The 140,440-nt window shown below is 41.1% G+C and overlaps 7 protein-coding genes across 10 annotated transcripts; 4 read left to right on the forward strand and 3 right to left on the reverse strand.

Annotated features, from left to right (window-relative positions):
• Positions 1-6,005: 6,005 nt before the first annotated feature.
• pof1b (POF1B actin binding protein) lies at positions 6,006-40,497 on the reverse strand. The gene is made up of 13 exons (XM_085364099.1): positions 39,945-40,497; positions 35,243-35,323; positions 21,703-21,971; positions 17,966-17,999; positions 17,118-17,198; positions 16,437-16,529; positions 15,409-15,522; positions 12,529-12,681; positions 12,289-12,408; positions 11,312-11,443; positions 9,349-9,419; positions 8,599-8,713; positions 6,006-7,621 (listed from the first exon to the last, which is right to left on the reverse strand). Exons 1-13 carry the CDS (start codon positions 40,326-40,328, stop codon positions 7,601-7,603), a joined length of 1,668 nt encoding a protein of 555 aa, XP_085220225.1. The 5' UTR covers positions 40,329-40,497; the 3' UTR covers positions 6,006-7,600.
• A 1,227-nt stretch (positions 40,498-41,724) lies between these two features.
• On the forward strand, positions 41,725-43,572 carry LOC146624733 (general transcription factor II-I repeat domain-containing protein 2B-like). Its single transcript, XM_085363470.1, has one exon. The coding sequence runs from the start codon at positions 41,725-41,727 to the stop codon at positions 43,570-43,572; it is 1,848 nt and encodes a 615-aa protein (XP_085219596.1).
• Positions 43,573-45,612: 2,040 nt separating this feature from the next.
• LOC146624734 (putative monooxygenase p33MONOX) lies at positions 45,613-56,321 on the forward strand. 2 transcript variants are annotated; one of them, XM_085364100.1, is made up of 9 exons: positions 45,613-45,720; positions 46,909-47,032; positions 47,147-47,213; positions 50,073-50,248; positions 50,322-50,433; positions 50,733-50,860; positions 52,429-52,532; positions 52,648-52,835; positions 53,862-56,321. In XM_085364100.1, exons 3-9 carry the CDS (start codon positions 47,189-47,191, stop codon positions 54,071-54,073), a joined length of 945 nt encoding a protein of 314 aa, XP_085220226.1. In that variant the 5' UTR covers positions 45,613-45,720; positions 46,909-47,032; positions 47,147-47,188; the 3' UTR covers positions 54,074-56,321. The 2 variants fall into 2 exon arrangements, with proteins under 2 accessions (XP_085220226.1, XP_085220227.1); XM_085364101.1 differs by having other exon boundaries at positions 53,865-56,321.
• A 1,656-nt stretch (positions 56,322-57,977) lies between these two features.
• Positions 57,978-64,395, reverse strand: LOC146624735 (rho GTPase-activating protein 24-like). Its single transcript, XM_085364102.1, has 9 exons — positions 64,368-64,395; positions 64,171-64,284; positions 63,616-63,823; positions 63,408-63,540; positions 63,200-63,273; positions 62,963-63,084; positions 60,783-61,017; positions 58,475-59,419; positions 57,978-58,218 (listed from the first exon to the last, which is right to left on the reverse strand). The coding sequence occupies exons 1-9, from the start codon at positions 64,393-64,395 to the stop codon at positions 57,978-57,980; spliced, it is 2,100 nt and encodes a 699-aa protein (XP_085220228.1).
• A 33,400-nt stretch (positions 64,396-97,795) lies between these two features.
• Positions 97,796-102,254, forward strand: LOC146624736 (dual specificity protein kinase CLK4-like). The gene is made up of 12 exons (XM_085364103.1): positions 97,796-97,832; positions 97,959-98,053; positions 98,639-98,762; positions 99,252-99,318; positions 99,466-99,579; positions 99,769-99,935; positions 100,287-100,381; positions 100,501-100,630; positions 100,709-100,791; positions 100,886-100,965; positions 101,955-102,030; positions 102,117-102,254. The coding sequence occupies exons 1-12, from the start codon at positions 97,796-97,798 to the stop codon at positions 102,252-102,254; spliced, it is 1,206 nt and encodes a 401-aa protein (XP_085220229.1).
• Positions 102,255-106,345: 4,091 nt separating this feature from the next.
• Positions 106,346-109,444, reverse strand: gpr119 (G protein-coupled receptor 119). The gene is made up of 2 exons (XM_085364104.1): positions 108,940-109,444; positions 106,346-107,031 (listed from the first exon to the last, which is right to left on the reverse strand). Exons 1-2 carry the CDS (start codon positions 109,442-109,444, stop codon positions 106,346-106,348), a joined length of 1,191 nt encoding a protein of 396 aa, XP_085220230.1.
• A 13,011-nt stretch (positions 109,445-122,455) lies between these two features.
• slc25a14 (solute carrier family 25 member 14) lies at positions 122,456-139,730 on the forward strand. Of its 3 annotated transcripts, none has more exons than XM_085364720.1 (9): positions 122,456-122,589; positions 123,190-123,294; positions 124,633-124,771; positions 127,750-127,844; positions 133,800-133,885; positions 134,115-134,210; positions 134,471-134,595; positions 134,681-134,894; positions 136,976-139,729. In XM_085364720.1, exons 2-9 carry the CDS (start codon positions 123,231-123,233, stop codon positions 137,015-137,017), a joined length of 861 nt encoding a protein of 286 aa, XP_085220846.1. In that variant the 5' UTR covers positions 122,456-122,589; positions 123,190-123,230; the 3' UTR covers positions 137,018-139,729. The 3 variants fall into 3 exon arrangements, with proteins under 3 accessions (XP_085220846.1, XP_085220847.1, XP_085220845.1); XM_085364721.1 differs by having other exon boundaries at positions 122,469-122,483; XM_085364719.1 differs by lacking the exon at positions 122,456-122,589 and having other exon boundaries at positions 123,029-123,294; positions 136,976-139,730.
• The last annotated feature ends 710 nt before the right edge of the window (positions 139,731-140,440 follow it).

Genomic DNA, 140,440 nt, shown 5'->3' on the forward strand with positions numbered 1-140,440 from the left:
TATATTGGCAACTTGCTGATTAATTCACCATTATTTGCCAATATTCATAAGGTACATCCATTCATGCCAATAAAGCATATTGATCTGATTAGAGAGAGATAGAGAGAGGGAGAGAGAGTGAACGAGAAAGGATGACTGGAGTGCGTAATGGGAAAACATTGATTATGGCTGATAACTGGCTCTTTGATGTGGATAATGCAGTCACTCTCTTCCTGTCTCTCCACTGCCTTTACACTCTGAAACCCCCGGGCCTCAGAGGATATTGGGTTTACAGAGAGAGAGAGAGAGAGAGAGAGTGTGTTTGTACATGATGCATAAGCTTGAATTTGATAGAGATGTGGCATGAGATTATATTTTCATAGAAAAAAAAATAATTGTGCAAATGCAAGGGGGTGAACAGTGTTTATGTTACGACAAAAGCCAACATTGAGAAAAGAGAAGCAGAAATTGCCTTTTTAGGACTAGTGGAGGTCAGGGAGGATGGATGGGTCAGTACAACATTGAAACAGGAGTTTTGATTAAATTTTCTGTTAGTCTTAATTTTTACTATCTAATGTTTACATAACTTTAAATCTACTACAAGAAATTCCCTATATACTCATATTACAACCCACATGAGTCATCGACAACATTAAAAGCTACAGTCGGTGACTAACATTTATGATCTTGTAACAAACTGATGTTCTGCTTGGTCCAGGCATCCTGACGCCACTACTCCCACCCTCCCACACCACATGGCTACAGCATTCCCCACCAGTAAGGACCTCCCCCAGTAGGACAATGTGCCCTGACATTGTGAAAAATGCTCAGGAATGACTAAGGTAACCCGATGAAGTGTCCAAGACATTGACCCAGCCTCCGAACTCCCCACATCTCTGGATGTACTAAAACAAGCCTCAAGGCCCACCCTCCAATCCACATTAGGCCAAAGGATCCATTCAGTTCCAAACACCACTGGGGTTTGCAGCACAAGGGAGATTTACATGATATTAGACATGTGGTTTTGATGTTGTGGCAGATCAACATCTATTTAAAATACAACAAAGAACACTTCAGTTTACAACAAACTGACACTGTTGTGATTCATTCTTACCAACCGTCTTTCCTCCAGAATTAATAAACACCTGTTTTCAGCAACATTGTTCCAATGAGGTTTGCAAATCGCTGGTGGAAACTGGAAAATTTACTAGCTCTGAATCAGCTGGATGTTTAAATGGCTAGCTGTTTAAGTTTGCATTGATAAATGAGAATTTACTAAATTCATTTAAATGTATTATAATAAATAATCAACGAGCAGGTGAATGTTTTGCCAAGTCATACTATGAACCAAGTATGAAAACAAGCGTGTGTAAGTGTTAACAACAACTCAGTTTTGTAAGAGCTACAGTCTTTGTTTAGCATTAACTTTTATTGTCCTGCTGACATCAGAGAAAGGAAAGGTAAATACAGTTTCATGCACTTTATGGCCATAAAGTTTAAATTGTATTTAAGCTTATGATTTGCATGAATTCACATTTAAATCCCCTGGTTTATTAACATTATTAATACTAATTATTAATGAATATTTAATACAAAAAACGCTAATTTGTAGCTGATTATTCATTTGTTAGTTGTGTTAGTGCATATAATCAAACCTCTAAACCGGTGACGTTTGTTTTAGCAAAATTAAAGTTTCTGTTCCTCGGTCTTTTCTTCTGTGGTGCAGCACATTGAAAAATTATTTTAAAGAAAATGGAACTTGTTGTGACTGAACCCAGGTTTGGATAACATCTTTGTTTCTCTTTTTCCATATATTTCCTCATATTTAATTCATAATGCCCACACGGAAAGAGCTGCATAATCGAGTCAAGAAATGTGTCAGTGAGCAAAGAGGAAACACGGAGAGCCACATCATGAAACTAGCATGGTTATCAGTCAGAACAAATAATATTCAGCCCATGCTGCAGCGAATAGAATTCCATGCTTGGAGATTAGCTAAGAAAAAGAAAGATAAATAGACAGGATAAAGTGCTTTACAAACAGTAATATTAAAACGGGAAACCAAAGTCTTAAAAAAGTTTCTTTAATCTGCGCAAACAAAATCCTAAATAAATGTCCTGCCCATTAAGTAACATGTTTTCAGAGTCTAAAATCAGATGATAATAATAAACAATTTAGAAAATCCGATTATTTGTAGTCTGATCGCTTTAATCCTGTTTGCATGTAATCATTAAAACTTCCCAGTAATGACTGTTCTCTGAGATGGTTTCTGCTTTCTGCGACCATGTGGGCTTTGAGAACACTGACTGAAGTCAAAATGGTTGACTAGCAGCCAAGTGAGCCAAGCCCTACAGAGCTGCCATGACCTCATTCTCTGTCTCTCTGCTCCATCAGCTCCACTCATTGACCCCAAGTGGAGAGAGAGCTGCTCAGGGGAGCTGGCTCCCCCTGCTGACCATTCTTGGACCAGCAGCCTCATGAGACTTGAAGATGAGAGTACTAATACAGTTGTTTTGACATTCTTATACCCTTTAAGGAGGGAAAGGAGCACAAATGTGCTTTTCTATTGTGAAGACAGTAAAAAAAGAAACAACTTTAAGGGCTTAAAGTAAAAAGAGCTGCTTTTATCCTTGTCATTGTAGACTTTAAACCAGTTTAAGTGACTTGTATTCTGTTTCTTAACCCAGTATGTGGAGCTTCAGGTTTGGATAATTTGTTACAGGGAGTCTGAATAGATTTTTAAAAAGTCCAGATACATACAAGTGAAAGCCAGCAGTGTGGACAGAGGGAAGTCAGACACCTGTGCTTTCATTTGGGTGAACTGACCCTTTAGTAAGACCATAATCTGATAAATGCTTCGTTCAGGCTGTATCTTAATTTAAGTACAAACACAAGTGCACTTCTTCAAAGATATATTACTCATTTTAATTGCAATCCACCTCAGCTGAAACAGGACTGAGGCAAATTCTCTCGGAATGAAAAAATAAAGAAAACAGTTTGCATATGAAAATATATTTAGACATTTAGATCTTTTTGCATATTAGCTACAACCAATTAATTTAGCTCAACACACAGATGATCCTTTGCTGGAAAAGAAAGGCAGGGTTTAATCAGGATAGCAAGCAAATGAAGGCACCTCGTTTGGCGATCAGAGAGCCGTTACCACAAAGTTTAAAATGATCCGTGTAGCTAACATGGTAAACACATTAAGGCACTTCAGGTTCCACAAAGTCAAAAATCGTTTTACAGGCTTCCTGCAGAAATGCAGCTGAGTGTCCACTGGGCGACTCTTCTGTCTTTAGAGTCAATCAGATGTTTAGTGCAAGGAGTGTTTTTGCAGTGTGGTTGACACTGTGTGAGGCTTTGCGTTTTTTTCAGTAGGCTATAAATCAGAGCTGCAGCCTGTAAAACCAGTTATAGTACCCGAATGTGTTGCACACACTAAAATAGTTAGGAATTCAGTTCAGTGTGAAACTCATTGAGACCACATCACAGCAAAAAAAAAAAATCTGTACATGTTTTTGACACGATAAACTGCAGAAATATACAATCAAGGAGACAGAAAGAGAGGAATATGTAATATGTAATAGTCAGAGACTGTAGTACAGTTTATACGCTGCAAGTCCTGTACACACTAGAGCAGAGGTGGGGAACTCCAGGCCTCAAGAGTTCGAGGCACCTCTGCACTAGAGGGACAGCAAAACAGGTGATCAGTAAAATTACTTAGCAGTTAGTACTACTTCAGAACTACTTCAGAACTTCTTTAAAGTTTGGACTCAGAAATGGAGATGTTTTCAATTTATAGATAAATTGGTCTGATATATCAATATAATCATTATTAATTTGTGACATTTAATAGAATATACAGGTATGCAGGAGCTCATTTATTCACTGTGGTGTTCCAGTGGGACATAACACTCCCTGTTTTAAGTTCACTTTGTTAAAAGCCTTACTGATCAGTACAAAACCTGCTTTGCATTGCATTTTACCACAACGAAAACTGGTGCGCTCGATACATAAGCACCAAATACAGCTAGGAGCATTTGGGGGTTGATGATTCCCTCAAAATATTGAAAATACACAAACTAAACCTCATCAGTTATTCCTTGCAGTAAAATACTCCAATATGTGTGTGCTGGACTTTCATAGAAGAGCACAAACCAGCTCCAACCAGAACAGAACAGATATGAGAACCTCAGTACCCAAATGAGCAAGAAGTCAAGTATCAGAATTAAGGAAACGTGTGTCTCACAGCTCCTCAGCTTGCCTTCATCATATTCAAGAAATGTTTTATTGAATGGCACCCGTAAAACATGCGTCTCGACTTGTCAAAGCGGTGACTTCAGTTTTCAGCACAGTAGATTGTAAAGTAGAAGTCATATTTGAGACTGGCCAAAGAACAAAGATCAAAGAGAAGAAAATGCTTTTATTTCTACAGCTCTGCATAAAGCCACTTTTCACTGCTGATGGTCAAGACTGCTGTTTTGCTTGTACCACTGAAAGGAAATCAGGGGTGTCCAACTCTAGTCCTGGAGAGCTACTGTCCTGCAGCTTTTAGATGCATCCTTGTTCCGACACACCTGAATCAAATGAATGGCTTGTTACCAGGCCTTTGCCAAACTTGATGGCATGCTGAAGAGATAATCCAATCATTTGATTCAGCTGTGTTGGGGTAAAAAAAAGGAAAAGTAGCTCTCGAGCACTGGAGTTGATTTAAATGCATTTAAATAAAGCTGCCAGTCGAGGCGTCACCATCACTTTTACCTCTCACGTCTTTCTATTCGGGTTGTAGCCAGTTTGTGCTGTTCTTTAAAGGAAGAACTACACATTGTTTTACAAAGATCTTGTAATATTACTTCACTGTTGTCTATATCACTTACAAACAATCATTAACTGTATTTTATACCCCATCATCAGCATCAGTATACTACAATACAAATCAACGACAACATAAGCAGGTTTAGTAGACAATCACGGATTGGTGGTTGTTTTTTAAAAAGAGGATGAAAACAATAACTGGACCTTCTCTATGCTTTCATCATTTTGGGTCAGATTATGTTGAAAATTAATTTTGTATGGAAGTTGTTTTTTTTCATTAGAACTGTCTTACAATAAATTCAAAACAGAAAAACAAATCTAATCCAAAAACTGTTTAATTACTTTAAAATCATACATTTAAAATTCTGAATTTTCTTTTGAGTTCTGCAAATACATTTGCCCTTAATATAATTTATTACCATCCAACCCTGACATTCGGTTATTAGCAGATTTTTTTTTAAGCTTGTGGCGCAGTAACAAATACACAGCCTCAGTTTAAAGTCAGCAGTTTCAGTGTTCTATTTCATGTAAACCACAAGCTGCTGATGAGCCAGTAAAGCAGGCTACAGTGCCTTCAATACCTCTTTAACACCATCTGATACTGGTGCCAGTAATAGTGTTGAGCCAGTTCTGTCTTCAGCACCACAATGCAACAGGTTTTAGGACCGACTATGTAGTGTCAGGGAGTTGAGGTAAGTTCTATTTTAAGAAAATCATGGCAGCCAGAAACTGTGGGCTGTACCTACCAATCATTCTTCACTTTCTTGTGGTAGCCCCTCCCACACCACTGATGTCAGTGATCCCAACTCTCGGCCGGGAAATTTTGTGGTGCCGTTCTGATGCCAGGTTTTTTGGCATGGGCACTGGTCTTTCCTTGGTAGAAACACACGGAACTGGCTATCAACTGGGCACCTGCATCGGTGGAAAAGGGGTATGAGTGCTACCCAGTAGACACAAAGCCTTCTGCTTGTATGTAAGAAGAGTAGAAAAAAGAAGCTGAAACAGAAACAGACTCGGGCATAAAGTTTATATGATATTGTGCTTTAAATCTTCTTGCACCATCTTAACACCCCCCCTTCCCAAAATCATGCTTCAGTTCCAGCTATATTCCCCTCCCACCCTCCCGCCCAATGTGATGCTTCGCACCCGGAGGCATCCAATCAAGCCTGAATTTTCTCACACGAATGTGAGGCATCACACACCCCGAACCCGAGATCGCACATGAAAGCTACATGTGAACCCATTCACCTCTGAGTCATAGAAAACTTACAAATAAAGTAAAATGCACTGAACAAAAAAAACAGTCACTTAGCACTAAACAGAAGTAAACTACCCGTTAAGAACGTTTGTTAAATGATCATGAGAACCGCAGTGCAGAGGGGGATTATTCCACACGCGCACTGGAGAGATCATACACTAAGCACGCCCAGCTTACAAATATACACAAATATTTACATGCAGAGTAGCAGTCATAGAAATGCATCCACTTCCTCGTCCCCTGGGCAAGAATGGCTGTGGTGGCTTTGAGGAGGATTGCATGCTACATGCTACATGCTACATGGTACCAGTCTTGGCAAAACACACATCGGTGACAACTGGAGGCTGACACTTTGGTACTTAGCATTTGGTTCCACAGCGGTGCATTGTTTTCCTTCGGTTAGCTGCAGACTTCTTGTCTCGTTGATCCAATCTTTTGACATTTAGTGATTTCAAAGGTAATTAAGCAGATTTGACAGTTTCTTTTACAACTTCTCGTGTTTAGACAGAAGCATAGATTTGCAAACCTCTGTCAGGAGAGCTTTTCTAGAAAAGCTTATTCATAGTGTTCACAGTTAAGAATACTGAAGTCACTTTATTAGGTATATCTGTCTAGTGCAGCCAGTTCAAAGAATGAACAAAAACGGACACGTTGTACTATGATGCATGAGGATGCACAGGTAGGCTTAATAAACTGAACAGAGAGCATATAAAGTATATATATTTCAAACAATCTCCTTCCTCTAGAAAGAAAATGGGAAATAAATAAGAATATTACTTCCTTAGAAACAAAACTTAAACTATTTCCATCCAAGAATTTTACAGCATGGGAAGACAAACATCCACGTGGAACCAAATCCAAACTTATCTTGCCCCAGCTGGGTAGAGATGGGACAGATAATCATCAACAGAGCAATATATCACAATACAATCTCCTGTGAATATTCTTGTATATCAGACTAAGCCTGAAAGATTTTAAATTTCAGGTCATAGTGTACAATCTTTCCCATTTCTTCTTTAAATACCAACTTTGTGAGGTATCACAGATGACTATATTGCAGTATATTGCAGAATCACTTGTTTAGTGATTCCATTGAGTGCTTTGTATTAATGTGCTAAAGTGCAGAGTCAAACCAAATAAGACTGAATGTTAAATTTAGTGAAACCAGCAGAATGAGGTTATAAAGGTCGGACAGTTCAACTCTAATCTCAGCGTGTTCCCAGTTGTCGTGACTCTTTTTACCCGTGCCTCAATCCATAACTGGCTGTAGCATCATCTGATCAGATTTGGCCTGTGATTAGTAGATTATTAATTCCCTTTTTATTAGTTACAAGGGAAAAAAATGAAAATTTTGATAAAATTGTCACCCCAAACAATTTGGTCAAAGCAAAGATTCCAAATTTAGGGGCAAAGAAGGGGATTTCAACCACCACCATCCCTGGGAGCCCTGAGGGGAGGGGGAGGAGCATGCAGGGGAATAGGGGGTGACATCTGGATCTTCTGGTTGGTCATAGTTCATTCCTGTCGGAGAGAAGCAGTGTGTCTTTAAGGGGTTGTAATGATTTCCTGTTTCAAAATAAAAAAAACAGGTAGAGCTGTTATAATTCAGTTTAAATATGCAAACGCTTCACTTGTTTAATGGAGAAGATGCAAAGAAAACACAGTTTCCACAATTTGAACAGCCTCGGTCTTACGGATTCTCAGAGTCCCGACTATCACATTCCTTCACAGTAGATTACTCCTTTACTGCTTCATTGCAAAATACTTTAATGTTACAATTCATGATCAGAAAAATAAAAACAATCTCAGATATGAGCAGGAGGACTTGACAAGTCGATGTAGTCACGGGAAAACTGGCACATGCAGACACAGACAGTATAATCAGGGCTTTGCTGTTTAGCTGAAAACTTCAAACAGTGTAGGTCAATAATAAAATAAGATATCTTGCTTTCACAGCACGCAAAAAGTGCAGTTTTTATATTTATTATTTCTGAATAATGAACACTGATTTACTTGAACTCTTTTAAGATTTGACATTATGCATGAAATAAACTCCAAGTTTGAAGTTTGAATTTCCCCTTTTTAACATTCTATTTGTCACTTAAGAGCCGATAATGATGATAGACTTTGTTGCACATGTAATGAAGCTGCTTGACAATCAATTGATATAAAATCTAGCCGTGTGCCCACATGTGGATTGTTTTATTCGTTTATTTTCACCTTTGTCAGTTTTTTTTGTTTGCATCAGGTTGTAAATCTGCAAAATTAACTTAAAGTCCCACAAAAGTCTTTACATTTTGTGCAGTTTGTCAGTTTTTCTGTCAGAATCTCCGTTCAAATCACGTCGAATTATAAACACATACATGTAAATTCAAGAACATATGAACTTTTGGTAATTTCTTTTTCAACAAACCTAATATTTTTTAATGCAGCTGTATGTACAGGTGCACTGCTGTCGCTCATTAAATCAGTGTGGAATGTAGAGCAGCTCAGTGAAAGTGACCTGCTCACTCTCACCCTTCACTCTCGCCTCCTGTTTTTACCTGTTTGATCATCTGTCCACTTCTCTCGATGACGATGGTCTTGTCTTCTTTGACAGGTGAGGTGACCTGGTAATCATCACTGAGCAGACCAAGGATCGGGTACTGGTTCCTGTACCTGCAAACGCACATTTAGTTGTTATTCTCAGATTGTGAGTCACGTGGATGGTTAGAATTTGTCTGTATATACTGCATTCAAGTGATTCAACTGTCACTTATCTTTTTGAAAGTGTAATAGGTGGCAGTTTAAAAAAACAGATCTCCCCAAAACACAATAGATTAAATAATTTTGTTCTATTGTGTTTTTCTCCTTTTTCTCTCTTCGGCCAAACAACACGTTCCATAATCGCATTAATTAAGAAGAGCCACACCGGCAAGCTGTACAAGTACTCCTGTGAAATTTGTGATTAAAAATCAAGAATAAAGGCTATTAAAGGTTTGGTTTTCATGTCATTCCACTTAAGATAAATCCCACTCTTTTACTGTGTGTCCAAATGGGTGTCTTTCAGTGCCACATTTAATGACCTGCCTTATGTAAAAGATGCCCACCGTTCAAAGACCTGAGAAGATAACGTCAGGCTTTGACTGTGGTTGCTGGGTTAGTCCTACACGTCACGTTGCTTCAAAGCATTTTCAGCATGAGCTAGCAAGAACTCAGTCAGTAGAATCAGCAGAGTTAAGGGTCACTTAACATAAGTTAACTTGATATAAAGTTATCTTGTCTGGCAGCAATCTGTCATAGTTATTTCGTACCTTTTGGTGATGATGGTCTTAGTGACATTCTTGGAGCTGCTGTTCCTGTCCTGCATCAGCCTTCTGATCTCCTGAGGACCACAAGAAGCCGTCAGTTAAACGGCACATTGTGCTCCACACAGATAGCTCACACTCATTCCAGTCACTTTGCATTCATTTAGGCAATTTTTTAAATGTGTCAGAGTAAAATGGAACTCGAGTACCAACACATGGTATGGAATTTATAGTCTTTTTTACTGTTAACTTCACAGCAAATGAATGTCGAGCAAAACTATTTCCTGCAGTTTGTGCAGTTTTAATTGCGCTGGTATGTGATGTGAGCCACCTGAGGTAATCAAACACGCCTGAGGTTAAACAACAGATTTTGAATGAAAACAATGGAATTAGAATGAAAACAACAGAATTAAAATGAAAAGAACAGAATTAGAATGAGAAGAATCATATTTGAATGAAAACAACGGAATGTGAATGAAAAGAACAGATTTTGAATGAAAACAAAAGAATTAGAATGAAAGCACGGGAATTAAAATGAAAAGAAAATAATTTGAATGAAAAGAACAGTATTTGAATTAAAGCAACGCAATTTGAATGAAAACAAAAGCATTAGAATGAAAACAACGGGAATTTGAATAAAAAGAGTAGAATTAGAATGAGAAGAACAGCATTTGAATAAAAACAACAGCATTTGAATAAAAACAACAGAATTTGAATGAAAAGAACAGATTTTGAATGAAAACAAAAGCATTAGAATGAAAGCACGGGAATTTGAATGAAAACAACGGAATTAAAATGAAAAGAAAAGAATTAGAATGAGAAGAATCGAATTTGAATAAAAACAACAGAATTTGAATGAAAACAAAAAAATAGAATGAAAGCACGGGAATTTGAATGAAAAGAATTAGAATGAAAAGAACAGAATTTGAATGAAAGCAACAGATTTTGAAATTAAATTAACTATCATCTTTCAGTCAGAGGAATGTAGTTGGACCTGAAAGGTGCTGGCTTTGTTTTCTTCATTTACAAACTTCATTTTTAGCATTCAGTTTGTTTCTGCATGACTAAAGACAAATCTGTTGATCATCCAAAATGTAGTAAGTCTGATGGTGATAAAGGAAAATTGTGGTTTACTAAAATTGCTTTTGCAGTTTGCACATAATTGAATCCAGACTGGTTTTAACTGGAAACACAGCAGGATCAGTGAACAGAATGAGTCGGACGATCTCACAGGAGCTTCACAAGTTACCCTTTTTTTCGGATGTGAAAAATGGCAGACGGTAAAATCATTACCTTCACTATCAGTTTATATTCTACATATAAAAAGCCTATTTCTACCTAGAAACATCTAATCAGACTGCTTCCGCATATGCAGATCTCAGTATTAAACTTTGTGACTATATTGATATTGAAGCTGATATTGTGTGGAAAAATAACCCCACTTTAGTTAAATTCAAACTGAATGGCTTTGCAGTACCTCAAATGGCCACGTGAGGCTGCTAACTGACTCCATCTCCATTCCCAAATGGCTTTTAGTGTCAAAATACCAAACTTTTACAGCAGCAACAGGCAGGGTCAGAGCCTGTAGAAAAAAGTTATTTCTATAGGTTTTCCCTCTTCTTAACAACTGTGAGAGGGTGGAAATTAGAGGTGGGGCTATTTGAACTCAAAGTTGAACACAGGCAGCTGTACCCACTCATCTTTGTTTTAGTCCATCATTACAAACCTGTTGGTCTGCTTTTCATCACAGCCAGGTCTCCAGATATAATTAATACTTGATCTGTATTTAAGGTTTAACAGATTCTTTATAAAACGAACTGAAAAACAGCTATTTTATATAATATCCAGCTGATTCTATTTAGTCTCTTGATTCTGAGAGCGCCGGTTTGTCTCGACTGATCCTTTTGATAGTCTTCCATCTTTGACTGGCACAAAATTAAACAGTGTTGATGTGTTGTGTGTTGCAGACCTCCTCTTGTTTGGAGATGGTGGTCTTCTGCTGCTCCAACATGGTGAGAAGCTCTGTGATCTTTAGTTGAAGACTCTTCTCTGAGGACGACCTGTCAGTGGTGACCTCTGTCTGAATCCTTGTTATCTGGGTCTGGAGAGATTAGAGCAAGAGACGGAGAGCAAACCAGGAAAAAAAATGAGTTTAGGTAAGACTACGACTGGGAGCATGTTAGAAGATATATTTTTATGTTTCTGGCCTATAACATGCAACTGAAACTGCCAACAACGTGCAAGCGAAAAACAATGCCTTCCTTAAATACAAGCACCGGGATGCACCGTCATCTAACATTAATCATTATTTCATGGTTTCTGGTACCAGCACTCACTATGGGAAGCAGGCAAACAGGAAGCATTGTGACACTGTGGGCAATGTTGTGCTGTTAAACCTTGGGTCCTGCTATCCATGTGGATGTTATTTTGACACATACTACATACGTAAGCACTGTTGCAGACCACGTACATCCTTTCATGGAAACAATGTTCCCTGATGGCTGTGACCTCTTGCAGCAGGATAATGTGGCCTCCCACAGAGTGAAAATGGTTCAGGAACGGTTTGAGGAGCACAACGACAAGCCTCCAAATTCCCCAGATCTCAATCCAATCGAGCATCTGTGCGATGTGCTGGAAAAACACATCTGATCCGTAGAGGCCCCACCTCGCAACTTACAGGACTTACAAGGCTCTGTTGCTAACATCTTTGTGCCAGATACCACAGCACACCTTCAAGGGTCTAGTGGAGTCCATGCCTCGATGAGTCAGGGCTGTTTTGGCAGCCGAACAGGGACCAATGCAATATTAGGCAGGCAGATCTTTGGCGACAAATCAACTTTTGTGCAGCTTCTGTAGCTCGCCACTTACCTATCTGAAAACCAAACTTCTGTGGTCTATTTTTTTTTTTTTTTCATTTTGATGAGAATCTAGTTCTTCCTGTCTTACCCTCAGCCTCTCGATCTCCCGATCTTTCTCTCGAGTCAAGGTGCTGAGCTGCTCATTGTACTGACGGGATAATTCGTCTGTTTTGATCTGAAAGGTGGAGCTGCTACCTTGTCCAGCCAGCTGATAGGAGGGACAGACAAGACAAAAAGACAAAAGATTTCAAAAACACATTTTGCTAAATAACTGCATAACTTTCTTTATTTAAAGAGATGTAGGGGAAAAAAGCATATCCAGCTTTACCTTCTGTCGGAGCATCTTGTTCTCATTCTCCATTGCTTTCATTCTTGCTTCCATCTCTTTCAGCTTGAAGTCACGATTCGAGTCGCTACTTTGTTTGCTCATGATCTGGCTCTCCAGTGAACGCTGGGCGGCCTGGGATTCCTTCACAGACAGCTGCAGAAAGACAACACACATAGACGCTATGTAGACGCCCGAATCCAACACAGTCAGAAACTGCAGTACCTGACTGTGTCGAAGAGTATTATTTGTTAAACTGAAGGTCAAATTCTTGCCTCAACGTCGACCTGCTATTTGTGCATATGCAGTAATCCATACTCTGAGGAATCACTACAAACATCTTGCGTGTCCTCATTCCAAATAAAGAATTGCCTTTTTAGATGAACTGACAAGCAAAAGTAGCAAAGCTACTTACATTTCTCCTTCTCTGATACATGAACCCATGCAGATAGATTCACAGAAGCAGCACACATTTTCAAAGATTAAAAAAAATAGCTGGGTTGTTCAGGTTTTCCTCATTTTGATCCTTAAGTGAAACATCTCCACTATTTGCACAGTAACGCTGGCCAGTGACTGCAATGAAACACTTTCTATGAAGAGTGCAACTGAGTCCTGCCCATGCTTGAAGGCAAAACAGGTCATAGCTCTCTGTTGTCTTTGCAAACATGCCTCCAGAAAACTCTGGATTTCTGGAATTCTGTTTTCATAGTCGGCACGCGTGAAAGAATGGAATCGCCTTTTTTTCTGGCAATTTTCATAGTGTTGTGATAATACGTAAAGTTCGTTTTTTGATTTTTTTACACACAGCCTTCAACTGTAGTAAAATACTTCTCTGTGACTATTAGTGGAAATGACAGCAGTCACTCTTAACAACCGCAATGTATCCTTTAACATTTCTCTCCTTAACACCATAGCTACCCAGGACCTCCTCTGCTCCCTGCTCCCTTCACCTACATGTCCATTGAAGTCCGCTCCAATCACCACTCTCTCCTCAATGAAGACTCTCTTCTAACACTTAGTCCAGAAATCCTCTCTTTCAACTGACTTCCAACCTGTGGGGCACACACTTTAAAACTCAGGAGAGTTTTCTCCAAGCATGACATCCCGGTGCATTTCAGACCCAGCAACACGCTCAGACAAAAACTGGTTCACCCGAAAGACAAAACGCCAAAACACAGACTTAACAATGTGGTGTATGCTGTACAGTGCAGCGAGGAATGCCCAGACCTCTACATTGGAGAGACCAAACAGCCACTTCACAAGCGCATGGCACAACACAGAAGAGCCACCTCCACAGGACAAGACTCAGCAGTCCATCTGCATCTTAAGGACAAAGGACACTCTTTCGAGGATGCCAATGTTCACATTTTGGACAGAGAGGACAGATGGTTTGAAAGAGGAGTGAAAGAAGCCATCTATGTCCACTGTGAGCGACCATCTTTGAACAGAGGCGGGGGTTTACGACACCAACTCTCTGCCATCTATAATCCAGTTTTGAGTTCCCTTCCCAGACGCCTTAACGCCCACTCACATCCTGGGCCAGCTGACCTCAGGAATTCTTATGATAAGGTGGGGCCAGGTTTCACAATGAACTCACCCGAAACTCTGGCTGATTGGGACCCACGCCCAGTTTCCCACCTTGGCTCAGGGAATTAGAGGATCATCAGGGGGTCCTTTTCTCCCTCTGTGGGGGGAAACTCCCACTAGGTTTATATCTGGGACTCTCCACCATTTGACCTTAGAACTGAAGAAGCTTCTCGGATGAGAGGTGAAACGTCTTCAAGCAACTTAAAGAAGTCCAGACGCTTTTCTTTGCAAGCTCCTTGACACACTTTAAACATTCATCATATTTTCTTATTATTTCCAGCATGAAACTCTAGACCCTGTCTGGCGCTCTCTCTACCTCAACACTATTCACATAGTCTTGGTTCAAGATCGCAACTACTCCATTTTTCTTCCTATCTACACCATCGTAGAACAGTTTGAATCCACCTCCCTTCCACCCTTGTCTCCTGAATACACAACATATCTATGTTTCATCTCGCCATCATATCAACCAGCTCTCTCCCTTTACTACTCACAGGCCCTACATTTAGTGTCCCTAATCTCACATTTACACACCTGCCTTTCCTCCTCTGTCTTCACCCAACAGTAGCACATTTTCTCCCATTTCCAGTATCTCATTCTTGATGATCAGCACATTTGATTTAACGCAAACGTTTAACCCTCTCCATTTATGCAGGGAACAGGCACTAGGAGCACACTGGCTTGTGATCCCCCATCACTGGATGCCAACACTATGGTGGTGAATTTTTAATTTTACATCTGTATATTGGACTCATGGGCACTTTGACTGACAGCTGGCTTTGCAAGCACTTTGGTAAACTACAGTAGCTTGTTCTGGTGTAGAGACCTAAAGATAAAGGCAACAAAAAATTTAATATTTTTTAGCCTTGGGTAACCAAGTTCTACCTGCTAAGCAGAGAGAGGCCACTAAAAGAAACCTCTGACACTGAAAATCTTAATAATTTTGGCTGTTTAAAGTAATTTTGTAGCCTCTCATTGGTCCATTTCATACTGTAGTACCAGCCTCTCCCTCAGCCTGGTTTTGCCTGCAGGTCTCCTCTTCCAAAACCCTGCCATGCTTGCTCATGATTGTCTGATAGTTCGGGTTCTGTCTCTGTATGTAGACACTGACATTAAAAGAAACTGTACTGGAATTAAACCGGCTCTTTTCCCCTCCAGTGTTTTTGTGGTATTATGAAACAAACCAAATACAAGTTACTCATCAAAACGGTGGTTTCTCCAAGCACAATTTGGAGAAACAAATTTTGTTCATGAATATTTGGCACACACACTAACAGACAGACACACGTGGAGTACCTGGAGCTGTCTGTTGTTTTCTCGGACGGTCGCCAGGAGGGAGTCATACTGCCGAGCCTGGTCTGTTTTGAAACTCAGATCTCTCTCCAAAGAGTCCTTCTCACTCTCCAGACGCTGTAATATCAGACAGACATATCACATCTTTAACAGTAATAATCATATACTTCATGATCGCTGACATGCCTTCTTCTTTGCTTCTGGATTCAGATTAGTCATTACGCTGGGCTTGTTGTTGGAATCAGAGAAAACACACATTTGCATTTTTGATTCCTTGTCAGAAATGTAAGCACAATGAATGTGACTCACCACACCTCATTAATAGTTTGATACTATCTTTCTGGTGTCCTGTACGTGCCTGTCTAATTGAAACTATTTAAGTAACTCGCACCCCTGTGAAAAAGCTCATATACGATGCGTGAAGCCTTTGGGCGCATACTGTTCTACCCTGACAGACGCTGCTGTACAGATCTGAATGTTACTTATGTAACCACACCCTCTGTCATGTTCTTCCCTCAGTGCTGATGTTACACTGAAGTCGTTATCAACCAAATAGGTTCAAGTGGACATGGCAGAACCATGAGGTGTTGATGTTACGGTCACATTTACACTCCTGACTTAAACCCATTAATACCAAAATTTGAATGTTTAATATAGAAGCATATTGAATGTACCACTATATTTATTCCCCTACAATATTATAAAGTGTTAGCATTTTTTCTTTGACTTTCTTTCTTAGGAGATGTTTGCTTGTTTGTTGTCATGTACTGGAGTTTTCTCAGTTGCTTAAAGATGATCTGACAGCTTTGATTTATACTCCTGTTTGTGTTTGTTACCACAGTTTTTTATTTTCTTTTGCTGTCGCCGCAGAGTCAAACTAGCGGTTCCAGTTTCTCCCCAAGATTCCAAGAAGACACAAAGCCGATCCACCCTACTTTTTATCCAGATACCAAGCACTGTGCTGCAGAGGACAGTGTCTGAGTTATGGTGACTGAGCTGGGACTTGTCTGAAGTGTTTTTCTCCTTCTTACCCGCAGGTCCTCCGACATGTGCATGAGCTCCTCTCTCAAACTGTTGAAGGTGGACAGCAGCAGACGCATGCTCTTATCTGCAGTGAGACGAGTCTGACACACAAACACAGAGAAGGTAACACCAGAGAGGGGACAGAAAAAACAAAGGTGTGAAGCTCAATGCTTTGCAGTCGTAAATATTATTTAAAAAGCACATATTCTGCTGTTTTAGGCGGCCCAACACAGATGCTACTGGTACAGACAGAATTTCAAACGGTAACTAGTTTGACCTTATTAATGACCTTGTCTGGATATGATTATGAGGTCCAATACACAGTATTGAGCGCTTTACTAAGGTCTAACAGGATAAACACAGAGCTGAATCCACTGTCAGAGGCCATAAGAAGATCAAGCTAACCTTCACTAGTCCTGTTTCTTTCAAGAACCTTTTAAATAAGAGGAAGGCTGGAATTCAGCCTATAATTAACTAAGACATGTGGTTAGCTAAGACAGCTGGAGGAATCCCAGCTCCCATCTATCCAAGTACTAACCGGGCCTGACGCTGCTTAGCTTCTCAGATAAGACGAGACCAGGCATCGTCAGGTGACAGGCTTGAATTTGTGGGATTATATTCTCATTGATAGCAAAATGTGTTATTAATTAAACTTGTGTATTATTGGAATCTTTCTGTCTGTCACTTACCTGTAGCAGGTAGCGCATTTGTTGCTTGGTCAGTTCAGTAGCTCCTTTTGGAATCAAAGCCTCCACCTCCTCTTTATCCACCTGAAGTTAAAGAATGACAAAAACACTTTTACTTATTCATCACCTGGCACGTTTTTGCACATGTTTTGGGACTGTCCTGTTGTATCCAATTTTTGGGTCTTTGTGAACTCTGTGTTATCTGAGGTACTGGAAGTTTTTTATGTTCCCAATCCTGGTCTTTGTCTCCTTAATGATACCTCTGAAATCTCCTTAAAACAAATACAATGCAAAATGTTGTTCGCTGGATTCACATCCGCAAAGAAGACTATTACGAGGCAATGGTTCAGTCCTGACATTTGTATGGAATCATTCTGGAGACGATGTCTTATCCGTGTTATTGGTTTTGAACATACCACAGCAAAATTAAATAAAGCTTGACCCACGACTGTCGAAGCTTGGAAAATCTTCTCATCCAGAGTTATCTCCTGGAAGAGGCAATAATTGGTTTTAACTTTGTGTTTTTGTGTTTTTTCTTTGCTGTCCCTATGCCTTGTGACTAATGTTTGCTTTGCTACTGCAGTTTACAGTTGTGCTGTATATGTCTGTACCCCCCCCCCAAACCCCGTTTTAAATCAATAAAATGTTGATCACAAAAAAAAACACTTTTACTTTAGTTTTTGTTTCCGAGGACTTTAGTCAAAATCTCTCATATTCTGCAGAAAATGTCTGAAATCTGATTAGTTTCAAGGTTGTGACTCATTTTGACCGCAGCTAATGTTGTTGTGTCTCTCTGAGATCTCCTCAGATTCACTTATCAGTTGCTTGTGTGATGGAAGATTGTTTCTCACCATGGAATCTTTTCCCAAATCCATCTGGTGTTTCCTGGAACACAAAGCAAGGAAAACAATGAGTAAAACAGCGTGACTGGAAAGAGCTCCAGTAGGCGTGTTTTGTTCTATCTGAACAAAAACCTGTTCATCTCTGATGATGCATCAACGATTTGGGCTCCTTTTGGTGCACAAACTTATTTTATGGTTGAAAATTTTAATTTAGGACCATACTGAGATTAGGCACCATACTTAAGGTCACATGAAATCTTAGGATCATTTCCTGGTGCTGTGCTTTTCTATGTGTGGATAAGTTCGTGTGTTTTCCTGTGTGCCCAGAGGAGCGCCTGTTGGTGCCACTCTGACTAGCTCCTCTGTCCCATCCATATTCATCAAGGTGTGCGATCTGGCTAATGACAGCTGCAGCATTTTAAAGAGGTTTTCAGCTTTTCATGGAAACATTTCTTGATTATATGAAAACACCCTGAATCTCATCAGACTTGTCAGCGTGATATTTATTTCAGCCTAATTGCTTAGTCTGGACTGTGAGTCAGCGCACGTACAATAGTGTGGAACAAGTAAGTACATCTGTGCTCGGTGATTTAGAGACATGTAGGTGGTTGGCAGGAAGGTGAAAAGTTATGGCTACCCTCTCACTCACCCACACCTCATGAATCAACTGGGTGTTAACTTATTGGAGCTCCATTTCACTCCCTTTGGCCTTTTTAGCAAACCTGACCTACAGTTCATCCTTTTTTCTTACCTTGGTTTCCTGTACTAACATGCAGAGTGATGTGAAAATTAAGCAGAAACTGATGACGGTGAACATGTGCAAAATCAGCATGGATGATTTAAAATACACGTGCTGTACCAGGTTACGTTTTCAGGTGTACATACTGTGCAGGCACTCCTTATGATTCACAGACAACATGTGTACAGCTATATACACAATTAAAAAAATACAAATCAAAAACTGCAGAATCCACTGTCAGCAATCCCAAAAGCACAAGAAAATTCCAAAACACGTGATCCAGAATGCTATTATCACTCTTGCACAGCTCAAACACAGCACGAAGAATCTTTTGATCAAGTTTTCAATCTGATTTGAAAATGCTTTCCTGTTTCTTTAATGTAAACCATCTCCAACAAAACTCCAACTTGTCACACTCGTGTCCAAAGCACCGAATCTCTCCCAAATGACAGAGCAATCACACAGTTTGCAGGTGACACTGATCACCACAGTTCTGTTGTCTCCCACAGCAGCTGCAAACAGTGCTCACACACTGTATAGATCCAGTGCTGTGGTTCATCTCCATCTTTAGTATATTGATTATAAAATGGGGAGCGACATGCTGGGTGTGTGGATATCTGAATGGGCTTCACCAGAGGTACTGCATGACCTCACCTGGGAATTTGAAGGGGAACTGCGAGGTACTGTAAGGAGATCAGAGACGAGAAACTGCGGGAGTTACGAGCGAGAGAAGCCAACCCGAAACTCGCCTTCAACCTGTTTGAGCATGTTGCACATGAAACTAATCCAAGCTGCCAAACCCAGTGTCTGTCTCCATGACAATCTCACACAGCTTATCTAAATGGTGTACAGCAGTCCAATTCAAAACGATGTATGCGTATAACATCTCACCTTTCCGTGGACAAACAGAAAGGTGTGATGTTAAAGAAACATCCAACATAAAATTACACATCATCATTCGTTGTTCTGATCTCTCAAAGTTCACTTGAGGAATGAAAACAATTCTTCCGTTAGATGATTGGTGCTTGACGATGGGGTTGCAGATCGTGCAGGTGTCAGTAAAAGATCTCCCACAGGTTTTTTAGTTTTTCATGTCTGTGTGGACTGGAGTCATCATGGAGGCCCCTCCCCTCATGATAGAAAGGTTTCATCATAACGTGGAGGTGAACAACTCCGTAATGGTTTGAAAGACAACTCCCTCTAATGCAGTGGAGCATGACGCATTGGGTAATTTAACCAAAGCATGACACAGATGTTTCTCAGTTGTGCTAAACTCCAAAATCTGGTAGAAATGGAAGATTTCTTTGCGAAAGGCTATTTGTCTGGTAATAAGGACCGGGGTTTCCTTTTGTCCCCTGGTACTTTACTTATTCCAGAGTAAGATATTTGAAATTTCCTCTTCAAAATAAATCCATACTTCTCAGTTAAAACTTTTCTTTTTTTAAAAGCATATCACACAAAATAAAAGCTTTGTGTTTTGACTAGGTCATGGCCAGCTTTGCATTCTGCACTAAAAGTGTTGCAGAGCATGTCTGAGAACCAGACAATAGATGTCTTCATTTCACATCACTGCTTAAATAGCAGTGCAAGAAGTTGAAACAGGGAGCAAGAACGCTGTGTGAGTTTTTTTCATAAACTCATTCTTTTCAAGTAGTTCTTGCATCTGCTTTATATAAGAATAGAGGTTAAAATGCTAAAATTAAATAAAAATCAAATGTAAGCTTGGATTTAACCTCAAATTATGAAGACTCTTCCCTTAGGCTATTTTATTACAAAACACTGCATATAGTTTAACTGCTATGCAAATGATACCCAGTTATATTCACGCCAAAAATATTCCTAAAATGAGAAACATCCTGTCACATCCTGTGATACTAAGAAACTAGTCCACACATCTGGAACAATTGGAATTCCTTATTATCAGGCTTTTTTTTTTTTTTAAAACACAGTCTAGAAGGAGACACTATAGTAGGCTCCAGAACTGAATTTAAAATCCTTCATCTCACCTACAAAGTCTTGAATAATCAGGCTCCATTATATCTTAAAGGATTAGTACCATATCTTACTATCATACCTGAAATCTGTCTGTGTTTGTTCCTTTTTCCAATGCAGGAACTCCTGCAACACTTAAGGGAAGAGGAAAAATTTTATTGACTGACCAACGCGTCATTTTTGCTGTGATTTGTTCCTTCACCAACTCTTCCTACACAATCAGAAGTTGAGCAATCCAAATTTGCAACAAAGAACAAGATATGTCAACAGGCTAAAACTACCAAACTTTACTTTGCTATAAAAGGATTGCATCGTTTTCATTTCACAACCACCAGCACGAACAGGCCATTTGCTACTTGTTTATTCAGTGGTTCTTAAAGTTTTAGAATGGGAGGCGGAGCCTCTCCTCTGAAAACAGCTTCAAGTTTGAATTCAGACGACAAACATCTTATCTACTTTTATGATTATACAGTAAAAAAAAAATATTAAAAAGTATATTGTTTTGTTTTGTTTTTTAAATGAACTGAATGAAGCATATCATTAATGCTGGATCAGATGACCCAGAAACATCCATTAGTTATGGCTCAGGCTGCTGGCGGTCTTCCCATGATGCATTGAAGGTTTCTTCTGTGCTCACGTCATTCACTCCCCATGTGTTTTATTACTGTCTTCTCTCTTATAGTGGCTTTTGTCCCCTCTCCCTATGCTCTCTTTTCTCTTCCTTCACTCCCATCGACTAGTTGAGGCGCAAAGCTGCCGTTCTCTAAGCCGAGTTCTGCCAGAGGTTACTTCCTGTTAAGAGGAAGTACTTCCTCCCTATTGTTGCCAAGTGCTTGTTCATAGGGGATGTATTGATTGTTGAGATTTTCCCTCTAATTTTGTGGGGTGTGTAACTTACAATATAAAGTATCTTGAGGTAGCTGTTTTTGTAAATTAGCACCAAATAGATAAAGTAATTTCAATCTTGTGTGTACACTGATGTAGATGTGAACTTAAATGCCTAAAGTTTACTTACTGTCCACGGATCTTGGACACATGCTCAGAGATGTAGGAGTGGATGTCGCAGTTCTTCCTGTAGACATCAGCCAGCAGCTCGCCGAAGTAACGTGTGTCCAGCTTTGTTGGCTCTGGTATCTCCTTCAACTCAGTCCTCACCTCCCTCCTTGAGATCTTCTCTATCACTGGAGGTGGTTTCGACTGTATGACATTAACAATCTCCACCTCCTCCACTTCTACAGCATCCCCCTCCTCCTCTTCCTCCTCCTCTTCTACCTCCAATTCAACCTAGAAGTACCAGGACAGAAACAGATCCATAAGCACTGTGTTTTATCCGAATGACATGATTAAGTCCTTTTTCAGTCTTTTTTCATGGTTAGTTAGCCAAAGGCTCTCGGAAACAGACACTGAATCGTATTCAAGAGAAAGCAGACATTTCTGCAAATCTGGACAGCACACATCAAATCAATCAATGAGTAAATAACGTTCAGATCACAAGTAAAGTAAATAAGTCTGTTAGGTAACCTGTTGGTTCTTGCTCCAGAAAGGTATTTTAAACATTTTCAAAGAAAATCACCAGAAGTGATTTAACACAAATGTAAAGACAGCAGGAAATAAGCCACACAAAGCAATTCAGGACGAGTCAGTATGATGACATGAATCTGTCATCTTTTGTCTGTTTCTCAGCCGATAACTGTAAGGAATGCAATTTTGTGCTTTAAGTAAATTTTCTTCTCAGCTACATGCTGAACACCTGCCAACAGGGATCACGCTTGAAAAGAAAAGAAATCCTTAGCAGACCGAATCACAGCTGCACTAAACGACATCTTAAACCTTTTTAAAGGTTAAATAAACACATTAAAAATTGCAGCTTATTAAACTGCTGCTTCAAAGGCCCCACTATTCTTGAGAGGACTTTCTAGGAAGGGTTAAAAGCCAACTACCAGGAGGCTGCACTCTTTTATTTACATAAGGATTACTTAAATATGTGGGGAGACAAGGCTTGGCTGGCAGTTTGCATTCCAGTTCATGTCTGAAGCTGATGGGGTTAAGGTCAAGACTGTGCAGGACACTTAAATACTTCTGCAGAATTGTCTTTATGGCTTTATGCGAAGAAGAACCATTGTGTTGAAATGCTGAAGGGGCTTCCCTGACCTGCTGGCCTTCACCATGCTGCACTTCCAAACTACACTCAATCAAAGCCAAACACATCTGTCAGCTGCAGCTATGTGCATGTAACAGCAGAGAATTGCAAAATGCTGGCTGTTAAAAAGCACTTATTCACAACTCAACCCTCCAGACCTTCAGTGACATCTTACAACAAGACAATCTCATCTCTGAATCTTTTGAGCTGAGGGAAAGTCCCAAGTAGTGGCTATAATTATTTACAGAGGAACAGAGAGACAGAGTGACTGAGAGGAAAAAAACACTAAATGGTTTTTCAGGCATGTTTGTGTTTTGCCCATAATTCGAGACATTAATATTTCATTCAAGTTTACACACGAGGAGAAAAAAACTAAGATGAACCAAATGAGTCGATACTGTCATATTAAATCTTTAAACATGTTATTGCTCAAGAGCTATTATGTACATGGACAACCAGTCATTAACATAATAACTGCACTTTGATTTTATATCTAATTTCACTTTCTGTCCACTACAGGAGAGATATGTTTCACTAATACAATATTTGGCAGGCATTTTCACAGGGATACAGATTTTACAGGAATAGTCAAGCTGTAGTTTTTTAACTTTTTCACAATTTTAAAATTCCATCCATCCATCCATCTTCATCCGCTTTATCCGAGGCCGGGTCGCGGGGGCAGCAGCCCAAGCAGAGAAGCCCAGACCTCCCTCTCCCCAGCCACCTCCTCCAGCTTATCCGGGGGAACACCAAGGCGTTCCCAGGCCAGCCGAGAGATATAATCTCTCCAGCGTGTCCTGGGTCTGCCCCGGGGCCTCCTCCCGGTGGGACATGCCTGGAACACCTCACCCAGGAGGTGCCCAGGAGGCATCCTTGTCAGATACCCGAACCACCTCAGCTGGCTCCTTTCGATGTGGAGGAGCAGCGGCTCTACTCTGAGCCCCTCCCGGATGGCCGAACTTCTCACCCTATCTCTAAGGGAGAGGCCAGCCACCCTTCGGAGGAAGCTCATTTCTGCCTCTTGTATCCGCGATCTCGTTCTTTCGGTCACTACCAACAGCTCGTGGCCATAGGTGAGGGTAGGGACGTAGATTGACCGGTAAATTGAGAGCTTCGCTTTTACACTCAGCTCCCTCTTCGCCACAACGGAAGAGGGTGAATTTTAAAATTGCTTAGTAAAAAGTAACGTACAGCTGGGGCTCTTTGTTTACAGTTTCAAAGAGCAAACAGGGAGGTGATGTTCCCGTTATTTAAGTTTTGACTTAAAAAATACGAAAACTTAAAACTGTGACGAGTTTTACGTTTTAAAGTTTTAACTTTTTTTCATGCATTAAAATGTAAAACTAAAACTAGACTGAACTGTCTGACATGTTTTTAATGTTATAAATCACTAGTTGCACCCTTTCCACCACTGCTTAAAGGCTCAGTATTAACAATTAAATTAATAACACCTTATAAATAACAGTAATAAAACTAATAAAGACTCATCAACAGGCACATACTGTTCAGTTTTTTTCTTTTTTTTTTACAGTTCACAGGTATAATTCATCCTGACTTTTATGTGAAAAAAGAACCCTACACAGGTTTTTACTGTCAGTGTGATCATGTTATTGCCTGACTCTGAGCACAGTATGTACTAGCAGGTTTTTTTAAGGCCTACCTGTGACTTGGGTGCACAGAAGTTGCAATGAGTGTGATGTCATGGTTTTGCAATGTACATCTGTGAGAATGCCAGCATCAACATAAAGAGTCTGGCACCACAGCTAAAACAATTCCTATTCCTGCTTATGCATTCTGTTAGTACAGAACGAGTACTTTTTACTTTTGGTACTTTAAAGTACATTCCACTACTAACGCTCCAGTTCTTACTTAAAAAGTATTTTTACGTGTTGAATTCTACTTATGGCACTTTTAAACTCAGGTATTTAAACACAGCAATTTGGCCTATTTGATGACCAACACTGGCGCTAACACTGAAAATCATGGCATTAAAGCTGCAAAAACAGCTACTTTATTATGTTCTAGGACTTTTTTAAAGATTTCTCTGCATTTATTTATTTAAAAACACCTGCGTGAATGATCTTTCCGGAATGGTAAACTCAGAAATTTCTTTTTAAAACTAAATACGTTGGACTAAACAAAGATAAGGATAAGATAAGATATTTCTTCCTACACATCCAAACCGTGGCTGAGCAAAGTGGTTCAGCCAGATTCCACACAAGCTCGAGGGAAGATCACAAGCTGGAATTTCCCACCAAGTGAAGTTCAAAGCATTGTGCCATTGGAGAGTCAGCAGGTCCTGCACAGAGCACTACAGGTGCAGCTTCTTTCACCACTGTCAGAGAGGTGTTTATTCACTAATACTGTGTTGCACAGTGCTAAAGAGAAAGGTGTTTTAAAATGTTTTGCTCATAAAAGAGACATACACAAGACTACAAACAAAAGAACTCTGCAGGATTTTTCTATAATTCATGCAAAAAATAGTTTTTTCCCTCCACACGATTAAACACTGCACACATACACAAAGACATTACTGCAAGGTTGTGTCAACAGATTACATCATAATTTACAGCTTTTACTGATGAACTAGTATTTCAGCATATACGGTACATAAACACTACCAGTGGGAACCTTGGTTGTAATGCGGCAGGTTTCCTTTATGCATGGCTCATATAATAAACTGCTGTGTAAGTCCTATCAGGAAACAGTGGCACAGGAGGTGGGTGTTACTATTGTTAAAATAAGGGTCAAGGAAATTCCAGAGAAGGGAAGAAAAACACATGTAGTGAAACTGTTTAAATGCCTGAAAGACAGCAACAAGCTCAGGTAACTTCTCACAAGCTCTGGGAAGCCAGAAATGCAAGACAATCGCTTACCTGTGTGAGACAAGCCTGACTAAACCAAAAAAACTGCTGAAGTTTCAAAACTTTAATCCCTCAACAGAAAGAAAGGCTTATCTCAATGTTATCTTTAATTTTTGCAAAGTGAAAATATAAACATCCCTCTAATCCTGAAAAAACCCACAGTAAGTTTCATGCGCATGATCTGTGTTACGTACTAAGTTAAGTCTCCCACCTGTTAGTATATTTTATTTGTACCTATTTTATTTTATTATTTTATTTACTTGTATTTATTTGGTTTCTGTGAAGCACTTTGGCCTACATCTGGTTTTTAAATGTGCTATATAAATAAAATTGTATTGTATTATGAGATGTGAGGCACAACAGACAATGAAAGCAGCACAAAAGCATGATAAACAGTAAGTAAAATGCACGTTTTTATATAATAAATCACACAAAGAGCGATTTTGTTTATTAAAACAGGTCCAGCTCTCACGGAGGAAGAAAAAACAAGCGACTCAGATGACGCACAACTCTGGTATTCGACAGGCTGTAAATCCTATCTAGACACTGTGAAACCTCGAGGTTGGTTAATGATCCCACACAGAGCTCAAAGGTCACAGCAGTGCCAAAGACTGGCACTACTTTCTCCTGTTTCTAATTCTTAAACAGTAAGAGAAAAATGGGAAACAAAAGGAATGAGGCGGCTACACAAAAACTATAACAGCGTGGAGGTGGGAGTGTCTGCAGAGAAAAGGAGTGTAGAAATGACTGACGGGCAGATCACTCTGGACACAAACACGACTCTAAAACAAGCCGCTTGCTATCAGCAGACATGCTGGTAATGGCGTGTAATCTATATAATATTATTAGTTTTCACAGGTTAGTGTCAAAAGTGTAAATATCCTCCTTTTTTTAATAAACTATATTCCACAGCTACACTCACCAGTCCCATTTAAAGTGACTTAAATGAGTTGATCTGTGATCTCTTTTATCTGTAAACATGCACATACAGCTTGGTAGCAATGTGGGTAGTTCCAATGAATAAAATCTCTCACAATGCACGACAGACAACTGGTATGAATGTCACGGTGGATCCACACACTAATCCAACAGTCTTTTAAAGCCACTTCCCACACGTCTTAGATTAAAAAAACCAAAAAAACAAACGGATATCAAAAAGATATAAAACTGCAACAAAATCTTCAAATTGCATACATTTATATATCAGGTCAATAAGTTTAAGGCTCTTTGAGCAAAAATCCAGTTTTTTGCTCAAAGAGCCTGAAATTAAACTTGACCCCTGAGCTCAATGCTCAGTGTTTGTTACAATGTTCACTTTTTTTGTGCTATTTTAAAGCCTAAAAATGTGTTAGCTACTCAAAAATAATACCAGTCAGTATGTCACTACAGGTTAATGCAAATAATCATTAGTTACAGCCTTTCAGCAGTATGAGGGTAATTGCGTTTCATGTTTACCATCTCAAATGGTTGAGGTGCTCCAGGTTGATTTTCTTCTTCTTAACTGGAGATAAGATTGTTTTTACCTGTGATAAGAAATCAGGTATTTTAAGTAAACGTGGTTAAAAAAAAGTTGAAAAGGCAGCAGCTTCCTGTTTTGAATGCAAACAAAACTTTTTCAGCCTTCAGTAGCTGACTGTCACGGGCTATGAATGGAGCTTCCACAAAGAGCAGTAACTCAATACATCATCACCTCACTTCTTCACCATGGCAGGCCTTCTGGTCAATGTGTGTGTGCGTCCGTGTGTGTGTGTGTGTGCAGGTCAGTGCATGAGCCACACAGGCTCTCAGAAGCCTGAGTGACTGAGAAACACTAGATTGTTACTGGAGAGAGAAGAGTCACGTTACCACACAAGCCTCTTTGTGTGAGTCTCTGTGAGTGCCTTTGTGTGTGCATACTGAAGAAAAAATCCTTATCATGCATGATTATTTAATTAAAAAATAATTTTAATTATTTTAAATTATTATGAATTATTGAGCCAGGAAGTCAGAAGCCGCATTAAAATGTGGAACTGAGGTGAAGGTGGGTTGCAAAGCTGCTTGCACATAGCCATCTACTGTTGGCAGACTGAAACAGCCTAAACTGAACTTCCTATTGAGACTCATATATAAGTTTCTGCTGAGCAATCGGCCATCATGTGAACGGCAGAGACACCTGCTGATCTGTCGACATCTTGGCAAGCCTGAACAAACATTAAATTAAATTTTTAAAGACATCAGACGTGTAAAATCCTTCATTCACAAAAGTGAGACAAGAGACATTTTAATCTTATTAAAAATAAACATTAAAATGGGATATTATTACAATAGAGTTTAATGCTGTTTTAAGCCAGACCTTTAGTTCACAGTTTTGTCCACAGTTTTCCCTCAGTAGGAAATAAATAACTCCTACACTGGAAGCCACCGAGTAAAACTAAAACAGGAACTCAACAGGATGCATTGAACAGGTGGGATATTTGTTAGCTGGCAACACTGCATGTGTTGGGTTTCCAATTATAGTGCAGGGGCTTCTGTGATTATGACTATTAAGTTTGACCTTTAACAGGTACAGACTGTGTTACCTTAATGATTAGATGCTTGGATGAACCACAGTTTTGTAGCTCAGCAACAGCACTGACATGTAGTGCATGCTCGTGCAGATGGATTCAGTCACTGAAAACAAAAAAGGCCAGCCAAACCACAGTTTGTCTTGAAGGCAAGACGGATTCACATGTGATAGTGATATCCTACAAGAATCCAGCTACACCAGAAAGTATTATTTACACAACGTGTACATCAAATAATGACTATAATTACAAAAACATCTCTGGGCTTTTGGATATGAAGAGGGCAAAAGCTGGGGCTCACTCTGAACAGATCACCAGTCTGTATTTCTCTCATTTATGTGCCTTCAATAAATTGTGAGAAAAAAAGACAACAAGCATGAATGAGATCAACATAGCTGTGCCGGCTTTTTGAACTACAATTGATAAATGACTTTTAATCTGCTAATTTAATGGCAGTTCAACTTTCACAACCCCAAACCAAAACAAAATGTATAATCCATTAGCTTCAAAGAAAAAATAAAACATGACACTGACAACGAAAAAATTTGAAAACTTGAACTTGACTATGAAGTCAACTCAACTGAAAACCTCACTGAAGCCAAAGTGATTGCAGCATAAGGTTATAACTCTGTGTCTGTGGGTGTTTATCAGCAGAGAAGACTGAGGAGCAGATGGTATACTCATGATAAAAAACATGATGCATTTCAGCTCTTTGAAACTTGCTGATGTTTGAAAGGAGTTGACACTGCAGAAAATATGACAGGAAACTCACGTCAGACAGGCTGGATCTGTGTGGATCACCTGTTTGATCAGCTGTTGATCTTTTTAACAAGATAAAAAAGTGGACAGTGATAATTCCTAAGAGATTCCTTAAATTTAAACATTTAAAACATGATATCATCATTCTTGCTTCACCTCAATGTGACTCCCTTCTTCACCATCCTATAATTAGGCTTGAAAACCTCACATACCACACAGCTGTGAGAAAAACCCTCTAAGGAAGCATCGGCGCATAAACCTTCAGAAACCTTCAGCTCAAACACAGCTAATCACATTCACAGAAGATAGTCGCAAAGACTGCATCCTCCACACCAAACATGTCTGTCAACAACCATCCTGCTTAATTACCCATGAACCTGTAGTTTTTCATTTGGCAGAGAATTTTTGTCAGAGCACGAAATACTTCAGGGAATCCTTGAAATCTGATTCTTTACACGGCATCAGAGATGTAGAAGTTTCCATCCATTGTAAAAGACAGAAAAAATGCTGAATGTTGCTTCCACATCAGATATCTTCCTAAGAGAAACTATAAAGCCACACATTAATGCGTTGACCTTTACTATGTGAGAATTTACTATGTGCTTGCTGAATCATAAGTCATTAAATCAGACAGATCTCCTCTTCGGGGTCGTCTCTGTGCACCTCTGCACCCGTTCTAGCCCTGCTGCTATTTTTAAATCACTCCATGCAAGCACATGAAAAATTCACAGGAAGGCAAATCCACAGCCAAATGTTGTCCCTGAGGACTCCACAGTACCGTTCCTTATTAACGGTCTGGTCCTGTGGGACACATGTAAAAACCCTCCTCGTCCTTCTACTGACACATAAAGGTTGAGACAGTTTGACAAATATGTTAAATTTGAGGTTCAAAGTTAAAACAATTACGACATTCCTTCCCAACATTCATCCAAGTCAGAACAGGAGTTCCTTGGAGCTAATCTGCCCTAAGATGACCTTTGAGATGGAGTCTCCAAACCTTAAGATCCCTCCCCTGTTATTCTAAGCTCATATCTGTTTATTTTGGACAACTGTTTTTCTTCTTCATTTTTTCTTTATTTTGTTAAAAAACTGATTGCAACATCTTCTGTCATAAGCATTAATTCATGAAGAAAAAATCAGAGTAATTATGAAAACATTCTTTAGCTGCACCTCTGTTCTCGTTCGTCAGAGAACCGTGTTATGCTCTAAAACTTGCTCCGTGCAGGGAATCCAAGTGCTTTCGCACAAAAGTGGGAAAACATGAACCTGGCAGGGTGAATGAACAGGCCAAAACTACTGCCACACAGACAAAAGCCCTTCTGTTTAATAAAAATGAATCCTATCCTCAAGCAACAAGATTTCGCTTCACATAAAGCAAGAAACACATGTGCAGACATGCTTTTTACTATACCTTGCAAAAGCTGGGGCCTTCATGTAACACATGAATCTGCTACCATGTGAAATTTGCGTTTCATTGCACCAGATGTCACAGTCAAACCCGCTCCCAGGTCATAAATATGCTAATATATAGAATTTTAACTTCAGCCTGTACAGACCTGCAACTGTAAACTTTCATTTGCATGCAAAGCAGTGGAGCGGTGTAGAGTGTCCTACGGTCACTGCACGCTGATTGGCTCTGTGACAGCAGCATTTTAGGTAGTGATGCATTTTAGAGAAGCGTCCCTTGCGTGCCTGTGGAAGTCTGTTTATGTTGCGTGTGTGTGTGTGAGAGAGAATAGGTTAAATGTTTTTTTTCACTGTGGGTAACATTTTCAAAACTGGTCCGGCAACTTTTTTCTCCTTTGATCTTCCCGTGTTTATCGCTAGAATTTAAGCCGAGACTTGGCTGGTGACAAACATGATGTAGGTCACAGCGGTAATGGTTACCTGGTCAGTGCAAAGGAAGCGCTATATTCATTTTCTTCTCTGTAGGCGCCTGATACAAGTCAGATCTACAAAACAGAGTTTGATCTTGAGAAGATTCAGTTATGCCACACCTTCCATTCAGGGTTAACTGATACTCTTTGTTAATCAGTCGCGTCGTGTTGCTTTTGGAAACATTTTATCTGCTGCTGTCACACACTGTACAGCCTATGAAACATGACTTCATTCAAACCAAAACAAAAATGTGAACAGCCTCCAAAAAGAGTAGCTGGGACTCTCTATCAGTTCATTTAGAACTGAAGAAGCCTTTTGGATGAGAGGTGAAACACACAAGTCCAGTTCTCTTCATTTCAAGCGCTCAACGATTACCTGGATGATGTAGAACCTACACAGATGTGAGGCAGTTACCTCACATCTGTTAGAATCTAACAGATGTGAGGTAACCGCCTGTGCATCTAACAGTCAGATCATAGTATTTAAATGTATATATGTTACCTTACCCTAAAGTAAAAGCCCTTTACAGCTCTTTGTATCGTGCTTTAAGTGTGCATATTTCTATTGTATAGATGGGCATTTTAACAAGATTGATGTGCCTTTGGAGTCAGCCTGCAGAACTGCAGTTTCTAGCAGGTATGCATTGGCTTCACTTTTCAGGCCTGGAGGTTGCAGCTCATGGGTGAATTTCCCTTTACGCTTCAGATTCTACCTCTTATCCACACTGTGCAGCCTCATTGCGCTATGGCTGATGATGAATATGGAAAAAGGTGAGAGGTAAATGACCAGTCTGCCAATTAGCATCTGCATTTGCATCTAATAACCAATCCCCACCGCTCTCAAGTGCTCAGGGAATGTCTTTCAGTCCTCAGATAACAAAGGTCAAAAGGCCTCCGTGACATTCAACAGCACTCCAGCCGTCTCTGCACACTACAAGAATCCATCATGTTTTGGGTTTTGTTTTCTGAACTTGTTCCCCTCCCACGGAGATGGACAATTTTAGCCCTCCAATCTTTCCGGCCTCACCGGTGGGTCCGTGTTCATTACAAACACGCTGTGTGTTGAGAAATGTTTTAGTCAAATTTCCAAGAATGTGTCACACAGTAAGAGTGGCGTTTGTGCTCAAAGTGGCTTCAAATGACTTCAAAAAATGTTAAAAATGAAAACCATCATTAAAGTCAGGAGCAGACTGACAGACATTTCTTTTTCTGAGAAAAAAAAAAGTCAGGTCAACCACAATTTGCTTCATGTCACTTTATCCTCACTAAAAATGAAATCATCAAGAAAGAATTCTTCAAGCAGGTCAAGAAAAGCTGATTAGTAATAAGTTGTCACTGACGAGCTGACGGGAAAGAACGCTGCGAGCAAGTTGGAGCGAAAGCAGATTAGAGGCAGGGGTAACTCCAGGACACTCTGCAGATGGTTGATGTATGAGCAAAGACTGTGATTACGAAGTTTTACCTTTTCATATCAAACCATTTTATTCTAAGATTAAGTGAAAAGAAATGAAGAAAAAGACAAAAATACCAAAGAAGACATAGAAAAAGATGAAAAAGTCATAAAAGCAAAGAAAGAACACAGGAAGTGAATGAGTTTGACCAGACGGGCTTCACCGATGCTGATAAAAAGTGGCTTGTGATATTTTCATCAGACTATCAAAACATGCAAATGACAATGCTGTAAGCTTATAAGGCAATGTAGCTACCTATAATCAGGCTGGTACAATATTTGTTGAATTGCAAAGTTTTACAGCATTGGAATAGTTAACTAGGGTTTCATTTACACAAGCCATTTCTTTTTTATCAAGTGGTCAAAAGCAGCTTTACCTTCACAATAAACAAGTCAAAGGTCATAAAAGTGGAAATATGTCAGTGATAAAGTATTACATAACTGTGGACTGGCTGATTAATTTGTTAGTGGACTTAACAGACTTAACAGTGTGTTTAGATACACAGGATTTTCTTCGGCTGTGCCAAGAAAAAATGCCACACCAGCTCGATAAATCAAAGATCCTCCCTCCTGTAACAACAGCCATATACATGACACTGCAGGTTCAAATCAAAAGAATGCATCCACCTACAGCAAAGGCCTCTGGGAAGTGGCCAGACACACCTCAATTTTCACACCCACCCAGCATGGTTTGTCAATGTTGTGACCGTTTCTGGTCCTGTGATTACGAACAAAGTGCTGTGATAACAGTGTGACTGTAAAGCAGGGCGTTGCTGCCTGCACAGAAAGCATGCATGTGCAATGAGTTGCCCCTGGCTGAATTCATTTTAAAACAAAACCAGATAAAAAAACAGAAAACACTTGCTATGCTACTGTACTTTGATGAACTAGTGTTCCCATGTTGAGACTGATGGGTGTGTCCCTGCCTAACTGACAGACGAACTCCACACCCCTTCTGCATTTTTCCGTCTTTTTCAATTTTCATGTTGAAGAAACAGCTTTGACTTCAAAGTGTCTGTAACTACAGACAGAAACCAACAATTGTTGTATCAAAAATATTGGACTATGATCAGATTTTTCTGTGTTCAGATTATCAAATTCATAATTTGATTCATAACAAGTTGAAGTCTTGTCTTTTGGGTTTAAATTTTGATTATTTTTTTGTTGCATCAGTGCTGATGCTCAGGTACAAGCAAACAGTCTTTCGGTGATTAGACATCAATGTGCAGCATGTTTCTAACCACACAACTAATGTACATGTTTAAATATTCGCTGAAATGCGGCAGAAACAAAAGATAGATTTAAACGTTTTAACTGTCCAGTCACTCTCTGCCTCACAACTTCACATTTATGTTGAATTACTGTTGATTTAATTTGTATATAACTGTAATGCAGTCCATCCTTTGCGTTTACATGTCAAACACAGTTTGGGGGTTTCCTTGCTCTTGAATGCTTGCAGCATGAACCTGTTGAACTAGACTGTGGTGTGGTGCAAAACCTCTTCTCTCTAAGTTTTTCTTTTTAATCTTGAAATGACACTGTCAGACAATGGACCCACCTCTGACTTGTTATAACAAGCTACAGTCTCATTTGCCTAATGATGTGTTCATCACTGACATGAAATGTCTGTTGGTGGAGTTTCGACCTGTATTCCTATTGCTGCTGACTTTTTTCAAATATTATTCTTATCATTATTTGCACTTTTCGTTCATCTTAACACCATGAAACAAACTAAATATACTTTAAATAGATTTGAAGCTTGTGCTCTTGTAGCTTTAAAATCAGTGATGAGTAGGGATGGGTATCGAAAACTGGTTCTTGTTGAGAACCGGTTCCCACTGTTCCAATTCCTTGGAATTGTTTGCCATTTTTGCAAACGATTCCCTTATTGATTCCAGTCGCCCCGAATGACGTCACCACGTTGCGGAGCGTCATTTACCTGGCAGGAAACATGTCGCTAAGCGGCTCAAAGGCTCAAAAGTTTGGTTATACTTTACGAGAACGGATGACAACAGGGCAACTTGCAATACTTGCAAAGTAGATATTTCATTTAAGGGAGGAAACACTACGAATATGCAAAAGCATTTGCTCACAAAACACACGATGACCTTAAATGAATGTCATGTTTTTAATTCGCTCCAGACTCGTGAAATCCAACCCAGCAGCAGCGGTAACGTTCGCACGTCCTCTCCCATTAATGCGGCAGGTAAATAATCAACTAACAGTGCATATTATGTTAGCGCGATCTGCCTTATTACAAAACCTGCCATTACTGTGCATTTAGGCGACCACGATGAGACAGACAGAGTCTGGCTGGCTCAGATGCTGGCAGTTCTCGCTGCAGTCTACCGGTAGCGTCTCCTTTCAGGCCAGGATAGACGAATGTCACCGAGCAGTGTCTAAGTTTGTGGTCAAAGGTTGCCACAGCAGATGCCCTCGATTTTCGGTAAGTGAATGTGTTTAATTGTAGGCAGGGACATTACTGGATATTCTTGTGTAATTGCTACAGAATAATTTATGTTATACTTTGTTATTGCTACAGAAGAATATTTATTTTATTATTTTACATTTACAATTTTTTTCCTGGGGACCCTGTGACACCCATTGAAGAGCCGTAGGCTGTGGATCTCTTAAGATCTCACTGCTGGGTTTGTAAGGCCATGTTACCTCTAAATTTCTATCTTGTTCAAAGAGAAGATATAAAACAAAGTTCTAAGCTAATCGACCTTAGTGTTCTCCTTTTTAAAAAAAGAATCGATAAAGAATCGAATCGTTAAACAGAATCGAAAATGGAATCGGAATCGTGAAAAACCCATCCCTGGTGATGAGCTAATGCTTAGGCAGTACAGAGACTTCTGCTTTATAGAGCATTTTGTACCCAGTAAGGAGGCTTTTGTGACTGGGTGAATGTGAGGTCCTTACCTCCTCCTCAACACTTGTCGCAGGGCTCTTGATAGGACTGGTTGAATGGCTGAACACAGATGAAGACTTCCTGCTGGTGCTCTGAAACAGTTGGCAAAAGAGGGAGAGAAGAAAGAAGAGACTGTCAGACATAAAGAGAACTACAAGAGACCTCAGTCCTTGGGACACCCATAAAACCCATTGAACCCCATCAAAATAATCATCATTTATCTTATACTGGGCTTTGAGAAGCCCTGTTTGAAACAAGCTGCACCACTCTGTGATGCAATATGAATCCACTAGTAGAAAAAACTGAATCTGAAACTGAGCCATCAGAGCAGTCAGAAGCTGAGGCCCGTTAGTAACATGAATCTTGCTCTGCTAGACCCAAACATGGCCTCACTGTCCTACAACACTCAACCCCATTTTACTTATTCGTTTCCCAGGTTCTTCCTTGTACTCTTCAAATAAATAATTACATGGTATACAAACTCTATGTCCAACATACAGTGTGTTTAAATAAATCTGAATTTGTGATTTTGTATCATGACCTTCAGGATATCCAGTTCAGAGCACTAATAAATAACAGTGCAAAATAAATGGAGCTCATTGGGAAGTTAAGTGCAACTTGGAAAAATTAGAAAGCTTATTATTTCCCATTTGAGGGCGTCTACCCAGCAACAACATGCCAGAAATTTGAATACAGCTGCTTTAGCCTTGTATGCTTTAGAAATTTTAAAAAAGGGCTTCCTGACATTGTGAGAATTGTTGACACTTGTTTTTTTTTCACTCTGAAGGCATTAACAAAACCAAAAATTGAATCCGAGCCAGTAAAAATCAAAATACATTCCAATGAGGCAAACAAGCTGTGAATTAGACAAAAAGCGGTCCATGGGTCATGAGGTTTGCAGCTAAGACACAGTAGAAATCTGAAATGCTCAGCTATTTTTCCCCATGAATCTATTGATAATAAAAGTATACACGGATGCACACACCAATTAAAAGTTTTGCAATGCTTTAAAAATCAGAAAACAAATCGGTACACCAATACACCAGCGCCAGATGTTGTATTTTAAATGAAACATGCTTTACCCATGAGAATCCCTACTTTGTGGCTCTTATTTTTTCCTTTCTTGCCCACTGAGGCATTGAATTGTGATATGTTGTGTGCAATTCTCCAGGATGCTCTTGTAAGTTACTCGAATTCCCATTCCTAATCAGTCAGTCCTATTAAAGTGAGACGTCTGGACAACGAACTGTTTCAAAAATGATGTTTAACCCTTTATCTACCATGGGCCTGCTAGCAAGCCCATTTTACAAGTCCTCTTTAAATGACTGCAACTTCATTACCGTTTCCAACAGAGATAAAATTAAACAGTTTAAGAAAGAAGGCTGTATGGGAATAATCAGTGTATAATGACAGCGCAAGACATTCAGAAGGTATTGTTCTCTGAACACAGACAGAACGAATCCCCTCTGCCTAGATTTACTATGTCTGCTTCTATTCCCTTACTTTCCTGAATGATGAGATTTTAATCTTTTTACAATTTTATAGCCAAGATAAAAAATAGGTATTTGAGGCCTTTATGAATCTTGGTCAATAAAGGGTTAACAAACACCTTTGATGATTACTTGAACTATAAACAATGCAAACGAGTGCCAAGAGTAACATAAAAATGATAAACGGTCAAATACAGCATGTAGTACTACTACATTACTATACTACATGCACAGCCTCCAGTCATTAAGAGCTAACTATAGAGCATGGCAGCTTTTTCTAAAGTGAAAGTCCTGTAAGTTACTGGCACAACAAATCAGCTTCAGCTCCTTCAATAATTAAAAAAACGAAAGACGAAGTTAAACACTCGATCACCAGAGTCTACTTGAGCAGATGTAGATCCCATCAGGTGGAACAATAAATGAGTCTTCAAAAGTCAGGGCGTGCCGCCTCAGCAGTCAGACGGGGTGTGGCAGCACTTCTTTATCACACACGGTGTGAGCACTTAGCTTTCAATGCAGTGGCTTAAGCAGCAGAATGAGCCTGAAATTGTAAGTAGCCAAAGTAAAAAAAGACGCAGAGGAAGTTTTTCAATTCTGCTGCACTTGACGCTAGATATATGAAATAAAATCATCATTAAAGAGGCAGATAAAAATGTAGAAAGCTGATATAATTCAAATGTTTTCAGCCTGCAGCAGAAACCTTGTGTAAACCATTGCAGGCACAGAGGCCAACATATTCAGGAAGCAATTACTGGAGCAGGGAAATGTTCGCTGGCAAGACTTTGGGAATTAGAGGACCACACCGGTGTCTCGTAAATCAACAAATGATCAAGGAAGATTAAGATTCAGAGAAATCGGAGCTCAGGCTGAGTGTACTCAGGTGGCAAAACTCAAGAGACCTAGAGCACACTTGGTAGTGATCATGAGGACGTACTGCTAATGATGCCATATCGTATTTTGCCAGCGACCGAGCTCTAGGCTGTTTGTTTTACTGGCAATGGGCCGAGCTGGCAAAAGTTCCTTAATCCTTGAATAAATGTGGGGAGATAATGCAAGACATTTAAAGCACTTTATTCTTACCTCTACTATAGTAGCTTTGTATACTTCACCATTAAAGTTATTCATCAGTTAGCCCGTGGCTTCTTCTAATTGGCTTCACCTTACAAACTGATGATTTTAACTACAAGTGGATGGTGCTGCTGTTCTCACAGCCAGAGTCATGTGCCTGAGATGACTATTTTCCTTTCTAACTGACCTCATAAAGAGCTAAGAGCAGAAAAAAGTGCCTTTACCTGAGCATTAATAGGAGCCTGAAGCCTGAACATCTGGGTCATACATTATCTGCCTTTTCAGCACAGCAATAATTTACTGGGTAATCAGTTAAGGAAACTAAATACTGTAATCAGAGTATCTAAATCTAAAGAAAAGACCCCCACCTCAACTACTAACAGTTATTCAACAAGTCTACTAGCCCCCTTCTAGAAGATGTTTTGCAGACACGGTACGACGACCTCCATGTGTAGCTTCAATGTGAGCGATTGGTTGTGCTCTCTGTGTTTGTATATAATTAACAGAAGTTCTTGCTGTAATACAAGTAAGTATTTATGTACTCATGCATTTCTTTAAAGACATAAAATAATGTTAAAGAATTTTCAACTAAATGATTTCTGGCTTTATTCTGGATATTTACTTTACTCTGCATATTGTTTTTAATCTAATGAAGCGATACACATGACATATTTTCACTCTGCTAAACCCCACTTAAAAAAAATAGCATATGCAGTAGTGATGTGTCGGTCGCGAACGAAACGGCCCTTAGAGCCGGCTCTTTTTAGTGAGCCAAGCCGAAAGAGCCAGAATTCCCATCACTAATATGCAGTATAATGGATTGCATTTATATAGCGCTTTTCAGGGCCTTCGAGGCGCTTTACAATTCCACTATTCATTCACTCTCACACTGGTGGAGGCAAGCTACAGTTGTAGCCACAGCTGCCCTGGGGCAGACTGACAGAGGCTGCCATATCGCCCCATCGACCCCTCTGGCCATCACCAGTAGGTGATAGGTGACCGAGACTGTCCGAGCCGGGGCTCGAACCCGCAACCTTCCGGTTACAAGACAAACTGCCAACTCTTTGAGCCACGATCGTCCGTATTAAATGGGAAAGGCTCAATTTTATATTTACATAGTAAAAATATAAATTCCTCCTTCATGCCAGCAAATCAGAAAAAGTGTCTTCAACTGCACAAACATCACCTCAGCCTTGAGAAAATTTACAGCACAGTGAGAGAAATGAGAAGCTGATGCCATATTAGGAACATGCTTACATGGCTAATGCTTTCCTGATGGCTGACCCATACTATCTGCACACAGCAGCCTCCCTGCTCTGATAGCTGACTGCAACTTAAACCAATCACCCATCTAAAGATGCTTAACAGCCATGTGTGAGCAGAAACTGATTTATACCAACACAAGATCTAGTAGATTGCATCAAAACCACCAAATCTGTACTGATACTCATATTTAGCATTTTATGCTTGTGTTTTTATCTCTAATGGGTAAAACGCTTAGTTTTAGTGAGTGAAATCAGTCAGTACGTAGCCCACTGTACTGTGTTAAATAAATTATTTTGGGGGAAATGCAAACATATAACAGTATAACAGTATGAAAAATGTCTAGTTTATTTATATCTAATGTAAATAACAGAAGATAACCGAATGTGCTTTAGAGACACATTTACATTCCAGGCGTCCAAAGAAAATACATTTCAAAATACATGAAAAGTTGAAAGGTGTGTTTTGTTGTGTTAACCAATAATGAGTTATTTAGTGGTCATTAAAATGTCAGATGATTAATTTCAAACACACATGGAAAACAAACACAAGTAATATAAAAGCAGTGGTGGAAAAAAGTAATTTTTATATTAAAAAGAAATCCCTGAAAGTGCTGCCTGAAGATATCTGATTTCTAATGAAGCTTCTGCAAGGATCTCATGTTTTGGAAACTCTCTGTGGTGTTTTGCATCACACCAACAAAGAAGAGTTTAATGTGGGTGATTATTGTGGGTATTGCAAATAACATATCTTAAGAAATCTTCATTCTTAGTTGCTGTCAGTAAACCATATTCCTTTTTTGGTTTGACTCCCAGTATTTCTTAGACTTTTGAACTGACTAAATAATAAGAGTTGTGGGGGGAATACTGGTTGAATGCGCGCATGACCTCACCTCTGTCATGCTGAGATCCTGGTACATGTAGTCGTTTTGGTTGCTGATGCTCAGCTGTTGCATATTCTGCAGGTACATCGGGGACACCACCTGCTGCATCACAGGCTGCTGCATCATAGGCTGCTGCATCAGGACGAAGGACTGCTGCTGCTGCTGCTGCTGCACAGGGACCAGGTACCGCAACGTCCCATAGCTTGCGCCGTTTACCGCGTACGGCACCGCGGACACCTGAGACACCTGAGACATCGGTGTCACCGACGACACGGAGCTCCCGGAGAACACAGGGCTGGGGGAGACAAGCCTTGTAACCATCGGCTCCGGAGAGGCCTGTAGATTCCTGAAGCTGGTCGTCGTCGTGATCGTTTTCTTGTTCATCTGAGACATCTTGATGGATCGGCCCAGAACGTCACAAAACCGACGGAGCGACAGCTGAAGTGGGGAAAACGCACAGCGGGATAAAACAGAGCAGGTCTGTCAGCGCTGGCTGGGCGGAGGAGTCGATCCACCCGAGTTTAACTTCCACCTCTGCCGAGCAAAGTCTGGTCAGAAACGTACTGCTTGGAAAGGAAAACCAAACTCTTGAGGGAGGCGGGCGCTCTACTCCTCTGTATGCAAATCCTGGTGTGCGCGCCACAAAGTGGGAGGGCGCAGGGCGAAAACGCTGCTCACGACCTACAAAGTTCAAACTGACTGCGCTTCGTCTCAATGGCCACATAGTTTGTAACCTGTAATAAACGAGTTACCACCACGCCCTGATCTTGGCTGTGCGGGGAATGTGTGCTGCATGCTCCTCCAACACCGCCAAACACTTTACCTGTACACCTGTGCTAAATGCTGAAGAGGTGTTCTCCCTTCATTAATGTGTTGTATGTCAGGTTGGACTTTATATAGGCTGTACCTGAAGAAAATGCAGGTAGCCAGTGAAGTTAGACATTAAAAATGATGCAAGTCAGCCGCTAGGCGGAGACAAACACTCACTTATGTTACAGACAAACACTGAACAACTAAAACAATTACATGTTGTGTTTACATACACTGCTAAGATGGTGAAGGGTTGCTTACAAGGGGGACTGAATATGAACATATACTCAGTTACCAGTAGGGGGCTCTGTGACTAAGGATGATGGAAGGAGAGAAGAAGTGAAGTGTATGGTGAGATGAAAAATGGCGAACTACTGCTGAATATATACGTTCCATTACAAACCAAGCCGTCTCCGTTCTTCTGTCGAAACACCACATTACACATAATGTAAGTTCAAATGTAAGCACAGGTTTTAGTAAATCAGTGAGTATATATAAACTCATGACAATAAGATGTTGCTTAGTTTTTGTTTATGTGAAATTGGTTGCATAAAATGTTCAGCACGGCTGTAAAATTATATTTGACCAAAGGCAGAGTGTAGAAGTGTTTGCAGTATTATTAGTTTTGTAACAATTTTTTACTCATTAGCTGTGTTTTTATTAACATTTACATCAGGGGTCACCAACACGGTGCCCGCGGGCACCAGGTCGCCCGCAAGGACCACATGAGTCGCCCGCGGGCCTGTTCTAAAAATAGCTCACCATAACAACTTACCAGTAAGCTGCATCTATTTTTATTTTTTCTTGCTATTTTTTTTATCACAATTGCATTGGCGTTAATTTGTTGGAGATAATATATATAAAAAAAAAGTTTATTATTAAATATTAGATCATGATCTAATATTTAGTGCTAGCTGGTCTCCACGGAAACAGTTGCCGTGAAGACCAGCAAAGGCAAAGGTGAGGAGATGAGGAAAACATGGCGGAAAAAAGGAAGAAAACATATAATTTTCACAGTGAATGGGAGGAAGAGTTCTTTTTTACCTCTGTGAAAGATTCATGCGTGTGTCTCATTTGCGGGGCAACTGTGGCAACGGCAAAGCGGCACAACGTGGAGAGACATTTCCGAACGTGTCACACAAGCTACCATGCTAACTACCCAAAGGGCAGCACACTGCGAGCGGAAAAGGCCCGCGAATTAAAGGCAGGTTTGAGCAAACAGCAGTCTTTTTTCACGAGACCGGTGAAAAACTCTCAAAAAGCAACCGAAGCCTCATTTAGAGCTACACATTTCATGATTAAGAAAAAGAAGGCATTTTTAGACGGGGAGTATTTCAAAGAAGCAATGATGATAATTGCAAAAACTGTGCTTAAAGACGAGAAATATGGAAACGATGTAATCTCCACTCTCTCTGATGTCCAGCTGGGGGCAACTACAATTGTTAGAAGAGTGTCGGCTATGTCCGGGAACTTGGCCGATCAGTTGGATCAGGATCTGGCAAAGTGCAGTTGGTTTAGCATCCAGTGTGACGAGTCCGTCGACAGCAGCAGTACAGCACAGCTGATGGTCTTTATCCGGATGGTATTTGATGGTTTCTCCACAAAAGAAGAACTTCTGACACTACTGCCGCTAAAGACAACAACGAAGGGAGTTGACATCTATAACGCGGTGAAGGAGTTTTTCGCGAAGAAAAAGGTACCGTTGGAAAAGCTGGTATCAGTGACTACCGACGGGGCTCCTGCTATGATCGGCCGACATACGGGATTCATCGCTCACTGTAAAGGTGACACAGAGTTCCCAAACTTCATGCATTACCACTGCATCATTCACCAGCAGGCGTTATGCGCAAAGGTGATCGGCTTCGAGCACGTCATGACTCCCGTCGTGAAGATCATAAACAGCATCCGCTCCAGAGCTAAACAGCACAGAACATTCAAGGTGCTATTGGAGGAGCTGTCAGCTGAATATGGTGACCTGCTACTACATACGGAAATCCGATGGCTCAGCAGGGGACGGATTTTGCTTCGTTTTTTGTCACTTTTGGGTGAAATCAAGGAGTTCATGCAATCCAAAGGGGAAGACACATCTCTGCTGGAGGACACTGAGTGGACACTTGACCTTGTGTTTTTAACAGACATTACTGGGAAACTGAACCATTTGAACTGTGAGCTGCAAGGCAAAGGTAAGACTGTTGCTGACATGATAAGTGCTTTAAATGGATTTAAAGCCCAGATGAACATTTTCTCTGTGCATTTACAGAGAAAAAAGGTGCTGCACTTTCCCTCTGTGCAGATGGTGCTGAAAGACAATGCTTCTGCATCTGAGACTTTTGACAAAGTTGCAGAAAAGTACACTCAAGTCATAAACCGACTTGGTCAAGAGTTTGAGAACAGGTTTTGTGACCTTGATCAGCTTGAGCCATGTGTCTCATTTGTTTCCAATCCTTTCATGAATGTGGACACAACATGCATTGCTGAGCAACTAAGTTCAATGTTCAGCTTGGATGCTGGACAGGTGGAAATCGAAATTGTAACATTGCAAAATGACGTCCACCTCAAAGCCTATCTGGGTGCACCAAACTTTTGGTGCCTTGTTGACACAGAAAAGTACAGTGGTGTGTGCACAGCAGCTATGAAGGTTGCCAGCCTGTTTGGTTCAACCTATCTTTGTGAATCAGCCTTTTCTGACATGAACGTCATCAAGAACAAACACAGAACACGCCTCTCCGATGCACATCTGCAAGACTCACTCAGAGTTGCAGTGTCAAGTTATACCCCAGATTACAACACACTGGTGAACAGCATGCAATGCCAGGTTTCCCACTAACAGACAAAGAAAGCCATATTAGATGTTCTCAGTGGCAACATTACAGTGTCATGTCAAAGTTGAATTTAATTATTGAAAAACAAATGTGTTTGTTAAGTGTAACATGTGACAATTTGCTTTAAAATGCTGCCAATTTGGTGAAAAGTTCTGTAAAATTTGAAAGTTGATTTTTTGTATGTTACATACATACAAAAATAATGTATGTAACAGTGCACGATTTGTTAAAATTTGTTAGTGGTAAGTGAAAATGTTGTAGAAGTGATCACTTCAAAATGTAAATACTTGCAGAGATATATAGAAATAAAGCGTTGCATATTGATATTTATGTTTCCTACCTTGTTTCCTAATTGCATTCTTTATAATTATGGTGAAAAATAATTAACATAATTAGTGTCCGTACATAGATGAATATCATTAATTATTAATGATAACACATAATTAAGTTAAACTGAGGAAATTTGTTATTTGAGAAGTGTGTGTCAAACTGGTAGCCCTTCACATTAATCGGTACCCAAGAAGTAGCTCTCACTTTCAAAAAGGTTGGTGACCCCTGATTTACATAATCACATATTTGAAAAGTGTAACTTTACTTTCTTTTTAAATTTATACAAAAGGAGACTTGATAAAATAAAAATAATAATAACTCTGCAAATTAATCTTTGTAGCATTATTTCTCTTGCCTTTACTCAAAATAACAGATATTTCTTTGCTTCTAGCATTTAAATGCTGGTTAAACAATTTAATAATATAACTCTTTAATAAGATGCATTATCTTGAACCATGCTGTTGCACTCTTTCCTGTAATACTGGGTTGCCACAGCTGATCATCAGGTTATCCCGCCCTATCCCTAGCATCCTCCTGTGCCACACCAACCTTCTGCGTGTCCTCCTTCAGCATCCTACATCCAGTGTTTCCTCTGTTCCACCTCTGCACATGTCCAAACCAGCTCAGGCTTGCCTCTCTATCTTTTGTCACCAAACTGCTCTACCTGGGCTGTCCCTCTGATGTATCCACCTTCCCCCTTCAGGTTACTTCCAATGAAAATTCTAACATCTTTACCGCTGCAACCTCCAGCTCGACTTCCTGTCTTCTTCAAAGTGTAAAAACCATTTCCAAACCATCCATCATAGCAATTCTCACTACCATGTTGTAAACCTTTCTTTTCACTGTTGCTGCTGTCTGTCACAAATCATCACTCTCCACACACTCTCTTCTTCACTTCCTCTCCTCTTGTCTCCTTTCTGTTTAACAATACTATTTATTTCATAATGTTTGCCCTTATTTTATTTTTGTTTTTGCTGGCTTACTGAATTAAGACAGTAGCCAATCATCTCCACTTTGGTCTGGTCACACAAGTCTTGTGGTTTGCTCACATGTAACTTTGGAAACCTAAGTTGTGCTGCCATGTTGTTGTTGTTGTTTTTGTTGTAGTTTGAGAGAAAGAAGAGGATTTCTCCTTGAAACCTTCCCAAACAAACCATACTTGTTTAGTATTTTTCTAATTCCCCTCTCATTAACATTTAGCATGCTAACTGAAACCTGTAGAGTCTGAGATGTAGCTTTTGGACTTTTTTTTTTGGTGTAATATATCCTGTAAGTTATATTTACTGTGCAACTTCAAGATATTTATTTGAATAAATGTTGTTATTATTATTATTATTATTATTATTATTATTATTATTATTGTTGTTGTTGTTGTTGTTGTTGTATGTATAAATTCCCTTTATGGGAGAGGTGGGCAGGCAACACTTTTCTGAGATAATTATTATTATTAGGATTTTTATTGCATATTTAATCTCCAAAATATAAGAGGTTATTTTAATAAAACATAACAAAGAAAAAAAAGATTTTTGAAGTAGAAATTGTTTTTATTTGTAGTTACCGGTACTGTTACAGGTACTGCGTTACACCCAATGACTGTGACAGTGTCCTCTCAAGTACGGAAAGGCACACGTGTGATGGCCAATTCTCGCGATGAGATGAGAATGCGCGAGAACAAGCAAAGGGAACCGTCAAGGAAGCGGCTGTTATTTATCGAACCCAATAATGGCTGCTACCCAACAAGTCTGTTGTTCTCTTCGCGCGCTGGTCGACATTGGAGGGTCATCCATATTTCAATCGTCACTTTGAAGCCGTCATTACCTCCGGTAAGAAAAGGCAAACAAAGCAATGCTAACTTTGCTGATAAAACCGTTTTAAAATACCGTCAGTCGTCAGCTGTTTTGTGTCTTTTTGTCCAGCTCAGACTGGTTCCGCTATCTCGTTCCGCCAGACTCCACTCAGAAAATAAATAACTGAACTATGCGGCAGGTTTTGGTTTGTTTTGTAAACGTGAAAAACTCAGTGCTAGGCTTTTTGTGAATATGTAACAACCACTCTCAAATTCGGGAAGGTTTAAAACGTGCCAAACTGCACCAGTTTTAGTGAAGCTGTGCTAAATTGTTATAGACCTATCTATTCTCTTTGACCTGCACATTATCGGCGTGCAGGAATCTCATGGCATGCTATTGGCTCATTAGCTTCTGAATTTAAAATCATGATAATATGTTATCCCAAAAGCAATTGTACAGGCATGGGGCGGTTACCTTTATAACATTAGACTATAAAATACGAATTTCCTCAGTGGAGTTCTGCGTGTGCAGGGGCAGTGGCCTTTATTACGGCTAACCCTGTGACGATTTCTCCATATATCTGCTTTAAGCTTCTTTTAATTCACCCTGTGATTGAAATTCTTAGACAGATAAATTTCTGCATGATAGTTTGAGAAATTGTCCCGGAAGAGGTCGCAGTTTGTTTATTTCCAAGATCACCAGTCAGTCACCTCTGCATCCTCCCAGCCGTCGTGTTTACAGTGTTGGAGGGTATGGCGTGCATGTTTTTGTTCCATGTGGTAGGAAATATGTGTTTAAGGAAACCTTCAGCGTGTGCCTGATTGAAATCTAAGCTTTTATTTTGAAGTGGTCATTACCGGTGTTGCATGCACCTTGCTGCTGCAGCAGGGATTATGTAATGCAGCCTGTCTGCAATCATCCTCTGGAATAATCCTGCAGGCAAGCGGTGGCTATGTCAGTGTTACAGAACAGGATAATGGTCTGTGCTCATTCATTTCACTATCTTTCTCGGTAGCACTAGATGTTTCTCTTTCACTTTGAGATTATAGTTGGTTTTGCGCTCTTTCATGCCTTAAAATACATTTTTTACAACATTAGTTTCATAAAGTATTGTTGTCGTATTCGACGAAGGATGTTCAACCTCTCTTAATTTAGTGTAACAAGGGTTTGCCTTCAAACTGAAATTTCTCACAGCTGACCTTTTGAACTCTGGTGTCTCTGTAGTTGCTCTGCTGGCCTTGCTGCTCTCCCACAATGCATTGCCAGAGGCGTTTCTGTGTGTCTCACCAACCATCATAACAAAACCCACCAAACCACCTAGTTTACACCAGTGCAGCAAAACGGGAAGGTAGGAGCCTGTCAACCACTGTTCTACTCTTTGTTTATGAGTTGCTGTTTTAATCAGAGGGGGGTAAATATTTATGGAAAAAACACATGTTGAATCTCCTTTCTTCTTTTTTAGGTCCTATTCTGGTCTAACTTGTTCCTCATCTTTACTCCAACCATGTCTGGTTCTGGAGATTTACCAGGTGAGTAATTCCTATGACAGGAGTATTCAAATTTCAGTCAGGACTAGTTTTCCATTGTTAGATTTGGGCCATTCTGTTCATGTATGCAGAAAGAATAGTGCGCTTGCAGCTATGTAGAAGCATCTGAATAAGGCTTTTATTTCGTTGTATTGTTGCCTGTTTGGGAAGAGTGTAAGCCTTGTTTTAATACTTCTAGCTACAAGTATATTTCCTCTAGATGTGTAACATGCAGGCAATCATGAAGTTGCTGTTTTGATAAGAGGACACCTGCAGTTGTTGGCTACATGAATCATTTTTTTCCTGCTTGAAAGGTGGTTGAACAAGCTTTGTCCAAGCAACATGAATGAAGCCATTTGTCAGTTAGACAAAGTTAAAAGTTAGACTCTTTTTTTTTTTTTTTTTTTTTTGGACTTACCCTTAGCCTTACATTTAGGTTTACGGTTTAGTTCTCATGGTGCCAGTATGACATACTGGATTTCCCCATGTTTGTGTTGTTCCTGCAACTGGATGATTAATATTGTTCCAGGATCAGCGCTACATATCATACCAGCCACATAGTTGAGATGTCATAACCTTAAAAACGTTAAAACTAGTGTCGCAAGTGGTAATTGTGGGTGTGTAATGCAATATTTTGTGTCCACAGATGACACAACCCTTTTATTTATTTATTTTTTTTAACATGTTACAGATGATTATCTTCGAGGCTTTTTACCAAAAGGAAAACTTGAAAAAGCTTTCTAACACATGGTTGATGTTTGTGGGGTGGGGGGCGTTCTTCTGAAGTTTTGCCTTCAGAAGTCAGGTGAGCTGATATAAAGAGAAGCAGTGTAAGGAGCAGGCTGCGGTGGATGAATGGACCCTTTTTAACACGGGAGACTGTCATTTGGGTCCGGGTCAAAACAAAAAGTCAGTGCTGGCTTAATATTTTTAGACTTTATATATTTTAAATTATGCTTTTAAATTTAATTTTCAGTTGTTGCTTAAGTGCAAAAGTGTCAGGTGGATTTAATTCAACAAGGTCAGGTTTAAGAGAGGACATGGATTTGAGTTTATACCTTTTTTACCTTTTCTTTGCAAACATTAACTATGTTTACGAAAGTGTTTTGTTTTTGTTTGTTTTTTTCGTTTTTTTTAAGGTGTGAAAATTGCTGCGGGTAATGACGGGCTTTCTGACGTCATTGCTCCTGAAAGTTACATTTTAACAACCCGTTCGTAACTTTCTCCTCTTTATACAGTTTTTGAGCTTTGTTTCATTATTTTATTTTTTGCATATGTTCAAGTTTTCCTCCCAATGCAAATTGTTGGCATGTGACTGTTGCCAGTCATGGTTTCTTAGTTGTGGTTAAGAGATCAGGAGTTGTTTTTGTTTTTCTACAGAGTTTAGTTTAAAGCATGATATTTTTTATAAATGAGTCATGCAGAATAAATGAAACTTGGGGAGAAATGTGGCATATTTTAAGCTTCGATTTGTAGCAGCAAACCATACTTCACAGATGCTTAATTGAATAAAATGAAGTTGAATATCTAATCAGCACGCTTGTCTTTGCAGCATATTGCTGAGAAAAATTGCATAATTTTGGCATCTCTCATCCTTACAGGGAGAGAATTAAAAAATGATCAAATAATTTGCCTTTGTTTCACTTCCATGTTTTCCACTTCATTGTCCATATGAAGGCACTCACAGTGGCTTCACGCCCACCCTACAGTTTGGGAGTCAATGCCCTGCACACAGAGTGGTGCATTGAGCAGTTGCTCTCCAGATATCTCTGGTAACAGAACAGCTTACAGCAGCTCATCCAAACAACCATGCTCAGCCCCCCTCAGCAACCACATTCTCTATCTGAAGCTGATAAGCTAAATGATTGTCGAAGTAGGCAAAGAACAGACACATATACAAATATACTGAGATACTGATTTATTAGTAAATTGATGTAATAGACTGTAACTTCTGTAGGTCCAAAATAGTTTCCCCACTCATTTCACATCACTGGGATGAAGTGAATAGGGTAACTGCCAGGATGCCGTATGATTAATTCTCAGTTGCATGTTAATGTGCAAAAAGTTCAGCATTTTCCTGTTCACTAATAAAAGGATTGCACACATTGTTTTGTCTTCCCCACCAAACGCAGCTGAGCAGATTTCAAGTTAACACATTTATAGTGAGTCCCACGCTGAATCACACACGTTCATCAACTATTAATATCTGTATGTACTATGGTTTATTATTGTTCCTGACACGAACATTAACAAAACAGATGCTTATCACAACATTTGCCTGAAACTGGAACTTCCAGCAGTAGCAGATATTTCTCAACAGTCAATCAATATGATGTAAACATTAGAAAACCTATAAATGCGCACTGTTCTAAGGTTTATATACCAAACATGTTTTTTGGGTTTGTTTTTTGTTTGGTTTTTTTGGGGGGGGGTTGGGAGAATTGGGTCAGGGTGTATCCACAGGTGTCTTTTCTCACACAGCAGGATTTTCTGCCTTAGCAATATTTATAGTATTTTAAATAATCCATGTGTTTTAGGCATGGTGGAGAGGGCAGAAGGCAGGGTACATGATAGATAATTAGCTGTGGCGTTTCCACAACTGCACAGTCTAACACGACGTGTTCTGAGCAGGTAAAAGGTCAGCTTATGTCTGAACTGACCATGTAGGGGACATGCATTGTCATGAACCTGTAGGTAAGCTTCAGGGCTACAGTCTGACACAATATGAAGATTGAACCACAATCTCAAGCAGTGAATGTGGGAAATCCTGCTAAAACGCATCTCAGAATGATTTTGGAGACTGCACTAGACGAGGGAGAGCTGGTGTTTAGTCCCCATTGGGATTATTTTTTGTGTTTGCAGCCATCGAGGGATCTGGGATGGGTGGGATGAAGCTTCCTGTCGGAATGACCCGGCGTGCCATCAGCTATGACGATAATCTGGAGGCCCCCATGTCCACACCGCCTCATGACATCAGTATCAACAACCTGTGGAAACGACCAATCATACCCGAAAGGAAGTTCACACACCTGGCTGAGGTGACACACGCTGCTTTACTATTAAACTGCCCGTATTTTCAGTGCGTGGGTGCTGATGATGTTTTCTCACCAGGAGGATGAGAGTGATGCGAGTCAGTCTGCAGCGCAGGACACTGGAGCCTCTAGACCACAAGCTGTGGTGAAAACCAAGGCTTCTTCCATCATCATGAATTCTCTCATCAACAGTATGTTACTCCTGTTAATGATGATATTCTGTATTAAGGGTGCATTTATCTGAGTGAGTGTTCTTGACAAGTTTGATCAAATACTATAGCAGAAATAATTTTACATCATGGACTGGATGAAGTGGTACAGACAATGTAATTTAATTAAATACTTTAGGATTAATTTGGAAGAAGAAAATGTGCAAACTTACAGAAAAAGTTCTGGTACAAAGTAGCTTGTTTACTCATTGTTTGAATTTATAATAATTGTGCATGAAAATGCATTCACATTAGAATCAAACTGCTTTTCTCTGTTTCAGAGCAAACTCAGGATAGCGTATATAAGTTTGAGCAGACGGCAGGGCTCTCTGACACCGGCTACACACCCCACAAAGGCCTCACTGCTGAGGAAACGAGACATCACCATCGCGTGCCCGAAACAATCCAGGTCAGACACACGTGTATTCCGTGTGCACCCAAAATGCAGCTGATTATTTCTCATGGTTGCTAAATCAGCCTTGAATTGAATTTTTACTTTATGCCACCAACCTGGTTGATGGCTAACGAGATTGCTCGCATAACTGTTTCCACCAATTAAATGTGCAATGTGGAACAGAATCCATAAATTCCCACTGAGAAAAGACCAGTGCCAGTCATCAGCAAATATGCATTAAACCAAAAAAAAATCATTTATGGCCGTATCCAATGCTCCATTCGTGATCATCAGAAGTAAGCTGCTGCACCTGTTGTTACTGGTTTTAGGCTGTATCATTTAATTCTTGTTTGGCTCACCAGTTCTACTGTTTTAGTGGGAGTTTATTATCAAAGGGCTCCAGCTGTTTTTAGAATGATATTACAATAGACTGCACATAGATGATACCCAGCAGGGAACCGAAAACTAACAAAGGAAGCCAATGCGCATGCACACGTGCAGGAGACCATAATATTTGGAAGAAAATAACAATAAAACTTCTATTTAATTTTTTTTATATAATGCCACATTAAAACAACAGTCACCTCAAGGTGCTTTATATTGTTACAATAACAGAGAGGACAACCTCAACAATCAGACAACCCACTATGAGCAAGCAGTTGGCAACAGTGGGAAGGAAAAACTCCCTTTTAACAGGAAAAAAACTCCTGCAGAACCAAGCTCGGAGAGTGGCAGCAATCTGCCACGACCAGTTGGGAATGATGGGAGGAAGACGGGACAAAAGTGACACTGTAGGAGTGAGGTGGAAATTAATAATCACTAATCATTAAATGCAGAGAGGTGTATAAACACTTAGTGAGTGAAAGAGGCGAGTGAAGTGCATCATGGGAAACCTCTTTCAGCCTAGACCTATTGCAGCGTCACTAAGACAGGATTCAGGGTCACTGGATCCAGCCCCAACTATATGCTTTAACAAAAGCCTTATCTTAAAAGTAGAGAAGGTGTTTGTTTCCCAAATTAAACTGGGAGCCATTTCCTCAGAATAGAAGGCCTAATAGCTGAAGGCTCTGCCTCCCATTCTACTTTTAAACACTGTAGAGAAGTGCTCTGTTGGAGTGATGCTGTACTACAAGGTCTTTAAGATAAGATGGGGAAGGATTATTCAAGTACTTATATGTGAGGAGGAGGATTTTAAATATTGATTCTGGATTTAGCAAGGATCCAATGATGACCTGACGTTGCCTTTGGAGGAACTGCTGTTTCAAACACTTCCTCTTTCTCTTCAATTTCCCGTGCTTCAGGGTGTTCTGCCTTAGTTGCTTGTTATTACAAATCCTTAAAAAGCCTAACCAGGGTCATAGTCTGCAAATTAGCTGTGGCTAGAAGTCCTACATATACTGTGTCGGTTGCATTTTTGTTTAAATGCAGTGTTTTTTTGTGTTGTCCCTGGTATAAAAATAAATACAATACAAATAAAAGCATTTGCCCTGCAAGCAGCATGTTTGTTTCAAAGTGAGTAAAGTAACTGTTACATTTTCACAGAGGTCAAAGGTTTACAGTGTGTTTTGTTATTTCTATTGTAGAAACTCCAGATCCAGAGCATGGAGGCCAAGGAAGAGCGCCAGAGCTCCTCCGCCCACTCCACTCCATCCAACACACCACACAGCTCCCCTAAATCACAGCGCAGGTACAACCACACACTTACACTCAGTGTCCTCAGGTTATCAGCCTGCCCATCTAAACCCAACAATGTGATAAATGCTAAAAACCTAACCGTGTTTACACTTTGTGTGTTTGTGAAGAGGCTGGTTCGGCAGTTCGAGTTCAGAGCTCAGTATTGCCTCCTCCTCCAACAGCAGTTTGGACATGGCTGGAGTAGACGTCGGGGGAGGAGGAGGAGGAGGTGTAGTGGAACGATGGGGTGTCTTCGGACCGCGACCACCTGTCCATAAGTCGACCTCTGACCTGGGATCAGACTCCACAACTGCAGGTAACAGCACAGCCTCAGTTTGAAGCCTGTGGAAATGACTTGACTGTTTGCTTGTCTTGTGTAAACAAAACTCGAAAAAGGTTCTCCTCAGAATTCCCATGAGACGTGTTCAATTCAATAAACAAAATAAAGAGTACAAACATGAAGCGCTGCGGTAAGAAACTAAAATAACCCCTCACTATGGAAGAACAAAGGCCCATATGACCAGTTCAGTCCAGGAGTGGGGTTAATGGGTGATTGAATGAACTTCAGACTGACAGTAAACACTGAACAACATTCAGGGCTGACAACCCTGAGAGACTGATCAGTCATTGACTTTTAGCAATGGCGAGCTGAGATTTCTTCATTGCATTGATATAAAACTACAGCTCACCGATGACTTTTGAGAAACTGCGTTTAGGTCTTTACATGTGGGATGTTCAGTTTGAATCAGAGACTTTTAAAATCTTCTTCCCAGGATGACTTTCGGTAGGTAACCCGAGAAAAGTAATGTTTGCAGGGACCTGAGTGAATGAGATTTTTTACAGCTTAAAGAATTTTTTTCTTTCAAAAGACGTTTCTTTCAGAATTTCACAACTTTTATAGAGTTTGTTAAAAAAAACAAAAAAACAGACAGCTGCTTTATATTTATAGTGTGGTGGGAGAATCAGATTCTTTATTATTATTACTACTACTATTGTTATTTTTTGTTTTTTTTGGGGGGGGGGGGGTAAGAGATTAAATTAGGCTGAGGGGGTTTTCTTGAAGATGGAGAAGTAGTTTTGGGTGTGTTTGTTTTATTTTGGGGGTTTTGGTGGTGTGGGTTGTGTGTCTGTGTTATAATGGGAATTATTTATTTTTATTAATTGGCTCTGACAATGAATTCAAAGAGATAATAATTTAAAAAGAAACCGTTATTTATGGACACATGTTGTAAAATGTTTAAAATGTATTGATTTTTATTTTTTAATTTTTTAAAATATTGTCACTTTATATCAACCACCTTCTGAGCCTCTTGCAAGTTGTATTATCATCTTTTTTTCCCAGCAGGCTTTGCTCTGCAGGCGTACCGTGGCGCTCAGAAGCCGACCCCGATGGAGGTGATGAAGACGCAGGCTCGACTGGCCGACAGCGCTTCCATTCAGAAGGTGTCTCCACCAACAATGGAGATTCCCACGGTGGAGGGTCGGCGGCATGGAACCCGAACACACAAGCTCAAACCGAGAGATATGAACATCCTGACGCCCTCCGGCTTCTGAGAACGCAAGCTGCCTGACGCACAGACACCACAGGTCCCATGAAATGATGACGTCCTCGTGCTTAGTTCAGTGTATTCCAGTTCTCCTTGTTTTCTTTTTTTAAGTCCAAATCTTTTCAAATGTTACCGTATTTATGTTATTAACGAGGTCCGGTTACTCTTCCAAATATAAATCCAACAGATTTTGCACTGCCTAAACAGTCCTGTATAAATTTCTGTCGTTAAGCCATAATTTAACCCACCAAGTACCTGCCTTGGATCTGCAAGTGCAACACTATTTGCCACACAGGAGTTTGATGGAGAACGTTGTAAACAAACCTCCACTTAGTCTAATTTAGGTGGCAGGGTGGCTGAGCTGTAAGCTAAGCACCCAAACTGACGGTCAAACATCACAATTTACAGACAGACCTCCTAATCACGTTTGACCTTTAATTACTGTAATAATCTGGTTTTTGGTCAGTTAATCCAAGCTTGTGGTTTTGCCTCAAAATAAAAGTGAACCAGTAAATCTGACTAACTGACTGATTATCATCTGACCTGCCAGAGAAGAACTCTTGCAATCATGTTTCAATTTAGATCTTTCCCCCCCCCCGTTATCCAAAGGCTTAAACGTCTCTGACCTGAAATTATGCTGGTAATGACTTTTCCCATTCCTCCATAGATTTGGGGGTGAGCAGCTTTATGTAAATATTTTTGAAATATCAACTGTGGAACTTAAACTATTTCATGGGACCTTTTAACAGCAGCTCTAACCACTTAAGATAACCACTGTGCTGTCCACCATCTTTCCCATTTAAAAACAAACATGGTATATACATTTGAAAAACAAAAAAGAAAACCGTGATGCATATTCAGTGTTTCTTGGATGTAAAATCAAACGCATTGACCAACCAGGTCAGCATGAATCACCCCACAATGAAGTGAGGAGCTTATGTTGGTGAAGCTGAAGCTGAAACTGAAGATGGTTGCGATCCAAGTTTATAAGTATCATATACTAACGCACTTTATCCTCATCATAACTTCTAACTCAACCCCAGACCCTCTGCTGTCACGCAGCCCTCCAGGGTAACGATGCTAAAGCTTCCTCTGATATGTTCTGCCTGTCACTAAAATATTTTTCTTCCATTTTGGGATGAATAAATAATAAATTTCTCGGGTGCAGTTCAGTATCAGACAAAATAAACAGACAACGATTCTCTAATTATATTGTAACAAGTTTTGTCTCAGGAAAATTGTCAGGCTCCTCAAACGTTCCAGTTATTTCTTTTGCAGAAAATGGTTTTTGTTTTGTTTTGTGGGATATTTAATGTATAGATTGAAGTTTGCTTGTTTTTTTTCCACTTCCTCTTTTGCAAAAGATTTTATTCCCTTTTTGGGTATGAGAAAAAACTTAGTAAATTTAGGAAGAAAAGCTAAACGATGGGAAGAATTCCTGTTTGTAGTTAGTGCTTATTAGCTGATGTGTGCCCAGTGAGCATCCTGCAGAAACCTTCACCGATGCTCTTTCTGCTTTTGGCAGTTTTTTTTGTTGGGGGGGTGTTCTCCCCAGTTGCAACAGTGTGCAAACAAATGTTCTTCATCTCTAAAAGGCCTTAATATACAAGGAAGTAAATGTAATGCAAGGTTTTATTTTACTTCTCTTAGTGGTCCTACAATGCTAGCTTACTGGTAATTATCGATGTTATATGCAAAGTCTCTGCAGGATGATGCATGCTATGCTTCTTAGAAAATACTGGGCGCTGTAGTTCCACCGCTAAATGAAAAGGTAGATCCTGGTTGGAGTTACTGATGATGCACTCTTGTTATGAAGTGGAAACGGTCCCTTTGTTGGGAATAGATTTGGCGTGTTTTGTAACACAGCAGTGGATGATTTCATGAAGTGGAAAGTTCAAAGTCCATGTCATCTGCCACCTGTAACTCTGCTGTGGTGTTTAGTCACATGTTGTTTCCTTTTGGTCCTGTGTGAACAACCCTGGACACAAAAGCAAACGCCACACTGTTGTTAGATGTGTAGCTATTTTTTTGTTTTTTTGCTGTTATTTTTATGTTCACAAGTGCTTTGTGTTTAAAGTGTGACCCTTTGAATCTTCCTCCAGACCGAAGCATCAGAACCGAACCTCCTCTGTATGTACGTGTGACTCTGTAGTAGTGACTGAAGTAATGTTTGTTTGGTTTTTTGTTTTGTTTTTTACCAATTAATGGTTCAAAGAAGTTTTCCTGGATTTCCTGAATAAATGTTAAACTCTCATCAGCCACACAGGAGTCAAGTGTTCATTGTGTGTGTTTAAAATCTGTTTCGTCAAACATTTTAAACGGACCCTCCTGCCAGAACAGTTACATTTATCTGTTCATTTTATATCTAAAATAAAAACAGTTATATACGCACAGTGACATCACTTAATAGTTGTTTATCTCCCACATTCTGCTTTATCGTGCTTTTAAGCTCTAAATGTTACCATAATTTCTAAAATGAACATTTTGCAGACTTTAAACTCCTGATTGAGACGATACACTCAACAGCAGTGTTTATTGCAATTATAGATCCATTTACAGTTATAGTGGTCTCCTGTTTTATAACTATGAATTTAATTTAGCTTAATTTTTATAGATCCAGAAACAACTACGGTCTTTTATATACAGCTGTTGTTGGTGCTTTTTGTTAGCTGGTGGATGTTAGGATGCCAACTTGTAACCCATCTAAGGTTTGGGTTTAGGTTCAGTTAACATCCACTCTGTTTCAGTTGACATCTTTAAAGTTCTGAAGAAGTGCTACATCTTCCTTTTATAGAAAGTCTGTGGCTGACTGACGGGCAACAAAGAAAAAAAAATCAAGTTTTTATTTTAACAAGTTTTTTTTTTATTGTTATTTGGAAATGCATCATCATGCAGTCTTCAAGTTATTTGGCACACTACACTGTAGAAAGAAAAACATTTCCCCTCTGCTTCTGTTGCAGTGCATCTCGAGCCTCAGAGATTTCCTGCAGCGTGTGTCAGTCTAGTTCCCTAAAAAACAGAAGTCATGTTTAACCACATCCAGTCCGTACATGACGTAAAACAGTCTGTCAGCCAGTGTTGGTCCACCTGACTCAGAGATCTTTACAAAGTAACCCAGACTGCTCTGATGATTTGACCTGTGAAACAAATGTTATTTCAAACCAGTCTTTCCATTTAGGACAACAAAGTTGATACCGGCTTTGATGAAAGACATTTTGGTGAAAGGTTTTTTAATTTTGTAGGATGAAAAATATGAAAGTGCATGTGAGCTTGTTCAAAAAGATCTATGTGGTTTATGGATGCATGCCAACAACAACCTAGAGATGATCACTGAAAAACCACTTTAGCTTCTCTTTATGGTTACTGTTTACTCAGCAGGAAACGCTGGGAAAGTCAAATCAATATCAAAATTTTAGATTATGCGTCCCACATTGTTCCACACAAACAGTCTTTGTCCTACATTTGTTTGTTGGGATCTGGTCACCTGAGTTCTGTCTTTCTGAATATCCTGACATATTCCTCATATGTCAGGTCATAATCCACGTCAGGAAGCTCGTGTTAGAATATCTCTGAGGTGTATCTGTGACTCTGCAGCAGCCTGAAAATCCAAGAAGAAAGTCGAGTAACTGGGCAGCGATAGATCGAGCAGTCCACCTAAGCATAGTTTTAGAGAAGACCAGCATTAGTGTTCCCTCTACTACATGGACACAAAAAGTGAACAAAGCTGGAATTCTCTGACATGTGGTCATAACACATCGTAATCCAAGCATCTCAGATGTGTGGGTCATCTGTGACGTTTTCAACTTGGAGAAGGTCGACGTCCATGCTGAGAGCGTCTTTCTCCCCCTCCTCCTTTCACACTGTTTAGTGCCCTCCATTGCAGGCTTATCCAGATCTGTCAATACACATCTTCAGATACTCCCTCCTACTCTCCCTTTTTTGTCTTCTTCACTTCTCCTGATATCTCCATACATCTGGAAAAACAGCTCCATGTCTCTCTGCAGTTTGGTGTTTCGGCGGTCGGCGTCTGCTTTGGCTCGCTCCATCTTGCGAATCTTGATTTCAGCAACACTTTGGCTGCGCTTCTGCTGCTCCAGGCTGGCCCGCAGGACTGCAACCTGCCTCTCAAGGACGTCATTGCAGCGCTCCAACCTGCAGAGACACCATAAAACGTGGTGAAGGCTTTAAGCAAACACTGGTGGCACGCCACACATTATATAGGATCATTTATGCTGATTCTGTTACAAGGGAGTTTTTCCTTGCCACTGTCGACGAGTGCTTTCTCATAGGTGGTTGTCTGATTGTTGTGATTTCCATTATTGTTGGCTCTTCATCTTAAAGTGCTTTCAGGCAACATGATTTGGCACTATATAGATAAACTGAATTGAATACACTGAAGGTGTCTCACCTCTGTATCCTGGTCTGGTACTCAGACTTCTGCTGGGCCATCCTTTGCCGCAGCTCATCCAGGAGTGAGTGGGTGTCCCTGGGTTGTAGATGATCTTCAGCCCCCTGGAGATCAGGAGAACCTGAGGGAAGGAAGACATCTGAGCTGCCTGTACTAAGAGGGCTGCCACTGCGTACTGAACCCGAGGCTGGAGAGTTTGGGTGGTGGGTGTGGTCGTCATGGTCGTTATCACTGTTTTCATCATCATCCTCGTTGCTATCTTCATGATCGTCTTTGTCACTGTTTTCCTTCTCTGCTTCCTGATTTGAAGGCAACCCTCCATTTCTGACTGGACTAACTACACCGACATCATCACTGCTTTCATCCAATGGTAAAACCTCGCAGGAAGGCCATGAAGAGGAATCCCTCGTGCGCTCCACTTCTTCAAGCTCTGCCTCATCTTCACCAGTTCCAATGTGGCCTCCGGAAGAGTTCATTTTCAAATGTCCATCAGTGACATCCATCATTGGTGGGTGTAGAGACACTTTGCTCAGATTGTCATAGGCGGAAGGGGTGCTCTCCTCCTGACCCTCACTGCTGCCCCCACTGGCTGTTTCTGGCACTGCACCCTCTTCCTCAGCACCAGCAGAGCTCCAGAAAGCAGAGCTGGCCTCTCCTGGGCCTGGCCAAACTTTGGTCCAGCCCATGAGCTCTGGTCTGGGCTTAGAATTTTCTGGCACCTGGAAGCTGGTTTCAGAGGCTTGAACATTTCCACTGGGTGCTATTTGGTGAGTGTTATGTTGGTGACAGTCGACGTTATGTCTGTCAGAGTGGTGCTGAGTGGGCTGACTGGAGGAGGGTGTGGGGTAGAAACAGTTCCCCGGGTGGGAGGAGGTGTAGCGATGTCCGAGATTCCTTTTCGGACCGGAAGACAAGTCTGATTTGGCAGCAGCTGAGAAGGCACAGCTAGACAACAACAACAAAAAGTTAGAATTTGAAGTTGAGGCACATTCTTGCAGCTGAAATCATTTTTCTTGCAAACTTTAAAAGTTTTAATGACATCAAGTGACAATGAAAGAATGCAAGTAAAGATGTGAAGGAAGAACAGGTTGTTGGGATAGACACAAAGACTGGGGATGATTATCTGGGATCCATCTCTTGCACAGGAAGCACATGAGCAAGGCTTAGATAGAAGAGTCTGGAGGAAAACAGAAGAGGACAGGTACCTATGGCAAGCAGGTGAGGTGTGGGTGAAGCCACATATTCTCATTCCCAAGACATCACAAGTTGATGCTTGGTTAGAAACCCGGTCTCGTCATATTTTAATTGTATTTAATTTTATTTATTTAGCACCAAATCACAACAACAGCCACCTCAAGATGCTTTATATTGTAAGCTAGAGACCCTACAATAATAATCAAGGTATACCCAAATATCATCATTTTCTGAGGCACTGATTTTAATAAGGAACAACAAAACTACAGAATTCCACAAAAAAGAACCAGAAGCCAAATTGTTGAGCCCTCTTTACACCTATTTATTGCACTTTAAGTTGCTCCTACTTTGGTTTGGCTAGGTTTAGGCTGAAATACCCAGCGCGTCACAATCTGAGGCCAGTGGCTACTGACAAAGTTGACATGTTGACAGTGAGCATGAGTTGGCCATGATCTCTATTGTTTACAGCTGTGCACAAACCTGTCTCTTGTTTGTTTGTTGTTGTCTCATTCCAGACCTTTTAGATTTGGATCTGGAGATTCGTGTCCTCTCTTAGCTGCCATTTGTTGTCTGACAGTCACAGCCCTGCCTTTCTCTATTTTACCTCTTTGGGTCTGTGTGAGCTCCGCCCTTCTCTCCATCCTCCTGTATCTTCTGTATCTGAAATGTGTCCTCATATTTTTCTTTGCTAAGTGAATTGTGTCTTGCTCCTTTCTCCCTCTGAGCTTTGTCCTATCTCTTCCTCCTCCCTGTAAATTGTGTTTTCTCCTCTCACTCGGCCAGTGGTGTCATCTGTTTTCCATTCGTGGGAAGTGTCAGTCCTTCGCCCTCTGTGTAAATGTTGTCCTTGAGTAATGCCTTGTGTGTGTATGAGTGTGTGTGTGTGTCTTTCCTCTTCCCTGGCCTTTGTTTTTGTGGTGTAGCTTCTCCCTAGATGTCTTCTGTCATTAAAATTTGTGTCTATCGACATATTACTAATCCTTACATTAGGACCTATTTGTGAGTACTGACTTGGTACCCAGAGCACCCAGAGACAGTGTAAGTTTTGAGTTGTGAGGTTTCCACATTGCGATTGTTAGCTGATGGTAAAGTTGTTAGAGCAGGTCAGTTTTACCTGGAGCTCTCTGCGTCTGCAGCAGGCTGTCCCGTCTCCCTGAAACGCTCCGCTATGAGAGGCAAAGACAGCTGGCGAGGGCAGGGAAACGGGTGGAGATGAGGCTGCTTCAGAGCGCTTGGAGATCCATGTGAACTTCTAGTTGGGCGGGCATAGATGGGTGGAGAAATTTTTGCAAACAGAGACTCGTGTTCTGTGATCAGCTCTAACATTAACACCTGGACCAGCGCTGCACCTAGAGCACAGACAGATATTCTCATTAGACCTCGCTGCTTGTGTTCACAACCTTAGAAAATTCACTGCAGTCAGACCAATCAGATGACCACTATTATATCAGGCTAGTCGGGTGTGTATGCTGCTCACTGTGTTCTAATATTAACTTAAGAAAGAAAGAAGCACTGGCTGCAGCACATGGAGCATAATAGCATCACAGCTAAGCAAACAGGGAGTCATGCAGCTGACTAATTTGTGAATTACACTTCTAAACGATGACATCATCATTTAAACCTTGGCATACCGTACATATTAAGATTAATGTTAAGATTCTTTATTTGTGATTGTAGAAAGATTCAACAACATTTATTTTGGTGACTATCAACCAACGGCAACTGAATCAGAATCAGAATCAGAATACTTTATTGATCCCTGGGGGAAATTATTTTTTGTTACAGTGCAGATAAAAGTGGCTTAAAAACTCACATACACACAAAAATACTAGTAATTAAAAGAGCTATCAAAAGTATCGATCAAAATAGCTATGTATCAATGAGAGGAATACATAAAAATACACACAATACAATATATATAGATATTTATAAAGATATTTATTAAAGCTACTCCACAGTGTATATTCTGGCTTTTTGGTGTTTTGAAAGTGACTTGTCAGCAGTGTTGGTCAAGTTACTTGAAAAAAGTAATCAGTAACTAATTACTGATTACTTCCCCAAAAAAGTAATCCCATTACTTTACTGATTACTTATTTTCAAAAGTAATTAATTACTTAGTTACTTTTTAAAAACACGATTTACAACCTGAAGAGGTGATAAAGCGATAGATCTTTCGGCTCAATTCTACTTTTTCTACATAATCCATCATACAAAATGTAATCAAATGGAAAAGTCTCCTTTTTTAAAACTTGTTTTATTAGTTTTAATCTTTTAACTTTATGCATCAAGCAAAAATTTAATTATATGCAACATTCTCTGACTGGAAGAAATTTGTTTAATATGTAAATCTATTTTCTGCCCAATCCAGCACATAAAATAAAATATTTTTTTGTGTTTACACTCACTCTTTCAAATAGATGCAAGTAAAACACAGCAGAAAATAAATAAAATCAAAGACTCAGTGGTCCTGTTGCTCTATTTTCACCTGTAAACAAGGAGTGGGGTAGGCGGAGGTTTACCCTGGTGCAGGTGTGCCGCAGCGGTCAGTGGACGAATCCGCGAGTTTCTCTGTGCATTTCCCATTACGTCGTTGCGCACTCGGTGCTTGCTTGGAAGTTTAGGGGGTTTTTCGCTGTAAAAAGAAGTTTTCTTCCCACGCACAACGGACACTAATGTTTTTGTCACTTTTTATGGAATCAAACTTAAAGTAAGGTCAGTACTTCCACGCTTTAAACGCTGCACTCGATATATTATCCATTGTTGATCTGCACACAGCTGTTGTCACGAACGTCGCACTTGCTTACGTCACTGTCATGAGACATTCTTGCAAAAAAAAAAATCACGGTTTTAGTAACGCAGTAATGCAGCGTTCCTATGGGAAAGTAGCGGTAATCTAATTACCGTTTTTGCAATAGTAATCCCTTACTTTACTCATTACTTGAAAAAAGTAACGCGTTACTGCCCATCTCTGCTTGTCAGTCACAAAGAAGACACACCCTAAAGCTTACCCTGCTTTATCATCCATTTAACTCTAAATATGGGACCATAACTTTTAAAAATGAGCTTCATGCTGTACTAAAGAATATCTGAAATAAGTGACTAGTGAGAAACTCATCTTCAGGTCAATCATCAAGGTCATACCCATGACACGAGTAGTAGAGTCACCCCCTTGTGGCCAATAAAAATCATGACGGTTTATGGCATTTCTGCATTTACTCTCTTTTCAGACTTGGAGGCTGTGTCTGCCTTTAAAATAAAATCTACAGATGGCACAAGTGTTCATGTCCTGTTTACCTCCCACGATGCTTTGTGGGTCTTCAGCTTTGGCTCGGAGGATGTTTGGTCCAAACACGGTGGCCAAATTCTGGACACTCATCTTGTTGGTGCAGGAGTAACTGTGGACCTCAGTCAGAAACCTGCACAAACACACACACATTTCCAGTACCCATGACAAGACTAATCAAAAAAACACTCATTCGGTTTGACTATTATTCTTACTTTACTATTATTATTATTAAGGGGTGGTCTTACTGGCAGATAAAGTTGAGCAGGTTGAAGTTTGCAACTGGTAACTCATGAAGAAGAATTCTTAACTCCCTCAAACCCTAAAAGAAAAAGGAGAGCAATGCATCAAGGTGACATGTTAAACCACTGAAGGCTAAAATAAGAGTGCAGATTTCCAGAGGGGCGGAGCTGCTTTTAATCAAACAAACTGCTTGATGGTGCAGTGTGCAGTTACCAGTGTGCGGTCACTTGACAGCTTTTGGCCACAGAGCAGGAAGTCCTGGTAGTGGCTGTAAGGAACCAGCGGTTCAGGCAGCTGTCTGAGGTAGAGCTTCAACAGTGATGCCACCGTGTGGACGTCTGTGTTACTGCAGATAAAACGTTTTATCTTAAGAGAGCAGATCAGAAGAAAAGCAAAGGGAACATTCAGAGAGGAACTTTACCTATCGAAGGATGGCCTCTCTCCTGAATCGAAAGCCTCCTGCAGCTCTTTGACTAAACTGGCCCGTCCAGGCTGGCGAAACAAGCCCACTTCATGCAGACCTCGCTCTCGAATGAAGGTCACGCATTGCTCCACCACCAGAGGAACCAAACGCACCCCATAACGCCGCTCATACAGCACCGTTTCCTCCAGGCGCTGACCAAAGACCCCTGCAAGAGGGAAAGATTTACTGAGTGCTCTCTCTGAAGAGTCTTCAAATCATAAACAATAATAAGACTTTACAGTGTTAGGTAAGACTTGTAGGTGACCTTGCACATCACATAGCTCTAGTCGCATAGAGTCAATTTGACAACATGAGCAAGAGGAGGCAGGGATGCATGCATGAACTGTATCTGGGATGCTTACAGCGCCAAAGTGTTGTGTTTGTATAACAACACATCTCAATCCTTAATCTCAGATACCCTTCATATATATCGAGCAAAACCAAATGAAAGCAGGATATTTTTAAGCTGTGTACCAGTGAAGAATGAGAAATAAAGCCAATGAATATATGTACCCGTGAAAGGGATCCAGACACCCTTGTTAAGGCTCTTCAGCCACTCGTCACCCTGACCGGCGCTGTTGGATAAAAAGAAATAGGAGCCTGGGCTGGCCAACACATCTCTGTTACCTACAAACACACAAATGGGGAGATGTTAAGGAGCTTACTCAGGTCAAGTCTGGACTTGTTATAATAAATCCAGATATTATTACCTATCCTCATAGTACTTTTATAAAACATCAGATCATAATTTAAAAAAACAACTTTATTGCACTTCTCTTATGCTGTTTAATGATTATCACTTGTAAAAGCAGAATAATGGTGTGATATTGGGTTGATGTCATTTTATTTGAAAGTGTTCTGTTTTATTCTGTTATCGTTCGCCCCTCCTCATTAGTTTCAGCTGGGTTTAGGCTGTCACACCTGCGCCCAGTTAGTCATTGGTCTCCTCAGTGTATTTACCCACGGATGTCTTTTCCTCGGATGGCAGATCATCTTGTATTCACTGTAGTAAAGTAATTCAGGTCTTCCTGGATTCCCCACTTTTTTTATTTCCTTGTGTGTGACTGCTGGACGGTTCTATTGATGCTCCTTGATTGTTTGCCACATAGATTGATCTCCTGTTTATGCCTCATGTTGCCTCAAATGACAGACTTTGTCATACTAACATTAGACCTCTCCACACTTGATGAGTAAAACCTTTAAAGTCTGATTTGGCTTGGACACAAAAAACCTAGTTGCTTCTATGTGCTCTTTACTAAACCTTCATTGCTTTAGTCACAGTTGACAATAATCCTCATATATTTTATACAGGGCCTTGGAGCAGCCTCACTGTGCATCGACTTCCTGAATCAAACTGTTTTATCTCTTTTCCTTCTCTTCCCTTTAAGCTTTCTTATGATTGGCTGCCCATCATGAACACACACTGGAGCAGCAGGAGGGCGGAGCTTCTGTGGTAGAGTGTGGGGTTGCAGCAGCCTGTCTTACTGGATTACGATTATTCTTTGTGGCACAGATTCAATAAGGTGCTGGAAACATTCCTCTGAGGTTTTGGTCCATGTTGATGTGATAAAATTCATGCAGCTGATGCCATGATGAGCTCAAATGTGCTCTACTGGATTGAGATTTGGTGACTGTGGAGGACATTTGAGTACAGTGAGCTTTGTGACACGGTGTGTTATCCTGCTAGAAGCATCAGCCATTAGAAGATGGGTACACTGTGGTCATAAAGGAATGGGCTTAAGCAGCAACAATACTCAGCTAGGCTGTGGCAGTTAAGTGATGCTCAGTTGGTCCTAAGGGACCCAAAGTGTGCAAAGAAAATATCAGGATGGATCCATGCTTTCATGTGACTTACATCACAGTCTGATGCTACAATTCCAAAGGTCACAGCAGAAATCAAAGCTGCTGAATTTGGTCAGTCCCTGCAAACTGTAGCTCCAGGTGTCTGTTCTTAGCTGAGCTTAACTTCAAAGTTTGGTTGTAATGAATTGTTATTTGACTTACTGTCGTCTTCTTATCACCTTGAAACAGTCATTTCCCTCTGATTTCTGCATCAACAAGGCATTTTCACCCAAAGAACTGCTCACTGGATAGTTTGTCTTTTTTTAGGCAGTTCCCTTTAAACCCTACAGACAGGCTTGTGCAGAAAAATCCCAGAAGATCAGCAGTTTCTGAAATACTCAGACCAGCCTGTCTGGCATTGACATCCATGCCAAGTTCCAAGTTGCTTCCACATTTTGAACTTCAGCAGGCTATCTCAACCACGTCTACAGACAAAAGCAGACTAGATCTTCTTTTAGTAATTTAATTTATAGTTATAATGATGAACACAATTTTGTTTTGAGGAAATTCTATATTTTCTATTGTGGCATTGTTGTATTTTTAGAATAGTAATCCTGTGTAAGCTGGACTTCAGCAAAGCAGCACTGTTGTATCTATATATATACTGCAGTGTCACATCCATTCAAATATGCATTAACCTTCTGATATAACCAGCATCAGGACACAGAGACATCTCCCCACTTTAATCACTGACTCTTGACGCTTTCCTCTCTCCTCTCATCCTTTCATCCTTTCATGCTCCACTGTCTGTACTCCTCAAAGTCACATGAAACACACAGACACATATGTCTGAAGCACACTAAAACACACACACACACACACACACAGTCACCTGAATCTGAAGACCCTGACTCAGCATTTAACAAGTGTCACTCAAGGGCAACACACACTAACTCACACAGCTGGAGTTTGGGAGAGATTAGCGATGGTGTGTGTGTTGGTGTGTCTTACCTTTGTGGCCCGTACTGTCATGCTTCCAGGACTTGAAGCAGCTGAGTCCCATGCTGCAGCACTCCTGCGAAGCGCAAACTTCACACGGCAATGAGGAATTTTTTTTGAAGACTAGTAACTGAATGTGAGCATTTCGGAGAGTACAGTTGCATAAAAATGAAAAAACAAACATACAAAACAAGATTCTTCTAATTTTGCTGTCGTTGCACTTACGCTTCCTCCTCCTATCAGCACCCAGTTTCATCTAGCAGGATTTCAGTCTGGTTTTGAACATCTTGGTAGCTCAAAAGGAGTTGGAAAAACCTTTATGGGGGGTATTTCTGGATGGACGTGGACCATGACATACACAATCTTGGAAATGTCCTTGGGTGAAGGTAAACTTTAGATTCTTGGTGGATAATACTGCTTAAAGAGAAGTTCTGGTAGAAATATTTTTAATATGAAATTCCAGATCCCAGCAGGAAGCTTTCTTGGGAAGTTTCAGAGAATTTTTTTCTTTCTTGTGTCTTCTTGTTTTCCTCTTCTATTACTACCCAGTTTTAGTTAGTAGAGTAGTTTTGAACTTCTTGGCACACCATAAAGAGCTCATACTTGTTCAAAAAAAAACTTCAGAAATAGACATTGTTGGTGGACAAAGACCACAAAACACATGTTGTTGTATAGACTTTGGTCTTTTTTTAGTGAAAACTCTTGCAGAGATGCATTTGATGAAGAATTGACCTCAATTTCTTGATGAATACTGTATCAAATGTACATAAAAAAGTGATCCTGATAGTGACAGAAGCTTAATACTATATGTCATTTGAATTGTTTTTTACAAAGAGCTTCCTTCTTAAATGTAAAGACAATCACACATTTCTTGAAAAGAAGTCCAAGTGGATATCAAACCTTAAATACAGGATCCAAATGATTCAGTTCCTCTTGAAGATGATTTCTTGGTGGATATTGTAACGTCAAATGCCTTAAAAGGAAGTTTAAACCAAAGCACGAGATCCAGAGGGATATTAAACTCCTGGAAACCTCAACTTGGCCTTGATTGACAAAAATTTCGACAAAGAATCTTGTAAAGCTGCTGTTCCTATCTGTAAACAGACGTGTCTGAAGGAGAGGTTTCTCGTAGATGAGGGGTGTGAGATTTTAACTTCAAATGGAATGATATCTCATGGTTACAGAGCCTCTTTCGGTACAAGATTTCAGCTTTGGGATTTGCTGGACAAACACATTATGGGAGGTTCCTGGAGGGAGTCTGTTTTTCTTTAAAGTTGTCATGTTAAATTAGATTTCTAGTGGATACTACTGGACATTAAGCAAAGGGAAGTTCCAGTATACTGCACTCTTTCCCACCTCTGCAAGCAGACAGCTCATCTCTCATGCTCTTCTTAAAATAGTTTTCCCTTCTTCCTTTGAAAATCTTCATTGGGCTTGAGCACCTTGTGTTGATTTTAGGTTGTGGCTACCTAAACAAAAAACAATCACAATTTTTGGCAACATTTTTTCAGCCATCTCTGCTCTGTGAACACAAATGAAAAGATGCATAGCAAGCACAACCTTCCAAATGTTCCAAGTTGCTTGTTAATGAAGCTTCTTCAAATAGCTGTTTTCTCCCTGCAGAACTTCTGGGGTAATGTCAGCCATTACCCCAGCAGATTTCTCTATATCCAGAGCCCAAGACGTCCAGTCTTCATTTTTCCTTTTCCTCAGACACCCATGAACTCATCACTACCTCCAGGAGTGAAACGTCTCACTTTACTTCCTGTATCTCACGATGACTATCAACGGATCAGTATGATTTCCACCCGTCTCTCCCTTTGCATTTCTTTTTAATTGTATATTTCAGAAGTTAAAAAGTAAAACCATCTATCCCCCTCCCCATTTTCAGTCCCTCCTACCAGAGAATCAAACTACTCCATCTTCTATTTGGAAACACAATCTTAATACTTATTCCTGCATCCTTCCTCGTCTCCCTCTTCACGTCCTTTGCTTTATCTGCTCGTTATCTTGCAGTCTCGCTCCAGTTACAGTCTACACATCTTAATGTCCACGTCATTGCCAGCCCTTTCCTTCTTCTTCCTCCTCTCCATCCCTTTCTATCTGTATCTCTCGTTGTCCCTCCCTTTGTCCCCATCCAGCTTGTCCTTCTGTCTCATTCCCACTATCCCTCTCTCTCTCTCTCTCTCTCTCTCTCTGTCTCTTAATTTCCCAGCAGTCTGTATGCCCCCACTTGGCCCCCTCCCCATTTACCTCATCAATAACCATAGTCTCTGCGTGTGCGTGAAGGCTGTGCATTAGGAAAATTGGTTCACTGCGACGCAGTGCTGTTTTACCAAAGTAATCACAGCTGATGGTGAGAGAGAGAGAGACAGAGAAATGGAGAGAGAGAGATGATCTGGCTCAAATTCTGCTGCTGCTGAAGTATGGCCTGCTGCAGAGAGCGCGCACACACACACACACACACACACACACACACACACACACACACTGGTACCATGATTCAAGCAGACATTAAAGTAAGAGAGGCTGTCCGGTCCAGTCAACTTTTGAACTCCATTAAAGTATGAGGAGCCTCTCTTGCAATACAGTCCAATTCAATAAGCTTCATTGGCCTGATGTAGGATATAATGTACAGTGTACTCCTGGAGCCTTTTTCAATACAAGGAATCAAATAAACAGTTGTCTGCCTAAAGGTTAATACATCAAAAGAATGTGGACATGTGAACTTTACAGTCAAGCTTGACCCCTCGAGAACAAAAACAAAAAAGGAGTGGTCAATTTTGAAGGGGGCTGAACAGCCACAGGTATAAAGGGGCCCTCTTGTGGTCATATGAATGACCGAATGTAAACCATCCAACATTTGGACAGATCTAATGTTACACAGAATCTGTATGAGAGTGTCTCAGCTGTAGGGCCAGGGGCTCCTGTTGAAATGATGCTGTAGTGATGTGTAGGTGGACCAGTTTATTTTATTTTATTATTTTATTCATAATTTTCAGGCAAACTTTGACCTGTTTTAACATTTGACAGCACTAAAAATACCTTAAGTGTCATTCTTTTATCCTGAAATTTGATGATTTTTCCTAAAAGTATCCAAAATGTGAATAAAATCTTTACTTTCCCCTGGGGCTGTTCCAGGCCTAAGTTCAGATGGATTTTAGATCCACTAATGTGCTGCCATTTCAGTGAGTGTGGGAAACAGATGTGCAAGTCCCACACATGCAAGGTTTCCGAACACCGCATTAAATGTACAGACTAGTTTGCAAAAAGCAAACTAATATTGATAATTCTAGATTGTACTTACGAGGACTGTCTTTATAATACAGCAGTGAAGACAGTGTCTAATGATTGTGGTGGTTATATAATAAAACAGAACAGTTCCAGAAAGTTCTTCCCTTTTCGCTTTTAAAAAACTACTTTAAAGTCATTATGGCAGTTAGTTTTTCATGTTTTAGGTAAAATGATGTGTGAAAATACACATTTATCACTGAAAATAAGAGTTGTAAATCCTAAAAAACACGCTCTCGATGCTCTTGGAAACATTAATTAGACTTTAACAATTGTTTACTGATGTCAGACGAGCTATTTTTACATTCTAAATCAATCTATGATTCAAAATGACTTATTATGATTGGCCTGGGTCACAACTCACCTGAACTAGATTCATGAACAAATATGAACAGTATACAAAGGTTAATGGCATTATAAAATTGATCTGTAAATGGTTCTAGATGCAGTCTAGTAAGATTTATGTCCCCAACCTAAAAGCAACCATAATGTTAACATGTTCAGATGCTGCCAGATAACGCAGTCGAGCACTACCTGTTTGAAAGCCAAACAATCTCCAACAGCCATCACGCCTAAAGCTTTTTAGCCCTGTTGAATCACTTCCTCACTTTTTCTGAGACAACAAGCAGCCTTAAGTAAGAAAAATAAAAAAACACAATAACAAACACAAAATTCCCAGTTTGCGACACACAGTTGTATCCGTGTCTGTCTGCTCGTGCCGTACTGTAACTCTGCTGGTTTGTGTGACTGATTGACTATATTCTAATCACAGCTGAGAGCTTTCACATCTGTCTGTCAATACATCTGGCAGTGAAAAGGACACTCTTCATTAGAAAGTGGTGTGTGTGTGTGTGTGTGTGTGTGTGTGTGTGTGTGTGTGTGTGTGTGTGTGTGTGTGAGTGAGTGAGAGAGAGAGAGAGAGTGTGTCTGTGCTCTGCACTAAATTAAATGTGTCACGTCCTCACTATGACTGCATGTCTGTAATGAATCACATGCGTGGAAATATTGCTAACCAGGAGCTCGTTGTCTTCTTTTTCTGAAAAAAAAGAAAAAAAGAATTGATCTCCTTAGTCCAGCAACCTCTAATCACACACACATATCAATCACATAAACTGTCCAGTGGGTTGATACTATAAAGAACAATACAATATAGCACACAGACTATTTATATACTGGTTCTGTTGTTAAATTGTAAATGAAAACTGTAAATGTTAAATTATCTACTGAGGACTTTATGTTTTAAAGAATTGAATTGACATTTCAGAACTTGTTGTTCTGTAAAGGATATTCCTAAAAAAAACTTCAATAAAGTTTAAAGCCTGATTATTGGCTAAAAAGAGAAGAATATACAATGAAAAAGTCCAAATTTTAAGATAAAATAGGATTTTGGAACTCAAACTAAGTTCTAAATATAAAAGAAATGTCAGATTCAGGTGACTAAAATATCAGGTTAAAAATGTCTGCACACCTGAATGAATGACAAGTCTTTAGGATGAAGGAAAAAACAGAAACTGATAAATTATACACTGTAATAAAGAGTTCAGTAGAAAAATTTTTATTTTGTTTTTTTGTGGCAGTTGACAGACTTTTCCATAAATGATAAAACGGAAAATTCTGTAGATTTACAGTATACTCTCTGTACTATTTATGGACATTTCCTTCAGCTAAAAAAAACAGAAAACTAAATTTTCTGTATCACTAACTGATATTTTCCTTTAATAGAAAAATTGAAAGTTCTGTTTATATACCATTCTCAGGCACTTCTTTTCACTGTAACTCATTAAATGTACTTCTTTATATCCTATATTTCTATACAATTACAACCTAATACACCACTTGCGCAAAATTTTGTAAATTAAAACCTTTTACATTAATCTGTGCTTAGTACACAATAACATTGGTACAATTAATGTTAACTATTCTTCACTCTCCTCAACTCAAAAACTATACTAAAATATAATGACAGCACCCAACTTGTCATTAAATGACTCACAAACTTTCAAATTTGAGCATTTTTATTTCCTTGAAATCAGTTTGCCCAAATGTAAACGTGTTTATATACATTCATTCAAGTGGCTCCAAAGTGTTTTATTCAAACAGAACACCTGACAAACAAAAAATGTAATATTTAACGATATGTTTACATTTAATAATATCCAGAGTACCTTTAAGTTAGAATCACTGCCTTGTGGTTATTTTGCCTCAGCCAAACAGTTATGGTGTGGTTTTCATCCATGTCTGTCCACTCATGATACAGTATACACATGTAGTCAGTTATAGCCACTCACTTTTGATTACTGAATTGCATTTACTTCATCAACAAAGTGAATTTTTGTGAACATTTGTCCTGGATCAACTCTGTGGGGTCTTTACCTTACAATATAACAAACTTTGAGTCAAGATTTGTTGACTGTTGACGCCACACCAGAGTCTATTTAAAGAAGTTTAAAGTTTACAGTGGAACACCTATATCAATGATCGGATTTTCAAACACTATCTTTAACAAAGAGAGAGTAAATGATCAGGAAACAAATACAGATTAAAACACAATGGGAAATAAAACATCTAAGAGTAATCCTGAAAATGTCAGGAGTGAAGTCACAGCAAATGATATGAGGCTATTCCTAGACGAATTGCAGTGTTACACAGGAGCAGTGGCAGCAGTTTCTATCAGGTCACGCAGATTAAGCCACCACAGAAACGATTTGTAATTTTGTTGAGAACATCATCAATGTGCTCGCAGTCGGCAGGTGTAGAACTGACGTTTTGCCAGGACATCCCCTTCACTAAGAGAAAAAAAAAGTGGTCCCAAAAGAGACAGAGACAGCCCCAGAACTTGACTCTAGGTGCAAGAAAAAATGCAAAAAACTATATGCATGCTTGTGCATGTTCTGCATGCAGACTCCGAACACAGATGAAAGACAGTGAGGGGCAAAGTACAATAATAAGCGCTTGTCCGGATGAAGACAAACTGTAAACAGCGGCTAAGTGAAAAAAGATCATCTGTGTCCACAAATCCTCAGCAGTGACAACACTTAAACAGCATAGTTCAAAATCCTCAATGCACACCTTTTTTTGTTTTTTGTTTGTTTTCAAATTGTCTTAGCTGTTTAACTTTAAGTAGAGGGAAAAGTACATATTTGCACAACCACTAAATGTTAGAGAAGCCTCTGAAAACGAGGTCACAGTTACTTCCCAAGCAAAAACCTCTGCTTATGTGCACAGACCCTAAACTGCAACAAATAAGACCATAATAAGACAAGTGATTACAAAGTGACACCAGAGGGTAGAGGAAGAGCAAGCACAAAGTGACACGTTGTGTGTGCACACTTTCTCTTGGTACGACTTCATATGCCAGTGTGAGAAAGTCCTGAATGCAGCCTGCATCTTAGTCCATCAAGTTCCATCTGAGCTTTAAATAAAATACACAAATAAGCTTTTTCTTAGATTTTCTGAGTTGTTCAGTTCATACAGGAACTTATTCAGAGGAAAAAAAGAGAAACAAAAAGACATTTTAAAAAGTTGTTTTTTGTTGCTGTTGTTTATGTTTAAGCTAAAAAATGAATAAAAATACAAAGGATTATAATACACGTAGAGTTGCATACAAATAACATGCTGTTGCAACATAAGCAGTTTATAAATAAATTAAGATACATACCTTGAAAAACTAAACAACCACAACATTAAACTCACCTTGTATTTGTAGAGAAGGTGATCAGGCTTTTTCTTCATTTCCTGAGACCAGCTCGATCATCACCAGATTTTCTTGGCCATTTCTCTGACCTGGAAAACCAAAGTGTGTGTTCACAGACTAAATAAGGAACATTTTTCCACTGCAGGTTTTAGAGTGGTTCAATTAGTGATAGGTGTTGATCCACTTCTCAAATAATCTCTAAGGACTTGAATTTTTAAGAAAGACACATATATCTCTGCATATATTAGCCTAAAAGCTTGATACAGACATTACAGTTTATAATATGACAGCATCCCCCACAAGGCATATAACACCCCTGCACACCAGCACTGTGCTTATATTATACTTCAATCAAGATATAGTTATTATTTATTTATTTAGTTATAATTATTATTATTTAATCATATTAGCACAATCACATTAGCACAAGTACAAAAATATTCAACATACTTGAAATGCTGCTCAGCGTTACATAAATTACATTTTCAACAAATCTTGGAGTAAAGATACAGTCACAAGGAAAATGTGTCTATTTGCAAATATTAATTAAACATTTCTATGTGCTACAGAATGGACATAATGATAAATGTGCTGAGGTGAAAATAAACTTTCAATAATATTACCACTCTAGTCTGTTAATCGCCAAATTAATCTATGCTGGTCAGCTAGCTAAAAGCCTTTACTTTAGCAGCCCAAATAAGAGGCTAACATTAGCTTTTGTTAGCGTCAACCAGGAAGGTCTGAGGCTTAAACTAGGGTTAGTATAAGTTTTCCTGAAACCATTTAAAGTTTAAAGTAGAGGCAACCATAAAGCATATGTATTATTATAGTATTTGTTAGAGTCCTAAAATAATTTCTTCCTCTCTATACATTAGTAGAACCATGAAGTTTTCACTTTTCCTAGTTATCTACATAGACCCCGAGATACTTGAACTCCTCCACTTGGGGCAGGAACTCATCCCCGACCCGGAGTGGGCACTCCACCCTTTTCCGGCTGAGAACCATGGCCTCAGATTTGGAGGTGCTAATCCTCATTCCCGCTGCTTCACACTCAGCTGCAAACCGTTCCAGTGCGAGCTGGAGGCCTTCACCCGATGAAGCCAACAGAACCACATCATCCGTGAAAAGCAGAGACGAGATTCTGAGGCCACCGAAGTGAAAGCCCTCCGCCACTTGGCTGCGCCTAGAAATCCTGTCCATAAAAATTATGAACAGAATCGGTGACAAAGGGCAGCCCTGGCGGAGCCCATCACCCACCGGGAACGAGTCAGACTTATTGCCGGTGTCGTGGCAAACTAGGTATCCCCGACAGAATTTGTTTCCCCTTGCGTCGTGAGCATACGCTGGACTGTCCAAATCACGGACAAACAGTATCCCACATTGTTGATTTTTAGTTTACAAACACTTCTTATAATGACTGACTACTCCTGACATTTTTGAGATGTTAGCTCTTTATACAACAAAGTTATAGTGGGATACAAATAATATCAGGCTGATCCTGCCACAATTTGTTCCCCCTGTGTAAATCACGGACAAACAGTATCCCACATTGCAGATTTTTCGTTCACAAACACTTCTTATTATGACGCATTACTCCTGAAACTTTGGAGGATTTAGCTCTTTATATAGTAAAGTTACAGGAGAATAAAAATAGTTATTAGCCAAAATGTTTATGGTTTATTAAAATAATCCCATCTGATACCCCCTGGGGAATAAATATATAATTTTCTGTTGTAACCCTCTAACTGAATGGTAATGTAATGATACTAATTTTTCACTTTTTCACAAAATGAAAACATCAGTACTTCCTGCGTGCTCCCAGCACAGGGGAAACAAATTCTGTCGGGGATACCTACTTTGGCACGACAAAAGTCTCCGTTTCCCCTTCTGTCTGTCTGTGGGCGTGGCTCCTTCAGCTCGTTTTAGGCTCTGAACTGCACACCTGTCCCCATTCGAGTACTCATCAGCTGCAGTGTATATATACAGCAATCCTGTCATTCACTGATTACTCTGTCACACAATGCAGTTAAAAGTCAAGGCCAATAGTTTTAGCGTTTGTTCTCAAGTTCAGTTTACTCGAGCTACTAACGCAGCTTTCCAGTGCCTCAGATTTTCCATGTGTGCCAAGTAAAACCTCTTATTCCATGTCAAGAAGCCTTCCTTTCCTCTCTCCATCTGTTCCTCGAATGACTTCTGACGCTCACTTTTTCCATGAGATCGTTTTCAATAAGCTCTTTAGGTGAGCCTCCGGTCATGTTCTTGTCTCAGAATTTGAAGAATGCCAGTTGTTAAAGGTGCGGATATCTTTACTTTGAATGTTTTTGAAAAGAAATCTAAGTAGTGGTGGGCGTGAAACAGTATCAAAGTGATGCAACAGTGCGCTTTCATGTCCTCTTACCCAATTAAATACGTTTTTTTATCAGGTTTCATTAAATCTTATCTTATCTTAAACTGTGAATCAAATAAGACTGATTTAAATATATTTTGGACTACAATATTTATGTATACATTGTGTTAAATGTAAATAAAGCTGCTTTTAAGTGAAACTGGATGTGTACAAGTAGCAGCTGCAGCTTTTGATGTTTTTAAAGGAATTTCAACATTTCTATCACAGGAGGTAATAAAATGGAGCTCATCTGGACAAATCCAGCATTGACATCATTGCACAAACCCTGAACATTTGCAGCTAATTGAAAAGACCGCATTTAGACCATATTTAGAGGAGTATTTGTGTCGTTCTAAAATTTAGTTGTAAAACTTAAGATATTTTAACAGCCAAACATAAATTTTAACTACTAATGTTTAAGCATCAGTTGGGTTTTCCTTCATTTGATTATGTACGCTGTTAATTTCTTTTTGACCCAGGATGATCAACACTACAGGATTTATTTAAATTAGCGCATTTATGAACAGTCATCTGTGAAGCAGTGAAAAAAGGTGATCCTTCTATGATCCCTCTGAATCAACTATGGGCCTAGAAATGAACTCTGAGCAACACCATATGCAAGAACTGTGACGGGGTTTGGGTTTTTAAAAGGTTGAGAGGTTTAAATCAGACCAGAGATTCTAAGATTCAGAGATGACTGAATATCACACTCACACTTTAGTGCAGAGCTATGTAGGCTGTAAACTAAATTCAATCTGATACAGCAGAACAAACCTGTTAGCAACTAATTTAGCAGTGAGATTGACAATATAATAACATTAGTTCTAGACTTTCTGGGAACTCTAAGTAGGTCTTTGTATTAAACCAGTGGTATTATTCCACATTTTGATTTTGGATGCATGTCATCCCCTTTAGTCCTTCATCTATGATAATTTGTCAAATGAACCAAAAACAAACTCTTTACTCATAAAGCATCCCAAGAAGAATGAATAACCAGTTTTCATGTTTCTGGGTTTGTCAGCACATACCAACAAAAGTTAAGTGTTCAAGAGAACTTTAACCTCACGAAGTAGTAGTTATCAAACATAACTGGTTCTGTCACGGCGAGTGAGGTGAGCCGTGTGGAGGCAATGAAGGAGGATCCAAACGCAGGCAGTCGTGAAGGTGGTTTATTGAGCATGAAAGTAAATACAAACGGCAAAGGGAGCTATGACTAACTAGACTGGGAACAAACTAACTACAGAACACGAACCTGAACATGAGCAGAAACACTTGGCGGTTGACAGCAGGGAAACACACAGATGACGCAGGGTGGAATACACAGACGGACCAGCAACTACAATGACGGCAGACATGACTTAAATACACAGAGAATCACAGGGGAATTACACACAGGTGGTGGACACAGCTGGGAATAATCAACAAGACGAGACAAAGGTAAAACTGAACACACTCACATGAGACGCAGACCATCACAATAAAACAGGAACAAGCAACCATCACACTAAGACACAAACTCGACATAGAGAGACAGACAGAAAATGGCACATGGAGCTAGACAAATACTAAGCAGACACAACTGAAGAACAAATCCTAAACACCACAGAAACATGAAACTCAAATAATAAACATCATCATAATCAACACTACAAGAGAACAAGAAAACAATCCCTGATGCAAACTAAAACCAAAACATAATAAAACTCAAACTACTGGGTCCGACGGACCCAGAACCGTGACAGTACCCCCCCTCTAAGGGCTGGCTCCCGACAGCCCCAAACAAAAAAGCACAAAGCACCAAGCCAGGGCAGGCGGAGGGGGTCCAGGAAGGAGGGTCCGAAACAAAAAAACAAGGAGCACAAGAGACCAGAATAAACCAAAAACAGGCCAACACAAAACAAGACCATTCACGAGTCCACAGTAAAGTCCGGGGGCCGACAACACAAGAGCCGAAACAGTTCAGGAGGCCGACCGTGCACACGGCAACGGCGGCGACGGGCAAACAGTTCAGGAGGCCGACCGTGCACACGGCAACGGCGGCGACGGGCAAACAGTTCAGGAGGCCGACCGTGCACACGGCAACGGCGGCGACGGGCAAACAGGTCCGGGGGCCGACCGTGCGGACGGCAACGGCGGCGAGGAAGCAGGTCTGGGGGCCGACCGTGCGGACGGCAACGGCGGGCAAACAGTTCCGGAGGCCGACCACGTGGAAGGCAGTGGCGGCCACCGAGCAGGTCCGGAGAACGGCCGCGATGCCAGCGGCGGCGACGAACACCTTCCGGAGGCAGTCCCCGAAGGCCATGACGCCATCTTAGAGGCCCTGAAAACGGCCGGCAGAGGCGAGGCGGAACGGGTCGAGCTGGCACCGACGGCGGCGTGGCAACCACAGGACCAGGCGAGGCAGGACCAGGCGAGGCAGGACCAGGCGAGGACGAAGCAGTGGCTGGACCAGGCGAAGACGATGAAGACACGGAGGCTGGACCAGGCGAAGACGATGAAGACACGGAGGCTGGACCAGGCGAAGACGATGAAGACACGGAGGCTGGACCAGGCGAAGACGATGAAGACGGCAGCGGGACGGCTGCGGAACCTGACGGCAGCGGGACGGCTGCGGAACCTGACGGCAGCGGGACGGCTGCGGAACCTGACGGCAGCGGTGATGCTGCAGAAGGTGATGTGGAGATGTGCTGGCTGGGTCCTCCAGGACCACCAGCAGATGTGAGGATGTGCTGGGTGGGCTCCACGGGCCCTCCAGCAGACGAGGCTTGAGGCTGGCTGGGTTCTCCTAAACCCCCAGCAGACGAGGCTTGAGGCTGGCTGGGTTCTCCTAAACCCCCAGCAGACGACGCTTGAGGCTGGCTGGGTTCTCCTAAACCCCCAGCAGACGACGCTTGAGGCTGGCTGGGTTCTCCTAAACCCCCAGCAGACGACGCTTGAGGCTGGCCGGGCTCCTCAGGCCCTCCAGCCGACGAGGCAGGACGCTGGCTGGGTTCACCTGAACCCCCAGCTAACATGACTTGAGACTGGACGGGCTCCTCAGGCCCTCCAGGGAAAGCAGTCTCTGAAGCAGCAGGTACGGAGACCTCTGCCAGTGTGGACACTGGCTGGGACTGAGCAGCACCGTGGCTAGACTCAGGCAGCAACAGTGGGATACAGTCCTCAGAGGGCTGGAAGTGTTCCCCAATACACTCAGCAGAGGACTGAGGCGGACGGGTGAACTCACTTGAGCTCTCAGGGGGTGCTGAGAGCCGAGACTGTTCAGGTGAGTTCTCCGGTGAGGCTGCTGGTGCTGGTGTCTTGACCTCTAGGGGTCCAGAGTTGGCTGGTGACTGACACCCAGCCTCTGGGGAGGCCCTAGAGGGAGCAACTGTCTCTGAGATGGCCAGCTTAAATGAACCAGCAAAAGTTTGTGTGGAGTGTGTTCCCTGCTTGTAATGAGGCTGTGAGGATAAAGGCTGGGTAAATGAGTGGACAGGCTGCTGAACTGGTGGCAACTGAGCTACAGGTAGCAAAGTAGTAACAGGTGGTGGAGTGGCTGGCTGAACTGATAAGGCTGATGACTCTCTTGCCAACTGAGCTATTGACTGGGCTATGGACTGTAACATGGTGTCTACTGGGTCTGACTGTGACTGTGATGGAGGTGATGAGTGAGTGGCTGACTGAGTTAGCGACTGCTGGGAAGCTAACCGAGCTACCGGCTGAGCAGCTGACTCAACGAACACAGCCCCGGTATAAACAGTCATATGAACTGGTGAAACAGACAGAGCGTCTTTTCCACTCACCACAGCCGGCAGTTCTGAAGTCCTATTCTCCAGCTGTGGGGCGACGCGCCGACGGCGCGATCGTCGCTTCCTCCCGGGCAAAACCTCCGGCGGGCCGGGCAAAGCCTCCGGCGGGCCGGGCAAAACCTCCGGCGGGCCGGGCAAAACCTCCGGCGTCCGGCTGGGTTGGGAAGCGATAGCGGCTGGTGGGTGTAGGTGAAGTTCGTGAAGGATGAAGTCTTGCGCGAGTGGGTGTAGTGAGTCCACTAGCCAGGGATAATCCGTGAGCAGCTGTTGCAGTCTGGCTTCCAGAACGTGGAGGAATGCTTCTCCCTCATGCTCTAGCCACAGGTTGATTATTTGTGAAGCGGAGTTCGTGATGAGGTCCCGAAGCTCCGTGGGTGGGGTGAATGCCGCTGGATCCATATCTGGCTGGTCCGTACTGTCACGGCGAGTGAGGTGAGCCGTGTGGAGGCAATGAAGGAGGATCCAAACGCAGGCAGTCGTGAAGGTGGTTTATTGAGCATGAAAGTAAATACAAACGGCAAAGGGAGCTATGACTAACTAGACTGGGAACAAACTAACTACAGGGCCCTGTTTCAGGAAGCCGGTTTAGTGGAAAAACTGAGTAAGTATACCCTGAGTTAACGAAAACTCTGGGTTTTCGGTTTCACAAAGCGAGTTCAGCTGAAGCCTGAGTGAGTCACTATGACGACACACTCCGTGAAGCTAACCTGCCCCCTAGCAGGTTTACTACAACTAACCCTGACTGTCTCCGCCCCTTTGTCGGAAACCTGACAGTAGGAAGTGTCGGACATGGCGTGCCACTTCCTTGAAGAGCCAGTAGATCGTGAAGCCCAAATTCTCCGCAGAGCTCTCCGCCGGGAGAGAGTGATCAGAGCGCGTTTGGACATTTTATCATTTCCTGATGATTTTCTGTGCGAACGTTACCGTTTCTCAGCACAATCTATAAGTTATTTGAATAACATCCTCAGGCCATATATTACGCATGTGACACATCGCGGACATGCTCTCAGTTCATTGCATATTATTTGTATTGCACTTCGGTTTTTTGCAAACGGGAGCTTTCTGTATAATATTGGTGACGCTGAGCACGTTTCCAAGGCTACCGTCTGTCGGGCAGTCAGGAATGTTACAGTTGCACTGAAACGTCTCCTGTACTCGTCTGTGGTGTTCCCCGGTCACAGACCCACAAGATTTATCAAAGAGGGATTCCACAAAATTGCAGGTATCAGGATGAACAAAACTTAATGTATGATGTGGTGATACTTGGACTACTACTTAAATTTTACATTTATTCTCACGGTTCCCAGGCGTGATTGGCTGTATAGATGGCACTCACATTCCAATCATTGCTCCTTCAGTAAATGAAGGAGACTATGTGAACAGGAAGTCTTTCCACAGCATTAATGTGCAGGTACATAGTTCCCTGTAGCATTTCAAACTAACAGATTATTTCATTATAGTAATGGATGCTAATTTGTGTTCTCTGCACTGTGAAGATCATATGTGATGCTGCCAACATTATCACAAATGTGGAAGCCAAGCGGCCAGGCTCTGTCCATGACTCACAAATATTCCGTGAATGTACACTGAGCACAAAATTTGGACATGGTGAGTTGAGAATACTTTAAAATATATAAAGACCAATTGCTTCAGGGACATTTGAACTGAAGTGTATCCTTCTGTCTTAGGAGAGTTCACTGGCTACTTGCTTGGTGATAGGGGGTATCCATGTTTACCCTATTTGCTTACCCCTTACCCTGACCCTGAACTGGGCCCACAGCAGCGATATAATCTGGCTAATTGCAGGACAAGAGCCAGAATTGAAATGACTATCGGAATGCTTAAGGCCCGGTTCCAGTGCCTGCAAAGACTCAGGGTCACCCCAGAAAGGGCATGTGACATTATTGTGGCATGTGTGATTCTTCACAACATTGCCACAATTAGAGGAGAACACTGTCCTTCTGAACCAAACATCAGCAGTGATCCAAACCATGAACATCCTGACCCTCCCACGGACATACAAGATGGAAGCGCAGTCAGAGACACCATATGTCACAATCATTTCTTTTGACCCATCACCTCAACATGTTGAAAGAAGAATAAACAGATGTTTTGTTCAACTGGCTTTATTGGTCGCCTGTATTTCCTGTACACAAAGTATTAAAAGATGTAAACCTCATGAAGTGTCTCTGTTGCTTCCTCCTCTGTAACAGCTGTCAATGTTTCTTCATTATTTTCCTGTAGTAAAGAAATAAACAACATTGCTGTTCTACTGTAAACTCATATAATCTGTGGAGTATTACTCACAACTGCATGTTGGTCTGGCTCAACAGGAGGCTGCACCAGATGCAGTACACCATCACCATCAACTGATAGAATATGAGGTTCATACAGGTCACTTATAACTTACAAGGGACCAAATGGCAATTAACAAACATACCAAGCACCTTACACTTCATTGTCATTATGCTCTCAAAGACAACCAAGACTGAGGGAAGGCAAAATCAGTCAGAAAATAACTTCACTACAAAATAATCCATTATGGTAAAGAGTTTATCAAATGAATGAGTAGCACTGCAAAGGTGACTGTGAAGAAAGGATGTATGCACATCATGTATTATTTTGAATTCACCCCCTATGTAGGCACTTGTGTCTTGCGGGGTTATTGACTCAGAGGATGTCCCCGCAGAGATGCCTTCAGCCACAGGGCGCCCACTGTTTTGGCTGAGGGCCAACTGCTCAGCCTCTGTGAGTGGTGGTGGTGGAGGACCCCCACCTGTTTTTCGGGCCTCCGCTTTTTTTCTGTTGGCTATAACGGGTCACATTTGAGCATACAGAGTAAGCAAATATGTACTTGTAATGTGCTCAGATAATTTCAATAAGTGCTTACAGAAAGAAAATTAATGTAGCCTCTAACTGCAATTGATTTACATGGGACAAACAGACCAAGCACTATGGCTCATAATACAATTACACCTTACCTGTTTGGACTATATTTTTATATTTCATTTTTACTTGCTGCCAGGCACGTTTGGGGCCTGTTGGGTTGCACCTGCGCTCACATCACATCACAAAATCAAATGTATAAAATAACAAATAAAATAACATATGATAAAATAACGTGTTAAATGGGTGGAAATCCCTAGATCAATGTTTATATTAACACTCACGCATTGACTCTGTCGGCTATGTTTTGCCATGCATGCTCTCTTTCTTTTGCAGCTGTGGCTGTGTTACTTTTTTCCGCGGAATTTGCGTGTTATCGGCATATGCTGCCATCAGAATTTCGGCCTCAAGCGCTGTAAAATACATTGACCGCGCCTTCTTTCCCTCCGTCTCCATGGTGACTCGCTTAATCTGTGCTCCGCTTATCAGGGCTTTATGTATCCTCGTCCGCGCGCTTCACTTGGGGTTAAAGCAACTCCGCGTTGACTGAACTAATTGTTATCAGCCTTTCTGAAACCGAATATTCCGAGTTGGACAGTTCGGGGTTACTCAACCCTGCGTATCGTTTTTCACTCTGAGTTTTCTAAACCGGCTTCCTGAAACAGGGCCCAGAACACGAACCTGAACATGAGCAGAAACACTTGGCGGTTGACAGCAGGGAAACACACAGATGACGCAGGGTGGAATACACAGACGGACCAGCAACTACAATGACGGCAGACATGACTTAAATACACAGAGAATCACAGGGGAATTACACACAGGTGGTGGACACAGCTGGGAATAATCAACAAGACGAGACAAAGGTAAAACTGAACACACTCACATGAGACGCAGACCATCACAATAAAACAGGAACAAGCAACCATCACACTAAGACACAAACTCGACATAGAGAGACAGACAGAAAATGGCACATGGAGCTAGACAAATACTAAGCAGACACAACTGAAGAACAAATCCTAAACACCACAGAAACATGAAACTCAAATAATAAACATCATCATAATCAACACTACAAGAGAACAAGAAAACAATCCCTGATGCAAACTAAAACCAAAACATAATAAAACTCAAACTACTGGGTCCGACGGACCCAGAACCGTGACAGGTTCTATGCTTACATTTCAACATGTTTTGTTGTTATTTGCTGTATTTAGACTTTATTATTATTATTATTATTTGTTATGTTATATTAGCTTTGCAACATTTAATTTAAAGATCGGAAAATAAAAGATACTGCTCTAAAACAGTATCAGTGAGTAATAGCTTACGTTTTGTGGATCCAAGCCTTAATGTGGCACTGTGCTTACATGGAACCACAGTTATGTATGATTTGCTGGTGGATCGTGTGCCCCATGTCATTCATAGAGTACATCACCTAATGTCCTGCATCATCCTGTGTTGTGAAATCTGTTTATGTTGTCCTAGTAAGGCTACCATGAGGGCAGCCACTAGAGGTCGCTAGAAGACCGGTGTATATGTGTTTTTTCCAGAAATTGATGTAGCCACAGACACTGCTGCTACAACTCAATAAAAAGTGGTTCGTGCTTGAGAACCCTGCGTCTTATTGCCTCCGAACATGACATGGTGTCAGAATTGAGGACTTCACGCCGAGTTACACGAAGAAATGGCTAAATTTGGACCTCCGGAGCCGTTCGACTTTACACAGCCGGCAGAGTGGCCGATATGGCGGCAGAGATTCTCCCGTTTTCGAGTGGCGTCCAAGCTAGGGATGGAGAGCGGCGAAGTGCAGGTGAACTCGCTTCTTTACTCCATGGGGAGAGATGCCGAACCAATATATGGCTCATTTGTGTTTCCTGCTGCTACGGAGGCCAGGCCAAGTCCGCAGTTTGAGTATGATCTGGTTATACAAAAGTTCGATGAGCACTTTGTCCCAAAGAGAAACGTTATCCATGACCGCGCCTGTTTTCACAAACGGAGCCAGAGGGCCGGGGAGACGGTCGAGGCTTTCGTGCGGGGCCTGTACGAGCTCACGCAGCACTGCGAGTTCGGCGGCAGTAAAGACGAGCAGATCCGGGATCGTATCGTCATTGGATTAATTGACAAAGATGTTTCACAAAAACTCCAGCTCGAGGCGGACTTAACTTTGGATAAAGCCATTCAACTAGCACGCCAGAGTGAACAAGTCAAACAGCAAAGTGCAGACCGAGTGGAAAGCACGGTGAATGAGGTGAAACAGAGGCATTATAACAGCATGAGAAGGAGTTACTACCAACCTCATCAGGTACGTGAGCAACAACATGGTGAGAGTAAACCAAAATGCCAAAGATGCAACAGGGTGCATGACAAAAGAGAAAACTGCCCAGCCCGCAATAAAAGATGCAGAAAGTGCAATAAGTTGGGACACTTTGAAGTTGTATGCAAAACCAAAATGCTAAAAGAGGTCAGGGCTGAGGCTGTAGAGGACTCAGATGAGGATTCATTCTTCATAGGGGAGCTTTTCCTAGGAGCAGTAATTGAGCCAAAAACAACAGTCATTGAGGAGTCAGGCTCAGATGCCGACTGGGACATTGAGCTATTGGTAAATGGCAGTCCAGTTGATTTCAAAATTGATACAGGCGCAGACACCACTGTTATGACAGAAACGACCCTTAATAAGCTACAGCAGAGACCCAAACTTATCCAGTGTAAGCCAACTGTGTACAGCCCTGGTGGAAAAGTCAAGTGCATGGGTAAATTCCTTGCTACTACAGAGTACAAAGGCCAAAAGTACCAGTACTGGATTACAGTTATAAAAGGGCAATATGCAAGTAACCTACTGGGGAATACAGTAGCAAAGCGCATGGGATTAGTCACTAGAGTTAACAAAATCAGTAGTGACTTAAAAGAGGATGTGTTCGGAGAAATTGGCCTGCTGAACTGTGAACCTGTAAAAATCGAGCTGACCGAAGATGCAGTGCCGTACAGTGTAACCACCCCACGCCGGGTGCCTTTTCCTCTCCTCCCAAAAGTGGAAAAGGAAATAAAGCGCATGCTCAAACTTGGCATCATTGAGGAAGTCACCGAGCCAACAGACTGGTGTGCACCAATGGTGCCTGCTCCAAAGCGCAACAAGGATGAGGTCAGGGTGTGTGTGGACTTAAAACGTCTGAATAAGGGAGTAAAGCGTGAACGGTACATCTTGCCCACATTGGATGACATAACTCCTAAGTTGGCAGGGGCTAAAGTTTTCTCCACTTTGGATGCCTCCAGTGGGTTCTGGCAAATACCACTGGATCCCAGCTGCCAAAAACTAACCACGTTCATAACTCCCATGGGCAGGTTTTGCTTCAGACGCCTGCCATTTGGCATAACTTCAGCACCCGAGATCTTCCAGCGGCTCATGAGCACCTTGCTCAAGGGCCTAGAGGGGACTGTCGTCGTGATGGACGACATATTGGTTTTCGGGGCTAACAAAGAGGAACATGACAAACGCTTAGGTGCAGTATTACAGACAATCAAAGCATCAGGACTTAAGCTCAACAGGTCCAAGTGCCACTTTGGAAAGAATGAACTACAGTTCTTCGGTCACATCATCAGTGCGGATGGTGTGAAACCTGATGATGGCAAGGTGGAGGCTATTGCCAGGATGCCCAGCCCCACCAATGTAGAACAACTCAGGCAGGTACTCGGATTAATAAACTATGTTGGAAAATTCCTGCCAGGCCTGTCCACGGTGCTGCACCCCCTCTCCAATCTACTCAAAAAAGAGACTGTGTGGGGCGAGCCTCAGGAGCAAGCATTCAACAAAGCAAAAGCAATGCTCGTGGCTGCACCAGCACTTTGTTATTATGATGCAGGCCGACCAACAGTTGTCAGTGCGGACGCCAGCAGCTATGGCCTGGGTGCTGCACTGTTACAGGACAATGACGGGGAGTTACGGCCTGTTGCCTTTTGTTCTCGCACGCTCACAGACGCAGAGAAAAGATATTCGCAGATCGAAAAAGAGTGTTTAGCATCTGTCTGGGCCTGCGAACGTTTTACCCGCTACATCCAAGGCATGGGTCATGTACGTCTACAAACTGACCATAAGCCCTTGGTGCCTTTGATCAACTCATACGACCTTGATAAAACGCCACTGAGATGTCAGAGATTGCTGATGCGACTGATGCGATTCAATGTCACTGCTGAGCATGTTCCCGGTAAACAGTTAGTGGTGGCGGACGCACTCTCCAGACATCCACTGCACGGATGCTACCCGTCCGAGACAGACAGCCATGTCAAGGCATATGTGAGCAACGTAGTGACAAGCAAACCTATCAAGTCACATAAGTTGGAGGAAATTCGTAGAGCTACACAGAGGGACCCAGAGCTTCAAAAAGCAATCATCTTCATCAGACAAGGGTGGCCTCGGAGAATGGCAAAGAGCTCACCACTGCAAGGCTTTTATGCAGCCAGAAGCCACCTTTCAGAATCAGATGGTCTAGTGCTCTACCACGATCGCATCGTAATTCCCACAGCACTTAGACCCAGTGTCCTTGACCAATTACATGAAGGCCACCAAGGACTAACTAAATGTAGAGAGCGCGCAAGATCAACAGTGTGGTGGCCCAACATTGGACTTCAAATAACACATAAGGTGAGGTCATGCAACTTTTGCAGAGAGCACAAGCCTACACAGCGACGGGAACCTCTCGTGACTACTCCTCTGCCCAATGGCCCCTGGCAAAAGATTGCAGCTGATCTTTGCGAGCTTGAGGGTAAGAACTTTCTTGTCGTTGTTGACTATTTTTCAAGAGACATTGAGATTGCTTCCCTCACTACAACAACCAGCAGACAGGTCATTAACAAGCTTAAACACATGTTCGTTAGATGGGGCATCCCGTTAGAACTGGTCAGTGATAATGGGACGCAGTTCACATCATCAGAGTTCCAAGACTTCAAACTGAGTTATGGCTTCACCCACACTACGTCGAGCCCTCATTACCCCCAGTCAAATGGAGCTGCTGAAAGAGCTGTCCAAACGGCCAAGTACATTCTCAAACAGCCTGACCCCTGCTTAGCCTTAATGAGTTACCGCTCTACACCAATTGCAGCAACCGGTGCAAGCCCAGCTCAACTTATGACAGGACGTCAAATCCGCACCACCGTCCCAGTACTCGAAAAGACATTGCTGCCCAGTCCAGTCAATAGGGACACAGTGTGCCAAAGAGATGCTGCAGCTAAGGACTCTTACAGATTCTTCTACAACCGCAGACATTCAGCTCGTCCACTTCCTGAGCTTCTCCCAGGCCAGGATGTTGTAGTGAAGCTTGACGGGGAAAAGGGGTGGACGACTCCAGCCAAGGTCATCAGTAAGTCTAAGGAGCCGAGATCCTACTTGGTGGAGATGGCGAATGGGAACGTGACTCGCCGCAACAGACGACACCTTCAGCTTGTCCCAGGCACCGCTGATCCTGAGGAGCAGCAGCAGAGCACTGTTCCAGCTACACCGACTACTCCAACTAAAGGGGCGGCCGCTTCCCAAGAACCACCAGTAAGGCAGACATTGCCAATCCCTGTCCCGGGGTCTCCTCTCCACCCTACCACACCTGTGAGAGTGACTTCCAGGGGGCGGGAAATTAAAGTACCTTTGTTAAAAGGGGAGATGTTGTGAAATCTGTTTATGTTGTCCTAGTAAGGCTACCATGAGGGCAGCCACTAGAGGTCGCTAGAAGACCGGTGTATATGTGTTTTTTCCAGAAATTGATGTAGCCACAGACACTGCTGCTACAACTCAATAAAAAGTGGTTCGTGCTTGAGAACCCTGCGTCTTATTGCCTCCGAACATGACATCCTGTATCCACAGTTTCAGACACAGTACACTATGTTTTCTCCTGAAGGATGAAAGAGGAGCCTTTACGGGGTGAGGCCAAGGGTCGAGGCAGGAGCAGCCCCCGTGTCCTTTTTCATTACAGCTGGCAGAGGATTTTACTGCCTTGAAGTACACCGGAATGTCCATGGCTTGGTTTCCTGAAGGACATAATATTTTATTGCACCACGGACGCCATTTTTCCCATTCCTTCTTTGGCAGCTATGCCATGTGGCAACAAGTGGTTGTGTTGCTTTGGTGGGGCGTGGAATAGTGGCCCAAGGAAGCTAAAGAAGAGGACGATAAGTTGCTTGAACAGACCTGCAAGAGCCCAAAAAGCAGATAGAAGAGAAGCAGAAGACTCCACAGCTTCAATTCCAAATACAGGTAAGCAGATAGATCACTATCACTAAACACTGCAAAATCTGTTGTAACCAGTTAACTGTTTTGCAAATTGTTACAAATGTTGCTTTTTAAAGTAGTTTATTATTGACTTCAAACAATAATGTATGGTTCTTATTATATGATATATATTATTATATTTTATTTCGATTTGATTTTTTTTCTTAAATTGTTACTTTTATAGCTAAATGAGTTTGTACAGTCGAGGAATTTTTCTTATTGCTTCAGTGACAAACATCCAATGGGGGCGTGGGGTGAAAAAAAAAAAGCAAAAAAATTTTAAAATACCAACTTTTAAAATATAAAAATAATCTATAAAAGATTTTCTGTTTATAAACTGATGGAGATATGCAGTAGGCTGCAATGCAAGTAAAAAATATGAACCGTGCACCAAATGTTTAAAATGAAAATTATAAGAACTATGTCCACTACTGTGAAAAGGATAAATGCACAGAAAAAAAAACATCAATATAACTTACAGAGTTGGATGCAGTGGTTTTATTTTTAACTTGGAATAAGTGAAGCAGTACATTGGTACTTAGCACCCAGGTAAGATGTGGTTCTTCACAGTTACACTGGAATTTGAACTTGTTTACATGTAGTTATTCCTGAACTCTGCTGAAGTAACTCGGCATGAGTTGCAGTTAATAATAATCCTTTTGTATCTTATACTGGGCATTGGAATGGTTTATCCTTTTACCCCCTTTAAGATAAGCCAGCTTCATTCTGATTGGATGCTCTTTGTAAACAACAGATTTGAAGGGGGGTGGGTTTCCTGTGCTTACAGAGCCAATAATGATAATAATAATAATGATAATGATAATAATAATCAGTCTGGAAGGAGCATTTAGAGCCAATGTAAGTCTGAGCTTTTTTCATTATTTGAAGCTTAGTTCACATTTAATATAAACATCCAGCATTTTAGCAATACTCTATATGACGCACAATAATAAGCTAACCAGCCAACCAGAATTTTTATTTATTTTTTTCATAGCCATGGTGTTGTGACATTTCACTTTGCTGCTTTATTTAACCTGTGGTGTGAAAAGACAGAATCTCATTCTGTCCTGCAGTATTCTTAGTGTGTCGCATGCATGGACTGTACACAGCAGCAGTGTGTTAGCAGACACAGTGCTGATTGTTGGAGCTCTGTGGTCTGGACAGCTTTCAGAGCACAGTTAGAGCTGTTGTTAGATTTCATCTAAGTGTATTTTCAGCTGTATCAGATGACCTGTTAAACTACAACTGAACTGAACTAAATAATCCCCTCCAATTAAAGCAGTCACTCACCTATCTCAACCATCCAGATTGAAATTTATCCTATTACGTAATATAGAAAAAGGGTACAAAGGAATAGAACTTAAAGGAACACAGTAAAAGTCAACTTTAGCAACTTTGGCTGTTTCAGCAGTTGTCCAGAGAGCATTTTATGGTAATTTTCAAATGACAAAGACTCTTGAGGTTATGAAATTGTTATTAGAAGTAAAGAAGAAAGCAGGCTGATGTCACAAAGCAGCCCTCTGCAGAGATCTTAAATCTTCAGACTGCTGACTGCCTCCTGATTTATATCCAGTCAACAGCTGTTTCTTTTAATCATTCCTGAAGGAAGTAGCTTCCCTTTTACTTACAGTAACAAGGTACCATAACTCTGACCTGATTTTAATCCAAACAGCATTTCCTTTCCCCAGTTTGTATTTGCACAAGAACACTTCAAGATAATAACTCAAAAACAAAAAAGCTTTTAAAAAAATATTTTGCCATTGTGTTTTGTTAGGAAGTTATTGTGTTTCAAGAAGTGTTATTTGCACCTCATAACCCAACTGTCACGAGCTGAAAGCAGGGACTCAAGCGCAGAGCAGGTTGATGTCTCAGAACACGATTTATTTACACACCCGTGCAATAATATATACAGTGACGGGAAATTCAGGGTTCCAGGGGATTAGGGGAAGGCTCTCTCTCTCTCACGCTCGCTCACGTCCTCACACACGTTCGTACCGCGGGGAGGTCACAGGTCCGGGAAGATAAGCTGGAACAGGGAAAGGGAGACATCAATCACAAATCACGAAGGCATAAAGGTGTAAGACCACGGGAGCTGGAAAGGTAGACTAACGTCAGTAGCGCAATCATCCCGCGATGAGAGGATCTGTGACCCAGCCTCAAATAGAAGACGGATAATCAGCTGATCGCCAACAGCTGTGAGAGCCAAGGGCGGGAGCCAGCTGTGAGCTCCGCCCAGGCAGAGAGATAGGGGGAGAAAGAGAGAAAAAACACGAGTGTAGCCTTGTGAGGCCGGCTGGGCAGGCACGGGGACCATGACAGTACCCCCCCCTCAACGGGAGCCTCCCGGCGACCCACCAGGCTTACCTGGATGCCTGCGATGGAAGTCCCGAAGCATATTCCTGTCCAGAATAGCCGCTCGAGGCACCCAGGAACGTTCCTCTAGCCCGTAGCCCTCCCAATCCACCAGGTACTGAAAACCCCTGCCGCGGCGCCGGGAGTCCATGATGCGGGAGATGTCATAGACCAGCTGACCACCCACAAGCCGGGGGGGCGGCGGGGGCCTGGCAGGAGGACACAGCGGGCTGGAGAGCACCGGCTTGACCTGGGACACATGGAAAACATTGTGAATCCGCATGGTACGAGGCAGCTTGAGGCGAACGGACACAGGGTTGACAATGGAGTCTATGGGAAAGGGGCCAATGAACTGAGGTGACAGCTTCTTAGACTCCGTCCGCAACGGCACAAAACGGGTAGACAGCCATACCTGTTGACCGATGGAGTATTCAGGGGCCGGCGTCCGGTGACGGTCAGCGAGGGCTTTGTTGCGCTCCTTAGTGCGGAGTAGAGCGGCCCGAGTAGCACGCCAGGCCCGGCGGCACCTGCGGAGGTGAGCCTGAACAGAGGGGACAGAGTGCGCACCTTCGACAGCTGGGAGCAGGGGTGGTTGGTAGCCCAGGGATGCCTCAAAGGGTGACCTGCCCGTGGCGGCGGAGGCGTGGCTGTTGTGGGCGTACTCGATCCATGGCAGCTGTTCACTCCAGGTCGATTGATTGTGGGAGGCAACACACCGGAGGGCAGCTTCCAACTCCTGGTTAGCCCGTTCGGACTGTCCGTTGCTCTGTGGGTGGAAACCAGAAGAGAGGCTGACCTTGGCCCCCAATGCGGTGCAAAACTCCTTCCATACTCGGGAAGTGAACTGTGGTCCCCTGTCCGAGACAATGTCCTCGGGGATCCCGTGGAGCCTGAACACATGTGAGGCGAGGAGCCGAGCCGTCTCCAGAGCCGTAGGGAGTTTAGGAAGGGCGACAAAGTGTGCGGCCTTAGAGAAACGGTCGATGATAGTTAGTATGGCGGTGTAACCTGCAGAAGGAGGCAGTCCAGTGATGAAGTCCAGCGCGATGTGTGACCATGGTCGAGCCGGCGTAGGGAGAGGTAGAAGATGGCCCGACGGAGGTTGGTTTGACCGCTTGTTCTGGGCGCAGGCGGGGCAGGCGGTCACAAACTCCCTGGCGTCCCTCGCCATGGTGGGCCACCAGAAGTAGCATCGAAGGAAGGACAGGGTACGGAAGACCCCGGGGTGGCATGAGAAACGGGCAGTGTGAGCCCACTGGAGTACCTGGGAGCGGACCGCCGAGGGGACGAAGAGGCGGCCCGTTGGGCCGGTCCCAGGATCCGGTTCAGTCTCTTGTGCCTCCTGAATGAGGGATTCAATCTCCCAGGAAACGGCTCCAACCACCCAGGCCGCCGGCAGAACTGGTTCGGGTACCGACTCCTCCTCCGTGGTGGAAAACTGCCGGGACAGGGCATCCGGTTTCACGTTGCGAGATCCGGGCCTGTAGGTGATGATGAAATCAAAGCGAGCGAAGAACAATGCCCACCTGGCTTGCCGAGAACTGAGGCGTCTGGCCGAACGGATGTACTCCAGGTTCTTGTGATCCGTCCAAACAATGAATGGGTGAGCAGCCCCCTCCAGCCAATGTCTCCATTCCTCCAAGGCGAGTTTTATGGCCAAGAGTTCCCGATCCCCGACGTTGTAATTGCTTTCTGCGGGTGAGAGACGGCGAGAGAAGAAAGCACATGGGTGAAGCTTACCGTCCTCCTGTTGTGAGAGAACCGCCCCCACCCCGGAGTCAGAAGCGTCGACCTCCACCACGAACTGCCTTGTGAGGTCCGGCTGCCGGAGGATGGGCGCTGAGGAAAACCTCTCCTTGAGCTGGACGAAGGCTCGCTGAGCGGCAGGGTCCCACAGAAAAGGAACCTTCGGAGAGGTGAGTCTAGTGAGAGGGAGAGAGATCTTACTGAAATCGCGAATGAATCTCCTGTAGAAATTAGCGAATCCCAGAAAACGTTGCAGTTGGCGGCGATTAGGAGGGACTGGCCATTCAACCACCGCACGCACCTTCCCAGGGTCGGTACGTAGACTTCCGTTCTCAACTATATAGCCCAGGAAAGCCACCGCAGGCGCGTGGAACACACACTTCTCCCCCTTCACAAACAGCCGGTTCTCCAAGAGGCGTTGCAGGACCTGTCTCACATGCACCTGATGCTCCGCGAGTGACTTAGAAAAAATGAGGATATCATCCAAGTACACAAAGACACAGCGATTAACAAAGTCACGAAGCACCTCGTTCACCATGGTCTGAAAAACAGCGGGAGCGTTGGTGAGGCCGAAGGGCATAACAAGGTACTCAAAGTGCCCCTGGTGAGTATTGAAGGCCGTCTTCCACTCATCCCCCTCCCGGATGCGAACCAGGTGGTAGGCGTTGCGCAGGTCCAGCTTAGTAAAAACAGTCATGCCCTGGAGCAGCTCAAAAGCAGAGGAAAGCAGCGGCAAAGGATACTTGTTCTTGACAGTGATCAGGTTAAGGCCGCGAAAGTCGATACACGGGCGCAACGAACCGTCCTTCTTGTCCACGAAGAAGAACCCAGCCGCAACCGGGGAGGAGGAGGGACGGATCAAGCCCGTAGCGAGCGACTCAGAGATGTAACGCTCCATAGCGACCCGCTCCGGCTGGGAGAGGCTGTACAGGCGGCTAGACGGCAACGGAGCCCCCGGAAGGAGATCGATAGCGCAGTCATACGGGCGGTGGGGGGGAAGGGACCGCGCCCGATCCTTGCAGAACACGCCACGCAAGTCATGATAGACCCGCGGAACCGCCGAAAGATCTGGGGGGTCGGACGGCGAACCAGAGGGCAGAAGCGGAATGGGCGCCGTGGCCGCCCGAAGGCAGGACATGTGACAATTAACACTCCAACCCAGGACGTCACCCTTCTCCCAGTCAATGTGCGGGTTATGGAGCACAAGCCAGGGGTGACCGAGAACCAGCGGAGTGAGTGGAGCCGTGAATGCAAAAAAACAAATCCTCTCCGTGTGATTGCCCGAGAGAGACAACGAAAGGAATTCCGAGACATGAGTGATATCGGGCAGGCGGTGACCAGAGAGCGCGTGCACGCGGAGAGGGCGTGACAAGGGCTCCAAAGCGATGTTCAGCTTGGCGGCGAGCGAGGTGTCAATAAAGTTCTGCTCAGCCCCAGAGTCAATGAGTACTGAAAGCGAGTGAAAAACAGATTGTACTTGAAGTTTGGCCGGTAAGAGAAGTCTGGGGAGAGGGTTTTTACTAGACAGATCGCCCACCAGCACCCTCTCAATCACTGGCGAGCGCGCCCTTTTGCCAGCGTCGGGCACGAGGAGACAGAGTGACCCTTACGGCCACAATAGACGCACTCACCGGCGGCCAGACGGCGCTGGCGCTCTGCAGGCGTTAGCCGCGAGTGTCCAAGCTGCATGGGCTCCTCCTCATCACCGGCGTCAGAGTCGCGCGGCCCGCGGCCGGCTGGAGAGGCCCCGTGATAATCCAGTGATTCCTGTCCCGTCCGTGTGTGCGCGCTCCGGTGTGCACGTACTCTGTCATCCAGCCGAACGCACAGGGTCATAAGCGCGTCTAGGGAAGAAGGCAGTTCACGAAGCATCAGTTCTTTCTTTATGTCTTCGTTAACATTAGAAAGCAAAGTACTTTTTAAAGCCTCCTCCCCCCACTCTGTCTGTTCAGCTAAGGTGAAGAAGTCAATAGAGAAATCAGCCAAACTCCGCTTGCCTTGTTTGAGCGCGAGCAGGCGCTGGCCGGCTGTGAGCGTGGTGGATTTTCTATCGAAGACGCCTTTGAACTTATCCAAAAAGTCAGAATACGTTATGTCAGGGTTGGCGTGAAGCACAGCTTGAGCCCAAATCAGAGCCCGATCCTGGAGTAGTTGAACTATATATGCAATCTTAGCACCATCGTTAGCAAAAGCTTGCGGTTGCTGACGAAACTGAAGGGCACATTGAGTGAGGAAGCCAGCACATTTATCAATTTCTCCGGAGAAAGCTTTCGGTGTGGGTAGAAATCTGTTAGCTTGGGAAAGTGAAGAAGCAGGAGGTGTGGCACTTACTGCTGAGGCCGAGGCTTCCTGGAGAGGAGCGGCGGCAGGTGGAATTGCCGGCAGGGGTGTTCGTTGGGCCACAGCCTGCGTGAGAGCAGCGAGCTCGCCACGGAGATGAACAAACATCTGTTCGTGTCGCTCCAGCATTGCGGCCAGGGTGGCGAGAGTGGGAGTGGAGGCCGCCGAGTCTGCTGAGTCCATTTCCTGGCGGGATGATTCTGTCACGAGCTGAAAGCAGGGACTCAAGCGCAGAGCAGGTTGATGTCTCAGAACACGATTTATTTACACACCCGTGCAATAATATATACAGTGACGGGAAATTCAGGGTTCCAGGGGATTAGGGGAAGGCTCTCTCTCTCTCACGCTCGCTCACGTCCTCACACACGTTCGTACCGCGGGGAGGTCACAGGTCCGGGAAGATAAGCTGGAACAGGGAAAGGGAGACATCAATCACAAATCACGAAGGCATAAAGGTGTAAGACCACGGGAGCTGGAAAGGTAGACTAACGTCAGTAGCGCAATCATCCCGCGATGAGAGGATCTGTGACCCAGCCTCAAATAGAAGACGGATAATCAGCTGATCGCCAACAGCTGTGAGAGCCAAGGGCGGGAGCCAGCTGTGAGCTCCGCCCAGGCAGAGAGATAGGGGGAGAAAGAGAGAAAAAACACAAGTGTAGCCTTGTGAGGCCGGTTGGGCAGGCACGGGGACCATGACACCAACGGTGTTGTCAGTCTGAGGCCTCCATGGTTGACCTCCTAACATCAGTCAGGTGTTAACCATATTCGGTCAGGGTTAAGTTATTGTCCAAATTTTTTAACATCAAAATGTGCGCAATATAATTTGAAATCCTTTCCTAGCTTGTAAAAATGTGGCATATGGCTAAAACAAGACCCACACTGTCAGCACATCCGATCAGGAACACCTTGTACTTTGTTCTAGATTTAAAATTTAGGCAGTGAATTTTGTTTGGAGCAGTAAGAGAAGATCTTCTAAGAAGAAGATTTTGTTTTTCATGTCCAAAAATAGAGTTAAATTAGTTTTGTTAGAGAAAATAAGCAATTGGGTAATAATAAAATCACTGCCTAGCCAAAAATAATCAATCCCTATACAGATGACTACAGGCACAAATGACTGGCATTGCCTTTATGTAAACCAGCATGTTTTAAATAGATCATGTCTTGGTGGCTGCACTTTTACTGGGCCCTATCCTTCAGCTGTATTGGTTTCTTATTCTGCCTATCAGTAATTAGGAGTGGCGTACTCTGTGCTCCTGGCAGTGGCTGGTGAGTGAGTGTTGGATATTCTTAAGTGAGTGACAACGGTCCTACATGTTGTCAGTGAGAGTGAGCCATCCTCACTGCTGATTTACAGTCGATCAGAGACAGCCGACCCAGACGGGCACAGAGAGACAGATCTATGTCTCAGGAGGGAGGAAGAGAACCCTGCAAAGGAACACCTAAAAGCCCCTCAAGAGCAAAACTCCTCAACGTCTCATATGCGAAACCAAAATGCAGTTATTTCATGACGCAGTTCAAAAACACACTGCAGTAGTTTTGACTATTAGAAGTTTCACTTATTCTGAGTGACTGAATAAGCTTGGGGCTTCTACTACTCTTAGTTGACTAAGAAACTGCATATTTTGACAAGCATGAAGGATTTGTCTTTCAGTTTATATGTTTAAACAGCTGGTCACAATCTCCCATGGACCATTATGCTATCATGCTACCTACACATCCCTAACTTCACCTTCTGCACAGAACATCCTAATATAGGGTTTTCTAAAAGGTCAGTGATAAAGAACCAAAACCCTTGAGACTGTGTGCTATACCTCATGTTCTTAAAGTTAAGAATATGAGGTATAGCACGGAGAGCAACTATATTATTCCAAAAAACAGAGAAGAGTTTCTCCACTTCACTCTTAAGAGTGAAATTTCTCATTCAGGTGCAGCAACAGTAAATTATAATGCTCCTGACTATTTTTAGAAGCACTTTATGTTTACCAGCACAGAAAAGCATGTTGTCTGTGTTATATTCTACTCATGGAAAGCATTTTTAATGTTGTTCGCTACTTTGGTGATATAAATGTTAATCTATATTCACGAACAAAGTAGTCTATTCAAAGTACCAGAGATTTTTGGTTTTTTAATAAAAGCTACATCACTCAAGTTTCCACTGCTGCCGTTAGCCATTTTACATAAATAAAAACAGTTCATAAAATCATGAATATAAATATGCATAAATAACATATATATTACATGAGTGCAAGATTACATTCCCACTGCCTCGTGGGAATTTGTACTGGCCTCATGTAAGAGTAAAAGATCCTAAGCTTAAAATGCTGATAATGTGCCAGTAAAGAATTTCTATATTTGTATCGATAATGTTTGTACCGGTTTGTTTGGCACCTGTCATTCCTAAATTCTAGTACGATAACGCTGCCTCACACGTGTGTGTAAAGTTTAATGCTAAAGTGTGCGATTCACTCCTTAGTCTGTGAAGCTAAATGCGAAATGTCCTTTTTGCTTTTTAAAGCTTTCACAAAGCCTTTTTTGAAAATAAGTTCTCCTTACATTTGCAGACACTACCAGAGTGTGGAGAAGAGGCCTGAGTCAGGTAGAGTGTTGATAACACTGCAATGGGCAGAAAGGATGACAACTCCGAGTACTGGAGAGGTAACGCTATTTCCTCTTAGGTTTTGGCCTTTAATAATATCTGTTACTGTGATCCTCATACAGGTTAATTATTGTCTGTGTTTCCTGGAACTGTTTTGAAGTCTTTCTCTCTCTGTCCTTTGGTAGATGGCGATGACTCCAAACCTGATCTACAAACGGATACAAAGACTGGAAGTTTCAACCAGTGCATCCACCGCACCACCTCAGAAACTCATAACTTGGTTGGATAATCTTCTTTCTGCTCAGTCCCCCTAAGTTTGCCTGAGGCTTTTTTTCCTTATTGTTAAGTACATTAACATTAGTTAATTAATTACATTATATACAGTGCATTACATTATATTATTTGTTGCTAATTCAGATGAAAAATAACAGGTGTGAATGAGTAACCCATCAAAACTAGGAGCATCATCTAATATGGCAACAGCAGGGTCTTGTGTAATATGATTACCCCAAATAATCCACTGTGATTCAGTCGATGAAATAGGATCTGTATATAAAATATATTTTTGTAGTTGAACTTTCGTCTTATTTTGAATGGGAACACATCCCAGAACATCGGCAATTAAATTGCTGTTTGGAAAACTTTAGCTTGCTAGACATTTCTTATATAATCTAATGGCTTCTCAACACTTCTATGATTTTATCTTAATATATAAAAAAGGACAGAACTGAGTCTTTTATGATTTCAAACTATCCCATTATTGGAATTAAATTCTATGAAAAAATGGACATTTTTCAAATTGACACTCTGTTTTTCTCTTTTGCTTCTTATCCATATATCTGACTGAAACACAACCAACGCTCAGGCTGATGACAACGCTGGCAGCGCCAATGATGATGAAGTGGAGGAGGGTCAGAGGGGAAAGAGCTGTGAGGATGATGAAGAGGGCCACCTGGCCTATCACATCGGCCTCGTGATGAAAGAAAGATGTACTTATCACATTCCCCCCCCCCCCCCCCCCCCCCTTCCCCTTATGCTTTTTTTCTTCTAAAAGGGCAACTGACACCAGAATAGCAACTCTAGAAATAGTTTCCTGTTACCGTGATCACCTGACTACTTTCACTGGTACAGAGGAACTGCCTTATTATTTAATTCAATTCCTCTTTTGTACAATAAATGTACTCTCAGGCACTTAGTCCAGGATGCTAAACCTTTCACTTTTTAATTTGCTGGAATGCATTACTGAAAATTAACCAAATGGTTTGTGATTAAACTTGAACTGAACCTTATGCCATAATTTGGAAGCATCACACAATCGTCTGGCTGTGGAAGAAGAATGAAAGGAAAGCGACTAGTTGACTTTTCAAATGTGTTTGTGACAAGTCAGAAGCTGCAGGAAGTGTGTTTTCGAGTGTTTTAAAAGTGCTCTGCTCTGGACGCACTGGTGATCCAAATAAATATCTGTCTGTCCTTTCCAGATGAAGTTGTCTCTGCACTTGGAGAAGGAGCATTTGGAAAAGTAGTGAAGTGTATAGACAGAGAGAAGTAAGCACGCATGCTGAAAAATCCTTGGAATTGATGGGTATTTCTAGTGCTTCGAGGTTATATGTTTTTTTTGTTTTCAACATTCAGAGGTCCATATCAGCTTTAAACCTCATATACACCTCTGCATGTCATGTGTCTGTTCAACAGAGATGAGCACGTAGCTGTGAAGATAGTGAGGAACATTGAGTGTTTCTGTGAAGTAGCGAGGTCTGAGATCGCTGTGCTGGAGGAAATCAACTGCCTGGATGATGATAACAGATTGTAAGTGTAGCTTACATGAAATCCAGGGGGTTACATTTTTCCTTGACAGCATTCAGTTAAATCTTTTTTCTTCTTGTTTAACTGATGGGCTGCAGGAAAGAATAGCTGTGTTATTGCTGTTTGCATTCATTTCTCATTCTAATCTCCAGCGATTGCGTTATTAAAGTGATTTATCGTGTCTTCTGACAGCGCCTGCGTGAGGATGCTGGACTGGTTCGAGCATGAAGGCCACGTCTGCATCGTGTTCGAGCTGCTCGGCCTCAGTATCTTTGAGTTTCTCCGACAGAATGAGTTCCTGCCGTTCAGCGTGGAGCAGATTAGACGCATGGCCTTCCAGATCTTCAAAGCTGTGTGCTGTGAGTCGGGTGTTTACTTCTGTGAGACTGGGCGTTGTAGGTGACTGTTTACGTTGGCAATCTTGGGACTGAAACATCTCTTAGTTTCTAAAGACTTTTTTATTGTTTGTGGGTTTTTACATCATTTTAGGAGAGAAATCAAAACTAATGTAGTGTAACAAAGCGTAACCCTGTTAGCTTGTCTGCCACTATTTTGATCAACAGTAGCTGACAAACAGGCAAAATTACTGATTCATTTAAAAAAAAGGTTTTTTTTGCCTTCTACAGGGACAGTCGAACACTGTGTTGCTCAGTTTAAAAAATTGTTGATTTCATGCACAATTGTATTGTGTATTTTTGTGTGTTTTGCAGTTCTGCACCGTAACAAACTGACCCACACAGACCTGAAGCCAGAGAACATCCTGTTTGTGCGCTCTGACTATGACCTGGAGTATAATGAGGACTTGGTAAGAGTGCAATATCACGTCATGGTTTTATTTTAAGGTTTGCTATGTGATGAAGGATGTTTACTAGAGAGTGTGTGTGTGTGTTCCTGTTTGTGTGTATGCGTCCATTTTTATGTCAGGAGTGTAAGGAGAAGAGGCTGAGGAGTCTTGATGTGAAGGTTGTGGACTTTGGCAATGCCACATTTGACCACGAACCCCATGAATCCCTGGTTTCAACGCGTTACTACCGAGCTCCAGAAGTCATACTTGGTACACAAACAACTGACACATGCACACACACTCCTACATGAACACTCAGAGAATTAAGCTCAGTTATCTACATTTCAGGTCTGGGCTGGAACCAGTCATGTGACGTTTGGAGTCTGGGCTGTGTCATGATGGAGTTTTACCTAGGACGCACACTCTTCCTGGTACACACACACACACAGACACACACACGTGCACGCACACAGACACACACACGTGCACGCACACACAGTAGTATAACTGCTGGTTTTGTTTCAGACCCATGACAGTAAAGAACATCTAGCCATGATGGAGAAAGTCCTCGGACCGGTCCCTCCACATCTGCTCAAACAGACCAGGTAGCTACACAAATAGCTACACACACACACACACACACACACACACACACACACACACACACACACACACACACACACGTGTGAATCAATTGTTCTTGTATTTTGATGTCAAAGACAAATGAAATCAAGAAGCTGGAGGACTGTGGTTGTTGAAAAGTCATACTTACAACTTACAAGAGAAAACACAGAACTAATAATAGGAGAGCGAATAAAGAAGAGCAACAAATGATAACTAAGGACATTTGAGAACATGGCATGAAACCATGACTAGACAAAAGGGCTCATAGAGCAGTCTAATTATGCATTGCCCCTACAAAGATCCTTCCCAAAGGGTTTTCTGCACCATTCTCAGGGTCTCATAGGTCGTTCGTACCCATGGAGGCTGCATAAAAGCATCCCTAATTGAGTCCCAGTTAAGTGCAGGAGTGCCTTAACTGGCACTCCTGCACTCAGCCTGCACTGCATACTGAAAGAGCACTTCATTACATACATCTGAACACTGAGGTGAATACTCTGAATGTAACTTTTCATATAGCACAAAGTTCAGCTGAATTTCTCCATAGTCTGCAAATGAATGCATATTTGCACCCACAGATGCAGATGATGACAGAGACACTTTCAGTGAAATCCAAAAGAAATCATATTAAACATGGCAGAAATGCTGCATTTCATTTGTGCAAACAGACACTGTGCATGTGCCAATAAACAACTCTTATATGCCGCATTTTTCTAAAGAACTGTCCAAGGAACTGTGCACAAAGAACAAAAAATATATAAAATAACACTTTGATTAAAAAGATTGTGCATCTGCAGGAAAATGAAATTTAGCAGCAAGGGTCTCCAAATGGTGATATAGAGCTTATCCATGATCTCTTTTGTGAATATGCTCTCCTCAGCTCCAGGTGTAATTTGAAGTAGTGTGTTGTGTGTGTTGACAGAGTGTTTTTGTCTGCAACTGAATATAAACACTGTGCATGTAATCTGTGTAGGAAGAAGCATTATGTGCACAGCGAGTGTCTGAACTGGGACGATGAATACATCAGGAAACACTGTCGACCTCTCAAGGTACCCGGCACTCACATCAACCAGTCAGCTTCAGCTGTGAGCTGGGACTGGTAGCTGTAGGAAATCTGATTATTTCTGTCTCTCAGCTGTACATGCAGACGCAGAACGAGGAGGAGAGGCAGTTGTTCGATCTGCTCAGCTGCATGTTGGAATATGATGTGTCCAGACGGATCACCCTGGAGGAGGCACTGTGGCACCCGTTCTTCAGCCCACTGAGGACGTAGAGGCAGCAGCAGTGCAGCTAGCTAATGCATGCATACACACACACGCACATACACACACATGCACACATGTTTTCATATCTTAGTGAGGACCAGTGTCACGTCAGTGGGAGGATCCGGGGGTTTCTCTGGGAATTTCACGTTCCCGTGGCAGCGTGCTCGGTGCTTGCTCAGATTTGAAGTTCAAGTTTTTGCTGTGGAAAGTAGCTTTCTTCCCACACAGACTGTACAGCAGACGCTAATGTTTTTGTCACTTTTTACGGAATAAAACTTAAAGTAATGTAAGTACGTCCATGCTTTAAATGCTGCATGGTCAAACTCTCTCCTGCACTCCATATTATCCATTGTTGATCTACACACGTCTGTTGCTGCCACGGATGTCGCTCGTAAATCATTGTCATGTGACACTCTAACAAACAAAATCACGACAGTTTAGTAATGCAGTAATGCAGCGTGCTTACGGGAAAGTAACAGTAATCTCATTACTCTTTTGCAATAGTAATCCCTTTACCCGTTACTTTAAAAAAGTAATCGGATTACTTTGGAGGACTTTAGAGGTCCTCACTCTCATTGGCATAATGCTTTCCCTAGCCTTACCATCAAAAATGAATACCATACTATAACCCGTAGCCTAAACCTAACCATGACCTAATAGTAACCCTGACACTTTAACCACATTTTGAGCCTCAAAAATACCTTCAAACTTGTGTGAACAGGCATTTTGTCTCCATAAGTGACTGTTCGTCCTCACAAGTACAGTGGCATGCCAATTTTCTGTCCTCACAAAGATCTTTTAACATGTACACACACACACACACACACACACATTGCATTTTTTTGCAGCAACTTCATCCTCAAAAGACAAAAAATAAAGTCATCGAGCTATATTAATATAAATAATATAATAATAATATAGAAAGAGTATTTTTACTCAGTTGTATATAGAATTTGTATTCTATTTTTATCCTATTGTATATTCTATTCTATTTTATTCTACTGTATATAGTATTTTATTTTATTCCATTCTATTCTGTACAGTTGTGTACAGTATATTATTTGTATTGTATTCTAATTTTTGCTATATAACTTTTGCACTGTCCACTTTCTGCTGTGTCAAAACAAATTTCCCACGTGTGGGACTAATAAAGGTTATCTTATCTTATCTTATAAGTTGGTCATAATGTCTAAACAAAAAAAGGAAGAATGTGGAGATTCCAATTTCATCAAGAAGTTCATGTTTGGGTGTGTAAGTACGTAACACGATAAATTCGCATTTGAAAAACACACTCGGTATGTAAAGAACAAAAGCTTAAAAAAGTGGGAATTTTATGTGTTTTGAACAGAAGGAGGGTGAACTAAAGTTTGTGGTAGTTGAGATTTGGGCCTTAGAGCTACTAAAAAAGGACGTTGACAGAGTCTCTCAGAGTCAGCCACCAATGACCATTTTTAACATTCACTGTAACTATAATGAGTGATGTCTACGGCAAAAGTAATCTGAGTGACCATGCTGGCACAGAGCAGCATGATGTAATGACAAATATTTGTTCCGATTTTTAGCTGAGCTTATTATGCTTAATGTAGATGCTGCAGCCTATCAGTCTAAAGTAAATGTCAGCTATCTAAGCTCATGCTGAAATCTCTGACATTTGCTGGTGTAACTGCCTTGTTGATACAGACTGCTGACATGTAAAGTGGACGGTAATTTCAAGATTTAAGTAGACGAGGAAGTCTCCATGACTGAACAGTTATCCAGGTATGAAATGTTACATGTGCAATAGCTGCTACTCCGAAAAACAGCCGGCTCATCGGCTATCTGAGAGTCATCAGCTGAAATTACATGGATGTAATAAAAGAGGATGAAAACAAAATGTGTCCGAGAGAATTGATAACGTTATCAGTTCCGCCTGTTTCCAGACATGCAGCTGCATGTTGTTTATGATCCGTATGACTTCAGTTTACTTTTCACCAAAGAGACGCTGCATATCTAAAGCCATAGGCTGTAATTTTAAATGCAAGATAAGGTTGTCAATTTTGTTTTTTCCTGTGATAAATCTGGAATTTTCCATCTTTATCCAGTTGAAGATTTTGTCAGTAAAATTATCAAAATGATGGTTAAAAGGATTTTATAGCAACTAAGAGTATTTAGGTCCTAAAAAGATGAGAATTCTTCAGACTCTTGTGAATGTTGCCAGTTTAATAATGACTTAAGAGCTAACTGCACTACTTGTGTAATAACAGTGGCAGCACTTCAGCTCATTAACTGACTGTGTGGTCACTGTAACTGAAGACTGCTACATGTTCTGGTTGTAAATGGACCTGTTCTTATATAGCGCTTTTGTGCTGTACATTCAACTTGTACATTCACCCAAGAACTTTTTTCTACGCTGTTTCTAAGTGCTTCCTATCTAACATTCACACATATTCATACTCCGATGGATGCATCGGAGAGCAACGTGTGGTTAGTATCTTGCCCGAGACATACAGACTGGGATCGATCACCTGAGCCCCACTACACAACACTGTTGTGTTATCCCAAGTTCTGTAGTGAAGTTTTGATGTAAAAAGCTAATGTCCTTTTGGTACAGCTGCTTTGTGTGAAAGGTAAAGTGTAAACACTGTATCACTGGTCGACCTCTTGACCTTGGTTGTATCACAGGGCCAACTAACAGAGACATACAACCATTCATAATCACATTTACATCAAGGGCCAGTTGATGGAAGGAAGCCTGAGTACACCACAAGAACCCACACCGATATAGGGAGAACAGGACCTTCTTGCTGTGAGGTGGTAGTGCTAGCTACTGCACACATGTCCCTCCTGCCAGGACCTACCTGTGGGACAACTGTTTGTGTAATACTAAGGTCTGCTCTGTAGTTTTCTGTGCTGCAGTTTCATCCATCCACCTTCTTTTGCCCATCCAATTCAAGAAGCTTATTAAGGCACAGGAAAGCATGCAAACTCGAAACAGAAGGGCCCCAGCTACATGGTGGATTTGAACCCAGGACCTAACCAGACCACTGTGATGTGCTCCAGAGTTTGTGAGTGAAATTCCAGTATTTTATCAGCATTTTGACAAATTATCAGTTAGTCTGATAACTTAGCACTCCACCCCGTCATCTAAATATGAACACTTCTGGCTAAAGAAACTGACATGGATGTTGGCAGAAATTATCAAAGTAAAAACATGGCTCCACAAACTACGGTGTGACATCAAAGTCATTTATAGAGAGCCAGGAGATTCCAGAGACTTCTATACTGACTTTCTAACAGGCTTCTCATCCCACGTCCTTGTGGGATTTCTCCAGGCTGTACACAGACAATGTCCTCTGTGAGTCTCTGTGGAATATCAGGCTTGCAGTAAGTGGGCATAAAGGGCGTAAATATTCGGTAATTATAGTCATTCTAATCTTGGGACTGGTCTGAACCCCTCCAGACTTATCAGGAGTGCACGTCAAAGTCTGTGAACTGAAGCACTGAACTTCCTGCCCCCTGCTATCACTGACCTCTGACCCCTCGTTTCACATGGAGCAACGGAATAAATATCCAAGTTATACATAAATGTTGTTGTGCTCACATTTCTCCCTCCTACAGTCATTCAGCACAGGGAGTACCAAAGAGAAGTACTGGCCTCACTCCTAAATATTTCAGGAATTACCCTGGTTTTTCATAATTTATCATAACTAATAAATATATGGTTAAAACCGATGACATAATAAACCTGATTTCCCCTTTACTGTCAGATGATATTTGTGATTTTTTTCCCTGCCAAAATATTATACAGATTAAGCAGATCAAATATGCATCAGAACTATAGCATAATTCAAATAATTAAATTAGACAAACAAAGAAAGCAAAAGTTTTGACTTGAACTTTATTAGCTCCGTGGCCTGTTCGTAGTCAGGCTTGAAGGAATTGGGTGAAATCACATTGAAGCCTGAGGTGCAAATATGGTACTTAAAAAAAGCATCATATTTAGTGATAATAATAATAATAATGTACTTCAGGGGTTACAAAGCCTATTAATCAATGCTTTATCCCTCAGAGAATCATTCACATGTGTTTTTGTAGTATATCTCGAGTTTCCCAGTTTATTTCACAGACTTGTTGTGGCCGTTTGTGGTCCTGCATGAGCTTCATCATTGGTGATTGGTTGCAAGAGTGCAGGGTTTAGTGTGTCTCTTCTAGAAGCAGAGGCTTGAGTCTGCACATTTGGTTGTGGGTCGCCTCTCTCTGTGACAGTTGCTCTGGCTGCCAATGAGCTGCCTGTAATGCAGGAAAACATGGCTACCAACTGCAGCCGCACTTCCCTTTGCCAAATGGCATACACTATAGGGTTGATTAGTGAGTTGGAGAGTCCCAGCAGCCATATATGATTCTCAATCACAGCTTTGAGAGCACAGCTTTTACAAAGAATGTGCACTATGGACACCACAAAGAAGGGGCACCAGAGGACTAAGAAGCAGCCCACGAGCACCGCCACCGTCCTCAGGGCCTTGACGTGACTCCAGTAACTGATCCTCAGATATGAATGGTGAGGCTGATGCTGGCTATGTTGCCTGTGGTGGTCACCGTTCCAGGAGCTTGCTTGCCTGACACGGCAGATCTGCTTCTGGTGGTTGCTGGCGATCTTCAGGATATCCAGGTAGATGTAGATGAAGATGGCGAGCACTGGGAAAAAGACGACGCTGAGGAAAATGACGATGGCCACATTGTGAATCACAGAGAAGAAGGCACAGAAGCCATCATAGCTTGATTCCACCTGCAGCTGCCGCACCATAACTGAGGACAAGAGGACATGAGGTGTTTTTTTAATATATTCTTTATATATTGATATGCTCAGATTACAAATCAAACAATGCAAAAACTTCATACATTTTAGAAATAACAAGGTGACTGTAATAACTCATTTCCTTTCTTTTTATAGTATTGCAGCGTATCTTGACCCTGGAGACAACACTACACTGGCTCCAAGAAAATAGTGACTGTTTTGAAGGGAAAAATATATGTGCAGTACAATGAGTCTGCACTTTTTCTATGAAAAAGTATCCTCTATAAAAATACTTCAACCCTGCATTGCCTACATTTGTTGAGTCTTTTTTTTTCTCCCTTTAACAGCACATAATTGCATTTCTTGGTGCATTACCTCCAAACGTAGGCCGGCTGAATGTAATGCAATAGAATGTAAAAGCCTTTGGCAGGGTTTTGCATCACATTAACTTTGTGTATTTGCATCAGGTTGATTGATCTGGCCAGTACAAACCCTTACATGCAGGTCCGCACCAGCCAGGGCCTTAATTAGGCATTCATCTAATTGGTATTCCTTAAGCTATCTGTTCAAAACAACACTAGCAGTGTTAAAAGATGGGTAGAAAAACAGTATTTAAGGGCTCATACTAAAAAATTAGGTACTTAGCACCGCACCAGGAGAACAAACAACCAGGTCACAAGCCAGTGTAATCCCAGTGCCGATCCCATGCCAGGGTAAATGTGGAGGGTTGTGTCAGGAAGAGCATCGGGCATAAGATCTTGGTCAAATCAAGCATGCAAATCATTCAGAATGAGATTTCCACAAATCGGTCAGGACTTGGATTAATAACTGCCTCTGGTGCTGTTGTGTGTGCAGGAGACCAGGTGAATTAGAAGCAAAGAGAGTGGTGGAAAAAAGAAAGTAAAAGGCTTAAATGAGTTGAGACTTGACCTCAAGGAAGGAAAAAAATGGCTTCCATTGATTCTCTGGAGAGATTCATCAAGCTGCAAAGGACGTGTAACAGGTTAGTGTGGTTAAGAATAGAGATAAACTTGCTAACAAGTAAAGAGAGTGTGTTGAGAAAATAGAAGGCTCGTTTCTGATGAATGAAAGAGTGGATGATGGATGGAGGAGTTAATGAATCAGGAAGTGCAAAGGACTGCTAAGGAGAAATTCTGGGAAGAGAAGGTGGTAAGGAAAGGTCAGTGGTGCAGGAGGAAAGGAGGAGGAGGCTTCAGAGGAGGCTCATGGATGTAGTGATGGAGGACATTCAGAGAGATGATCCACTGTGGCGACCATAAAGGCCCGAAGAAGAAGAAGACACGAGGAGAACATGCAGAAACAAAAGCTTGGACTGAGAGTTTCATATTAAGCAGTGACATCAGTTTTTGTTGCTTTTGCAGTTTAGATGAATGGAACACTTGCAAGAGGCCACTTATTAGATTTGCCATTGGAGAGGAATGAAACAATGGAGTTACATGATCTGTCTCACTGGACTGCAGCTGTTCAAATTTTACCGTGCATGCTTGTAGGCCTCTCATTACGGGAGTAAAACACCCTGAATACTCATATGATAGAAACGTATCGGTCAAAAGGAAGCCACACTCAAAAGTGCACACAGGCAATCTCAATGTGATCTGCAACATCCTGAAAAAGCCTTCCTCGAGGACTCTCGAGGTGAATACAAAGTAAATTTGTGATTTGTGTTTCTCATCCGTAAAGTCCAGTGGTATATAATTTGAACTTACAGTTTTGGAGCAGTGACTAAATCTGGGCCTTTTCTTTTCCAGGTAGAAATTTCAAAGAGGAGCATTTGAACTCTTAGGTCAAATCCAGAGTCTAAACCTTGTATAGCCCCTTCTTACATATGCCTTTAGATTACATAAAAGCACAGTCCTCTGCATATTTCAACACACTGATTGATCATTTCTGTTTCTCACCTGGCATGAATCCCATGGTGAGTGAAATGATCCACAGAACCAGCAAGGCTCCAGCTGCCGTCCCCTTCCCAGACAGCAGCGAGTATCGCAGGGGTATCTTGATGGCAGCATAGCGGTCCAGTGAGATGAGAAACATGGACATGATGGATGCTATGCAGGGTGATATCACAAATGCCATTCGCAGCAGGCAGCGGGTCTTGTCCTGGCCAGTGGAAGGCGTAGTGTTTGAGGGACGATCAGCAAGACTGACATTCCTGCTGAGGTCTTCTGTGGCCAGGCCAGTGATGGCTACGCCAACCAGACTGTCAGCGAGTGCCAAGTTGAGGACAAAGCACCAGCTCTGGCTACACTTCTTGAGGAGTAGCTTAAGTAAAGCAGCTGCCACGAGCAGGTTTGTGGAGATGATGAGGGAAGAGGCGACGCTGAGCATCATACCCATCACCCAAGGGGAGTGGCCAAAGGAGGTCACTGTGGGTTGGTTGGAGCCTATGTTGTCAGGAGTCATCCTAAAAGGCGCTAAGACGTATGCTTGTCCGGTTAAATTCACAAAGCCAGTGTATAGCTGCAATGGGCCAATATTGTTGTGATCACAATCAGAGATTTAACTCTTACAGTCATTGTACGTCAAAACACAAAACGTGAATCTAGCAAAAAAAAAAAAAAAATTCGCAAAGATCCTTAAAAACAAGTTTTGAACTTTTTTTAGGCTGTTTAACGTACCAAATGAAACATCAGATATCACAGTACTCAGTCCAGTGGCTAAAAATGTGACTAAACTGAAGAAGCGTGCGTTCAATCACCGCAAGCAGAAGAATCTTCTCAACAATTCCCCATTAAATGAATCTAGCTTGCAGTAAAGAACTTTAAGAGAGTTAGCTTGTTCTGAAAAGCATCCATTGGATCTCGGCAAACTCGGCTGTATCCTTAAAATCCTTTCAACTAATGGAAGGAGGACAGAAATGCAACAATATCAGCAGGTCTCTCTTATCCCCTCCCCTCTCACACACAGTCTGCAGACACACACACACACCATCGTAGAGAGCACATATATCCCCTTCACTGCTCATCCGCTGCTGCTGTTGCCTCTTTGTGGTTGAACCTTGTCCCAGCTTTCCCCTCTTCTCTCATTCTCTCTCTTCCATGCCGGAAGATTCCTACTTTCATAATCACTTTATTGTATTTATCATCTTTAATCGAGAGGGTTGTTTTTTTTAACTAGGGCAGGTTAGCACTAAAGCTTCCTTTTAGGGAAGACATAAATCATTTACAGTGGGTGAGTAACTAATAATAGTAAACCACCAAATAAGATTTAGCTTTTTAGTTCGACTGTGAGAAACATGTAAGAAGAGGCTGTGTAATACAGTCTTTTAACTCAACTTTAAACTATATATATCACTATTTATAGCAAAAAACAACTAAAGGAAAAACACACATCCTAGTAACTGTGCTTTCCCACCTTATCGCTACTTGTGAAGCACATTTGTCAAAGCTAAGCTTTAAAACTTCTGTACTTCTGTAAATTTGTTGGCTCGGGTATTAGTACTATTGCTCACTATTACTTGTGGTTATTGGAGGAGTGGAGCCAGACTTGGTGCCAACCTAAATAACTAATACAATGGAATTAAATTAAATGCTCAATCACTTGCCAAAAGCAGAGAGTTTCTAAGACTTGGTTTCATACAGATGTTCTCTGCCTATGACTTCCAAACATGAACAAGAGGAACACACATTACTGGTTGTTGCACATATTTTTGGCACTGCCCTCTGGTGACAGCAAACAGCTACATTTTGTAGCACATGCCGGAACTGGAGTTACATCAAATAACTATTATTTTGCTACAGCGCTTTTTCAGAAACAAAATCTTAAAGTATGGAAACTTTTCATGGGTGGAAAAGAAAACATTTATTGGGGCATCTACCAGACAAATTTTGGGCTTAACATCTGTAAATCAGTGTAGATAATTTTGACAATATTGAGGGAAAAATGAGGTGCAAAAAACAAAAACAAGGTTGGGGTTTTTTTGGCAGAGGAAACGAGCTTCCACCTAAAACAGACCCTTAAAAGTTCCCATAAATTTGAACAATTTAACTGTAACTATAGATATCATAGGTATGTAAAAATGCTAATATTCCTAACATATTTATAATGAAACTTTCTACCACATAAAATGGTAAATATCTTTCCTATTTTAATAAATGAATGTGTTGTTTTGCTGAGCACCTGGGGTGTTTTTCCCTTTTGGTGATAGTGTTACAGAGAGTAAAAGGATGCACATGTGGAAATTAACTGTGAGCAACATTAATAAAACAAAACAAACCACATAAAGTAGATATTTACTTTTCAGTTAAAATGTAAGCAAAACAATGGTTTGGATTATGTTGATTCATCCAGTTTGCTCCTCCATAAAAAAGCCAGCAGCATACATTATATTACATTTCAGAGTACTGTGATAGCATATTATCACCACATGTATCCAAGCAAATTTTGCCCTGTGGACTGCAGGTTTATTGTTTGAGTGTCCAGAAGTGCAATAACACGGGGACGTGTGACAGCGGAGCTGAAAAGAGACACATTTTCAGACTTTTGTGTTAAGAATTAAGCTGTTGTTTTTTTCTGTTGATCATTACCTGTGACGCGGTAACATTAAAAGCAGAAGCAGCTAATGTGCAGTGCTGAATGGGCTTAGTTGAACTCCAACCCTGCTGGCTAGCATCCTATTTTGGCTCCAGAGTCCCCAGGAGAGACATCTGGCTTGATGGGACAATTTTCCACTTGGATTCACACACAAATAGATCAGACTAATGATGCTTTCTCTCTGCACACACTTCAAACAGTACCTGGCATCACACCAGCTTCTAAAACCTGCAAATGGCAGCTATATCCAGCTGAAGAAAAATATCACTATAATGCGATCAAATCTTATCAAAATATGGTAATGATTAGCTTCATAGTCTGTTTACCTGTTACCCATGCTTAATGTGTAACAGGCTTCATGTTTTTAATAAAGTACTGCCAAAAAGGCACATTTCCTTAATGATTATTATTATTTTTAAATATATTAACGTTAGATTTTATATATTTCAGCTGTGTTTAATCAAAGTTATTGCTGCATGTTTATTGAGGGTGCAGAATCATATTTTTGAGTGTAGAAGTGTAGAAGTTATCACTTTTAAGTTTGCAGCTGAGTTCAGTGTGACTCACATATATATACATATATATATAAAAGTCTACATTTTCAGATGTGCTGATGAGAGTTTTCATTAAATAATGCTTCATTTTTCACAATGCAGTGATTTTGAAAGCAGGCACTGTACGCATTAAAAGTTCTGGAGACGAGAGGTGTAAGTGACTCAGCTGCAGACTTGCAGTTAGCATCAGAATTTGCAGGAGCTTTTAGATATATAGAAAGACTGGATAGAAAGGTTCAGTGTACAATGATATGTCCAAATCACATTCATTAGTCATTTGAAAATTTATTAGTGCAACTTAAATGTTAAGTTAGGCAAATTTATTTTCACATTCATTCAGTCCAATCTCCTCCTTATGGGGTGATCTTATGGTACTTTTGTTCCCAAGATTCAAAGAGTCATAGATTTATACATATAAACAAATAATGTTTAATGAAAAACAAGTCACAGTGTCATGATGATAAACTAGCACAGCCTGTTCCATGATACGTTCAGGTTTTACTTCTTCTTCTTCTCCCCTATCTGTCTCCATAAATGCCTTACTAAGCTGCATTCACTCACTTTTGTTCATACATTGCTTGTGCTTTGCGTTTCGCTCTGTCTCAGCGAATATGCAGAACATATTATTACCTAATAGAAGAGAATAAATTTGAAAGGTTCTTGAAAAACAAAAAGAAGATGGGCATCAGTGTTTTCTTGATTGGAATGAAGTGGATAATCTATGTCGCCAATGTGCCTCTGCATCTCCGTGTGTGTCAGGGGCTCATGTGTCATTTTTGGTCATGCGTCAGGTTCATGTGTTTGTTGGTGTGATATGCTCCTGGTCCCTCGTTTCCCTGTGTAAACGTTTGTGTGTGTGTGTTGTGGTGTGTTAGTTTAGCTGCAACGCAAGGCCTGTAGAGTCTCCTGCCTTTGAGCCAGCCACACCTGGGATTAATCACTCACCTGTTGACGATCTGCCTAATCAAGGAGGCCTACTTAAGAGAACAGTGGAGTGGCAGTTGGGATTGTTATGCAGTTAGTTCTCAAACTCATATCACTGTGTTTTCATCTCCTGTTGGAATGGTTAGAGTGTTTTTTGTCAGCCGGTGGATGGGACTGTACTCACTGCGGCATCTCTTGTTTCTAGGTAGATTGCGGAAATGTGTGGTGGGAGCAGCACACTGTTGTACATAGGCACCAAGGAGGACAAAGCATCACCACGTATCAACGAGAAGAATCATGGCATCCAGATTAGGAACGCATGCACTGTGGATTATTGGCACTGTTTCATAGTTTCTTTTCATGGTAAACACGGTTTTTCCATTCAGAAAGTCATGCATTTGAGTCCTCCTTCAACCAACCCTGACAGTGCCAGAATATATGGATGGAATAAATCTTGTCTCCTTATGCAAAAAAAAAAAAAAACAAAACAAAAAAACAATTACTGACATATTATCAGTCACCAGAAACAGCACCCCACTTGAGCTTTCACCTTACTCAACAGAGTTTTTAGAGAGGGAAAACATCAAAATAAAAAAAGTGACTCCATAGTTTATTTTTCACAACTGTGCAGTATTTGCTAGTATGCAAGTATTTGCTTCTTTGTTTGTCCACCAAGGGCCATGCATGTTTTTGGGGTGTGGGATGAAGGGGGGGTACCGTGCATGCAATGAAATATTTACATCAGCTGATCCATCCACCCCTTCGGTCTAGACTACAACAAGGTGACTGTTGGATAGATTGCAATGAAATTTTTAGTACAGAGTTTTACATTCAGCCTGTCTTGTAACACTTCAAACTATTTTTATTACTTTTTCTTGCAATTTTTTACAACTTTAGCACCAAAGACTTTTCAAGTCAGATTTTGTTTATGGTTTTTGCAAAACTAATCAAATTCCTTTTATACTGATGAGTACCCTGTGTTTTCTGCTAACAGGAAAATGTTGCTGTGACTTGGGAAAACTGGGAACCGGACAGGAGGCAACAGCCAATCAGATAAGAGGCACAAACTGAGAAGTAGGTTGATTGCCAGCAGGTGTGAAGACTGCTGCTGGGCTTCATTCTGCAGATTATTAGTTTGGTTTATTGGAGTTCTGGCTGGAAAACAAAGGACTTTGATAACTCTTAAGAAATAAGAAAGTTAAGTGTTTAATATACATTTTATTAATTATAATCAGTTAACCTACAATCTGTTGTGGCCTCTTTATTGAAGCTCCTGTTTTATCTATTGCATGTTACATTTGCATGCTGACATTCATATCCAGGAAGATGAAAATTAATGTTTGGTTAAGCTTCAGGGATAAAGGGATCTGTCCAGCTAGGGAGCATAAACCAGTATGAATCCACTTCACCTGCTTTTAATGTAAATGAAATTAATGACAGGTGTGCCACAGAAGCAACAAGAAGCCAACCCCCAAAAGGGGGAATGGTTTCACAAGCAGTGACCAAAGACCATTGCTCTTTTCTTATTCCTAGTGATTTTTTTTTCTTTCTAATTTTGCTTTTTGCTTGTGGCCTCGTCATTGTATAGCAGGCAATGAGTTTCAGACAGTTTTAATGAAAAAAAGCACGTTATTGATGACAAAAGAGAAAATAAACAAAGTCTAAGAAAAAGATGGGAATGGGGCAAGAAAGAATTAAATTGTGGGATCAAGGAAGACAGAACAAGGGCATACACAGTAAAAACAAAGAGAAAGGGGAGACTCAAACAATAAATACACAAGGCAACAAGGCTAGGCCTAGACCCATATCTGCTCTTATGTGCAAGGAAGAACATAGGCACACTGTCAGAGGCCTACAAAATGACCGGCAGTGGGCTACTCATGGGAATGTTTCTAACCAAACTGTAGGAAACTAACTGCATAAGCTTGGCTTGTGGTCCCAGCATCCTTTAGCGGGACCTTTGCATCATACTGGTCTGTGAGCAGCTTGTCTGGCATCAACCAGAGAACACCAGAACTGGCAGGTGTGCCACTGGCACCTTGTTCTCTTCACAGATGAGCGCATATTTACACTAAGTACATGTGACAGACATAAGAGCCCGTAGACACAGTTGCAAACCTCCTGCAGGATCAGAACAGAGAACCAATAGCAGTGCAGAGTTCCTAATGTGACACAATCACTGGGTCTATACTGTTTTGTTATCCTCAAAAGCCTCTGTTGATACTTCCAAGGCCGACAAATCAGTGATTCTAAAATCATCATCTTACAACTTCCATATGTCCAGTGTGAACAGTCTCATGTTATACATGACAAATGAAGCTAACAGAGAGATCAGGACAGGAGTCCTGTAAAACTATTTATATGTACTCTGCAAAACCTGATTTGAATATGTCAGTCCAGCCTGATTGCTGTCACACCTCGTCTGTGAGCCCACACCAGCAGGACACAGGTTCAACTAGCTTAGTCCACAGCAACCTGAGGGGAAAGAATCTCTCTTTTATCACATGCAACCCTCCCTCTCAACACACTAAAATAGCTCCAACACACACACAATGTGAGAATGTTATTCACTCCTGCTAGACCTTTCAGGACCGTTCAAAAACAAAGCGTGGGTCAGCAGTAATTGTGCCCAGTGCCCAGCAGCCCTCCCGCCCAGGGAGCTCTGATTGTGTTTATACTCCTACAGTCACAGCGAGGGATTTTCTCCATCTGGGGTTTGATTTGAAGGAGTTTCAGAGTTTTTTTTGTTTTCAACCAAAGCAAGGATTTTCTAAATTTTGGAATATCAGTCTGTCAGTAAAGATTTCTTCTGAGAACAACTCTTAAGGTTAGGATGGTGTTGTGTGAGTGATGCTGTCAGGATGATGGAGGACAGGGGATTTTGGGCTAATACACAACAGTGTGACTTTCAGTAGACTTTGAATTCCTGCATTAAGCTCATGATATAACATTTGTCACATATATTTTTTCACACTCCCTCCATCATTTAATATTTATTTATTTATTTTTATTTATTTATTTATTTATTGTCATTGTCAGAGAACAATGAAATTGCATTTGGGGCTTCCGTACAACCCGTAATACGTGAATGAATTATAGAATGTAGCATTCAAGATTAGATATTTGAACAGGTTTTACAAGCTTAGAGTCTCTAAAGAAGAAACACTTTATAATGTAATAATAATAATAATGTTACTTTTTTTGTTGCAATTTTTAACCCCGTGTGTAAACAGCATATTGGAGGTGAATGCCAAGTTTTCAAGTGTTACCTGTTGCTTCTGTGTTTTGCCAGACTGAAGATGTCTTTAAAGAGGCGCCTGCTGTCCATGTTGTTGTGCTGTGTTTACTGCGTGGCCTCGCTCTTCTGCCTCCATCCAAACCGCAACAACTGCTTCTCTGCCGGAGCTCGGTAAGTCTGCGTTTTCATATAGATCAGGGGTCGGCAACCTGTGGCTCCGGAGCCGCATGCGGCTCTTTAGTCCTTTTAGTGCGGCTCTGCGTGGTTTGGGAAAATAATTTTTTTTTTTTTTAAGTAAGTAGCTGAAGTGTATTTTATTTCTGTTAGTACTTTTTTAACTTGTAGTTCTAAACTGGAAGATTATTGTGATATTGAAATATAAATATAAAATTATATTCTATTATTTTTTTTGATCGCTCAAAATAAGCGTCACACTTGCGGAAGCCGATATACCCACCGAAACGCCGTGCATTTATCGAGACTTTCAACCCCAGGTAAGACAATTCTGGATGTTCGGATCCACATTATGTCAGCAGCTGTTCTCCACCGTGAACTATGTTAAAAACAAACACCGCTCACGCCTCACAGACGACAGCTTACAGTTCTGCGTAAAGATGAAAGTGACTTCGTACAGCCCCGATTTGCAGACGCTGTGCGCAGAGGTTCAGGAGCAGAAGTCCCGTTGTAAACATATCACGGCAGACCTGACGATGTTTCCATGAACATGCTTTTCAGCATCTCTTTATTGACTACTTTTCACACACGGTTGCTGTATGTATATTCAATTCAATTCAATTCAATTTTATTTAGATAGCTCCAAATCACAACAAAAGTCGCCTCAAGGCGCTTCATAGATACAGAGAAAAACCCAACAATCATATGACCCCCGATGAGCAAGCACTTTGGCGACAGTGGGAAGGAAAAACTCCCTTTTAACAGGAAGAAACCTCCAGCAGAACCAGGCTCAGGGAGGGGCGGGGCCATCTGCTGCGACTGCTTGGGGTGAGAGAAGGAAGACAGGATAGAAGACATGCTATGGAAGAGAGACAGAGGTTAATAACAGATATGATTCAATGCAGAGAGGTCTATTAACACATAGTGAGTGAGAAAGGTGACTGGAAAGGAAAAACTCAATGCATCATGGGAATCCCCGGCAGCCTACGTCTATTGCAGCATAACTAAGGGAGGATTCAGGGTCACCTGGTCCAGCCCTAACTATATGCTTTAGCAAAAAGGACATTTTTAAGCCTAATCTTAAAAGTAGAGATAATGTCTGTCTCCCGAATCCAAACTGGAAGCTGGTTCCACAGAAGAGGGGCCTGAAAACTGAAGGCTCTGCCTCCCATTCTACTTTTAAATACTCTAGGAACAACAAGTAGGCCTGCAGAGCGAGAGCGAAGTGCTCTAATAGGGTGATATGGTACTACAAGGTCATTACAATAAGATGGGGCCTGATTATTTAAGACCTTGTATGTGAGGAGCAGGATTTTGAATTCAATTCTGGATTTAACAGGAAACCAGTGAAGGGAAGCCAAAACAGGAGAAATATGCTCTCTCTATACAGAGAGAGCATATTTACAGCCGGTATATATACAGCCGGTGTTAAAGCGCACAGCCCAATACATACCAACACAACAGCATAGATAACACAGACGTTAAGGCGACAAGGCGCCTTAACGTCTGTGCTAATTATTCCCAATCATTTTTTTAAAAGTCAAGTCAAGGCTCCAAAAGCCCAAAGGCGATATAAGGGTGGCGGCTCACAACAGTTTTTGTTTCCTACATGGATTATTTTAGTTCAGCTGGGTGTCTTTCCTTTTGTTATATTTCTTTAAGAGTTCAAAATGTGTTAATTACATAAATAAAATGTAATTTTCTCTGTACTTCATGGATTTAAGCAACACACCTTAATTGTTTACACAAAGCATAAAGGTAAAAAAACAATATATACAGTGTTATCTTCATTTTAGATGTCAAAAAGTATTTGCGGCTCCCAGTGTTTTCTTTTGCGTGGAAATCGCGTCCAAATGGCTCTTTGGGTGTTAAAGGTTGCTGACCCCTGATATAGATGAAAAACAGCGGAGTAACCTCATACATATTTTTTTAAATAATGTTTTTAATCATGTTTATGGCTTTACAACAACCAGACAGTAGCTAAATGACAGGAAATGAGGGAGAGGAATGCAATTAAAAGTTCAAGCTTTACATATTAATCATTATGTCAAAGGATTTTGCTTAATCTTTGATTCACCCCTTATAGCCTGTGCTAGAAGCAGCTAAGCTGTAGGCTCAGTTTCTAATCCAGACTAATCTCTAAAGAAACACACAAAAAAGTAAATAAGTAATCTTCACTCCACTGTGGGTCTGAATAAAATAGTTGCTTAAGCTATAAACTGCCTTCATGCTGGACTGCTAAAGGAAGGGGGGGAATAAGGCAAAGGAAAGACAAAGACGCTTGGTGGTCCGCAGGATTGCATCAGTGAGTATCCATAAAACATACACTCACTGTTTACTCACTGCTCATCACTGCAAATATTTGATCGCCCAATCACATAGTAGCAGCATTCTGCGCACAGTAAAATGGAGACAAAAGGTGATTTAAGTCACTCTGAAGGTGAATGATATGGTTGCTGCTGTCAGACTATTTCAGAAACTACTGATCCACTGGGATTTTAACTCAAAACCGTGTCTAGACTTTACAGAGAATGGTCTGAAAAAGCAGGGGTAAATGCCTTGTTGATATCAGACAGAGGAAAAGGCCAGACTGCTACAAGCTGATTGGGAGGCAACAGTAACGTGACTAACTACTCATCACAACAAAGGTTTGCAAAGCATCCCGAAAGGCACAACACTTTGAATCTTGAAGCAGCAGAAGATGAAAAATGTTGCCTGGTCTGATGAGTCTAAATATCTGTGACATTCAGATGGTATCGTTAGAATTTTGTTAACAACTATGCTCAATCATCCAGGTAAGGAAATCACAAAAGGTTGATTCTGTTGATCTGGACGTAGCGGTTTCAGTAGGAAAACGTTTCGTCACTCATCCATGTGACTTCTTCAGTCTCTGCTGACTGCAGGTTTCCAACCTTATAAACTACATTTGCATAATGACTGAAACCAGCCCACTGACTAGCAATGCACTGTGAGGTCAGTGTCATGATAATTAATATGCAAATTGTAAACCGTGTTTTATACATCGAGGAAACCAAACTACCTCTGGCTAAGCGGATAGCAGAACACAGAAGAGCTACCTCGTCAGGCCAGGACTCTGCAGTCTATTTACATCTACAGGGCAGTGGACACTCTTTCAGTGGTGAGGATGTGCACATCCTGGACAGGGAGGAACGCTGGTTTGAGCGGACAGTCAAGGAGGCCATTTACGTGAAAAGGGAAAGACCATCTCTGAATCGAGGAGGGGGCCAAAGGGTACATCTTTCACCATCCTACAATGGTGTGATTGCAGCCAACTCTCTGTGAATGGTACTCGTGACTACTGATCAGTGGTCACTGGTCATGACAATTTGTATATCTATTTAAAAATCACACAGATGTTCAGATGGTAGATCTGAAAGAGCAGCACAGGTCACCAGTATGTACGACGTAGTGTTAAAGAAGTGAATCTACACTAAATTTTGGAGCGATTCTCTCTCCATCCTGTTTTTTTTTTTTCAAACTCAGTCTTTTCTCCTTTAGGAATCTGGTGTCAGTTGTCCAACAGCTTTACCAGCGAGCCATTCGGCTGCTGCGCACCACTCTGTGATTCCACACCACTTCCTGTGCCTGAACAAGTAAGGCTGGATTTCATCAAGAATGCCCTCTAGAAGAAGAAACAGAGGAAATGCATCCCTAAACTTTCGGACTGCAGAGTTTCCATTCACTCAGTTTCCCTTGAATTTGGCTCCAACTGCCCGTTTTTGTTTATTATTGATATTTTCCAACTATATTTTAAATGTAGAGGAGAAGAATACCTAGCCAATGTATATTTTTCTACTGATGAAGTTTAGCATTGTGGATATTTGCTGTTTGACATGTGAGTGATGTGGAAAGGACATCAGCAGTCCTCTTTTAAAAGCATTTAAGGGGTTTACTGCAGTTTTTTTAATTTACATAAAAGAATCTGGGTAGTCGAAAATTTGCTGATTTAAATTCCGGGAGGCTTTGTGAGTTGTAATGTTTGAAATGCAAGCGCAAACTTTCTTCCCTCTGCTAATAACTACCAAAGAGCTGTTTTTGTGTTCTGTTTCTACTGTATCCTGTGATGTAAGTGCTGTCTTCACAGGTTCAAAATGCAGGAAAATCCACAAGAAACAGAGGAGCATGATGCTCCTGAAAAGGAAAGAGAATGATAAAAACAAGACAGTAGATCATAATCAAAACCCAGTGAATGCAACCTGGACTAACTACTAAAGCTTAAACACTGCAGTAACACTTGGCTCATTCATTGCAAATATGTGCCACGGTTGTACAAGAAACATAAGCCTTAGACATGTTAGCTGAACCATGTTGCCCTTATGCCCTTTACTCCTATTACATAAGTGAAACTGTAGATCAACATTTCATCATATGAAAAATTTCAGGTGTCATATTTTGAAAGGTAATGTCATTTGTGCACAGCATTTTTATTTGTGTCCCTAATGGAAGTATGTTTTCATGCTGTGCAGCTACCTGATGAGCAACTCTCAGGTGCTTAAAGCACCAAACAGATGCAGTTTGAGGGGGGTGGGTACTTTTTTTTAATGCTAAAGTAATGGGAGTGAATTTATTTTGTAACACTTGCAGGTAGTGAAGGTAGTTAGGTTGCATGGGTAAGTTTAAATACAACGGGTCAACCATGCAAACCAACAGCCATTAGACAATGCACAAGAGAGGTGAGGAAGAGAGCACAGGCAGAGTCGAGGAGGTGGGCGTAGATGACTGTCAGGGGTGATTTTTGGCTAAAGGATAGCAAAAAGAGTGAAAGGGAAGGTTTACAAGATGGTAGTGAGGCCTACTCTGATGTACAGTTTTGAAATGGTAGCACTGCCGGGAGGCAGAGCTGAAGATTTACATCAGGAATGAAAGGATTAGAAATGAGTAAATCAGAGTGACAGCTCAGACAAAGTTACAAAGAGAAGGCTGAGATGGTTTGGACATGTACAGAGGAGGGATAGTGCAAGTACTGGACAAAGGATGTTGAATATGGAGCTGCCAGGCAGGAGGGAAATAAGACTGCAGAGGAGGTAGTGAAGGCGGACGTGTAGAGGGTTGGCGTCAAAGACGAGGATATGGATTAGGTGAGATGGGGGCAGATGATCTGATATGTCAACCTCAAGCTGCTTCTTCTGGAGCAGCCAGAAGAAGAAGAAAACAAACACTTTAGCATTAGAGCAGTTAGGTGTGAAAGAATCCAACAGGAAATCATAATAAAATAAGAAAGAAAACTTTGCATCGTATGTAAAATCAATTTCATTAAGAAATCGGAAAAAAATAAAAACTTGGGTTGTTTCAAGTTGCCGATTTTATGTTTTATTGAGAATGGAGTCTCTCATCTGTTGCAAACACGCAAGAAAAAAAAAATGCCGAATATGTGTTGCCATACAACTGAGAGCACAAAGATAAAGGAGTAAGGGTTCATTAAAGAAATATGATGATGAAAACGCTAGGGTGTGATTAAATATATCACAGTTTGAATGCTGTGGATGGATTTTAATTTAATGTGCTACCTGAAAAGATATTAGAAAACTATGTACTTTTCTTACTTTTGTATGACTGCGTGTTTCACACTGTTCAGGGGAAGACCTGTTCCACAGTACAACTCCAATAAAACAAATTCAGCTTTCCTGAAGATCTATCAGCTGTGGTGGTTAATTATATATTTGTATAGATGAACACCCAATAAACATTTAGAAATAAGTGCAACAACAGTAAACCATCAGTAGCCTAGCTAAATCACTAGTTTAAAATTGTTTATTCCATGAAACTTTATTTTAAGATCACTGTTTTCATTTTTAGCCACCTGAAATTACATTTAGCATTACTTTGTTTATTTATGTTTTATTTGTGTAAACACTGCTTTAACCGTAACGACATAAATTACATTGCTTGATTACTTTAGTTAGACAAAAGGCGTTTTATTTTGAAAGTGTTAACGGAAATCCTGTTTTTACAAATTCTGCCACAGTTGGCGCTAGCGTAAATGGGAAGCTAACGAAAGGTGAGAAGTTTTCCGCTGGCATTTTATTAAAGTCAATGCATAGTTATTCTCTGACACATGGGAAACCAAGCTGCATAGAAGGTCGCGGACTTTATCTACAGCACAGGTACGTTCAGTTTGACAGTAACTGGTTGCCAGTTGGTAAATTTGCTAACAGACCGGCTAGTAATTTTTTAGAAGTAGCATTTAGCCTAGCAGCAGCCATCTGTTTCGAGGCGGAACGCTGGAAGCAGGTGGGCGATCATCTCTGTAAAAAAAAAAGAAAAAAGAAAAAAAAAGACCATTTTATAAAATGATTAAAACTGTATATATCATCATATGATTTAGATTTCATTAATAAAATAGCTTCTTTGTCATTCTATGACTAGTAGTAATAATAAATAACTTCATTTATTTCTCTTGGCACTGTTGCTATCGGTAACGCATTCCGTGCCCGCCTCTTGCACCCCAGCCAATCAAGACGCCGAAAATGTTATTGACTTTATTATAAGCCAATAGTAGGGTCACAACAAATATGACGGCTCTCCTCACCGCGTTCGATACTGCGGGGCGTCTCTTTCCGGCGCAGTATGCTGGGATGCTGATGCTGAGGCACTTCGTTGATCTGTAGCATCCTCTTTTACCTCAATGTTTGTCGACATGTTGTATTGTCTGAGGTGGCAGCACTGCGTTGACCTCTGTCTGGGTGGTCTTCTTCTATTTTTAGCGGGGCTGCAGCAGGTGGAAGCAGCAGCCGCCGCCACGGAGATGGCCAACTTGAACTGGAAGCCGTTTATCTACGGAGGGATGGCCTCGATTGTCGCAGAATTCGGTACGTGGTGCGCCGCAATATCCACACATTGACCATCAGGTGTATTTTTGGGGTTTTTTTGTATATATTTTTTTGGGAGTCGGGGGTATATGCTTTAATGTAACACGAGTAGAGCGCGTTGTATGCAAATGTTTAACCGCCAGTATTGTAGGAAAATGCATCACTACAGATAACACTGGCTCCAAAAAGGGAAATGGTGCATGTAGCAGAGAAAATGTCAAAGCCATTTGGTGATAATTGTGTTCCCCATTCTGCAATCGCAGGTGTGTGGCATTCACAAAGTTCAGTCCAGATTGTTGAGTGCTGACAAAAGTCTGGTGTTTAGCCTCAGTTTGTGTCTCTCACACAATCATCACATTCAAAATCATATTTAGATTTTTTGCTCCATGCAAAAGCCCATTTAAATCACTCTTCATCAGCTACTCTTTGCTATTTAATCCTATTGTCTACTATTTATATATTTTGTTCCGGTACAGTTGGTGTGGAGCACCTCCAATTTCATTGTACATGTACAGTGACAATAAAGGGCTATTCTATTTTTTTCCCCCCCAGAGAACATGAGACAAAATTAAAACATTTCATCTGTTGCTCTATTTAGAGTCTTAAAGAATGAAGAAAAATACATTTCCTGTGTTTAAATACATGTTGCTTAGAATTGGGTTGTAAAACTAATAACACAATGACATTCTAAGAGCAAGTAACCAGTAGCAAGAGCCATGGAGGCATTCAAACTTAAATTTTAACAACACTTTGGCTTTCAGCCCATCATATTCTTTCACTCAAGTGTCTCCATAAAAGTTCAGATTTACTCTCTGCTCGGTTCTGGCAGGGTTAGTCCATTTTACATGGACCTGTTTGTTTATTTTTTTGCAACTGAATGAGAAGTTCTGCAACTAAAAAATACATGCTTCTTTTTAATATAAACAATAAGTAAATGTTTAATTCTGTTGAATAATCTGTGGTTTGAGTGCTGATTAAAGTAACTGTTAATAATAGTTTTGTCATAATCAATATGTAATTTTGAGGCGTTCATTTCAGACTAATCTTTTTTTGTTTGTTTGTTTTTGTTTGTTTTTTTAAACGCCAAAAATAAACTTTCTGGAAGTTATGCTTCTACCACTATCTTTCCTCTTGTAGAACTCATCTATTGACTTCAGTAGAAGATTTCTCTTTTAACATGTTTGATGTTTACTGTATATGATATGAACATAGAGCTACATGATATACATTTGTTTCTGTATTCTGAGTCTTTTTAAAATAATAAAATAAATAAAATAAAATAATAAACCACATAAAATGTGTTTTTAATCCCTATTTATCATTATTTTTCATTCTCAGGCACATTTCCCATTGACCTTACTAAGACCAGACTACAGGTCCAAGGTCAGTCTCAGTACACAGAGGTGCGCTACAGAGGCATGTTCCATGCTCTGTTCAGGATCGGGAAGGAGGAGGGCATTCGGGCGCTCTACTCTGGGTATGGAATATTATCTTTTAGGCCACTCATTTGATCTGCATAACATGTCATAGTTTCACTGTAGAAAGGTTTTCCGTGATGCATCTCTCTAGTTTACATGAATGCTATTGCTTGATCAAGATTAAAAATTCCTGTCTTTGCTTAATACGTTTTTGTTTTCTGACTCAGCTGAGCCTTTGTAGGCTGACTGTGCACATAAGCAGTGTTGGCAAAGAGCCTGTGTTGCTTTACCTAACGGATGTCTTAGCATTTCCTGTATTTTCTGGGCCATTTGATGTACAGAAAAGTCTTAATAAATTTAACTCTGTAGCAACAATGTTAAAAAATCTGGTTTATATCTCTTTGGTGGAATGCCAAAACCTCATTGATTGGCTCCATCATTTCTTATATGTAGGAAAGTCCATTTGTATTTAATATTTTCTCTAATGTTATAAATAATTCTGCTATCTCCCTGTCTACATTGCTTGTGCTGCAGAGACGCGACTGCCCCCCTCGCCAGTGTTTTTCATTTGAGCTTTACTGAGAGCTAATACACTTTGAAATAAGACTCCGCTGTAAGTTTAAGTGGGGGTTATTTGAATAAAGATTTCCTTAGAATTTCAGTCCTACCAGCTCTTATTTCCAGGGAGTGTGCATACAGTCCCAGGTAAATTATTGTTCCTAGAAGACAGGGAGATCTCATTTTCTTTTCTCTCATTGTGCAGTCAAATAGTCTTACTTGCTACTCACTTCTGATATCATATATGGGTGACGCAGGCTGCTGCTGGCTGCTCTGTTAAAGCAGTTTAGTATTCTATTTTAGCTTCATGATATTTTGTGGAAGGGGGGTAGAAGGGAGTCGGGTCACGTATGGTTAGAGTGGTCAGCAGCTTAGGTTGGTCGGGATATGAACCTCAGTAAATATGAATGCACTCCACTGGTTAAAAATAAACTCACCACTGTCAGTGTTTCTCACATTGAAGTTTCAAAGTGTTATTGTCATATGCACAAAATATCTGCATATAACAAAATATTTCCCAACATGTTTCCCTGTACAACTAAATTTTTCCTTTGCTGTCCACAACAGATGCAAAAAATGCTCATATAAAATGGAGAAATAGAATAAGTGATCATTTAAAGGAATAATAAATGTATAAAGACAGCATATGAGAAATATAGTAAAAATATATGATATGCAAAAAAATATAACTATATGAGCTGCAAGGGGTCTGTACACAGGGCTATGCAATAAATGAATTTGAATTTCAGCCTAAACAATATTTGTGCTGCTTCTACTTTGAAATAATTTTCTCTTTTGGCCTTCAACACATCTCTTTCCTTGATTTTTACCCCTTAATAAAAATCCCTGCCATGCTGCTGTATGTTTGGTTTAGTTTATTTAGCTTTTGTTAGGTAAGGTGTAATAAAAGTTTAAGAAAGATGAAGATAAAATATTTTATTTGCCACTTGTACACATGCACGAGGTCCGGGTTCATAGGAAATCTAGTTAAACAACTCTTTTCTTATTCAATAAATCCCTTCCTTTTGAGTGATCGTGATGAATATCTATAGTCTTACTGACCAAAAAAACCCATAATTAAGCAACCCTGTGTTCACATTTGTGACTCCTTTCTTTGCACACATTTTCTTAAATGAGTTATTGAATAACACAGTTAATAAATTCTCCAGTGGAAATATTTGTGAAGTACTTTGTGGCCATAAATACCTGAACAATGTAGTCAGCTGTCTCTCACCCTGTGGATGAACTCCAACTCCACTATCTTGGATTGGAGCTGGTGGAAGGTCAGTAATATCATGGATTGCCAGAGTAGCTAGCTGGCGAGCTGTTAGGGAAACCACAAGGCGGGAAGAATTAATAATATACTTGGGTTGGCTGCCCAAGTAAAGCCTAAAGTCCTCTGAGTTCTCTAAATTATGCCTCCTTGTCTCTTCTGTCCTCTATCCTCCTGCCAGTGACCAGGAAATCGGTCTTTTTCCACCATACTGAAAAATGTTTGAATTCTTAAAATTCGTGTGGAGAGCATAGAGAACAGGCATACAGGGGAAGCTGCTAATCAGACTTTTTGCTCTTGTGTGTATGATTTCACATTTGGTCATGTTGCACCCTTCTCAATTTAACTAAGTCCTAAATGGTACCATGTCATGAGCGCTGTTACATCTGAGATCGTAGCATACATCAGTAGGTGGGCAGTAACAAACCAATTTATGATGAAGCTGCACCACATGCCCTCTTTAACTGAGGCGCAGAGGCAAATATGTTCTCATTCTGTTAAATTCATATTGCCTCCACTCCTCTGCTCACATTTCTCGTGGGTGGAATAAGACACAAGTTGAGGATGTTGCAGTCTGAGAAAAGCAAAAAGTGTGGGAAAGTGTGGGACTCATTCGCTTCTCATTTATCAGCCACACTCATCTTCAGCCCTTTGGTACTCACCTTCTGAAGGAGAAAAGCTGGATGGTTGTTCACCATGTGGTTTTTCTTAACTGTTTGCAATCATCAGAACAAATAGTTTAGAATGTGCCACAGCAACAACTTCATGACAAGTAAAGGCTGATTATTTGAACATGATAAGACACTGTGAATACTCTTTTACGTTTACTGATGTGGGGAGGGAAAAAAATTGAACATTAGTCTGGAGCCTTGATGTGCTCTACAATATGCAGTAATAAAGACTGAACGCAGAGCTGCTACACTTTGTGGGCGGCTGAGCTGAATTCAGCTGACAGCCCCGTGGGGAAAGTAATGCAATCCATTCTGAAAAAGATTTAAAAACAAGCTTCTCTTTGTTTTTAGAGCATTCAGGTGTTTTCAGAGCACTTTCTGTGTAACAGACAATAGCTAGAATTTCACAATCCTTAATAAGGCCGAAATGGTATTGACTTGCATTCATAGCCACGCAAGTAAGTTCTTGATATATATACTCGCTTTAGGAACTGACTTGAATCAAACTTTTTTTTTTTTAATCTTCTCCTCACAGAATTTCCCCGGCTCTTTTGAGACAGGCTTCTTATGGGACAATCAAGATAGGAACCTACAATTCTCTGAAGAGGCTATTTGTCAGTCAGCCAGAAGGTTGGTACCACTATTTCTAACTCTAATATTCTTTTTTTTTTTTTTTTTTTTTTTTTTGTGTCCCTTTACTAAGTTCTCCTTAAAAGGCAAATTTTAGACTGTCTTTAATTCACAGGGTTTCATTAGTTAGTTACACAGAACCCAGCTGAAAACTTGATAGTATTCTCACATTTACTCTAATCAGCTAAACCAGACAACTGGCCAACCATGTAGGTGTTTTAATACGGCATAAAATTTAGAATAACAATTATTCTGTCCTCACAGTAAACTGATACAATGTCCTTTAACATGCATTTGATTTGTAAGATTTTAGTTTGGGCTCAGCCAAAACCAGAGATTACAGTAAGCAAATGCTTTTTAAGCTATCTTGGATCTTCCATAATAAAAACAGAACGGACAGAGAGTCATTTTCTTACATTTGCATTTTAGCTGGTTAACTGATGCTGCTATTCAGAGTCATATCTTTGACCCCTTTAACATATGAAATGGAAAAACTATGTAAAGCATTTTAGTTAATGTGTTAATATAAAGACACTGGGCTGTGCAATAAATAGAACTTTGACTTTTTGGGAGGGGAATAAAAAAGAAAACCCAAGCAGTTATGTGGCACTTTGGTCATCTCTTTACAGCACTGATAGGCAACTCCAGTCCTTGAGGGCCGGTGTCCTGCAGGTTTTAGATGTGTCCTTGATCCAACACAGCTGATTCAAATGGCTAAATTAACTCCTCACCATGTCTTGTAGTTCTCCAGAGGCCTGGTAAGAACTAATCATGTGATTCAGGTGTGTTGACCCAGGGTGATATCTAAAACCTGCAGGACACTGGCCCTCGAGGCCTGGAGTTGCCTACCCCTGCTTTACACAGAGGTGCATTTGTATTGTGACGTCTGTTGTGATTTTTTTTTTTTTTCTTTTTCTAAATTTCTCCAAATATCTAAACACCCTCCAAACTGTACTAATGAGAAAGTCTAAAACTACCACTGAAACAATAGAAAACTAAAACTAAACATTTTCAAATAATTAAAAGCTGAACACAGACAAGTAAACTAACTGAAAATAAAGTGAAATAAAAACAAAAAGTCTAAATCTGGGATTGTTGTGGAGGCTAAAAAGCTGAACTGGGTTCTGTTTATGGTGCAGCCCTCCCCTTCTTATGTTACCCACCCCTGCTGTAAAGGGTTTTCTTTTTTGTTGTTGTTGTTGTTTTTTTTGTTTTGTTTTTTTAAAGGACCATCTTCCATTCAGCATACCCAGTAATGATGACTAAATGGATATTTCGGCTGCTCCTTTTCTACAAGGATTCACCATAACAAGTAGCTCATGGTTTGATCTGGCAGAGTTTTGAGCCCGATGCCCTTTCTGACACCCCTCCAAAGGGGATTTGTGTTTCCAACTGGAATCAAATCACCGTTGGAATACTTGAAGTAATATTGCATTGCATCTTGAGGATCAGTAAGCTTACAAAATGAACTCCAAATGGTTTAAACATACTATGTTATTGGCTTATATAGTACAGGAGAGGAAAGGGATCTGTCACAAAGGTAAAGGCCAAACATAGATGAGGTTGAAATAGAGATGCTCCAGAAAAACTGTTTTTAAACAGACTCCCTTTGCTTATTTTCTGCTCACGCAGGTTCTGTGCTGGACTTTATCAGCACAGTTAAAATGTAGGCAGCTCTGCATATGCACAGCAACAGGGAACCAAGTAAGGCAAAGATAATGTGTTACAACTACACTCATTAAGATGTTTGATCATTTTTTTCCCAGCAACGGCATCATTATTATTGACGATCCTTCTTCGTCGTCGTCTTCTTCGCTAGTATTCACTGTCTGACAATATCTAATTTAGTGGTGCGGGCACGGATGTAACAGAGGTTTGTGGTGTTAGCACTAGAAGCATGATGGAATTAGACAGGAGAAAGGGGAAAAGATTAATATTGCTGTTTATTTATTTATTTTTTAAATGGTAAAAACTCTGCTACACAAAGCGAGCTCTTTACAAGCCTGCCATGATCTTTAAGGCGAACTTTGAAGCTCAGTTAAACAGTCCAGAGTGAATATCAATAAATGTCCTTCTCTAACGGCTCCCTGAGACACAACAGCCATTTCTTCTTTCTTGCCAAGTGTTGAGTTGATCATTAAGATATACTGACATTGAAAAGGAATAGAGCATAACCAAAGCTGCAGTGCACTGATTTACCTCAATTTGACTTAAAGCCAGTATTTTTTTATTTTTTTATTTTTTTTATTACTATGCAAGTCATATTTCTAGGACAGCAAACCAAACAGCAGAATATCAGAGTCATTTAACATTGTAGTGTGGAATAATTAACACAAAATTCGGCTTCTAAAATGCTCTTGGCCTTCGATAAATCTGGGGCTGGTGCAGTTTCATAACTATAAAAGTCTCCATGGCAGGTGAACCAAAAATTGATTGTGCATGACCGTGCTTCTCTTGCTTTTCATTTTTTCATGCTCATTCTTTTTCTTTGTTTGCAATCAATGCTAGTTTTGTGCATCAAACATGAAAAAACCCCTTGCAAATCTTTTCTTCCTTGTTTGGATTGCAAAATATTGGATGTTGTGTTGTCACTTGTTTGAGATTAAGTGGATGAAAAGAGGTTAATGATGTTTGTATGTTTGTTGGAAATGGTTGAAAGTAAAGCAGTTATATGATAATTTGCCCCTGGTAATGAATAAAATACATTCACCTTAGCTGAGCGGATGTCCTTTATTTGTTAAAAATCAAAATCAGCCTTGATAAACACACACTGAGGTCCCAACATTTTACCCAGGTTAAGTTGGACATTTCTTTTTTCCAACATATTTCCTCTGAATAGAGCGACAGTACAACACCTGTGTTGACCCATCTGGAAGTGAGTGAGTTAACATCCCGGCAGTAATTTGCAAGCTAAACAACAGGCAAAGTGCGTCCAGTAAGGAAGGAAGGAAGGGACAGAAAGATGAGTGGGGATGGAAAAGGCAGGAAACTATGAAAGAGGCTGTTTTGATACTGATACTCTGATAAGCTTTTATCCATTTGTCAAACATATATTTGATATTAAGTGTGCACAGCACAAAATTGCATAATTTTTTTTTTTTTTTTTTTTTTTTTTTTTTTTTGCCAGAAAAGGAAAGTGATGTTGTTTGAGACTGAAATTGGCTTCCTTTTTATATACTGTGGTATGCAAAAGTTTGGGCACCCCTGATAATTTTCACGTTTTTCCTTCATAAATCATTGGTTGTTTGGATCAGCAATTTCATTTAAATATATCTTATAGCAGACAAACACAATGATATTTGAGAAGTGAAATGAAGTTTATAGGATTTACAGAAAGTGTGCAATAGTTACTTAAACTAAATTAGGCAGGTGCATAAATTTGGGCACCCTTGTTGTTTTATTGATTTGAATACCTTTAGCACTAATTATTGAAACATAAAATTTGTTTGGTAAGCTCATTGACCCTTGACCTACATACACAGGTAAATCCAGTCACGAGAAAGGGTATTTAGGGTGGCCAATTGCAAGTTTTTCTCCTCTTTGCATCTTCTCTTGAGAGTGGCTACATGGGAGCCTCAAAACAACTCTCAAAGAGATTGTTCAACATCATGGTTTAGGGGAAGTATACAAAAAACTATCTCGGAGATTTCAGCTGTCAGTTTCCACTGTGAGGAACATAGTGAGGAAATGGAAGACCACAATTGTAATTGAGGCTGGAAGTGACAGGTCAAGGAAAATCTTAGATAAGCAGAGGGAAAGGATGGTGAGAACAGTCATAGTCAACCCACACACCAGCTCCAAAGACCTACAACATCATCTTCCTGCAGATGGTGTCACTGTCCATCGTTCAACTATTCAGCGCACTTTGCACAAGGAGATGCTGTATGGGAGACGAATGCAGGAGGAACAAGTACAATGTTCTGGAATGGCCATCTCAGTCCCCAGACCTGAATATTATTGAAAATCTATGGTGTGACTTAAAGCGGGCTGTCCATGCTCTGAAACCATCAAACCCGACTGAACTGGAGATGTTTTGTAAAGACAAAAGGTCCAAAATACCTTCAACCAGAATCCAGACTCTCATTGGAAGCTATAAGAAGTGTTTGGAGGTGTTATTTCTGTAAAAGGAGGATCTACTAAATATTGATGTAATTTTTCTGTTGGGGTGTCCAAATTTATGCACCTGCCTAATTTAGTTTAAGTAACTGTCATCCAAAGACATAAGTGGGAGGGGGGGGAGGCACCATCCCAGCCACCTTGGCAATAGTTGTTGTGGTTTGATGCTAAATAACAAAAGTCAGTATAAAATATAATAAAATTGAATTTAGATGGCATTTGTCAGCACACTTGCCAGCTTGTACTTGCACTGACCTTATTTGAGACCACAAATCACAGGGAAATGTGTACATTTCTGTCCTTAATAAGCAACACAGCGATTACACTGTTGTACTGCTAATGTCAGATTTCTATTCCTTGATCCAGTGTAGACACCACATTTGGTTACTACAAATGAGATCAACCATCTGAATGTTTTTAAGCCAGTATGCACAATGTAGATTATAGAAAATATGAGAAAATTAGATAAGCCAAACAATGGTTACGCCTTTGATTTTCTCCTTCTCTCTTCTCTTAAAACTGACTGTGAAGTACTGTGTGCTTGATAAGAGCTCTGAATAGGAATCTGTAATTTCAACTTGGTGCCTTTTAGCATATTTTTAACCTTTCCACCTTCCAGAAATAGCTATCCTAATTTTGTAGCTTTTACTCAAAATTAAGAGAACTTCATTTCAGACAGGCTCTAGTTAAGAGACAGGCTAACGGCTAATGTTTCTTTTTGAGGCTAATAATGATTTCTGTGGAGTTCAAATAATTCCAGTGTATCATTTGCTACTGTTGATACACAATATTCTGTAGTATGCATTTAAAGAGAAAAATAGTCAGAGGTTGGGTAGGTTCTCACCTACTAGCAAAAGATCTTACAAGTTAGTTAGCAACTTGCCATTAAGGTGTCACTTGACTATGCATTGTCTGCTTAGCCGTGTTGCCTACTCCATTCTGCTTTATGTTGTTGTTTTCAGGCCATTTCCTTTTTTTAATTTAAATTTATTTTTGGCAACTTTGGGTTTCGTTTTTTTTTTAGCGCATGCTCAGACTTTAATGGCTAGTACTGTTGGACTGCAAGAAAACTCTCATATCTGTCTAGAAACAGCTGTAAACACTGAACTGTGATAATACCATTTATACATTTTCATGAGGATTATTTTCAGCATTATAAGAAATGTAAAAAAGTGTGAACAACAACATCAACATTTACACTAATGCTGAAATGAGAGAGACTGATATATCAGTTGAGCTCTACTCTTGATTTGTCATTTTTTAAGGATGTAAGATATTTAAAAGGGTTGATTCTTTGATATGTCGATTTTTCTCATTGTGATCAGACGTTGATGTGAGATGTTGAAAGTACAAGGTGCAAAAACAATTGAACTTTTCTTCCTCAACAGATGTTTCAAAACAGGCCCTAAAATAATGCCAATATGTGGGTTTTTTTTTTTTTTTTGTTAATGTCACAAAAAGTCAACACTTTAAGTTAGTTTGCATTAAAGAAATTGTATTTATATTTTAAACTGTATACACTATACAGTAACTGGATCCTTGCAAAATTAACACTTTGTTCTGTAATCTACAGACATTAAGAATAATAATAATAATTGTACTGAGTTGTCTCGGTTGCTGTTCTAAATAATTACACTGATGTTTAGACCCAGAGAAGATGCAATAGTGTACCAAAACTGATACACAAAGCAAGAATTAAGTGTTCATAAAATTTACGTTATCTCTAGAAATAACCCTTTAGACATCAATTCATAGTTAATTATAGGATGATCTAGTATTTGCTAGTTTGCTGGTTGGTTTTGGCTCTGCCTTGACTCAATTTGTGTAATTTTGTGACAGATGAGACGATGGTCATCAACGTCTTCTGCGGTGTCGTGTCTGGAGTCCTGTCGTCCTCTTTGGCCAACCCTACAGATGTTCTCAAGGTGACTACTAATGTTGGCAGTAAGCCCTAGGATATTGGAATGTGTGTGCTGTCAATATCAAAGCACTGCTTTATTATTTATTAAACAGCAGTTGTGACACTGATATGCTGAGAAATACTCACTCATGAAACATAATACTAGTAACTTTATAGTTGAACCTTTTTCTGTTTTTAAACCTAATCCATGAGCCAAAAGTTTAGCAACTGTTTTGTGTTTCCATTTGTTTTAGATCAGAATGCAGGCACAGGGCAGCCTGCTCCAAGGCAGCATGATGTCCAACTTCATCAACATCTACCAGACAGAGGGCACCAGAGGGCTGTGGAGAGTGAGTGCTGCATTTCGCTGTATAGCTAGGTCAAGGTGTTTTTGACCATAAAAGTTACAGTAAGGTCTGGTCTAGCTCTTCACGTGATTTCTTTACAAATTAATCTGGTCCAATCTATCCACAGTTTAGCACAAAGCCTAAAAGCAACTTTTCTATGCCCCCAAGGAAAATAGGCACCCATCTTGCTTCATTCTGTTCACTGAGTTGCACTGTAAGTGTGTTACGGTCTGATTCATTTTCTCCATCCTTCACGTCTTCAGGGTGTCATCCCCACAGCACAGCGAGCAGCTATTGTTGTCGGAGTGGAACTTCCTGTCTATGACATAACAAAGAAGCACCTCCTTCGTTCCGGCCTCATGGGAGACACTATTTTAGCACATTTCATGTAAGTTTAAACTATTCTTAAAGTCTGTCTTTAGCTGTGCAGTGGCAACAGCTGTAGTTAATCTGCATTCTGTGTTTTTCTGCAGTTCAAGTTTTGCATGTGGCTTGGCGGGGGCACTGGCCTCCAATCCTGTAGATGTGGTCAGAACTCGAATGATGAACCAGCGAGTTTTGTCTGGAAACCCCATTTACAAAGGAACATTGGATGGACTGATGCAGACGTGGAGGAATGAAGGCTTCTTTGCTCTCTACAAGGGATTTTGGCCTAACTGGCTACGACTGGGACCTTGGAACATCATTGTATCCTTTAAAGTAAACAAAACTTGAACTTGGATCATTTCTAGTTCTTAGAAAAATAATTAATTCCATAAAAGACCTGGAATAGGATCAGAAATAGTAAATCTAGATATATAATATGGAAAAAAACTGCTAGTACTTTAAAATTTAGCATTTGGCCATCCCTATTAGACTCGGGCTATATCATGGTGTTATGGTATACCAGGGTAGTTATAAATCCCAGTGGACATGACTTCCAGTTTTTAGGCCTGCCACTTCTTATTTTGTCCATCCATCCATTTTCTTCCACTTATCCGGGGCCGGGTCGCGAGGGCAGCAGCCCAAGCAGAGAAGCCCAGACCTCCCTCTCCATAGTCACCTCCTCCAGCTTATCTGGGGGAACACCCAGGCGTTCCCAGGCCAGCCGAGAGATATAATCTCTCCAGCATGATCTGGGTCTGCCCCGGGGCCTCTTCCCAGTGGGACATGCCTGGAAAACCTCGCCCAGGAGGCATCCTTTTCAGATACCCGAACCACCTCAACTGTCTCCTTTTGATGTGGAGGAGCAGTGGCTCTACTCTGAGCCCCTCCCAAATGGCCGAACTTATCACCCTATCTCTAAGGGAGAGGCCAGCCACCCTTCGGAGGAAGCCCATTTCCGCAGCTTGTGTTCACGATCTCGTTCTTTCGGTCACTACCCACAGCTCATGACCATAGGTGAGGGGAGGGACGTGGATCGACCGGTAAATTGAGAGCTTCGCTTTTACACTCAGCTCTCTCTTCACCACAACAGACTGGTACAGCGTCCGCATCATTGCAACCGCTACACCAATCCGTCTGTCGATCTCCGGCTCCCTTCTCCCGTCACTCATGAACAAGACCCCTCCAGGTCAGGGACGAGACCCTGACCCGGAGTGGGCACTCCACCCTTTTCCGGCTGAGGACCATGGCCTCAGATTTGGAGGTGCTGATTCTCATTCCCACAACTTCACACTTGGCTGCAAACCGTTCCAAGGCGAGCTGGATGCCATCACCTGATGAAGCCAACAGAACCACATCCTCTGCAAAAAGCAGAGATGAGATCCTGAGACCACTGAAGTGAAAGCCTTCCGCCACTTGCTACACCTAGAAATTCTGTCCATAAAAATTATGAACAGAACCGGAGACAAAGGGCAGCCCTGGCGGAGCCCATCACCCACCAGGAACGAGTCAGACTTATTGCCGGCTATGCGGACCAAGCTCTTGCAACGGTCGTATAAGGACTGAATGGCCCATAGCAATGGGCCAGACACCCCATACTGCCAGAGCACCCTCCACAGGACCCCCCGAGGGACACGGTCGAATGCCTTCTCCAAGTCCACAAAACACATGTAGACTGGTTGGGCAAACTCCCATGCGCCCTCGAGTATCCTCGAGAGGATAAAGAGCTGGTCCAGTGTTCCACGACCAGGACGAAAACTGCATCGCTCCTCCTGTATTCAAGGTTCAAATGTATAGAAAGCTTATTTTATCCTCAACTTAATTAATTTCACTGCCTCCATGTCACATAAATGCCTATGAGTTCTCCTCTCCTCGACCTTTGCATTCCATTACTCCATTAAGCAGAAGGATGATGTCCATCTCAGCCACTGTTCAAAACCAGTGCCCACTCCTATGTATTTTTATTGGATTCATTTTATGCATTTATGAGAATGCATCAGTTTCTTAGAGAACATAATTACACACTAATCAGTTTATATTTATGAGTGAAGTATGTTTCTTTTTGTTTGTTTTGTATTGCTAAATAACTTTTTTTTTTTTGGTAACGGCTGGCCACTGGCTGTACTTTTAAAGAAAGTCTGGCTCCTTGAACGAAAAATATAAAGAAATTAAAGGAGGCTTGAGACTTTTGCACAGTACAAATTAAATTGACTTGTATGGCAATCAAGTAATGGACTTGGTGAGTTTGTTCAGCCTACCCCATGAACCATCGTAGTGCTGGCAATGATGCTCTCTGTCAGTGTTTTCATTGGTGCAATTTGAATACCAACTTTTTTTGCAAGGTAAATGCATTGAAGTATTTGTATCTGCCAATCCACTGTCTGTTTCCTTAACATACTTCTCAGTTCTTCATCACCTTTGAGCAGCTGAAGAAGCTCCCATTTTAACAAGAGCCGGTAGTGCGACTGTGTGGGTCGGTTGGACTGTGTCAGAGATAAGTGGGGCATGAGCATGGCACCAGGCGATTTGGCAAATCTATATTCACACTCCCTTTGAACGAAAACCAGTTTCATTTCAAGGTTGTTTTTTTTGTTTGTTTGTGGTTTTTTTTTGTTTGTTTGTTTGTTTGTTTTTTATTGTTACTGATTCTGTTTTAAAGACTGCTGTGGTTAATGATTTCGCTCACCATTTCACACTCCTCAGGCAGCTAAATGCGTAGTTCTAGCAAAAGAGGGAAAGCTTAGAGGACAATGTGTTTTGTTTTGTTTTTCTCAGCTGATGAGAAATAGATTAGTGTGGATTGCATGACTGGATTTTTAAACTTGGGCTTTCCGAGGACAGAGTGAAAATTTCTAATTATTTGCTCAGGATTCTTAGACACAGCTGATGCACGTACGGAGGAAAAAGGGTGTTAGATTTTAAAAAGAATGTGTAGAAAGCTTTGTTTTAGGGGAAAGATGGTGCATGAAATTTGCTCAGAAAATCTCATTTTAACTGCTGAACAGAGGAATGGCGCGAATGAGTGGTACACGTGACAAAGTGACTGTTACTGGTAGTCACAGTAATAAGAGAGATGAAGGTACAACAGAGTTGACACTGTTACAGAGAGATGATGGCTCTTCCAGTGAGCTTTGTGTTCATCTAAAGGTTTTTGTTATTCATTTGTTCTGTTGTTTTACAGTCAGAAATCTGAACCATCTGAGCCTGTGAAGAGTAAATAGCACATCAGCTCTTATTAAGAAGTACTTGATTCAAAGCAGCAGCCAATCCTTAACAAAAAGGTTGTTTTGTTTATTTTTTTCAGTTCTGTTCACATCCATCTGAATCAGTATTAGGATGTAGTCGGTGGTGGGCAGAGAGCTTGCTGCCACACAAACAAGAGAACAATCAGTACATAGTGTAAATGTATGTACAGACACATTCACACTCAGAGGTGGATGTATTTTACCTGAGGCATGTTCCTGTACATACAAGGCCTTATCGTTCCTCTTTTAACCTCAGTTCCTGTGCCAAATTGCGTCCCGTCCCGAACTTGCACTTGGTCTTTGTAATAAGTCACTGTAGTTGATGTAGATTACTCGGTGACATGTGCACATTTGTAAATCACATTCTCTGAACTCCACCCATGTAAAACAGACCAGACATATTTACATTTATTTTTAACTGCTTGTTTAAATTTTATTTAAAATAAACATTTTTTTCTTCCTCATTTTGTGTCTGGGTGCTGGTCAAATTCAGTTTTTTTATTTATTTATTTATTTTTTGCTTAATTTATCAAAATCCTTTAACAGCACTGTTATAGGCAGCCGTGCTCTTTAGGTTATATTTGACTAATATTTCATAAACCAGCACCACGTTGGTCATACTCATCCACATAGCTGTGCCATCTTTCTCTCAAATGCTAAAAAAAAAACCTGATTGGATTTTGTGAATCTGTTTCTTCTAATTGCATCACCCAGTCTCCTCTAGTTTTGATTAAAAGACGCACACGGTGTCCACTGGTACTGAATCATTGCAGCTGCAGAAATGTCTGGGTTTTGTTTTTTTGTTTGTTTGTTTTTTTAGGCTGCATTTGCACTACGTACAGTAGTCCTCCTTTCCTGCCCTTTAATTACATGTGCTTAATAATCTGCCCCTGAGAGCGCTTTACTTTGTCTCAGCATCTCAACTCTTCTCTATCATGCTTGCTTGTCTCTTTCAAACACCTTTGGGCAGCACTCTTCCATAGGAGCATTAGGATCATAATTTTATGCATCTTGTAGTTTAATTGGAACAATTTGTTAACTGTGTAACACAATTTTCATAAAGGCAGCTGTTTAAGTGCCCTGCTTAAGCCTGGGCCTCTGTGTACTCTAATGATGCTAATCAAACAAACGGGGCACATGGTACCCACTGAGTTCTCCTTAATTGAGCCTGACTTTAAAATCCTAAGTAAAACAGACAGTCTTCCAGTGTAAATGCTGTCGTCCTGTGCACAGTTTTTAAAGTGACTAATGGTGAATAAAGTTTTCCGAGGAGGAGTTGGTAGGTTTTACCTGTCCTCAAACTGCTGTAGCGTTTAATTTCTTTTCCAGTTTGTGCTCCAGAGTTTGTAGTGAGCCGTTTCACTTTGCGTCTTTGTACGTCTAAGTGTGACGTGCTGCTTTCAGAGGTCACTTTAAAATAGGTTTTCCTGGAGTCCTGGGAGCGTTGTGCTGTTACAGCCTTACACTGTACATCAATCACCTGTTAGAGATGATATTCTGTAATTATATTCTTCCAGTCCTGTTCTGACAGCTCATCACTGCACTGAGTGTACGGAGTACTGATTTTTGCACTTCAGTTTTATTTTTTGTCTGCACACTGGTAATCTGAGTACAAGGTTTAATCCACGGAGTGGGTTAAAGACTCAGGTGGAGATGCAGCTACACAGGGATGTTTTTCATAACATGGGTACATCTGAAAACAAAGATGTGTCTTCAGTTTTGGCTTCAGTCCACACTTAAGTAACAATGCTGCAGTTCTAAGTCTGTTTAATAATTTCTTTTATTAAAAAATATCAGCAGGGAATTCTAGGCAGAAGGAAAAAGTGCAGACCTGCCTGATTTCAAACTTGGGTTTTTGTTTTGTTTGTTAAATTAAATTGTTTTGTTTCCTCCTCAATAACTTCCATTAATATACTGAAGTACTATAAACATATGCTGCAGTATATGTTTATAATGCTTTTCTTGGATGGAAACCTTTGATGTGCAAACAGCATTTTCAGATGTATCCATGTAAATGTGGATAATATTGAACATTTAGTTAATATACAATTGTCTTCGATTCATTCAACATGATACATGTAAACTAATATTTTTTTTAAAATGATGAAATTACTGGAAAACCAAATTGTCATTTGGACTGAAGAACTTTAACTTTAATTCTCTTTGGACAAACCTTTTCAAGCTGTTAACTTGGGTAAAGGATGGTACACAAAAACATAATTATTTATTAAATCTGAGTATAACGGCTACTTTTTGCACATTGTTGTGAATGTAAATGTGATTGTGATACTCGGACAGGTAAATGATGAGGCTTTCTGTCGTGTACTTGTTCAGTTCAGCTCTGTTCATAAATAACAGTTGAAGGTCAGCTCATTTAAATTTACAGAACACGTTTTCATCTCACTCCTTCTAATGTTCTGTAAAACCAGGAGTGCTGACTGACATTCGCTCTCATATTTCATGTTTCCACAAATGTATGTCACAGTGGGGTAATTCACTTACTGCTCAACCTGTTTTTCTGCTTTCCAGTTTCCCCTGTGATATGTCTACAGTTCAGATGATGAATGCTCATAATAAACATCAGCAACATAGAAATAATCCCTGTAATTCAAAACCCCAGGCTTC

The sequence above is a fragment of the Diplotaxodon limnothrissa genome, linkage group LG10 (assembly GCF_057381915.1).
Source record: "Diplotaxodon limnothrissa isolate DT_005_m linkage group LG10, D_limnothrissa_male_GT1.1, whole genome shotgun sequence".
Classification (NCBI taxonomy): Eukaryota; Metazoa; Chordata; class Actinopteri; order Cichliformes; family Cichlidae; genus Diplotaxodon; species Diplotaxodon limnothrissa.

What these genes read in the sequence shown, in the direction of transcription:
- pof1b (XM_085364099.1), bottom strand. Translation starts at nt 40,328, where the DNA reads ATGTCTCAGATGAACAAGAAAACGATCACGACGACGACCAGCTTCAGG. An exon ending in ATTTGGGAAAAGATTCCATG is followed by an intron (nt 17,199 to 17,965) that starts GTGAGAAACAAT and finishes CTTTAACTTCAG; the next exon opens with GTGGATAAAGAGGAGGTGGA. An exon ending in GTGGACAGATGATCAAACAG is followed by an intron (nt 7,622 to 8,598) that starts GTAAAAACAGGA and finishes ATTTTGAAACAG; the next exon opens with GAAATCATTACAACCCCTTA.
- LOC146624733 (XM_085363470.1), top strand. Translation starts at nt 41,725, where the DNA reads ATGGCGGAAAAAAGGAAGAAAACATATAATTTTCACAGTGAATGGGAG.
- LOC146624734 (XM_085364100.1), top strand. Translation starts at nt 47,189, where the DNA reads ATGTCTGGTTCTGGAGATTTACCAG. An exon ending in AGTTCACACACCTGGCTGAG is followed by an intron (nt 50,249 to 50,321) that starts GTGACACACGCT and finishes TTTTCTCACCAG; the next exon opens with GAGGATGAGAGTGATGCGAG. An exon ending in CATGAATTCTCTCATCAACA is followed by an intron (nt 50,434 to 50,732) that starts GTATGTTACTCC and finishes TCTCTGTTTCAG; the next exon opens with AGCAAACTCAGGATAGCGTA.
- LOC146624735 (XM_085364102.1), bottom strand. Translation starts at nt 64,395, where the DNA reads ATGTTTTATAAAAGTACTATGAGGATAG. An exon ending in TGTCTGGATCCCTTTCACGG is followed by an intron (nt 63,824 to 64,170) that starts GTACATATATTC and finishes TCCCTCTTGCAG; the next exon opens with GGGTCTTTGGTCAGCGCCTG. An exon ending in CTGCTCAACTTTATCTGCCA is followed by an intron (nt 63,085 to 63,199) that starts GTAAGACCACCC and finishes GTGTTTGTGCAG; the next exon opens with GTTTCTGACTGAGGTCCACA.
- LOC146624736 (XM_085364103.1), top strand. Translation starts at nt 97,796, where the DNA reads ATGGGCAGAAAGGATGACAACTCCGAGTACTGGAGAG. An exon ending in GATCTTCAAAGCTGTGTGCT is followed by an intron (nt 99,936 to 100,286) that starts GTGAGTCGGGTG and finishes TGTGTTTTGCAG; the next exon opens with TTCTGCACCGTAACAAACTG. An exon ending in AACACTGTCGACCTCTCAAG is followed by an intron (nt 102,031 to 102,116) that starts GTACCCGGCACT and finishes TCTGTCTCTCAG; the next exon opens with CTGTACATGCAGACGCAGAA.
- gpr119 (XM_085364104.1), bottom strand. Translation starts at nt 109,444, where the DNA reads ATGACTCCTGACAACATAGGCTCCAACCAACCCACAGTGACCTCCTTT. An exon ending in CACCATGGGATTCATGCCAG is followed by an intron (nt 107,032 to 108,939) that starts GTGAGAAACAGA and finishes TCTTGTCCTCAG; the next exon opens with TTATGGTGCGGCAGCTGCAG.
- slc25a14 (XM_085364719.1), top strand. Translation starts at nt 123,111, where the DNA reads ATGTTTGTCGACATGTTGTATTGTCTGAGGTGGCAGCACTGCGTTGAC. An exon ending in ACCCTACAGATGTTCTCAAG is followed by an intron (nt 133,886 to 134,114) that starts GTGACTACTAAT and finishes CATTTGTTTTAG; the next exon opens with ATCAGAATGCAGGCACAGGG. An exon ending in ACTATTTTAGCACATTTCAT is followed by an intron (nt 134,596 to 134,680) that starts GTAAGTTTAAAC and finishes GTTTTTCTGCAG; the next exon opens with TTCAAGTTTTGCATGTGGCT.